Source organism: Aotus nancymaae, unplaced genomic scaffold (assembly GCF_030222135.1).
Source record: "Aotus nancymaae isolate 86718 unplaced genomic scaffold, 86718_ANA_hifiasm-v0.15.2.pri h1tg000004l, whole genome shotgun sequence".
Lineage (NCBI taxonomy): Eukaryota > Metazoa > Chordata > Mammalia > Primates > Aotidae > Aotus > Aotus nancymaae.
In genome coordinates, this window is record NW_026988415.1 from 29,568,941 (window position 1) to 29,713,119 (window position 144,179).

General features: G+C 42.9%; 1 protein-coding gene across 4 annotated transcripts; it reads right to left on the bottom strand.

Moving 5' to 3' along the window:
- Nucleotides 1-36,290: 36,290 nt before the first annotated feature.
- LONRF3 (LON peptidase N-terminal domain and ring finger 3) lies at nucleotides 36,291-87,897 on the bottom strand. 4 transcript variants are annotated; one of them, XM_064361606.1, is made up of 12 exons: nucleotides 86,891-86,964; nucleotides 84,047-84,165; nucleotides 79,552-79,674; nucleotides 75,510-75,665; nucleotides 72,915-73,179; nucleotides 72,042-72,132; nucleotides 52,534-52,648; nucleotides 49,875-49,996; nucleotides 46,821-46,979; nucleotides 45,627-45,789; nucleotides 44,471-44,620; nucleotides 36,291-41,583 (listed from the first exon to the last, which is right to left on the bottom strand). In XM_064361606.1, exons 1-12 carry the CDS (start codon nucleotides 86,931-86,933, stop codon nucleotides 41,428-41,430), a joined length of 1,662 nt encoding a protein of 553 aa, XP_064217676.1. In that variant the 5' UTR covers nucleotides 86,934-86,964; the 3' UTR covers nucleotides 36,291-41,427. The 4 variants fall into 4 exon arrangements, with proteins under 4 accessions (XP_064217676.1, XP_012331343.1, XP_021532129.2 ...); XM_012475920.2 differs by lacking the exon at nucleotides 86,891-86,964 and adding an exon at nucleotides 85,548-86,166; XM_021676454.2 differs by lacking the exon at nucleotides 75,510-75,665 and having other exon boundaries at nucleotides 86,891-87,897.
- Between the last annotated feature and the right edge of the window lie 56,282 nt (nucleotides 87,898-144,179).

Consider the following 144,179-nt stretch of genomic DNA (forward strand, 5'->3'; position numbering starts at 1 on the left):
GCCTAAAGTGATTAACTTTATTCGTTAAACAATTTATTTATTCATTTACCAAATTTATTGAGTGCCTTCCATGTACCAATGCCATGCCACCTTACAACTGTCATTTGTACCTCTTGCTTGATGGCTGATGAAATCCAAAGCAGACTGCTCATGGTTTACATCCTAGTGCCTCTTTCCCCATCATTCCTGTGCCCCTCTTTAGGGTGGAGGTTAGCTAAGATCTCTGGAAGCTGAGCCCTCCCAGCTGCATAGAGTGTAAATGTTCCGATATATTTGCTGAGACTCCAGTTTATACTCCTCTTCGGTTGCCTTGTCCACTTATCAGTGAGTATGAAATGCAATGTGATGACTGCTGTCAATCTTGAAGTTTCTAAGGCAAAGAAGTGCACGACAGTAGCTGCTGCTTTCTGCAGGGAGGTAGGACTGGGCACTGGGCTTGCTATGGAGTAAGTTGTTGTCAAGGAGTGAGGCAGATCCTGGGGGAGATGGTTCTGTTGTAGTGGCAGTAAGGTATCTCGCCAATTGTTTCCAAGTCCTTGGGAGGAGGAACTGGTTAGCACCGGCAAATAAAGGAGAAAGGAAAAAGTTGAGCAGGTGTGCTTTCAATAAGTGAAGTGAAACTACCTGAAGTGAAACTGAGGGAAACTGTCCTCTCAGCTCCCACAATGGGACTCTCTTCATGGCAAGTACATGAGCCAGAAGTCCATGGAACAATCTCCATAGCCTTGGTTATCTGCCTGAGCCTGCTGCCCGTAGATGCAGACCAATCCAGGATGTCACACTCCCTTATCTCTGGTGTGTAGTTGCTGCCTTTCCTTTATCTCCAACTATCCCACCCATGCCATCTGATCTTTGCCAAGCCAGGTAGTTGGCACAACCCAGGACTTCAGGTTTTCTTAGGGAAAGGTGTTCTCTTTCCCCATTCCACTTCCCTCTAAGAGTCAACAGAAGTGGCCAAGTCCTTTCCATTTGCAGACCCACCATCAGGGTCAGGGTTGGACAGAGGGAGAGACCTAAAGCCACAATAATCCGCAGAGGTTTCCACTTATGTTGGGATGACAGGGAACACCCCTGGAAGACCAGCCCAAAGAGCTCCTTCACAGCCTGGCTCAAAACTCACCACCTCCAGGCAGCCTCCTTTTCTATCTCTGCCCCCGATCACCCTCATCAGAGGTCATCCTGAATGACAGTGATATGTGTAGACATGGTTTAGCTCCTCTGAGAAAGCACAGGCCCTTTAGGGGGAAGGTCCAGGCCTGCTTCAAGTTTGTAACACCCACGGTGGCTGCCACAGGGCTTTGCACCAGGTCAGTGTTTGGTAAATATTTGATAAATGAAACAAAGGGCTTTGGAATCACTATCACCATGAACGGTGTTTCTCTTCTACCTGCGTAGGGCTTGACTGTCTACAAAGGGCCTTGCGATCCCCTCTTCCTTCCTTTCTTGGGATCGTCTCCCTGGCCTCGTGTGAGGTTTCTGCTCTTGCGGTCTAGTGTGATTCTGCTGTGAGGCTGGAGACGAAGATGATGAGGGAGCTCATCCTCAGGGGAGACCCTGCCCCCACCCCTGACATACAGGGAGTGACTTGGTCCCTTGTGGCCTCCTAGTCTACTGGGTCAGGGTCACAGCAGGCTGCAGGTGCTCACCGAAGAGAAACACCGGTGCAGGAGTGCCATCTCCCTCCAGGCGGGGTAGAGCCCACTGTCCTCAAGCCCAGAACTTCCTGCTGATTGTGGAAGCCACGGGAGGAGCAGGGGACAGTCTGGAATGCTGGTCTCTCTTGGAATTTGACCTTGACTCCCACATCCCAAGGGGTCACTGCACAGGCTCTGTGACCTTGAGCCCAGCCCCTGGGAACGGAGTTGTATGTCAGGGCTCCATCCTTCCTGTTGAGCAGGAACTGCAGCCCCACTGGGCCCTGATTCTGGGCAAGTCTGTACCACCACAGGCTCCTTTTCACTTACAGGCTCACCTAGCTTGTGGGGTTTATGCCTTTCATTGCATGCTCAGTCTTCCTTCCTACACTGAAGTTTGTTCATCATTCTTGGTGACTGTAACATCCATAGGGATGACGCATACCACATCCTGGAATTCCACTTGATCTTTTTTACAGCCTTACATCAGATACTTACCCCCATGATCCTACACTAGCCTTTTCTATCACCAGAAATGGCACCATTTAGAAAATTTCTTCTCTACGGCTACAGCGTTTCAATCCCATCAGATTATTTCCCCAATCTGCTGACCTAACTACTTTTTCACTCTGCCTTCCTACCGTCTTCTTCATTTGCCTCCTTATCCAGTTTAAATTCCCTCCATGATGTGCTGTTATTATTGCAGGCAGAATGCTGGCCTCCTCAAGGATGCCTGTGTCCTAATCCCCAGAACCCTGTGAATTTGTTAGCTTACCTGGCAGAGGGGAATTAAGGTTGCAGATGAAATTAGTGTTGCTAATCAGTTGACTTTAGGATAGGAAGATTATTCTGGATTAGCTTTGATGATAGGCCCAATACAATCACAAGGGTCCTTAAAAGTGGGAGAGGGAATTAGCAGAGAGAACCAAAGATATGGCAGCATGAGAAAGAATTGGCCTGATGTTGCTGGCTTTAAAGATGGAGGAAGGGAACTATAAGCCAGTGAATGTGGGCAGGCTCTAGAAGCTGGAAAAGTTAAACAAATTCTCCCCTAGAATCTCCAGAAAGAATACAGCTCTGCCTACACCTTGATTTCAGCTCAATGACACTTCTGACCTCTGAAATTCTGATATTATAAATCTGTATTTTAAGCAACAACGTTTGTGGTAATTGGTTACGGCAGCAATAGGAAACCAATATCTACTCGCTGTTAAAGTCACTCGACTCCCTTTCTTCTCTTAGCTGTCTATCATATCCACTAGGCAAAACCCCAACTCTAGTTAAACTGCATTATATTACTTTTTCCTTGCCACTAAATAAAGCAGATAGGAATATTCAAAATTGGTTGTCTAAGTTCACCACAAATTTGTGATCATCAGCATGCTCAAGACTGTTTAGGCTGGGTGTGGTGGCTCACGCCTGTAATCCCAGCACTTTGGGAGGCTGAGGCGGGCAGAGCACGAGGTCAGGAGTTAGAGACCAGCCTGACCAATATGATGAAACCCTGTCTCTACCAAAAATACAAAAATTAGCAAGGCCTGGTGGCAGTCACCTATAATCCCAGCTCCTTGGGAGGCCGAGGCAGAAGAATTGCTTGGACCCAGGAGGCAGAGGTTGCAGTGAGTACAAGGTTGTACTCCAGCCTTGGTGACAGAGCAAGACTCCATCTCAAAAAAAAGACTGCTTGGTAACCACGGTTTTACTACACTTTCTCTCCACCGCAAATCTTTGACAGTTTTGCCATTGAAGACCCAAACATTTCTGTTTCTTAGCTTTTACATTTCCAATGATTTGCCATCTACCCTGCCTCATCCACTTACTCTCAAGACCATGCCAAGGATCCTAGACCTTTCTCGGTGAAAATATGCATCACTTCCAAAATCTCAGGATTGAAAAATATTAAGATTTCCATACTCTGACCAGCACCTCTAATTTTTCCAGTTTGGTGCCCTTGCTACAATTATGGCCCAAATGACCACCATGTGGTTAAAACCATTAGTCACTTTCTATTCTCGGTTTTCTTGATCCTTCAGCAGCAGCTACCCACATTACTTAAACATTCCTTAACATTCCTACCCACATTCTAAACATACCCATACCCATGCTAAACATTCCTTAACCATTCCTACCCACATTCCTTAAACAGTCCCTTTCAGGATTTCTGTGGGATTACAGTTTCTTGATTTTTCTCCTCTTTGGCCACTCTCTACCTCACTCCCCCAAACTGGAGTTTCTCTGGGCTCTGTTGTGGGACTTAGCCTCTCTATATTCCCTTCCCTCAGTGATCTAATCTTTGTTTCATGGCCTTAAAGATAACCCAATGATTATAATTTCCAAATTGGTATCTCTGTCTCAAACCCCTCTTCCAAGTTTATAACAAATTTGACTTGGCATCTCCTCTTGAGTATCTCGTAGATATCTCCAACTCGAGGTAGCTAAAATATCATTCTTGATTTGTTCCTCCTCTCTGCTTGTTCTTCCATCTTAGGAAATGGTACTTCCACCCACCAAGTTGCTTTAATTGGAAACCTGGTTGCCCTCTTTAATTCCTTTCTACATCCATTCCATCTGTCTTTTTATCATCTCATAAACGTCTCTCAAATCTGTCCATTTCTCACCTCTTCAACGATTAATACTATCATCATAATGCAAACCATTAGCATTTCTGATTTGACTACTCAATAGCCTCCTAATGGGGTTTTCCCCTTCCAGTGGATTCTCTGTACAACTCGAGAGCTTTTTAAAGAATATAATTCACATCCTTTCAGTCTTCCTGTTTACCTTCAGCGGCTTCTTGTGAATTAAATAAGATACAAACTCCTTATCTTACCCCATAAGACCCTGTGTGATCCAGTCTGCCTGGCACTGGTCTCATAATTTCTAGAATACTTGTTCTTTCCTACACAGGAAATTCCATCTGCTGGAACAATCCCCTTACCCACTACTCTTATGTAAGATTGTGCAGGTTGTTCTCACACAAAGGTATCCAGCCGAGGTGTAGGGTGGGCTGAAATCTAGCCTGCAGTCTGTTTGCCAAGCTGTGCTCCCTGGTGTGCAAGACCTTGCTTCTACTCTTCCCATGGCTGGCTTCTTCTCAACCTTCAAGTCTTGGCTTCAATGTCACCTCCTCAAAGAGGCCTTCTCTGACCTCGGTTATTTTCTGTCTCAGTGCCATGTCTATCTACCACCTTCATACAACCTATCACCATCTGTAAGTATAGATTTGCTGTCTGTCTGCCTGTAAGCTCCATGAGAACAGACATCTTGTTCGCCTTGTGCCATGCTGTATCCCCACAGCACCTAATATACAATCACACACTGAGAAGTGATAGTTGATGAGAAAGAATGAAACTCCTGAGAAGAGAATTCAAAAAGCAAAGAGAGGGTCCAGGTTACTGCTTTGCCCAGGTGCCTCCTGCCACACTGATTGGCATCAGGAAAAGTCTTCATGTCATAGAGAAAGCACAAGTTTGGCCAGAAATTCTCAAACGTGGCAGCACATCAGAATCTCATGGGGATTAAAGAAAAAAGTCTTCATGTCCTAGAGAAAGCACAAGTTTGGCCTGAAATTCTCAAATGTGGCATCACATCAAAACCCCATGGGGATTAAATAAAATAACATAACTGCCTCTGTCTATCAAGGTTCTGATTCATTGGGTCTGGGTGGCTGCTGCAGACACTCTCAGTGCACTACCTAGAGACTGCCACTGGGTGGAAGTGTAAGACTGTTTCAGAGTAGAGGTCAGGCAAGAAAAGGCAAAAGTTCAAGAAGGATTTTTTTTTTTTCCAGCTACTCTGACCTCAGATCTTCTCATTCCAGGAGGGTGGTCCAGGCAGTGGCTCCAGAAAGGTTTAAGCTTTGGTTTCTTTTCTGTGCCTTTCAAGATTCACAACAAGGACACCTGCCCTTACCTAAAAGCTTCCCCTCACCTCTCCTAACCCACCCCAACAAAGCTCCACCATCATCCTATTAGCTTCTGCCCAACACTTCCTGTACTTTTATTCTCTTAACTTGTACCTATCTATCTTGTCTTCCTCTTCTTTTTCTGGGAATCACTCTGCCTCAGTTTCCTTACTTGTAACATGAGGACAAGGGTGGCATTGTGAAGATCTGAGGAGATACCACTTACCAAATTGCATTGATCTAACTTGGCATGTAGTATCTTCATAGACTTTTACAGCAATGCCATTCTAATCCACACAGGATGGTAGCTGCTCTATTCAAGTAAGCACAATATTATTAATGTGTATTTTCAAGAACATGTATTGTACAAAGTGAAATACGTCTGAAGACTATTTGGAGAGAAGATCCGTATGCACTGCTACCCTGCTTTTTGCAATTGGTCATGAACCAGCCTCTGAGTGAACCGGAGGGGAAGGCCTGGAAGAGGTAACAGAAGGGGCTAGGAGAAAGATTCTTCCAGGGTCTTAATCAGCCTGAAATGTTTTGGAACCAGCTGACCTAGTAATTCTTCAGAGGCTGTCAGTGCACTGGTGCCCCATGAATGCCTCCATACAAAGCTGCAAGCCTATTATCTACGGCAGTCTAGGACTAGGAAAGAACCAGGCAAGGTTATAACTGAGCAGACCTCAGTTCAAAGAAATGAGAACAAAAATCAGGTCACTCTTGGCCATATTGATTTATATCTATCTATCTATCAGATTTCCCGTTCCTCTACATTCCAAGTGGTTTGCAGAAGGGACTCTTGTTTCTCATGGCAGGGCTACCAATGGGGCCATTGAAGGAGCTACCGTAAATGACTGTAACTAAAGAAAATTTCAAGGTGGCCCCATGGGCTGTTTGACCGATCTAGTTCAGGAAGCCCCATGCCAACAACCAAACAACTCCCTTTGCAGTACAGCCCACAGCCTCATCCTCTGGGCTGGTTCAGCTTCAAATGACCATTTGGCACTGTTTGGCAACAGGTTGCCTCACAAGCCCACTGACCTCCAGAGCCTCCTGGAAGTTAAAGGGACACACACTCACTACCATAAGGTCTAAAACCCTATAGCAATTCCCACTCAAGCCACTCCACTGACGGAGTGGGTGGGGAGAGATGGGCAAGGGCTGCAAAGGGAAATGTTGTGGGCAAAGAGCTTATTTGAAATGCATTAGGGTGCTTTCTCTTTGAAGGAATTTGTAGGGAAAGGTTTTGTAAAGGAGCAACTGCTTTGGTATGTGGGTAGTATGCAGTCATTCATCTGTGTGGTGAGCTTAGATCTTATCCATCACTTTTTTTTAATCTTTGAGTTCATCTCTATTAGGGAGATTCTGATTTCTCCAACTCCTTGGGAGGCACTTGAGGTTCAGGGAAAAAAAAGAATAAGGAAGCCTTTCTCCAGAATATGGTACTTTTTAAATTCCAGATGTTCCTGCTATAAATATAGAAAAATAATTTGTCAAACTCAAGGGCCGAACTTCCTGAATTTGAACCCAAGCTCTGCCACTTAGTACCTGCATGATCTTGGGTAGTTATTTAGCCTCCCTGCACTTCAGTGGGTTTTTTAAAATATGAAAAATGTAGATAATAGGAGCACTTACCACATAGGCTTGTTGTTAGTGTTAAATGAGCTAATATATGTAAAATCTTAGAACAAAGCCTGTCACATAAGCAACTTATGGGTCCTCAGCATATAATTCCTGCCCTCAAGTAGCTTAGAATTCAGTTGGAGGGATAAAACCCATGCATTAAAGATTAAATAGCAGTACATGCTACCATTTCACTAGACTGTATGTAGTGTTAGGCCTTAGGATATGGTAGTGAGCCGGACAGTCTTGGTATAACAAGAAAATGGCAAACAAACAGAGCAAACAATAAAGGCACCGAGATCAGAATAATGAGAAAGTCTTTTGGTGTGGAGCGGTCAGAGATGTCTTCGTAGAAGATATAGGACTTGGAATAGACCCAGAAATAGAGCAGGGGTTGAATAGATGGAAACAGAGCAATGCAGTGGCGTCAAGAAAACAGGGATTTGGAGGTGGAACAACTGTGGGATGGATGGAGGTCTTCAGGAGTCTATTTGAAATGCACTTAGGGTAGCTCCCTGTGCATAACTTTCTGGTAAAATACTGATATGAGAAAGATAAAAGCATCTCCTAACATCCGGGAGTTTGACGAGTACTATCAGCTATGCTTTGCTGTTGCTAGGAGCTGGCCTAGCACTAGTAGCAACACCAAACTAGGTCTTGTTCTGTTGAACGTAAACAAATCCACAGAATGCCAGTGTCAGACAAGGCAACTCTGTGACTGTGATGGATCAAGACAGAAGCAAGATCACTAATAGCTGATCCCAGACAAAATCTGAACACTCTCCAAACCACAGAAATGACCAAACATCCCTCTCCTAGCTAGAATGAATGACTGTTACTCCTTACTAACTACAGCTGTAGCTTCACTCTCCTCTACCCTCCCTCTACATAAAACTTATTAAAATACCTGATCACAGAATTGTTCCACTGTCTGACAGCATCCAATTTAGAGCGAACCATAGCTTTTTTTAACCTTCCCCCAAGTCATCTAGCCACTGCCCCAATCCTATAACAAATCTTTCCTAACACACTATTCTTGAGATGCCTCACAGTTCTTCATGGTGTACATGCCCCCTCCCTTCAACAAGTGATAAACCCGGGTTGATCAACATGTGTGTGCCTAGTGATCTTTGGCCAAAGGACATTGACAATATCACTAAAATGATTGAGGGGTGTGGATGCAGCCTCTTACCAGGGTTCATTTCAAAAATTCCAAGAAACAAAGAAATATCTGAAATAAGAGCAGCCCCATCTCATACTACACAGCATGGTAAGTAAAATGACAGAGGTCATCACAGGGCACTGTAGGGATAGAAGAGGGACTTCTTTCAGCAACTTTTCCTGTACCATTGTCAGGCACCGGGGATACAACAGGGAACAAGATAAACAGATAAAAGAAAGAAAAAGGCCGGGAGCAGTGACTTATGCCTGTAATCCCAGGAATTTGGGAGGCCGAGGCAGGAGGATCACCTGAGGTCAGGAGTTCGAGACCAACCTGGCCAATATGGTGAAACCCTGTCTCTACTAAAACATACAAAATTGGCCGGGTGTGGTGATGCACGCCTGTAATCTCGGATACTCGGGAGGCTGAGGCAGGAGGATTGCTTGAACCTGGGAGGCAGAGGTTGCAGTGAGCAGAGAGTGTGCCATTGCACTCCAGCCTGGGTGACAAGAAAGAAACTCTGTCTCAAAAAAGAAACAAAGATAGATGGATAGATAGATGATAGACAGAAAAAAGATAGATAGGACACATGGGGAGAGAGAGAGAGAGAGAGAGCTGCCTTGGTTTCTATCTCAGCTTTGCAACTCAGCAGCTGCCAATAAAGCACAATCTCACAATCTACTGTGCATAGTAATTTCCTTTTTTCCTGATCACCCTTCAGTTAGGGAGATAGCTCAGCTCCTGTCTGCTGCTGTTCCTACATCAACATTTGAACAAGGTCTTTCCACTTCCAAATAAGACATTCACCCAAGGCTGCTTTTTCTCTGTGATCTCTGGCTGAGGACCCAGGGAAGATAGATCCAGACTTCGGGCTGATTAAATACAGAGTCCAGCATCATGTATGTATGGTTTTAGCATCCAGGAGAAAATTGCAATTTGTGTTTGTGCAAGAAGGTCTCTTGAAGCTATTTTTAAAGTGCTTTACGGGGACACAGACTTTATGTCATCCCCATGCCCATTCTCAATTGCAGGCTTTTGAATACACATTTGGTTCTAAACTATGCTAACCCACTGAGGGGGCTGGGGGAGACAGTATGACTAAGGTATCTGACACCAACCTTATTCTCAAGGAGTAGACAGCCTGACTGGGGAGAGAGCCAATCACTGACAAACAGAGCAAGAACACAGACCCAGAAGAATGTGCTAAATTACATGGCCCTCTGAAAGGCCACCTGAACTTGTATCATAAATGCAGGAGGAATTGTCACAGGAAGAGCTCACTGTGGGCCAAGTGAGTCTAGGAAGGCTTTGTGGAGGAAGATCCGGGGATAAAATACAATTTAGATAGAAGAGTTTTCAGGGGGATATTTCATGCCTTAAATTATCTTTGGTATAAAATGAATTGAGATAATTAATATTGAGGAAATTGTGCAATGTTCATTTGAAACCATTGAAGCCAATCTAGGGTGTTCCAAAAACAGTGCCAGAAATGGTCACTTTTTACTGCACTCCCAGCTCTCCTGGGAAATGTTGCCAAGCATCTGGCTGCATATTTAGCCAAATATAAATTTTCCCACACATGGAAAAATCATAGAATTACAAGTGTATAAAGTCCTGCTACCTCTGATTTGAAGAGTCTCCAGGGAGAATTCCTGAACCACCACCATTAGCAAACCCCCACCTGTCACAAGTTTCAAATATATATCCTCACCAGAATGCATTGTTATCATTATTTCTTATTTTAGCCATTCTGATAGGTACATAGTCATATACTCATTTATTTCCCAGCTTTATTATTAAGGTATAATTGATAAATAGAATAATTGTATATATTTACAGCATACAACATGATGTTGTAATATATGTATACATATTGTGAAACGATTAAATCAAGCTAACTAACGTACACATCAACTCACTTATTATTTTGTCATGGTAAGAATACTTAAGATCTAGTTTTTTAGCAATTTTCAGATATACAATACAGTAACTGTACTCACCATGTTGTACAGTAGATTTCCAGAATTTATTCATCCTACATAACTGAAACTTCATACCATTTTACTAACATCTCCCCACCACCCCCACTCCCAGCCCCTGGCCACCATCATTCTACTCTCTGCCTCTATGAGTTCAACTTTTTTAGATTTCACATATAAGTGAGATCATACATATTGGTCTTTCTGTACCTGCCTGGCTTGTTTCATTTAGTGTAATGACCTCCAGGTTCATCCACATTGTCACAAATGACAGGATCTCATTGTTTCTTAAGGCTGAATAGTATTCCATTTTGTATATATACCACATTTGCTTTATCCGTTCATTCATCAGTGGGCACTTAATTTCATAGCTATTGTGAATGATGCTGTGAAGAACATCGGATTTCAGATATCTCTTTGACACACTGATTTCATTTCTTTTGGATATATACCCAGAAGCAAGATTGCTAGATCATATGGTAGTTCTATTTTTAATTTTTTGAGGAACCTCTACACTATTTTCTGCAGTGGCTAAACCAATTTACATTCCAACAAACAATATACAAGGGTTCCTTTCTCTTCAGATCCTTGTCAGCACTTTTCTTTCATATTTCTGATAATAGCCGTTCTAACAAGTGTGAAGTGGTCTCATTGTAGTGTTAATTTGTATTTCCCTGGTAATTAAGCAGGTTGAGCATTTTTTTATATACTTGTTGGCCATATTGATGTCTTCTTTTGAGAAATGTCTATTAGGTCCCTTGCTCATTTTTTATTGGGTTGTTTGTTTCTTGCCATTGAGTGTTTGAGTTTCTTATATACTGTGGATATTAACCCCTTATCACCTGACCTCAGGTGATCTGACTGCCTCGGCCTCCCGAAGTGCTGGGATTACAAGCATGAGCCACTGGCGTCCGGCCATATTTTCTTTTAAAAAATGCTTTTAGCTTTTTGATACATCATCTTTTCAATGAAAAACTTGCTGGCCACATTTTTTCTAAAATGTAATAAAGTATTTCTTTTTTCTTCTTTTTTCATCCACATTTTACAGATGATCTTGTTTCTTTAGTTATGAATGAATCACAGATCCACAGTAACAAACTCAAATTCATACTCCTGTGGCAATTATCTCAGAAAGTTTAAATTTAAATTTCTACTTGCACAGGAGCAACCCACTCACTAACATAGAGAATAACAATATGGAGACTGTGTGCCACGATTTTAGACACTTTTGAAATACAGTGTTCTTAGTAAACTGTTCAATCCCATTATCTTTGTCTCATCAAATGAGTTACTAATGGAAGCCAGTTCTGAAGGACTTCCATCTCTGGCTGTGCACCCTTTACAATTACTTAACATTGTTTCTCATGCTTTTTTTTTTCTCCCATAGTCTTGTCCCTTGATGAGTTGCTCTGGATGACACAATATAGGTGGGAAACTGTCACTTGGTAACGTGTATCTTTCCTACTCCATCAAATTGAGACTTTCCAAGTGAAGCACCGACCGAGCAATAGAGACCCAATAGCCTTAGAAGTACTGAAAAACCTGTTAGGATTATTAACATGTAAAGGTTACACCGCAAGTGTTTCTAGACTTGGTGGGCTAAGTTTGAGATGATAACAAAGACAATGTTATGTTAAAACCTAAAGTTTATGAACATATAGGTGCTGCAATTTCATTTGTAGAATTCTCAAGCCTTTTGAAAAATAGAAACCCTCCAGGATTGTTCTCTTCTTCATAGTGGACATAATGAATTTTTTCCACCAAGAAAGTTTTAAAACAAGAAGTAATAGCAGAAGGGTAAGTTATTACACTTTATCTTTTTTTGGCCATAGCTCAGTCAGCTTTTGTGACAATATTTTTTTTCAGAAACAGAAGCAAGCTTGTCACACAACTTGACAAATCCAATTGGCATTTCGCCTCAGTCATTAGAATATTTTAATCTTTACAATAAACTACTCATGTCATGGAATACAGAGCTGCAGGATTTCCATTTGCCTCTAACAAAGCTTATTTGAGCAATGAATTTGGAATTTCTCTCCATTGTCCTCCTTGTTTGACTCCTGTGTCCGATGCTCTTACCCTTAGAAGCCACTTCTACGTGTGAGAGAGAAAGCTGTGGCAAACCCCTTATTCAGACAAGGCTAGAGAGTCTTCTGTCACTTTACCTCCATTCCTAACCCTCCACAAAGTGCCTTTGTTAGAGTAGGCAGATAGCCAGGAATGAGTGGACAAAGGAGACCCTTGGAAAAGAAGTCCCAGAGACACTGCCCACTGATAGCAAAAAAGGCAATGGCTACATTGGCTACTTCTGGCCTTGTGGTTGGGCTCCTCCAGCCCTGCAGGGCACTTATCAGGCCCTAGTGGGAGATAACCATGGTAGGGACTTCCCAGGCACGTGTGTGTGCACACTCCTGCAATAGCTTGCCCTAGAGTACCCTTTTGTTCATTCTAATAGTAAAAAACAGACCCTCGAGTGGGGATTTTGAATGCTAATGAGACATGTGTCATGTGTACTAACATGTACAATCATCCAGCATGTGTGCCCAAGGGGACAGCCTGAAACATGATTGCAAGTGACACCCCGTTACTCTCTTTTATGAATAATCATGTAAGATTCTCTTAGAGTCCCCCAGCACCAGCTTCTGCTAGCCCATTCTTTCTAGTGGTCTGCTCTGACACCTGCTTTAGAGTGTACTATCTGTTTAAATAAACCTTGCTGCTGCTGCTGCTACTTTTCAGCAAGACCAGCCCAGAGCTGTTTTGCAGCCAAGTCAACTGGCTCCTCTCTTGGGTTGTACTCTTATCTCTTTAATAAACCTCTGACTTGCATTACTAGTTGTCTCTTGGCTGAATTCTTTCTCCAAAGTTAGACAAGAACCAAGGAGTCCTGCACTTCCCAGTAACACCTTCACTTTTTCCATCTTCTCACTTCCACCCTCTTGAAGGGGGCTAGAAATGGGGATGCTATAGAAGAGCAAAATGGAATCATACAGAGCTGGGGTCACTTGTGGGCCTATTTCATAGTTTTCTCAGACCTGGCCCTGATTCTTCTGAGATGTGGCACTTGCTTTTCCTGGCTTGCTCACCAGTTTTTTTCATCTTAATATTCCACGGTCAACTGTAACCATTGAGCAGGCCATGCTCCTTCTTTCATGAACAGGGAGTAGATGACCTTAGAATAAGAGTTATGCCTGAACAGAGGGGTCTTGTACCATTCCCCTGTCTCACTCATCTTTTTCTTAGTATGTTAACACAATGAGGATTTCTTGATTATTCCTTTTTAATGACGTAGAGCATAAATTAGACCAGGTAATATTTTCTGGACAAGAATGCTCAAAGGAAGAGAGATTTTCTATAATTACACAATCAATCCATGTTCAATGTAGAAAATTTAAAGCTGCACATGATTAAATAATACAAAGAAAATTAGTGTATGGCTGGCCACAGTGGCTTGTGTCTGCAATCCCAGCATTTTGAGAGGCTGAGTTAGGCAGATCGCTTCAGCCCAGGAGTTTGAGATCAGCCTGGACAACATGGGGAGACACTGTCTCTAAAAAAATACAAAAATTAGCTGGATGTGGTGGCATGTGCCTGTAATCCCAGCTACTTGGAAGGCTGAGGTGGGAGGATTACTTGTGCTGAGGAGGTTGAGGCTGTGGTGAGCCGAGATCATGCCACTGCACTCCAACCTGGGTAACAGAGTGAGACCCTATCTCAAAAAAAATAGTTTATGATCCCACCATTCAGAGATTGTTGTTATTAACCCTTTGGTGTGTTTTTATAGGTTTCTTTTTATATGTATATAAACAAAAAAACACATGCAGCACTTAACCTATTTGAGTTTTCCAACTATGTTCTTTTTTGTTTTTTTGAGATGGAGTTTTGCTTTTGTTGCCCAGGCTGGAGTGCAATGGTGCAATCTCGGCTCACCGCAACCTCCACTTCCTGAGTTCAAGTGATTATCCTGCCTCAGCCTCCCGAGTAGCTGGGATTACAAGCATGCGCCACCATGACCGGCTAATTTTGTTTTTCTAGTAGAGATGGGGTTTCTCCATGTTGGTCAGGCTGGTCTTGAACTCCCGGTCTCAGGTGATCCACCCACCTTGGCCTCCCAAAGTGCTGGGATTACAGGCATGAGCCACTGCGCCTGGCCCCAACTATGTTCTTTCAAAAATTTATCTTGGCTAGTCAGGATTCCTTGTCCTTCCATATGAATTTTAGGATCAAATTTTCTGTTTCTTCAAAAATTCCAGCTGGAATTTTGACAGGGATAACGCTGAATCTGTAAGCCAATTTAAGGAGTATGCCATCAAACAACATTAAGTATTCCAGTCTGTACATGTGATATGTCTGTCCATTTAGTTAGGTCTTCTTTAATTAATTTCAGCAATGTTTTGTAATTTTTGGTGTATAAGTCATGTGCCTCCTTGGCTAAATTTACCCCTAAGTATTAATAATATTTGTTATACTATTATAAATAAAATTGCTTTCTTAATTTCATTTTTGAAATGCTCATTGCTAGTATAGATAAATACAGCTGCTTTTTGTGTATTAATCTTATTATTGCCATGGAAGGCGTTTCACTAGGGCATGATTTGCTTAATATTTGATTCAGGAATCACTACATTAGAGCTTAGTCTGGGTAATCTTTCGTTTTTTTTTTTTTTCCCAAGCCCTGTGCTTTTAGAGATAATGAGGCCCTGAAATAGGAACAATTGAAATGTAGAGGAAGAAGTGTTGGTGAGAGAACTTTGGTTTTATATTTTAGAGATTTTTCTGTATGTATCTCCTCCTCTCCACCATCACTATCACTACCTCAATCCAGGTCCTTGTGATCTTTCTTTTGTGGTTGCATTAACACTGATCATTTAACTGTTATCACCCTGTTACCATTCTTGCCACCATCTCCCTCCCACCCAAACCCTTTCTCCATGCTGTTTTTAGAGTGATCTTTTGAACATAGATCTGATACGTTGCAAAATCTAGTGTCCATTTCTCTATATTTTTCCTTTACTTTTTAGCAACATTCAAGATACTTTACCACACTCTCCTTCATGAAACGCTTTCCTCTCTAGACTTCTGGGGAATACTCGATGGATTTTTCTTCCTATTTCACCAACCTCTTCTAAGTTTCCTTTGCTGGATCCTACCACTCTGCTTAATCTTTAAGTCTTAGAATGACCATGGCTCTGCCCTGGGACTCTCGTTCTCCGTCCCCTCTCTTTCTAGCAATCCTATCCAGTCCCATGGCTTTAAATACTGTCAATTATGTTGACACACTAATTTTCATCTCCAGGCCTGACTTTTTCCAAGAACTCCAAACATATATCCAGCTCTCCACTTGTATAGCATCTTAAACTTAATATATCCTAAACAGTACTCTTGATTCTTTTCACCTCCAATTACAGTGTTTCCCACCTCAGTTCCTAGTTGCTCAAATCAAAAACCTAAAGGTCATCTTTAATTGTTTTTATTATTTTACCACTCACCTGCAATATCCTAACAAGTAGTGTTTCCTCTAGTTCCAAAACATATCTCGAATCCATCCATCTCAACCACCACCACCTTAGGCCAACCCTAAGATGATTCTGTTATTAAAATGTATTCTATTATTTCTTTGCCAGATGACTACAATGGCCTCCAAACTAGTCTCTTTGCTTTAATTTTCATATACAGCCCCCCCACACACACACATTCCATTCTGTATACAGTGACAAGAGTGATCTTTTTTAACTTTTTTTTTTTTTGAGACCAAAAAAAAAGCCCGTTGTCCAGGCTGGAGTGCAGTGGTATGATCTCTGCTCACTGCAACCTCCACCTCCTGGGTTCAATTGATTCTACTGCCTCAGCCTCCCAAGTAGCTGGAATTACAGGAGTGCACCACCATGCCCAGCTAATTTTTGTATTTTTAGTAGGGATGGAGTTTCAACAGGTTGGCTAGGCTGGTCTTGAACTCCTGACCTCAAGTGATCTGCCTGCCTTGGCCTCCCAAAGTGCTGGAATCACAGGCCTAAGTTACTGTGCCCGGCCTACTTTTTTCTTTTTCTTTTTTTTTAAGAGACAAGGTCTTGTTGTGCTGTCCAGGCCAGTCTTAAACTCAAGTGATCTTCCCACCTCAGCCTCCTGAGTAGCTGGGACTACAGGTGAGCACCATCACACCCAGCTCAAGTGATCTTTTAAAAACATAAATCAGATTGTGGTATTCTTTTACTTAAAATTTATCAATGACTTCTTCTGGCACATAAATCTGTCATGCCCTACATGCTTTATATGATATGGTTTCTGCTCATCTCTGTGATTTCATGTTGTACTAATTCTTTATTCATTATGCGCCAGCCACTCTATACCTATTTCTATTTCTTAAACACACAAAGTTCATCACAACCATAGAGTATTGCTGCAGCTCTTTTCTCTATCCCCCCACATCTTCCCATGGTTGGCTCTTTTCTGTCATTCAGTTCTTCCTTTAAAAGTCATCTTCTCAGCAAGGCCTGACCACTCAATCTAAATTAGCCTAGTTACCTAATTCAATCACTATCACATACCTCTGTTTTATTTTCATCAAAGAATTTATCATTGCTTGATATTTTCTTCTGTATTTACTGTTTTATTTTCTCTTTCTTCTCCACTAGAATGTAAGCTCTATGTGAACAGAGACCTTGTTTATCTTACTTAGCACCTCATCTACAGAACCTAAAATAAGCATTCAATAAATATTTATGCATAAATGAACTCTAAGTTTGGAGCAAAAGTGAGAGGTTAGAGCTAAAGAGAAAGAAAAAATAGAGAGGGGGTAAGAGAGAGAGAGAGAGAGAGGGAGAGAGAGAGAGAGACAGACAGACAGAGAGACAGAAATTATAAGAAATTGGCCCACATGATTATGGAGACAGAAATGTCCCAAGATCTGCAGGATGAGTTGGCAAGGTAAGGACCCAGGGGAGATGATGGTGTAGTTCCTGTCTGAGTCAAAACGATTGAAACCCAGAAGAAGCAAAAGTGTAGTTCCAGTCCACAGGTTGGCAGGCTCATGACCCAAGAAGAGCCAATGTTTCAGTTCGAGCCTCGGTGCAGGAAAAAGCCAACATTCCAGTTTGAAGACTGTCAGGCAGGAGGAGTTCCCAGTTACTAGAAGGAGGGTCAGCCTTTTTTGTTCCATTCAGGCCTTCAACTAATTGATGAGGTACACCCCCACTCAGATTAGAGAGGACAATCTGCTTTACTCAACATATTGATTCTAATGGAGTTTTTTTTTTTCTTTTTTGAGACAGGTTCTCACTCTGTCACCCAGGCTGGAGTGCAGTGGCACAATCATGGCTCACTGCAGCCTCTGCTTCCTGAGCTCAAGCGATCCTCTCATTTCAGACAGATATGCACCACTATGCCTGGCTAGTTCTTTTTATTAGTTTTTATAGAGACGGGGTCTCACTATGTTGCCCCAGCTGGGCTTGAACTCTTGAGCTCAAGCAATCCTTCCACCTCAGTCTCCCAAAGTACTGAGATTACAGGTGTGAGCCACCATGCAGTTCCTCAAATGTTAATCTCATCCAGAAACACCCTCATAGACACACCCAGAATAACCAAATATCTAGGCCTAGTCTGGTTGACACACAAAATTAGCCATTACAAATGATAACTTGCATTTGTATAACTTGTAACTTTTCAAAGAACATTCACATATTGTATTATGTTGTCTTTATAATCACTGTGTATGTTGAAAAAATGGGTATTAAATCTTGGGAAGACTGAGTTTCTGAGAGAATGGCTGGCACTATAATTCAACTCTCCAAATTACTAACTCTATTAGTTCAAACTCTACTTCCAATGAAGAGTGGACTGCTTGAACAGTGCTATGGTTTGAATGTATCCCCCAAAAGTTCATGTGTTGGAAACGTAATTCCTCTACCTTCATGAATAGATAGTCAGTTCTGGCCTCATGAATGAATTAATGTTGTTATCATGGGAGTGGGTTCTTTATCTCAGGAGTGGCTTTGTTATAAAAGAAAAGTCTCTCTGACTCTTTTGACCTCTCACATGTGATACCCTCCATCATTTTATGATGCAGCAAGAAGGTTCTCACCAGATGCCAGTAAGGCTTGGCATCTTAGACTTCTCAGCCTTCAGAATTGTGAGCTAAATAAATTTCTTGATAAATTACCCAGTCTGTAGTATTCTGTTATAGCAACAGAAAACAGACTAAGACATAGTCTTGTGGAAATCATAGATACCCAAGTGATTTGAATGGAAACTGAAGAAGACATTTGCTAAATAACCACACAGGTTCTCATAACCTCTACATTCTAGCATAGTTTCTCTTGTGTTTTTTCTGTCCATTTTGGGGATTAAATGAGTGGCTTCAAAGTGTTGTTTTATGGTTACCTGAGTGATATAAAGGACACCTCATGCCTGCAGAGGAGAGTGGGAAATGCATATGAAGAAATCTTGGGGGGTAGGAAAAGAGAGAGAAAAAACAGAAGACATCTTTATTACCTCAAGTAGGTTTTATTTAAGTGGCTTTATTCTACCAAAAATCAAAAGAAGAAGATTTATGAAGAGTTGGAAATGACCAATGGAATCTAAACAGCTCAGAATACTCAATCTATTTGATAAGTATTTTAATTCTTGGCCAGGTGTGGTGGCTCACACCTGTAATCCCAGAACTCTGGGAGGCCAAGGTGGGCAGATCACTTGAGACCAGGAGTTTGAGACCAGCCTGGCCAACATGGCAAAACCCCATCTCTACAAAACATACAAAAAAATTAGTCAGACATGATGGCACACGCCTGTAATCCCAGTTACTTGGGATGCTGAGGCATGAGAATCACTTGAACCTGGGAAGTGGAGGTTGCAGTGAGTCAAGATCATGCCACTACACTCCAGCCTGGGCAACAGAATAAGACTGTCTCAAAAAATAAGTATATTTTAATTCTCAAATCCTTACCTGCCCACTCATAATTGCAACATGTGCACATTTGTAAAGGCTCATCCTGTTCCCAATCCTAAACATATTGGTGAATGTCAATGAGAGCATTCATAGGGGGGAAGAATCTCCCAGAAATAGATTTGTAAGTGTTAGCACAGGAAGTTATCTTTTCAGGATAAAAAAAAATTTTAAAGGTACACAGAATTCTGATATTCTGCCTTATAGATTCTGGTCAATGTAAGTATCTTCTCTTGTCTGAGTAGTCTTCCTGGATTGAATTGGTTAGCTTAGTAAGTCAAACATTCAAAGAGTTGTACATCGTGATGTGTAATTTTGGTTCTGTTACTTGGCCAATCTCCATCTGTTTATCTAGAAAGTAGAGAAAATAAAAGTTCCTACCTCCTAGCATTGTTTTGTGCTTAGCACAATTCTGGCAAATAGGGAGAAATCAGTAAGTATTGGCTGTTATTATTTAAAGTAAAACAAATGCTATTGCAGTGGAAAGTTGCATGCTGTCCTGGAAAGGGCACCAAATTCGGTATCGGGAGTTCTGGATTCAAGTCCTGATTTTGCCACTAAATAAACATAATGGCTTTGGGTAAATGACAAAAACCTCTCTAGAACTTAGTTTACTCACTTGTTAAAAATGTGGGCATACTGGCCCTTGCAATGCTAAATATCATTCCATGATAACTCCATAACCCCCTTATTACAGAAAAGTCCACTCTGACTTCTTCTACTCCGAACGTCAGAAAACAGAAGTGTTTTCCCATAAATTATTGGATTAAATGTCCATGAGGTTGTTAGAGGAAAATACGGCTCCTCATCAGTACTGTAGCACATTTCTTCCCATAGCAGTAGTCTGTTGTGAGGGGTAAAGTACAACGAGAGGACTGGAATAACCTGTTGGAGAAAGTTGACACAGCCTGTATGCCATTAGTATGCCCAATGAGGCTGTCAAGGCCACAACTTATTGTCAACATTTAAATGCCTCTACTTTTTGCATTTGGAACACATGGGAGTGCTTCAAAGGTGCCCATATGATAGTTCTTTGATGGCTATGTCTGGAACAATTAAAATATCTGCACTGATCTCGCCTTTGGTTTTGTGTGTGTGTGTGCCATTACTGAAGCTTTGTTTCTGGGGGGAAAAATGTTGCCTCTGGAACCTGGAAGCCGGTCTATTTCCTATGACTACAATCTAAGATTGAAAAGCTATGTGGTGAATTGGTCTTCACTGATTTGGGGAGGTATTAAAAGCACTCTCTGCCCTGAAATTAGATCTCTGAATCTGTTATGGAAAAGACTTAGTAACACATCATAGAAGCTCACTTTCAGAGTTTTCTTTCTCTTGGGGGAAAAAATTAAAAAACAAATTAAACATAAAGAAATTTGTTAGAAAACATTTTGATTAATGTGCTATTTCCACAGAATGAAACTAGCAAAATAGCCTTCAATTTGAGAACTGGTCAGTTCCATTGGTTGAGTATGACGTTAGGGCATCCAAGGGATGCCTAAAAGGTCAAGTGCACAGAAAAACCCAGGGAGCATTCAAGTGGCCAAAGGTCAAGTTATGCTGACAGTGATGAACAACTGCATCATCTTCTATATGGGCTGGACACATCATTCCATTAGTGTGAACACAGAGAACCCTGGGATAGACTCTAGCAGAAGTCTAACAAGGTAGTTAATAGAAGATAGTCAATGCATTCATGGTAGAAAGTAGTTAATGCATTTATAGTCTCCTTACCAAGCACTAGGGACGCTCAGAGAGAAGCCCATGTGTTGTTTCATGCATAGCTTTTTGGGGTATGTGCCCTTCACTTGGGTCAACATGTGCCAAGGTTTGATCCTCAGCTTTTAGGATGCAGAAATTAGATTGGATCACTGCCTCCTCTTTCAGGGTGATGAAGTTCTGGGGAAACAATTCTCACTAATCAAACTCGTAATAAATGGATTTTAAATACACATGGCCAATCTAGTGCTTTACAGTGGGAGATAACCTTCTATTGACCTCTATACAGCAGTGATTCCAAGATGAGATTTCGTCAACTAATTTAACTTCCAAAATGATTTGGGGGAGTAATTTAATAATGATTCACAGTCTTTGAGCACTTACTGTGTGACAGGGACTTTGAGACATTTTTTACATGATTCATCTTATTTAATCTTCACAATAATCCTGTGATATATTATAAAGCATCATTTTATCCCCTCATTCTAGATGAGGAAATTAAGCCTCAGACAGAGGAAGTAATCTACAGGTGGTAAACGACAAATCTATATGACTCCAAAGCCATAGAATGTCATAATAACAATAGAAGACACAGCTCCTTCCTCAATTAACTGGGAAGAGTATGGGAGGGGATGAGGAAGGAGGCCTATAAGCGGAAAACATAGCTTCTTCCCACTGCCTATGACTCAGCTGCAGCTGTGATTCATAGAGGACTGTAGGTCACTCAGCAAGCTGGAAATGACCCTGGACTTTAGTATCAGAGCCAACGCATGAGTGCTGTAGCTCTGGTTGTTATCCCCAACTGACCTCTCTGACCACCACTCCCCCAGAGTCATGCATTCTTCAGTCCTGCACTCCTACCTTCTCTCAGACAAACGTGATCAAAGGTGACAAATGAAACACCTGGGTGTGCTGTTTGGGGAATAGGGAGGTCAGAGGTGGGTTCTGACACACCGAGGATGTGGACAAAGAAACAATTTTCAGGGTCAAGGAGTTGGGCAGCATCCCAGATCGTTCTTTTGATATTTGCATGATTGGTGAGAATGGGGACTTTGACCCTTGTGATAGGACTGATGTGGATCAGGCGACAGGCTTTCCTCCCACAGGATGCTGAGAAAATAGAATCCATCTCTCTCTCCTTCAATGTGTGACCCAGACTGAAAACATTTTTTTCTAAGACAAACCCCGTTCTCTTCAGCAGATGCAAAAGAAAACAGTTGCCTTTTATAATGCTCTGCAATTCCCATGTTAAATGAAACTGGGTTGATTAATCTATTTGCATCTGGTTTGCAGAGGTGTTGCTGAGATAAAAGAGCCTAATGGTGGGTATTCGTTTCCAGCAGTCTCTGTATTAAGCACCAGTTTTCTACCTGCCACTTGTAGGGATAATAGTAACTTACAGTGGTTGGAATAGGTTGTGGGATAGGGAAGAATGAGGACAGAAAGGAATGTGTCTCTTGGATAGCTCAGCCTTCCTAACGTTGGCAAACCTTCAGATTCCCAAGCCTAGGTTTTTTGTTACTGCCAGCATGCACATCCTGGTCTTCCTGTTTTCTTGTCCACACTTCGCTTTACTCCCAAGTCCAGCTGGCTATAGGGAATGACAATAGGACTCCCCGCTGACCCTTCTCTCCCATCAAAAAGAGGCCTGCCCACTCTTACCAGATTAGCAGAAGCAGCAGGGATCATCTGGTCTGCGTAGTGCCAGACTTCTAACTCAAACCTTAAGCATACTGTTTTCTCGGATTTTGTTCTTTTCATTCTTTAATTCACTCCCTCACCACCTCTCATCCTGAAAACATAGGCACAACATGCACACGCCAGGTGGAAGCCCTCCTGATAATAGGGCGAGTGATGCAGCGTCAGGTCTTCGTAAATACCTACTTGCTTCCTCCTGGGTGAGTGGGCTGTGACTTTCACTTTTTCCAATTATATAATCATTGGTCAGCCAATTCCCATAAAGCTCTTCTATGACCTAGTTGCACCTCTCAATTTAATGATTTCATAGGTTACAAGAGGTGCGGCTGCCAGGTTGCTATGGAAACCTTCGCTCTACTGACCTTTTTTCCCCCAATAAAATGTTAAATTAAAAAAAAAAGTTAAATCAACTATTCAATGAAGAATTGGATATATTTTAAGTATAATGTTCTCTTTCACAGTGAGGAATGCTTGAATGCCTTCTACCTTAAACAAATACAATTAGTCTCCTGGGATTTTGTTTTGTTTTGTTTCTTATTTTCACATTTCCAATCAAATAATCCTGGCTGGGCGCAGTGGCTCACACCTGTAATCCCAGCACTTTGGGAGGCCAAGGCAGGTGGATCACCTGAGGTCAGGAGTTGGAGACCAGCCTGCCCAACATGGTGAAACCCCCATCTCTACTAAAAGTACGAAAATTAGCCAGGCATGGTGGCGATCACCTATAATCCCAGCTACTCAGGAGGCTGAGGCAAGAGAATAACTTGACCTGGGAGGTGGAGGTTGCAGTGAGTTGAGATCGTGCCACTGCACTCCAGCTGGGTGACAAGAGTGACACTCTAATAATAATAATAATCCTATTGAGTTCTCAAAAAGGGTAGACGGTAACCTGGGAGCTGTCCATTAGTTGTCCACGCTACTGCTAAAGGACCACATTCGTTGTCATGCCCGGGCTGTACAGGCTGGAAGGAAGCCGGGAAGGGCTGATGCACGTAAGAGCTCTGATGAGAGTTCAGGAAAGGACAGAGTACAGGTGCCATTGATCTTACCCAGAGCACATTTTCTCAGGTCGCTTTAATTCCTTTATGAGATGACAAAGGACACCTGCCAATCTGAACTCTGGAAATCTGAACTAAAAGATCAGCCTCCCCTCAAAGACTGATTAATTCTGTTTATAATAATGGCAAAGGAGAGTTGGAAGTACCAGAAGCCGGGCAAGCCTGAGGTCCAATTTTTCAAAGGTCAATTATGCTCTACGCCCAAGGGATGGGGCCACAAAAGCCATGAATCCTGTGCTTGGGGGACTATTGAGTGAAGAGTTAGGTGCCTTGGCAACCAGAGGTCAGGGCCCTTCCATAATCTTATCTAACACCAGCTACTTTTTCTTCTCTATCAATCAGTTCTTTGTTATTGTCCTAGCAGCCTTTTGGCTGCACTTCCCTAAATTAAAACATCTGGAGTTCTTAAACCTCCTGATCTGATATCCTTCCAGATGACCTATTGGTCTTCAAATTGGTCCACCTAATGGCAGCTAGTTCCTGTATAAGTATCAGTTCATGACCCAAAGCCCAGATGGGTGGAGACACCTAGGAACGTTTGACTATCATGTTCCTTGAGATAAACTATGGAGAAAATGATTCAAATGTGGTCCTGCTGCCCTTGAAAAGATCACAGTATAGATGTGCCACTATTAATTTAAGAAGTTTGGGTATAGTTGTCATGTTTCCTTATCAGAAATAAACTGTTTTGTTTTTTCAACATACTCCTTGGTCACTGAGGAGTGTTAACCCCAGAGGTTCTCTATCTAGCTCTCATTTAAAAATTTTCCATAATCCTGTTTTGTAAATTGATAGTAATTTTCCCCCAATAGATGGCTGTTAGTAGAAGTGACCTAGCTAAAATTCTGTTATGAAAGAGTGAAACGAGGTTGTTTTGTTTATGAGCCCCTATGTATACATCTCTGCGCTCAATCAGATGACCTTTTTTGTTTAGCCATGTAGACTGTTCTATCCTTTAGCCCCACAGCTAAGAGAGGTGGGGATAGGTGTAATGCTACCGCTGGCAAGTGACGGGTTTTAAATAGTAAAAGCCAATGGAGAATGGAAAAACAGACAGAACTAGACTTTTAAAAAATATATCAACGTTGTTTCCTGAGTTGTAGGGTTTTGTCTGTCTTTTGCAAAGCAGAAATCTATGAGAATCATAATCAAAATGCAGTTGTATCTTGTGAACCCATATGAAAGTCTTCAGGAAAATAAGAAAAAGTCCATCAGTGGGAGATGCTAGGAATGTCAGCTGAGCCAAGCAGAGGATGATTAGCCATGTAATGTTCAGAGACCATTGAGGGGGAACGGAGATCAAGAAAAAAAAAAACAGTGTAATGAAAGGCCTCAAAGAATTCAAAATAAAACTACATTTGATCCAGCAATCCCACTAGGAAGCTACCCAAAGGGAAAGAAATCATGATATCAAAAAGACACCTATACTCACGTTTATCACAGCACTATTCATAATAGTAAAGCTATGGAATCAAACTAAGTGTCCATCGATGAATGATTGGATAAAGGAAATGTGTATATATATACACAATGGAATATTACTCAGCCATAAAAAGAATGGAATTATGAATTTTGCAGCAAAATGAATGGACCTGGAGGCCATTAAGTGAAACAGCTCAGAAACAAAAAGTCAAATACTGCATGTCTCACTTATAAGTGGGAGCTAAATAATGCATTCACATGGACGCATAATGTGGAAGAATCACTGGAGATGCAGAAGGGTGGGAGAGTGGAAGGTGGGTGAGGGATAAGAAATTACTTAATGGGTAGAATGTACACTTTTTGGGTGATGGATACACTAAAAGTCTAAACATCACCACTATTCAATGTAGCCACATACCAAAATTGCAATTGTCCTCCTCAAAATTATACAAATATGATTGTAAAAAGAAAGAAAACGAGAGCTAAAGGAGTAAGAAAGAAAAAGTGGCTAGAAATATAATTACGAATCCAAGATAGGAGAGCCCAAGTATGGGGAGGCCAGGACAGAAACTACCAGACAAATGGGAAAAAACCAGGAAGTGAATGTCCAGTTGGCTTTAGTCTAGACTCTAGGGTCAGAGAAAAACTATTCCCAAGAAGGGCCCAGATCAGAAGCCAGAAAGCAAACAGATCAGGATGATATGTGGATGTATGTCAGAGGGTCTAAGAGCCCCCAGATATATCTGCCCATGGGTGTGCGCTGTAGTGGTTTCTCAAAGGCAGAGAAACTTAAATATATTTCTGTTTACACGGAATGGCCCCAGAAAGATTCAATGAGTATTTACATTTGCTTGTTTGCTGAGTCAATTCTAGGCTATAGCCAGATAGCCAGCATGCCTGGGCGACTACGTCAGAAGGGGTGGAGAGGGCACTCCCCAGACTTGTCAGACAGGGAAAGTGGGAGTTTGGGATAAGTCCAACTTTAGCATGTTGTCCTAATATACTTAACCACCAACAAATATTGAAATATTATGGGGCTCTCATGTTAACGCAACCTTGGTAGTCTCAAACAATTTTGGCTTAGAACTTCCTCTTAAGGATTGTGGACTTCAGTGTGTAGAAAGTCTTATACACAGAGTACACATTGATTCAGGGGAGGTCTGTAGATTGTATGCAAAGTGTATGCAAAATTGTGTGTGTTTTAGCCTTTTTCTAGAGAGCAGATAGTGTTCCACATGTGTGTAGCAATAATCACTGAGATACAGCGATACCTTCATGCTTGTGCTGCCCGTCCTCAAGCTACAGTGAGAGCCGGTGTTGTGAGGCCAAATGAAGCAGACAGTACTCGTGGCGGGCCTTTTGCCTCAGCAAGCCCTGTGTTGGGGTGAAATGTGTAGAGGGCAGCTGGAAAAGCCATTTGATCAAGGCCTTACATTCTTGAAGGGCCTCTATGTTTGAGGTTATCTCACAAACAAGGCTATTTTTCATACATTCAGAGATTTGTGAACAGAGACAATATTCATCATACAAATTTAAGCTTGTGGCCGGGCACAGTGGCCCATGCCTGTAATTCCAGCACTTTAGGAGGCTGAGGTGGGAGGATCGCTCGAGTCCAGGAGTTTGAGACCAGCCTGGGCAACATGGTGAGACCCTATCTCTACCAAAAATACAAAATTAGCCGGGTTAGACACACCTGTAGTCTCAGCTACTTGGGAGGCTGAGGCAAGAGGATTGCTTGAGCCCACATAGAGGAGGTTGCAGTGAGCCAAGATGGTGCCACTGCACTCCAGCCCCGGTGATAGAGTAAGACCTTGTCTAAACAAAACAAAACAAAACAAAACAAAACAAAAACAAACAATTTTAAGCTTGTGTTTTATTTCCAGACCACACTGCGAATGATGCAGGACAAATTAATTTTTATATAAATCCTGGATTTATCTTGCAGAAAGCAAAGTTATACTGTATTAAACTGCTCTGTGATTACACTTGATCTCAGCCAAAAGGCCGAGAAGTGACGCTCTACGATTAAATGTGCAAATGTGTTACCACAAATTTTGCAGCCTTATCTTTGTCATTTCCTCATTTTTTGTTTTTTCATTTATTCACAATAAGATTTTTTTAAATTATGGTAAAAACCACGTAACATTAAATTTGCCATCTTAGCCATCTTTTTTTTTTTTTTTTTTTTTTTTTTTTTTTGAGACGGGGTTTAGCTCTTGCTGCCCAGGCTGGAGTGCGGTGGCACGATGTTGGCTCACTGCAACCTCCGCCTCCTGAGTTCAAGTGATTCTCCTGCCTCAGTGTCCCGAGTAGCTGGGACTACAGGCATGTGCCACCACACCCTGCTAATTGTGTATTTTTAATAGAGACAGGGTTTCTCCATGTTGGTTAGGCTGGTCTTGAACTCCCGACCTCAAGTGATCTGCCCACCTTGGCCTCCCAAAGTGCTGGGATTACAGGCGGGAGCCACTGCACCCGGCCCAGACATCTTTAAATGTACTGTTCAGTTGCATTAACTATATTCACATTGTTGTGCAACAGATCTCTAGAACGTTTTTATCTTGCAAAACCAAAACTATCCCTATTAAACAACTCTCCATTTATCTTACAAATAGCAAATTTATATTGCATTAAGCTGCTGTATGTTAAATGTGCGAATGTATTTCCACAAATTTTCTTTTATTATTATTATTATTATTATTATTATTCATTTTTGAGGCAAGATCTGTCTCTCACTGACGCTGGAGTGCAGTGGTGTGATCTCAGCTCACTGCAACCTCTACCTCCCGGGCTCAAGCTATCCTCCCACCTCAGCCTCCCGAGTAGCTGGGACCACAGGCGCATGCCACAATGCCTGGCTAATTTTTTTTTTTTTTTTTGTATTTTTTATAGAGATGGGATTTTACCATGTTGCCCAGGCTGGCCTTGAACTCCTGATGAGCTCAAGTGATCCACTCACCCCAGCCTCCCAAAGTGCTGGGATTACAGGTGTGATATTTCCACACATTTTCTAACTTTATCTTTGACATTTCCTCATTTGTTTGTTTGTTCATTTGTCTGCTTTAATACATTACAAAGATCATCATATGAAAATGGCCTGGGACTTTCTCAGCTTCTGTAATTTTCCCATTTATAACAGTCAAGTTCAGCAACCCATCAACGTTTCCAGGTGTGTTGGCCCACAATGGACAGGGAGAGGAAACAGGCTGGTCAGAAACAGCAGTGATGAGTCTGGACTGAGCTATGGAAAGAGCCACAAGGACAACTTTAATGGGAGAAAGTTCTCTAACATGAAGTACGAGCGCTCTGGAAGCAGATTGCCCGCATTCAGATCCTCCTCCACTGCTCAATTGCTGTGTACCTTTAAACAATTTCCTTAACCTCTCTGAGCCTTGGTTTTCTCTTCTATAAAATGGGGATGATAGGAGTACTTGCCCTATAGGAATGTTGTGTTAAAAAGTACTTCGCCTGGTATATAGGAAGCCCTCAATATATATTAACTGCTACTGCTAACTGTTGTTATTTACCCCTGTGTCGTGGTGGTGGACAGAAATTTCTCTAGTTGGGAGTTCCTGGGCTGGGGACCTCTCACTCCAGTTTGTTACGACCTTAGTGGGATGAATGATGAGGGATTCAACTGCTTTATTCCACTGAAATCCTAGGCAGGAGAAATAATTTCCATCTTGTGGCTTGAAGGGGGTGAGCTGGAGGGATGGCTGTAAGCAAAAATATAGGAGATTGTTGTCTATTATGCACATTTCAATAGCATATCTTTCAATCACACCATCATGGATGGTGTCCCTGGCAGATTTCTGTTAAAGTGCAAATAAATTACCTAAGAACCAAGACCAGAAATCTGGATTCTTAGCACTTTACATATCCATGCGAATTAGTTGCCAGGGTTTCTTTTTCCTGTAAACAGCCCTATTGGCATTGGAGGTAAGCTTAAAGACAGAGAAAGGAAGCACGCCCAGAGCCAGTGGTGTGATGGAAAAATGTAACAACCAGTTCTCTGTGAAGTGTGCCCTCATATCTAGCATGATGTAAATACTCTCATCTTGCTGATTTCAGCTACCACCCTGACATCACGGAACGTGCAGTTGGGAAGACCTGCTTAGTAGCACACCATTCTATAATAACATTGCCACCTCACAGATGAAGTAGATCTAACTACCTTCAAGAGCACAGATAACATTAAAAGTATTAAAATAGGCTGGGCATGGTGACTTATGCCTGTAATCCCAGCACTTCAGGAGGCCGAGGCGGGTGGATCATGGGGTCAGGAGTTCAAAACCAGCCTGGCCAATATGGTGAAACCCCATCTCTACTAAAAATACAAAAATTAGCTGGGCGTGGTGGCACACACCTGTAATCCCAGCTACTCGGGAGGCTGAGGTAGGAAAATTGCTTGAACCTGGGAGGCAGAGGTTGCAGTGAACTGTGAGCTGAGATCGTTCCATTGCACTCCAGCCTGGGCAACAGAGTGACACTCTGTCTCAAAAAAAAAAGAAGTAGTAAAATAAGAAGCAATACGTTTTGAGTATTTATTACTTTTTTTTAATGTTATTTATTTAATTGCAAATTTGTATAATGTATTTTTTAAAATAATGGCTGTGTTTTACAACTGGCTTTCAAAATTCTTGAAATCTTAATGATCAGTTCTCATGGGCTAGTATGAGCCAGTTTTAGAACACCACAGCCAGAGCCCTGGTATGCGTTTGAATGATCAAGGTGAAGAGATTCATCTGGGTCCATAATCCCAAAGCCTCCAGATCGTATAAATCATAACCCTTGATTCTAGTCATACCGACTCCTTGCTTTCATCCTTCCTCCCCAGCCAGTCTCCCACTTCTTTTTTTTTTTTTTTTTTTTTTTTTTTTTTGAGATGGAGTTTTGCTGTTGTTGCCTAGGCTGGAGTGCAGTGACACGATCTTTGCTCACTGCAACCTCTGCCTCCCGGACTCGAGCAATTCTCCAGCCTCAGCCTCCCGAGTAGCTGGGATCACAGGTGTGGGCCACCATGCCTAGGTTAGTTTTTGTATTTTTAGTAGAGACAAAATTTCACCATGTTGGCCAGGCTGGTCTCCTGACCTCAGGTGATCTGCCTGCCTCAGCCTCCCAAAGTGCTGGGATTACAGGTGGAGCCACCACGTCCGGGCCCCACTTCTGAACGCTCCTATCACTCCTCAAAAAATGTCTGTATCACCAACTCCCACTTCTCTTCCTCTTGTTAAAACCCTAAGAGGCTTCCTGAGCTTAGCATCCAGCATCGGGCTGTGCCAAGGGGACTCCCATTAAACTTGGATGTGACTTGGCCAGCAAGCTGGGCTCTCAAAGGCTAACCCTCTCCCCATCACCCAAAAGCCTGCTGCACAGACCTCCATGGAGACCAGATTTTAATTGGAATAAAATGAAACTCAGAAACCAGGCCCTGCTCCTCTGTCAGGAACTTGCATGCCTTAAGCCCCGTGTGTTACCAGGCTGAACTACTCATAACATTCCACACGACTGGTCAGTTCTCTCTCTGTGGACCACCAGATGTTTTTCATGAGTTGGTTCTTCTGCCTGGAGTGCTCTTCAGCCCTTCTCTACTCTCTCATGTGGAAAGCATCTTGTTCTTCTGAGTTTAGCTCCTGCATCACCTCCTCCCAAAGCCCTCCCTGAACACCACCTCCCCAAGCAAGATTAGGTGCCTTTCCTATGAGCTACCACCATGCCCTGTGTAATGAATAAGTCTGTGTTTTCTTCCCTAGCCTGCAAACCTCTCAAGAGCAGGGACAGTGTTGTATTCCTCTCTATAGCCCAATGCTTAGTATATAATATGTGTCCTGCAAATGTTTGTGCCACTAATAAATGAATAGATTAGAGATGTTAATGCCCTTTTAGGGCCTGGACTAAGAATTACCATGATAGCTGAACCTCTATTTTCCTGGCAGTTTCTATAGGTGAACATCCTCACATTTGAACCTTGAGGTAGGCGTGAGCACTAGAATTCCCCCTTTTTCACTTTAAAAATTCCTTCATCTGTAGATTTGTAGCCATCTAGACCTGGTAGCCAACAAAAAACCGTCCCTCTCCGGCATCTGGCCCCCAACAGAAAGGACTGGATTAACTTGCTGCTTTTCTTTGTGAATCTGCTTCATCATGGGGCTTTAAAAACATTCAGGAAAGATAGAAATAGACCACGCACTTGGATGGAATTGTTGAACCTGTGACCCCAGCCCTGAAATCTCTTGCTTCTTATCTTCCTATTAAACAAAAATAATGCATGTCTATTTGTGGTGGGGGCAAGATTCTAACCTAAACAATCTAACTCTAGGGTCTATGTTCTCAGCCACTGCACTGTAGTAATATTTGATGGATGGATGAATTAATTAATACATGCATGGAAAGGATTGCAGGTTGAAGGGCCATCTATGCTAGATCAGGATCCCAAAATCTGATTTTAGTCCTAACTGGGATAGCCATTCCAACTCCTTTCATGACCACCTCAATGACTGGCAGCAGAGGGTGTCTGAGTTGGCAGGCATCATGTTCCTCTTTTTCAGTCGAAAGCAGCCTGCCTCAGTCACATGAAACCCAGACTTCTGTGAATGGAGTTGAAGGTTTCTCCTAAGTAGCAGGTTGTATAAGAGAGAGGCTCCTAGAACAAAGAAGCAATCTAAAGAGAAGGTTGGGTAGGGGGTGGGGAGGCGCAGAGAGAGAACAGTCCCCAAAGGGGCCTTTCCAAATAGGCTGTAGCTCTTTATAAAATTCTTTGTTCTTCCCAATGAAATAGTTCCATCTCCAAGAAGCCACACATCCAAATGAACACTCATGGGGTGGCAAGGGCCAGCTGTGAGCGTCTTCTAGTGTGCTGAGTGTGCATTACATTTTAGGCTTTTGTCCCATTTTGGCCAGTAACTCATGGAGTGATCTTGAACACTGTTGTGCAACCATTGTTCTGTTATCTGCAAAATGGGAATAATAATACTGGCTGAAAGCAGGAAATTTAGCTGGGCTGAATGATTTCTTAAGGCCTCTTCCAGCTCTGGGGTGTACGACTCTAGAACATACATCTGTACGTATGTAGCTTTCAATGTTTCTCATTTATTTTGCCTTTTGAATCTCCAAATCTATATTATTTTTTCCTTGATGCAGAAATAAATCAAATTGGCCACAGAGGTGGGTAGGGAGAAGAACAAATTGGGCAAGCTGTGTTGATAATTGAGAGGCCCCTGAGTCATTACAGAGAGAGGCCCTCATGGAGGAGGACCCCAAAGAAAGAAGAGTCAGGTTTTGGGGGGACTAGAGTTAGAATATGGTAGGGCACAGGAATCGAGGCCCAAGAAGTGAGGAGAATGATGGGCTTTATGAGAGGCAGCCTAACTCACAGAGTGAGTAAGAACAACAGCTGTGGGGCACACAGTCTAGGTCCCAAGCCTAGCCTCCCTGCTTCCTAGCCACATGACCTTGAACTAGTCATTTTATTTTTCTGAGCTGCAGTGTAAAAGCTGGGTCATAATAGCACCCACCTCAGGACTACATAATATCATGCTTAGCACAGTGCACAGCACATAGTTAACATTCAATAAATGGTTGCTGTTGTTTTGCTGTCATCATTACTGGAAGTTCACCAGGCATTTGTTATTTTAAATTTAATTTTAAGTTCTGGGATACATGTGCAGGATGTGCAGGTTTGTTACATAGGTAAACATCTGCCATGGTGGTTTGCTGCACCTATCAACCCATCACTTAGGTATTAAGCCTCACATGCATTAGCTATTTTTCCTGATGCTCTCCCTCCCCCTCCCCCCAACAGTCCCCAGTGTGTGTTGTTCCCCTCCATCTGTCTCATTGTTCTCATTGTTCAGCTCCCACTTATGAGAACATGCAGTGTGGTTTTCTGTTCCTGTATTAGTTTGCCAAGAATAATGGCTTCAGGACTAAATAAGATCATGCTTAGCACAGTGCACAGGACATGATTTTGCGAAGGACATGATCTCGTTCCTTTTTATGGCTGTATAGTATTCTGTGGTATGTGCCACTTTTTCTTTATCCAGTATATCATTGATGGACATTTAGGTTGATTCCATGTCTTTGCTACTGTGAATAGTGCTGCAATGAACATACGCGTGCATGTATCTTTATAATAGAATGATTTATATTGCTTTGGGTATATAAGTAATGGGATTGCTGGGCAAAATTGTATTTCTGGTTCTAGGTCTCAGATGGTACCTCATCATAGTTTTGATTTGCATTTATGAACTGAGTTGTTCTCTTGGGTTTGTGGCACTACACAATGGGCATCCCATAATAGTGAGTAAGAATGTGGGCTCTGGCCCAGGTCTTAATCAGTATGGCCACTGGCAAGTAACAAAACCACCCCGTGCCACAGTTTACTTGCCTATAACAAGTAAGATGTCTACTTCACATATTATAGTGAGCTCTACTTCAGATTATTGTGAAGAGCTCTACTTCACAGATTATTCTTTTCCTTTTTTTTTTTTTTTTGAGACATAGTCTCACTCTGTCACCCAGGCTGGATGGAGTGCAGTGGCACGATCTTGGCTCACTGCAACCTCCGCCTCCTGGATTCAAGTGATTCTTCTGCCTCAGCCTCCTGAGTACCTGGGATTACGGGAGCGTGCCACTATGCCTGGCAATTTTTTTTTTTTTTTTTAGTAGAGACAGGGTTTCGCCACATTGGCCAAGCTGGTCTAAAACTCCTGACCTCAGGTGATCCACCCACCTCGGCCTCCCAAAGTACTGGGATTATAGGCATGAACCACTGCACCTGGCCACAGATTATTATTTCTAATAAGAATGTTAAAAATTCTAGAAAAGAACATGGCATGTAATGAACACTCAATGGACACGGGCTTGGCCTTTGGATCAATGACCAGCTCTATGAGGAGCTCCTGGTACACTGTCTGTCCTTTCTGGGATCAGCCTACAGGTGCAAGAACATGGCTCCTATTTCCTGAAGACATGACTGCAGTCTTAGTTTAGGCATAAGTGACACCCCAAATCGGAATGGAAGATCAAGTCCACAGTTAATACAGGAAGAGAATACATGATGTTCTGGCCAGGAGATGAAAAGGTAGCCACTTCAGCTTTCATAATTAGCCCTTTCCATAACCCTTCTCTGCCTTCATTCCTCTCTTTTCCTCCCTCCATCCTTTTCTCCCTCCAGTGGGAACTCATCACTGTAGACTGCGTAAGCAGAAGGGCTTAAGTCCATTTGTAGACATAATGCTCCCCCTTCCCTAATCACCACTGTCTTCTTATGAACGTGTTCATTTTGGCTCACAGAAGAAATACATGGTCCTGAGACTTTAGAGTTACCTTCTAAGAGTGGCAACAGACATCCTGATAGGCCAAGGGGGCCGTGATCTCCCCTGTTCCCTTGACTGGATTGAGTATCTCCATGATGCACTTCTAAAATCCAAGAGAAGCAATATTTCTATAGCACAACTGGATTTAGGGCAAGCGGACTGTTTTGGTACTTAATTTTTGCAACACTTGTAGTATCCAGAAATTGTTGATACTACTTACTAGAAGGTAGGAAGCATTCTGCAAGGGGGTGCAATTTGGGAGGCTGTACTTCAATAAGTGGAGTAAAGAGTTTTTTCAGGGCTTTGTAATGCAATGATGACATTTGATAATATATGTGTAAGTGGACAGGAAACTTGCATGACCAGTCAATGTGAGTATAGGTTGGAATGGGAAAATCAGTAACCAAAAACCAGAAAGGGTGGGAGAAGGGGCCTCAGAGATACAGAGGCAGGTCTCCTCAGAACTTATACTTCTCTACCTTGACCAGAACATACCTCTGCATTGAGCTGACTACAGACAAGTCTGGCTAGGAAATCTCTGCATTACCTAGAAGGAGTCAATATGGGGAGTATTAACACCAGCCCCTTCCCATCCCACCTCAGGCCCTCCTGGGAATGAAGAAATCATAAAACATAAAAGAATAAGGAAAAATTTAGACTTCTGGGAGTCTAGGGCATTTTTTTTCCTTCCTTTCTCTTGTTCATATCTCATTTTTTAACTGGGAGTACCTTCTAGGGAGGCATCTTTGGCCCTGGAGAACTCGAAAGAGCCAGAGTGGATCCCAGAAGAGAGGATGCAGAAAATGTTGGCTTTGGTTCTAACAGAGGCCTTGGGGGCAACTGCAAACAGAACCTTCTTTTAAGATGGTCCAATTTGGTTCTCCAGAGAAAAATTATGCAGGCATTCTGGGCAGGACTGTCTTGGAAGGACTGTTTTGTGCCTTCAAGTGTACTCTATCTCTAGAGAACCAGTGTGTGGCATACCGGGCACAGAAGGACAAAGTCCAACACAGCCAAGCATTTCCTCTGGGGTCTAGATGGGCAGGAGTTCTGATTTTTTTTCAATAATCCCAAAGATCCTATTACACAGAATAAGATCAATCCCAAGCAGAATTTTCTATAATTTCATTTTTAATCGTCCCATTCATGTGTCCTTTCCTGGTAAAAAAGAATTCATTTAAAAGTTATCAAAGGCATAAGACTAAAATCAGTACTGTAGAGAAGATGGGATGTTGCTGAAGCTCTCCTGCTGGGGTCAATATCACTTGATCACAGCTTGGTCAATATCACTCAATGTCACATTTATTTTCACCAATTTTCCTGTTAAAAAGTTCATGTTTTGGGCCTTAGCTTTAGCCTACTGTTAATAAAATGCTTGTTTACAATAAAAACGTGTTACTTGCTTTCTTGAACATTTTATGATGTCAAAGAAAATAGCAGATAGTGTGTTCTGCTTTCAGCAAACCCAATATGTGAATGCTTGGATTTACATATAAAGTAGGGGCAGATATTGACAAAATGCTTCAACATAATTCTTTACATAACAAGCTTTTCTTGTGCATTTTGAAACAACTTATGGCCAGCTTTTCAGAACACATCAGTCACATTAATCAGTTCACACATGCCTCACTGTGACAAACATGGGAGTTTGCTGTCTGAATGCAGGTATATTTCCTTAAAGGATCTTCTGGTCAAAGGTATTACAACCAACAGGAACAAGAACAAAATAGATGTTCCTGAAGCATTCCTTTCTATTCAAGTTCCGCCAAAGTGATACTGAAGCTAGCTGGATAATTCTTTTCCTAAGGTAGGAATACAGTTTTGTTGGACACAAAGTGAGGCAATAGGAAACATTTTTAATGAACAAACAATTTTCACACAGACTGTATCACATTGTTATTACAACATAGATGAGCTGAAATGTTTTTGTACAGATTTGGAGGAAGGGAATCCTAAAAAAAAATCAAGCATATAGAGGTAGTTGAATAGCAATATGGGGGAAAAAAGCATTATCTTATATTTCCCTTCACTTCGTTACAGTGCAAGAGTAAAATGGCTGCTTAACAAACAAATGGCAAACACACACACACAGTTGCCACTGTTTATGTGGCTTGCTTGATATTTTAATCCTGGCATTACTTATAAATGCATAAGATGATGCAACTAGTTAATCTGAAATAAGCCTATGAGGCCACATTGACATATTTGCTTTCCTTTTATTTCATTATTAGTGTTGCTTTAACAATAGATAAATGTTAATCGACTTTTTAAATTATGCATTAGCTACAGTGTTGCTTTGTAAACTTCTGTGAAATCATGTTGGCTGCAAAAACATTTTAAACAACAGCTACAGAGTCATGAAGCAAAAGCTTTAAAGTGACACCAGGAACAGAGATTACAGGCACTTCTCTCTGGAGGTTAACTCACCATGTTTGGAAATACACATTTGTAAGTGAAAATTTCTTCATTTCACCTCTGGATGTGTGTAACTCAGATTATTAAATAGTTGTACAGTGTAATAAGGTGCGAGCTATCATTCTAAGATGAATTGAATGCGTACATTTTATGTGGCTCCTTTTCCTTCCTTCTCTTTGTACTCAGAAGGGGCACAAATTGAAGTCCATGCTGCCACTTTTTAGAACGGTCTTCTATCATAAAACAAAACCTCATTCCTCAGCCCCAAGAATGGGTTGAAAATCTCCCCTTTTCCATTGTTTGGGCTGCCCTCCATTTGCATCTTTGTCACACACCACTGCTATGATTCTGCCTTGAGGAGCAGAAATGGATGCAAAGTTAACATGTTGGGAACTCAAGGAATGAGTCCCTGAATAAAACTCCCGTCTTGGAAATGGAGTTGGTGTGGGGAACACAGTCCTCCCCAATGCATTGCAGTCTGTCAACAGTATGCAATCTATTGACAGTAAGAGACCTCTGGGTGCTGTGAACCAGCCTTAGGAGCTCCGCCGCTCCAATGGCCAGTCACAGGGGATTATCTGAGCCTGGGCCAGCTCCACGGGTAGAGCTGGAAGTGCCACATGTGCAATGACTTGGCTTGCCCCTCGCTGCTGAGGCAGCACTGGGCTAGAAGCAGTTGGCCTTCAAAAAAGGCAAACTTTAAAAACAGTCATTCTCTGCCCCACTAAGTCAGGGGCAGGCACTCTTTTTTCCAAGTCGTCTACAGAAAATTGGTTTGTTTTTCATTTTCTACATTTTGCTGGTTATTTTCTAGCAGCAGTAGTACAGTACAAAGCAGAAAGGCATGATGTCTGCTTGCTACGTAGTATATATATATGTGTGTGTATACACACACACACACACACGTACAGACATACAAAAATTAACCAAAAATAACCTAGTAGGCAAAGACTGGGTCAGTCATGATAGACAGAAGAACCAAGTAAGTGGCACTATCTATGGTGGGGGAAGTCTTATTTTTCTGGCCTAGATTTAGCTTTATGTCTTTCTTCTATATACCCTTCATTCCCAAGCAAGGCAGCAAAACCAATTTCCCAGTGTAAAAATGGTTAAGACCAATTGACTACCTTGTTAAGGTACATCCCAAAGAAAGCCAAAGCTTAGCCTTGCATCCTGCCTTGCAACTAGACAAAGTATTTAACATAGTGAAGGCTCAGTTTTCTCATCCATAATATGGGGATAATAACTGCTCTCACGAGGTTGACAGGAGACTGATTTAATGAGCTCAGGTATGTGAGATCACCTGGCTCAGTACCTGGTATATGGGGATCTCAGTACATTTTTGTTGAATCTGTTACTTTGGGCAACATAAAGAAATACCATCAACTAAGCACAGAAGTCACAAATTGTAAACTCTAATCATCTGGCACGGGTAAGGTTCTCAATACATATTGGGGAACAGGAGTGATAAGCTGGTTATTCTAATGGAGCTAGAATTTAAGGCTTCCATTCTATCAGAAATCCTAGGCTGGGCGTGGTGGCTCATGCCCACGCCTATAATCCCAGCGCTTCGGGAAGCCCAGGTGGGTGGATCATCTGAGGTCAGGAGTTCGAGACCAGCCTGGGCAACATGGTGAAATCCCATCTCTATTAAAACTACAAAAATTAGCCAGGTATGATGGTGCATGCCTGTAATCCCAGCTACTCGGGAGGCTGAGGCAGGAGAATCACTTGAACCTGGGAGGTGAAGGTTGCGGTGAGCTGAGATTGAGCCTCTGCATTCCAGCCTGGGTGACAGCATGAGAGAAAGAAAACAAAAGAAAGAAAAGAAAAAAGAAAAGAAAAGAAAGAATAGAAGGAAGGAAGGGAGGGAGGCAGGGAGGGAGGGAGGGAGGGAGGGAGGGAGGAAGGGAGGAAGGAAGGAAGGAAGGAAGGGAGGAAGGAAGTGAGGCAGGGAGGGAGGAAGGGAGGGAGGAAGGAAGGAAGGAAAGAAATCCTAGACCTACAAGCTTTTTAGCCCTTATTGAAGTGGGAAAAAATTTTCTGGTGTAGGATTGATCCCTATCTCTGACCTTCATTTGTTCTCCAGTTATTTCATGTTCACAAACAGATTTAACTCCCAAAATAATTATCTGTAAATCATCAAATTATGGGTCAAAAAATCAGTGGCATAGATCCCCTCAACTAAGTTTAAAGGGGTTTCAAGTGGATATTGTGTGTAAAGGCAGTGTTTTATACAAATGTAGGCTATTGATGATATTCTATAACTACGACTAATCTAATAGTAGCTATTATTTCTTGAATGCATTCTGGGTGTGAGACACTGTGCTAACTGATTTATACATTATCTCATTTAATTTTTGTCACAACCCTATATGCAGAACTATCACTATCATTTCATAGATTAGAAAACTGGGGCTTGACAAAAGTTAAATCAATTGCCAGAAGTAACATATCTAACAAGTAAAGAAGCATTCAGCCCTTTTCTTTGTTGCATTTACACTAGATATCAAGAAACTACTCTATTAGGATTGTGTTATGACCACCTGGTCTGGCAACCAGGTGGAAGGGGGAGTCTTTTCTGTTCCTTGAGCCTTGTAGAGTTTGCTTGGGCAGAAATCATGCCTATACTTCCATCTATTTCCATTGTTCACCTGCCCAGACTAGCTCCAAACATCAAATCTGATAAACACAATGCTCTGGCAATATAATGTCCATTAAGTAAAGTGCAGAAAAGATCATCTGGTTTCTGCTTACATGAATCTTTTTTATGTTGTCTGGATCATGTCATTCTCCCTTTCCTGTTTCCAGCTATAGTTGGTGATGAGAAAAGCAAGCATTACCCCCTCACCTTAACAGAGCAATGGGTTGTGAGTGAATGATGAAAAAATCATTCACTGTCCAAAATCACATGGTATAATTTGCATGAAGGTATAAATAGTACAATTCATTTCCTCCCTGCTCTAATTGTTTCACTCTGCCAATATAATACTCCTGTACTCGTGGTACCTTGCAGGATGTCCTGCCACTAAAGGACTCAAACTAGCACTAAGCAAGCTAAATAAGGGCTTACTCTTACTGCCCACCCTGTATTCTCCTGCTACACTGAAATATTTCACCCATGCAACTAAGGGCAAGGCAGTACTTAGATAAAATAATTGTTGCCCAGGCTGGAGTGCAATGGTGCAATCTCGGCTCACTGCAACCTCCATCTCCCGGGTTCAAGCAATTCTCCTGCCTCAGCCTCCAGAGTCCATGGGATTACAGGCACATGCCACCACACCTGGCTAATTTTGTATTTTTAGTAGAGATGGGGTTTCACCATGTTGGTCAGGCTGGTCTCGAACTCCTGACCACAAGTGATCCACCTGCCTCAGCCTCCCAAAGTGCTGGGATTACAGATGTGAGCCACCATGCCCAGCCATCTGGTTTCTTTAAAAAGATTATTAAAGGGTTCTACTCTATCTGGCTTATTTACATTTTTAATAAGAAGAAAATCCTTCATCAAGTGTTTCTGCCCAGGTCTTGATCCTCAGAACCCTGAGGAGAGTTGTGGTATGAAGGCTAGTTGGGCATGGCTGTGATGTGCCAAACTGAACACCATTTCCTTTGAAGAGTTAATTATAATCCTGTCTAAAATCCCATTCCTAACTGCACTGGGGAGAAATTAAATACACTTACAATTAGACTGCTGGAACAAATGGTTATAATAAAAATAATTCTTTCAGCTTTGTTTTGTATTACACACAGAAAATGAAATATTTTACTTTACCTTGGCATATACCATAATCTAGGCCAAATCCCTTAAGTATTTTATACTGTTTAGTTCAAACGAAAAAAAAGTGGACTCTGAAGACAGATGATCTTAGCATCATTCTGAACTTCTTTTAAGCATCCACTTGGATAGATATGGAAATGGTCTAAGAACTAATGTCAGTGTAGTAAAAAAAAGCAAAAACTGCACACTTCTAGTATTGTTATTTCCTCCTAGGTACACGGTAAACCACATCAATAAATAGAGCAATGGACTTTTAAATAGTTACAAACACACATGTAGAAAAAAAGAATACAGTAGTGCAAAAAATAAATTATTAAAACAGAAAGAAGTATGAACATTATTTTACACAATGCTCTACAAACCTGAACCACTTGGAATGAGACCTCAAGTCAGTGAAATTATACAGCAACATTATTAGTATCTTTGTTTTCACATTTCAACCACGCAGTCATTGATCTACGAAAGAAGGAATACTAAAGCAAAACCCCTTTGAACTTCTGGAAATTTTAATGTTCAAAGAAAATTGTATTTTTCTGGGCTCTTAACCACCTCTGTTGTTTATGCTGTTATACAGCATGTCAAGAAGCATCTTAAGACAGAAAGTTTCAAATAGGTCACATTCTTTTGGTCTTTCTACTCAATTTTTCTCCGTGATTAACAGCAGGCTGATGCCTCTGTTTGACACCCTCTTCTGTTATTATTGCAATTAGATATATTTACAAGAAGACTCCCCCGAGTGGCAGTGGGGAAGCTGGGAGCTCCTCTTCGGTAATCCACTCACTAGTTTTGATTTCGGGACATGAAGGCCAGGACTCGTCGAATACCATTCAGTCTGTCCTTTAAGGATGTCATTGCTAGGAAGGGGAGCTGAGCTCGGCCTTCCAAAGGAAGAACTGCTAATGTCCACCAGCACCAGGCTGGGCCATCTGGGTTCATCTGCAACAGAGAAACACAATGGCATCATCCTATCCCCATCCAAGAACATCAGTCTGCAGGTTTCTAAATGCTCAAGGTAAAGACCCCAGGTAGAATGACTTCCGTGTGGCAGATTGCTAATTGCCCCTATATCTGTTTTCCCCCTTATTTTAGCAGGGCATAGAGCCACCCAGAAAAAAAGACTAAATTTCTCAGCTTCCCTTACAGCTAGGTGAGGCCATGAGACAAAGTTCTGGCTAATAAGATGTAAAGGGAAATGATATGTGTAACCTCTTGGTCATGCTCTGAGAAAGCAGCATATGCCCTCTGCCTTCTTCTTTCTCTCCCTTTCCCCTAGCTAGAACATGGACATGGTGAGGATCAGCCTTCCTCAATCAGGAAGATGAGGGTGACATTCTAAGGATGTTAGAACTTTGTGATGAAGGAGCCTAGGTCCCTGAATGCTCTCATGGAATAGAGCTGCCCTAGCTGCCCAGGACTTAGCCCCTCCATCTTGTTTAAGCTCCAGTCACTTCTGGTTCTTGTTAAAGCAAACCAACCAACACCCTAACAGATACCCTATGCCTCCTAGCCAATGTAATTTTACAAGCTGGTATCCACTATGTAGTCTCTTCCACTTCTAAGATTCTGCCGAGGTCCTTTGGACTGATGCATTTAACATGCAGGACTTCAATTCCCACGACCCCTTGGCCTTTGCATGTCTTTTAAGTCCCCTCATTTCCTTGCTGTGGCTGAAGCAATAGTCCAGATATATCATGTCACTATACAGGGCCACTGCTATCTTCTCCCCTAAAACCAAAGGCTATGATTTACATTTCCAAAGAATTACAACCCACTTTGCAAAAATTCCAATTGGAAAACATTCACATTAGAAATACATTCTGCCCCTAGATTTTCTTTTAATAAAGAGCTTTCCCATTCCACATAAATCCTTCCCCAAAATTCTGTTCGTAAGCAGCTTCCCTGGCACATGTTTTAGACATTGGGAACTTATTTTCTACTAAGCTTAAAACAAGCTTTCTGCCCTTGACTTTCAGAAGGTTGGTTGTGGGACTGTAGAGAACCATTCTGATCAAAGTGCCTACACCTGAAATTATTTGGCTCCAAACTGGTTCCTCTGAACTTCACCAAATCTCACTGCCTTCTTTGCTTCTTTGTGCCTCTAGCTTCATCTGCATTCTGTTTTTCCCTCTCTGAAGCTGGCAACATGCTCTCCCTCCTATGATCAGTTCTGAATATTAGACTGATGTTCTGAACTTTCTTTCCCAGGATCATCAACAGAGATATTTCAGCTGGTTTTAACATTTGTGGCAGTTTCTAAGAAACCTCCTCCTGAGAGAACATTCTTATCTGTGGGACCACTGGGGATGTATCATTGGCTGGTGCAAACTGGGATGGGTTTGGGTTTTTCTTTTTTGTTGGTGCTGCTGCTGCCAAAGCAACATAGTAACAGAACTAAGAAGAAAGGAAGTGAAACCCAAGATTTCAACTTTCTATGTCATTAGCCTTTATGAATCACACTGTAGCATCTGTGTTTTCCCCTGTAATCATTGCTGATCTCTATCTTTTGCCTGACTAGGGGAGAATGCTTCCCGGAAAATGAAGGGGAACATTAAGCTTGATCGTGAGCTTGCTCAGAGGTATATGCTGCAGTCCTGACTCACCATGGCCCAGAGCCAGGAGCTGGGTCACAGGAAGCACTAACTGGCCTTTCTCCCTTGAAAACTCATGATGCCTTTGCAGGGGGGAAAGGAGCTACCTTTGTGGTCTGAGGAAAGCAAGACATTGCAGTTCATTAGGGAACAGACCAGTGTCTTAGAGTGTCAGAATGCAAAAGGAAGAGAGGGCTTTAGTACCCGCTTAACGTCAGGGACAAAGTTGAGAAAAGAAAAGGGATCTTCCCAAGGTCATACCCAAGGTCATTCCCAAGGTAAGCAGGTCAGAATATGTATATTTAGATTTTTCTTTTGTGACAAAGTTGGGGATGACCATAAGTAAAGAATCAAGGAAGTTCTAGAAGTGTTGATACAGGAGAGCCAGCTGAGAGCATAGGAAGAGATGGTGTTGAGGAAATATGTGGTTAGTATATCTCCAGCCTTGTCCTAGAAAGAAAGTATTCCCTGATTTATGCCAGGCAAGCAAAGCTTGGTGAAACTTAACCATCTCCACTCTCCTGGAGAGCTTCTGATCTGCAGCTTGATCTTGCAAATGGGCCTATCCCCCAGGAAGAACACTGATCAGTAGAAACTAACAAACTACTTCTAGTATTAACTCAACCAACAAGTAAATTTAATGATAGGGTCAGTTTTCTCAGGAGCTGTTCAGCCCTGGTGAGGACAAGAGCAAGGGTCTAGACTTTCAGGGCTAAGCATAGATATAGCAGGGCATGAACAGTTTCTGTGGTCTTGCAGTTTTAATCTTATAAGGGTAGCTGGCCCTATCCTTGTTCCCAAAGCAATGAGGGAGAGGGTTATGAAGTTCCCTGAAAGCAGCAGTCTTTGGTCTCAGCTCCCAGGACACCCTTCTCTTAATTCCTGGCCTTTGCACGTATCTTGTCACCCTAACATTACCATGGTGTGAATCTGGACTCCCATGGAAGGTTCTTCTGTTGGTGGGATCTGTGTTCCCATTCTGTTATCTTACTTAGCTCTCAAAACCTGCGCTGGATCCAAGTTCCTACTGCTTTACTTTAGTTACCCCAATTCTAACTTGGGATCTTTTTGGTCTTACTCATGACACTCACTGCGCAGCCAAACACCACCAAAGTAAATCCATCTTCCTCTCTGCATTCGATGTGCTGAATGGTAACCACATATCCATCTAATCACAAACACTAGGCACTCTGTTCTGGTGGGGCAATCCATTTAAAATAGACATTTTTCTATACCTGGGGATCAGCATCTTTCTCCGGCATGGGACCAAAGTGATTGAGTATCCGATTCTTTAGGGTTGATTTGAGCGAATGAAACCACGATGACACTTGCTCATAGACACAGTTATGTAATCCCATGAGCTCAGCACAAGCCTCTCCCTGAACCTGAAAGTATCAAAGTGGAAGTGAAACATTCCGTACCCTCTCCATCACTCCCTGGAGTCACTTTTGACACCTGACTCGCTTTGAGCATCCATCCTGCCTCCCAACAGGAAGGTTCACCCATCCAGCTTTCTCCTGTGCTTGATGTGAAATGCCCCTTAGTGAAGTGCTGCATAGTGTATAGATACTGCTGAGCATGGAGGAAGGAGAAAAGTTCAGCTGGGGATTAGCTGAAACAGCAAAACATGCAGAAAACCAGACATTCAAACTGGCCTGAGTGGAGGTATGTGGTTAAACCAAGTTATGCTGGTCCATGCCTTTGCCCTTTTCATTTTTACATCTGTTTTCCCATTTCTTGCTGGAAAAGACACAGGAGTGTGTCAGTCTCAGCATGTAACTATCTTGGTCAAACACGTTTACTCAGTCATCAGATATTTGTTAATCTACTACGTAACAAATGTAAATATAAATGAACACAGGATTATTTACCTCTTCTTCCACCCATTAGCTCAGAAAACCAAGGATTAACTAGATGTGTCATCTTTTCTGCCTTATGGGATAATGGCTTATTGGGAAGGGCTCTTAGCCAGGTTATATATTTTTAAACACAAATCCATGTGTGGATCTATAATTATCTCAAAAGAAAAAAGTTTAAAATATACATAAATCGATAGATAAAATATATATGTATAGACCCCACCGCAGATCTATTCCTTGGTATCTTTGGCAGAGACTTAACTCTCAGGCTGAATGGGCCCCAGGGTTGGTCTAGGATAGCATTTCTTATGCATGAATGAGACTCGGCAGCTAAGCAGAGCCAGGACAATAGATGCTGTCACTGCCATTGTGCAACTGGACAGCAATCCAGCAGCATTCAATGTTGCTGCAGCAATTTGGTGTGAAATCCCAAGGCCCGCAAGGTTTCTGAGAAATCTTTTTGCAACTATCTTTGTGTATCAAGTTACGAGGATAGCCTGGCTTTGGGATTCTTGGCAGTGGCCACCCTCACCTTTTGGTCTTCAATATATTCAATGTCGGCTGTGTTGTAGCCATCCCGCTGGCTCTGATGGAGCACCCTGAAGCGCCTCTTGCCTATGCTGTCAACCACCGAGCGGCCATCGGCAAATAATTGAACATTTCTGATCTCTAGGATGCAGCCATATTCTGCAAACCTGTTTATTGAGAATGGAGTCGAGAGAATAGATCCTTGATGAGTTCTGTTTCCCTGGCCTGGCTCCCAGCCATTTCTGTAACCCCATGCTGTGGCTCAAGGGACTTCTGCCTATTTCCCTGTCCCTGGGTTTACAGCTTCAATTACACAACAGGCAGTGCCTGTGTGAAAAAAAAAATCGTAATGTATTTTATAATGGCTACCATTTATTGAGCACATACTATGTGCCAGTGCTATAATTTAATGTTTGTCTCCTCTACAACCCACTTTGAAATTTAATGGCATTGTAGCATTATTAAGACGTAGGACATTTAAGAAGTGATTAGGTCCCACCCTCATGAATGAATTAATGCTGATATGGTGGAAGAAGAGTAGAGTTGTTATCTATATAAAAGGGCAAGTTTGACCCCCCACCGGTTGCCCTTCTGCTATGCCCTTCCACTATGTTATGATAAAGGAAGAAGGCCCTTGCCAGATGCCAGCACCTTGATCTTGGACTTCCCAGCCTCCAGAACCATGAGAAATAAATTTCACTTGTTCATAAATTATTTGTCTGTGGCATTCTGTTATAGTAGCACAAAACAGACTAAGGAAGCCAGGAACTGTGCTCAGTGTTTTATCTACATTATTAACTCACCAATCTTCCCAGCAAACCCAATGAGGTAGGTCCTATTACTATACCCACTTTACGGATAAGGAAACTGTGATACAGAAAGGTTAAATAACTTGCTCAAACTCAAACTTATTCCAAGGCTGCAATCACAATGTGAATGCAGGCAGTTTGACTCCACGGCCCACACTCTTACAAAACAAGTTTTATAATATATATCACTTGTTTAACCAAATATTAATTTTTTTTCCCTAACCCTAACCCAACTAATGACCAAAGGGACCCTTATGCTTACAAATGCTCATATTCTTCAGTTGGCTAAACCTCATGAGGTAGGCTTCCCCATCTCCTGGGAGTACCCCAAAGTAAAACAGAATCCCTCATTACCCCACCTCCCTTTGCTCACATGACTCCTCACTCACCCTCTGACAGGATCTGCAAGGCACATGCCAAACTGTCTCGTGCCTGTCTCAATGCATCTACGAATCATCAGGCGGTAACAAGGCTCAAAGATGTGCAGGGGACAAGGAACGGTGGGATAGGCCATAGTACACACGAAAATAGGCACATTCTTATTAAGGCTGTCAGAAAGAGCAAATGACAGGAATCTCAAAGCAATCGGACAGAACACAAAAATGTTGGTCAAATGTTAGCATGTGATAGCCCTGGGGGAAGGCAAAGAGACACCAGGTTTGTTTTTTTGACAGTGTCACTTGCCAAAGAGACATCAAGTTTTGATGGCTGATAGCAAAATGTTGAACTGCAATTGACAGTGTGGGCTGAGTCCCATTAGCTGATGCAGAGGTTAGCCTAAGGTCTAAGAAATTAAAATTGGCGTTCTATATATTTTAATTTGGCTGAAGAAGTTCTCTATTATCTTAATACTGTGGGTGATAGCTATACCTCATATGTTTTCTTTCTTTCATGCTCTCCACTCAAAACAATCTCTTTAGGAGTTTTGCAGGCTGCATAGGGAAGGTTGCTGATGATAGAAATAGACTCAGCAATCCAGAGGGATGGTGGGAAAGTCTCTGTAAGGTCCCTAGGGTATCTCAAATTTGCCAAGCCCCCCAAAGAATTTGCAAAGGAGGCCCAGCTGAAAGGGGGAAGGACCAAGAGATACACAAGAGTAATCCAGCCCAGTGATGCTCAAATGCTTCTTGCATCAGAATTACCAGGGGGTCTGAAATCAAGATAACTTGGACACCACATTACCAGAGATACTGATGTGTTAGCTCTGTAATTGGGACCCAGGAGTCTGCCTTTCTTTTCTTTTTGTTTTGTTTTGTTTTTTGCTTGTTTGTTTTTGAGATGGAGTTTCACATGTCACTCTATCGCCCAGGCTGGAGTGCAGTGGAACGATCTTGGCTCACTGCAACCTCCACCTCCCGGATTCAAGCGATTCTCTTACCTCAGCCTCCTGAGTAGCTGGGATTACAAGCGTATGCCACCATACCTGGCTAATTTTTGTATTTTTAGTAGAGATGTGGTTTCACCATATTGGCCAGGCTGGTCCTCAACTCCTGACCTCAAGCAATCCACCTGCCTCGGCCTCTCAAAGTGCTAGGATTACAGGCATGAGCCACTGCACCCAGCCATGCCTTTCAATGAGTACCTACACAGATTTACATATACAACCTGTTGGGGAACCAAAACAGAGCCAGCTCCTCTGGGATCGCTGTCATCTTATTTGTCTAGTAAATCCAACACAGGAACATCTGAACCTAAACCTATCAAGAGATATGAGACCACCTGCCCAAATCTCAAAAGGATTAAGTTTAGGATTCATTTACATAGAAAGCCCTAATACATCTCAGTATTTGGTGCTTATTTTAGATAGTTTCACTCCTTTTACCGAGGCTGGAGTACAACAGTGCAATCTCGGCTCACTGCAACCTCCGCCTCCCGGGTTCAAGCAATTCTTCTGCATCAGCCTCCTGAGTAGCTAAGATTACAGGCATGTGCCACTACATCCGGCTAATTTTGTATTTTTAGAAGAGACGGGGTTTCTCCATGTTGGTCAGGCTGGTCTCAAACTCCAGACCTTGTGATCCGCCCGCCTCTGCCTCCAAAAGTGCTGAGATTACAGGCATGAGCCACGATGCCCAGCCCTCAGTATTTGTTAATAAGACCTTAAATGAGATTTGAGATGAGGCTTAGAGAGGCTCAATGCTAATTTACAGATCAGAAATAAAGATAAAGATGCCCTGAGTAGTTCCAATGTAAATTAATGAGAAAAACAGATTTCTAGTTTCTGAGAAAAACATTATTCAAAGTAAGGAGTGCATTCGAACAAGCCACTGGCAGAGTTTATGAATGTTCTCTACACAATGGGCATGAAATCAGAACCATTTTTGCTATCACGAACCTGTCTGGAATGCTGTTAGGATTCTACTGGGGATGGAGAGAGGGGAGGGCAGAAGCAAGAGAGACAGAAATTAGTGACTGCCTCCTGCTTTTTCTGCTAAGGGAGCTGTTCTTGCAGCCAGGCAGGGCACTGAGAACCTCACTGATGCCTCTGCCCCTCCTCTTCAGCTCTCACATTACCTGAACAGGGCAGAGAAAGCACTTAACAAGTATTAGTACTATTACCATTAATTAAGCACTTACTATGGACAAGTTCATTTGATCTTCATAAGTTCATTAGGTGGCCAGACATGGTGGCTCACGCCTGTAATCCCAGCACTTTGGGAGGCCCAGGTGGGTATCGCTTGAGGTCCGGAGTTCAAGACCAGCCTGGCCAACATGGTGAAACCCTGTCTCTATTAAAAACTAAAAAAATTAGCTGGGCATGGTGGTACATGCCTGTAATCTCAGCTACTTGGATGGCCGAGGCAGGAGAATCGCTTGAACCTGGGAGGCAGAGGTTGCAGTGAGCCAAGATCACACCACTGCACTCCAGCCTAGGTGACAGAGTGAGACTCTATCTTAAAAAAAGAAAAAGAAAAAAAAAGAAGCCCATGAGGTAAGAACTAAAATTATTCTCAAGCTACAGATAAGGAAATTAAGGCCCAAAAAGGTTAAGTGACCTGCCTGAAGTAGACTGGTCATGAAGTAGACTCACTTTGAGGTAGAACTGGGTCTTAAGCCTGGTTCTGGTTGACCCCAAAGTTCTTAACCTCATAGCGATTCCTTATATATCTGAAAACAATCTTTCAGACATTTTATTAAGTTCCCCTGATTAAGCTACTCCAATTTACTCTTGCCAACAATATCCTGTTACTGGGGCCAAGGCGTATCCTCTGGTTTTGCTTATGCTTCTTCAGGAGTATGCTGGTATGTTTAAGAACTGGCTCTCTGGGTGCCGAGGAAACCTTGGTTTGTAGCACTTGCCAATTTCTATGGTGTACTCTCACCATGGCCAATTTCAAGCAACTAGTATGATATCACTAAGTGGTAAGCTTGGAAGAAATGTGCACATTCAACTCTCATGAGCTTCTATGAATGAAACAAAACAGAAATATGCATATACATACTTAGAAAGTTCTTCCATTTCCTCTTCATAAAGCTTCCTTCGTTCCTCCAGTTCTTCTGGAAGGAACTTAGCTATTAGCTCCTCCATTATTACATTTTTGCTGTATTTTCTTGATGTCAAGCACTATATGGGGGGAGGCAATTAGATAATATGCAGTCATCAGTAAAATACTTCTGATGCAATCAGAATACTAGTTAAATGACCCACATATTGGAGTAATCTGAACCCACAAATTAGCAGCTGATACCATCATAATAATATGTATTTTCTGGATGTTGGAGTTTCATTTAAAAAAAACACACATGCATCTTTATAATTAGAAAAAAGTATTTTAACAAGGGGGTAAAACCTGCATTGGAGTTTTTATCACTGAAATCAATTTTCAGTTTTAACACTGAAATCAAGATTACGTTCTTGTCCAGAAAGTGAGGGAGAGGGGGATTCTTCCCTTTCCATTTTTTGATTATCGTGTTTACAAGCTCACAGAAGTGGTCTCCAACTGGGATATGCTCAAAGTTAGTGGCCAAAAATTTCAGGGAACTAAACAGCAACTTTCAATCACTGATCCTTTCCTGCCCTGCCCCACTCTCAGCCTAACCCAATGCTTGGCTTCTGGATACTGTCAAGTCTATATTATTTTTTCTCTTTTAATTTTAGTTTATAAAACACAGCTAAATATTGGTGATTTCATTTGTCTATTTGCCTTTCTAATATACCATATAAGTATCACTGAGATTAAAAGTCATGACTTCAAGAACTGGACTCAGGCTCAACTGTCACTGTTACTCTCCTCCCAAACACCCCTGCCAAATGCATGCCCAGGGATGCTTAAGTAGTGGGTATTTAACGATGTGAATCAAACAAGTTAAAATATCTGCAGAGAATTGCTCGCTATGGAAATTGCCTACAGACCCAGCAGGGGGAGCGCCTGAGTATTAAAACTGTTGGCTTCAGACAATTTTGTTCCTTTCTTAGTATGGGCTGTGTCTATTCTGCAGTGAACATGACTGGAATACTTAATTCTATGTAAAATGGTGCAAGTGTGACCCTATGTGAATACACAGAGATAGATGAGAATATCTTCTAGCCCCCGAGTCTGAGACCCTGTAGCAACTGTTTCCAGGATGCCTTATCTGCCACTGCCATTCCCTGGCTATGGGAGAATCAACTGCATTTCCCAGTCCCACTTTTGGGGGATAAGCAGTGACTGAGGAGGTAGCCAGTCCAAAAAGTAGGCGACTCCTCTGCTGATTTTAAAACAAAAGGCCAGAAAAGGCACATCCTAAAATGTTAAGTAACAGTGCTCTAGGTACTGGGCATATGGGTAGATTTTTCTTCTTTCCACTTAACCTGAATTTTCCAGTGCTACAACAACACAAATGTATTATTTAAGTATAAGGACCATGGACTTCTCACCTGCAATCAGGCCAGCAAATCCTACTCCTTTATCTAGGGAAAGGTATGACATTGACCCTCCTCCCAATCCCAACGCATACTCTCAGGACTACCAGTGATGATCTGTCACTCCATTCCCTTAATTTAAATACTGGGGTGATGGTAAAGCTCAACATGTGACTTTTCTGGACCTGTAGTCACCTAGAGATGGCCTTGCATCTCCAATCTCCCTTCAGGAATGACAGGGGTCAAGGAACATTAACAACAATTGTAAAATGCGGCAACACAAATCCCTGAGGGAGGGAAAACAAGATGGATTCTCAGGTCTTCTTTTTCTATAGGAAATCCTTCCAGTTCACTTAAAAAACAAAGATGGGAGTCTGTGTGATTAGTTTTAGAGAATCTGGAAGCCCTAGAGGGCTGCTATCTGCTAAACTGGCATACTGCAGCAGCTCTAGGGCTTCGAGATACAGTGACTCCTGAGGGGCTGGATAACAATGAAGTTCTGTGAGGTTCTTCTGGGGCCTTGGGAGCTGTTATCTTCAAGCCACAGAATAAACATTGATGATAAGGGAACATCAGGGCTGATCTAGTCCAATCCTGGAGGGGACAAAAGATTTACTCCAGATTATAGTGTATCAGGTGCCACAATGAGATTAGAAACAGGATCTATGTATATCACCTATTTAATACTTGTGTTTCCAACCAAAGTTAATTTCCATACTTACACTGCATAAAAAGCTACATGTTGCCTAATTTTCCTAAAGGACTTTATGGAGAGGTGGACAGTGGCTATAAGACAGGAGACATAGAGCTGGCACAGTGTCTCATGCCTGCAATCCCAGCACTTTGGGAGGCTGAGGCAGGTGGATCACCTGAGGTCAGGAGTTCAAAACCAGCCTGACCAATATGGTGAAACCCCATCTCTACTAAAAATGCAAAAAATTAGCCGGGTATGGTGACGTATGTAATCCCAGCTACTCAGGAGGCTGAGACAGGAGAATTGCTTGAACACAGGAGGCGGAGGTTGCAGTGAGCTGAGATCGCACCACTGCACTTCAGCCTGGGCGACAGGGCGAGACTCTCTGTCTTAAAAAAAAAAAAAAAACTATAGGAGAAACAGATGGTTCGAGGGAGTAACGTGCCCTACCACAGTGCAGTGGCTTGGGGTCCAATTGAACACTGTCTTAGTGCCCAATTTCAAACAAGCTAAACCAAACAAGAAAGAAATACTGATTTAAACCAAACAGGAAATATTGATTTACCTGTGAAAGACCGTCTTTGCACAGTGGACACTTTGCGCTGTGATCTAGGCATCTTTCCAGGCATTTTAAGCAAAAAGTATGCCCACAAGGTGTTGTGACTGGCTCATAGAATAATCTGAAATTTAGGAATCAAAATGGAAGAAAACTGCAATAAGACCAAAAATAAAAGAGTGACTCAGAGCTAACGTTTTAAAACATTATTTAGAATATTTTAGGGTGGGGGAGGAGTTCTTTTTCAAAAATCACTGTTGTTGTACTTCAGATAAACATTTGCCTTTCATTTTTGAGCTGGATTATAATAATACATTTATTAATGTTTAGGGCACAGGTAGATCATTTTGTAACATCGATTCTAGTCTCTTCTGGGAAATTCAGATTTTTTGCCCTGTCTGGTCTAAGAAAAATAGAGATTAATGCACAGAGTGTCTGGATGAATTCCATTCTGAAAATATTTAGCCAACCTGTTCATCTGAGTATATGTAAACACACAGATACACACACACACACACACTCTCTCACACACACATTTACCCATTTAAGCAGTTTATATCCTATTACCATGGAAAAAAACTTTGTTTGCTAAGCTTGATTCCTCTTTTCATCTAAGCAATGTTAATGCCTGAAGGATCTCAAAATTGTTTAATTTTTATAGAGGCAGGAGAATACTTTTGTTGGTGTGCTTACTGATATAGACTAGATATGGATCTATATTGATGCATATACACCCATATATACATACATTTACATGTGTACATACATATGTATACATACATATACTTCAATTTGGTACTATTTTAATTGCTTCGAGAGAGCAGGATGTTTTCAAAGCAATCTGGGAATCCTTTCATAAAGCTGTTCTGTGCCTTCAGAGATTCATGGACTTGCTTTGCTTTAAAAAAAGGCTCACCTGCAGCGAGATCAGTGAGTGAGGGTAGCTGAAGATGACCGTTGAGGAGTAGGGCTTGCACTCACCAAGAGGAGGAGCACAGGAAGAAGGGAAAGACCCCTGCCTGACCAGCCTATTTTGACCTCACAAGAGTGTTCAGTGGCAAGTCAGAGGCTGCCAGCTGCACGGCTCCCTCGTGTGGCCAGGAGGTGCACCAGCAGCCTGGCCAGCACTGCCAGGCTGAGTAGAACAATCAACATGTCAGTTGAAAAGTACTCGAGAAGAAATTGAACCCACTAACTAGAATGAACCTGAGGTCCACAGGGGTTGAAGTCACTTATCTAAATGTGCAAAGCCAACTGTTGACAGATGAAAGTCTATCCAACTTCCACTTCCAGTGATGTCCCTTTTCTATTACAACAATAATTCTCTTTTTAAATTTTTTTAGTAGAGACGGGGTTTCACCGTGTTAGCCAGGATGGTCTCGATCTCCTGACCTCGTGATCCGCCCGCGTCGGTCTCCCAAAGTACTGGGGTTACAGGCTTGAGCCACCGCACCCGGCCGACAACAATAATTCTCAAATATTGCTGTGCATTAGAATCATCTGGGGAGCTTTACCTTTAAAAAGCCTTATTGACCGGGAGCAGTGGCTCCCGCCTGTAATCCCAGCACTTTGGGAGACCGACGCGGGGGGATCACGAGGTCAAGAGATCGAGACCATTCTGGCCGACATGGTGAAACCCCGTCTCTACTAAAAATACAAAAAATTAGCTGAGCATGGTGGGGTGCGCCTGTAGTCCCAGCTACCCGGGAGGCTGAGGCAGGAGAATTGCTTGAACCCAGGAGGCGGAGGTTGCAGTGAGCCAAGATGGCACCACTGCACTCCAGCCTGGCGCCTGTCGACAGAACAAAACTCTTGTCTCAAAAAAAAAAAAAAAAAGCTTTATTGATGCAAAATTGACATATAATAAATGGAACAGACTTAAAGTGTACAATTTGATAAGTTCTGACATATGTACACACTCATGAAACCATCGCCACAATCAAGATAGGAAACATACCCATCACTCCTGAATGTTTCCTCTTGCCCCCCCCTTTTTTTTTTTTGAAAGAAAGAAAGAAAAGGAATAAAGAAGAGGAGGAAAAAGGAAGAGAAAGAGAGAGAGAGAATGGGAGTATTGCTTTCTTGCCCAGGCTAGAATGCAGTTTAATAATGGGTATTGAAAACCTCTTTTATACCAATAATTATACTTGATGTAAACAGGAAGGAATAAGGGAAGAAAATAACAAACGAGCAGCCAACCAATATTTCATTTAAACCTATGAAATGCTATGCGATTACTGAGGAGTGATTTACTTCCAATTAGGTAGTCACTTATGGAATAGGTGTGAGATGGTAATGTATGTTTTATGTATTTGAAGTGGAGAGTTCTATTAATGTTTATTAAGTTTACTTGTTCCGGGTCTGAGTTCAAGTCCTGGATGTCCTTGTTAATATTTCTGTCTCGTTGATCTATAAAATCGTTAGCTCTTCTTGTTACATTGATCCTTTTGCCATTATGTAATGTCCTTCTTTGCCTCTTTTGCTCTTTGTTACTTTAAAGTCTACTTTATCAGAGGCGAGAATTGCATCTCCTGCTTTTTATTTGTTTATTTTTACTCTCTGATTGGTTGATAAATCTTCCTCCTTCTCTTTGTTTTGAGTCTTTGTGTATCGTTGCATGTGAGATGGGTCTGGATGCAGCATAGCAATGGGTTTTGGCTTTTTATCCAATTAGAATATATATAACTTTAATACTAGCATTTGATGCTAGCTGGCTGTTTTGCCCATTAGTTAGTGTAAATTTTTCGTTGTGTTAAAGCTCTTTTCTTTTTGATATATTTTTGGAAAGGCTGATATTGGTTGTTCCTTTATATGTATAGTGCTTCTTTCAGAAGCTCTTGTAAAGCAGGCCTGGTGGTGGTGAACTCTCTAAGTACTTGTTTGTTCGCAAAGGATTTAATTTTTCCTTCGATTATAAAGCTTAGTTTGGCTGGATATGAAATTCTGGGTTGCAAGTTCTTTTCTTTAAGGATGTTAAATATTGGTCCCCACTCTTTTCTGGCTTGTAGGGTTTCTGCTGAGAGATCTGCTGTAAGTCTGATAGGTTTCCCTTTATGGGTAACCTGACCTTTTCTCTCTGGCTGCCTTTAGTATTTTCTCCTTCATTTCAACCCTAATAAATCTGGCAATTATGTGCCTTGGGGTTGGTCTTCTTGAAGAATATCTTTGTGGTGTTCTCTGTATTACCTGGAGTTGAATATTACCCTGCCTTGCTAGGTTGGGAAAGTTTTCCTGAATGATATCCTGAAGAGTATTTTCCAACTTGGATTCATTCTCTTCGTCACATTCAGGTACATCTATCAAACGTAAATTAGGTTTTTTCACATAGTCCCATATTTCCTGGAGACTTTGCTCATTCCTTTTCATCCTTTTTTCTCCAATCTTGTCTTCTCGTTTCATTTCACTGAGCTGGTTCTCGACTTCTGATGTCCTTTCTTCTACTTGATCAATTCAACTGTTTAAACTTGTGCATGCTTCACGAAGTTCTCGTGTTGTGTTTTTCAGCTCCATCAATTCACTTATATTCCTCTCTAAATTGTCCATTCTCGTTAACATTTCCTCGAACCTTTTTTCAAGGTTCTTAGTTTCTTTGCTTTGGGTTAGAACAAGTTCTTTTAATTCACAGAAGTTTCTTATCACCCACGTTTTGAAGCCTGCTTCTGTTATTGGAACACACTCGTAATCTATTAAGCCTTGTTCGTTACTGATGAGGAATTGCGATCCCCTGTAGAGGGAGAGGCATTCCGATTTTGAGTATTCTCTGCCTTTTTATGCTGATTTCTTCCCTTCATTATATATTTATCCGTCTGTTGTCTTTGTAATTCCCGACTTTCTAACTAGGTCTCTGAGCAGACGTCCAACTTGTTGATTCTCAGTGCCGAAATCTGAGCAGTCCACTGCGCCGGCCAAAATAGCGGTGTTAAGATTGATGGTGCTTTCCTACCCGGGAATCTCCAGACTCTGCACCAAAAACTGGCGCGCTAAGGCACCAGCAAAACCGCCGCACCGGCCACAAGAGTCGCCCTGGCGACATGTGGGGCTCCTCTGCTGGGAATCTCCTGGTCCGTGAGCAATAAATATTCGTCTGAAAGTGTGGCGTCCTCTCGTTCTCTGCGCTTTCACTGGGAGCTAGGAGCCCGAGCTGCTAGTGATCAGCCATCTTGGATCTCTCACATCCTCTTGCCCCTTTTTAAGCCCTCCTTCCTGCCTCTCCCAATCACTTGGGGAACTTATAAAAACTCTAGATGCGGCCGGGCGCAGTGGCTCACGCCTGTAATCCCAGCACTTTGGGAGGCCGAAGCGGGTGGATCATGAGGTCAAGAGATCGAGACCATCCTGGTCAACATGGTGAACCCCCGTCTCTACTAAAAACACAAAAATTAGCTGGGCATGGTAGTGCGTGCCTGTAATCCCAGCTACTCAGGAGGCTGAGGCAGGAGAATTGCCTGAACCCAGGAGGCGGAAGTTACGGTGAGCCGAGATCGCGCCATTGCACTCCAGCCTGGATAACAAGAGCGAAACTCCGTCTCAAAAAAAAAAAAAAAAAAAAAACTCTAGATGCCCAGTAGGGCATCTACAGAGATTCAAATCAGTAGGCCTAGCATACAGGACAGTCATCAAGAATTTTTTTTTTTTTTTGAGATGGAGTCTCGCTCTGTAGCCCAGGCTGGAGTGCAGTGGCACGATCTTGGCTCACTGCAACCTCTGCCTCCCGAGTTCAAGCGATTCTCCTGCCTCAGCCTCCCAAGTAGCTGGGATTACAGGCACGAGCCACCATGCCCAGCTAATTTTTGTATTTTTTTTTTCAGTAGAGACGGGGTTTCACCATGTTGGCCAGTCTGGTCTTGAACTGATTTCATGATCCTCCCGCCTCAGCCTCCCAAAGGCATCAGGAAATTTTTAAAGGCTCATAGTGGTTTTAATGTACAGCCAATGTTGAGGATCACTGTATTATACAATCCCATTAATCTCTGCATAGGCAAACTTTCTGTATTGGTCTTCAAATATCAGTTACCCGTGGATCATAAAAAAAAACATACATGGTGAAGCTCCACTGGCTAAAGTTCCAGATTCAGCAGGTCAAGGAGACAAGCAGAGATGGAATATTTTTAACAAGCCAGTGGAGGTCTGGAGTAGGAGAGAGACTTTTCATATATTCACCTTTTTGGTATTTTTTGAATTTTATGATTCTGTTTTAAAAGTACTTTAACAAATTAATTAAAATTAATAAATTGTAGTTATCAAATTAGCCAAAAAGCAAAGTCGTTTTTTTTTTTTTAAAAAAAAAAAACTATTCATGATGGAGGTCCCAGTACACTAAGGCAAGAAAAAAATATATGAGAACTAGAAAGGAAAAAACCAAATCTGTCATTATTCCCAAATGATATGATGATGAAGTTGCAAAATCTAAAAGAATCTACAAATTATTATTAGAATAAGAATTAACAGAATTAACAAGGTTACTAGATATATAGACACACACTCGCACACACAATTGTAGTTCCATATACCAGCAATAAACATTAGAAATGCCATCATCTTAAAGATAACATTTACAACTGTTTTTAAAAATCAAGTGCCCAGGAAGAAATCTTACAACAGCTGTAGGAGACCTCTATTGGAAAAAGCTACAAACACCTCATCGAAAGGAATTAAACAACTAAGTAAGTCCCAATAAAAAATCTCAAGCTATTTCATTTGTTTGTTTTTGTGGAACTTGACAAGTTGATTTCTAAACTTTATAAGGAAAAGCAAAGGGTCAAGAGCCAAGATATGTCTGAAGAGCAACAATGTGGGAGGACTCACTCTACCAGATAACAGAACATATAAAGCTGTGGTGATTAAAACAGTATATGACTAGCACAAGGACAAACAGACACATGGAACAGAATAGAAAGCCCAGAAACAGATCCAGACGTGGATTCTTGATTTATGACAAATGTGGCACTTCAAAGCAGATGGGGAAAAGATTTTCAATACATAAATAGCATTCTCAATAAATGGTATTAGAAGAGTTGGCTATCTATGGGGGAAATGGAATTGGAGCATGTCTCATATCATCTGCAAAAATCAATTCCATGTGGGCTGTAAAAATAAATGTGAAAAGCAAAACAATAAAACTTTCAGAAGATGAAACAGCCAGGCACAGCTGCTTGCATCTCTAATCCCAGCTACTTGGCGGGGAGGGCTGAGGCAAGAGGATCACTTGAGACCAGGAGTTTGAGACCCCGAGTCTCAAATAAATTAATTAGTTAAATAAAAGTAAATAAAGATAAAATAGGAGAATATCTTTATGACCTAAAGGTAAAAAAATTAATTGCGACACAAACCCTACCTATAAATGAAAAGACCGATAATTTTGACTGTATTAAAATGAAGAGCTTTTCGCTGGGAGCAGTGGCTCATGCCTGTAATCCCAGCACTTTAAGGCTGAGGCGGGTGGATCATCTGAGGTCAGGAGTTCAAGATCAGCCTGGCCAACATGGCAAAATGCAGTAAAAATTAGCCAACCATGGTGGCACGTGCCTGTAATCCCAGCTGCTGAGGAGGCTGAGACAGGAGAATCGTTTGAATCCAGAAGGCAGAGGTTGCAGTAAGCTGAGATAGCACCACTGCACTCCAGCCTGGGTGACAGAGCGAGACTCCCTCTCAAAAAAAGGAAGAAGAAGTGCTTTTAAGTTCATCAAAAAATGTCATTAAGAGGGCAGAAAGGCAAGCCAGAGTAGAAGAAAGTATCTGCAACATAGATGACTATCAAAGAACTTGTATCTAGAGCATACATAGAGCCCCTAGAATTCAGTAAGAAAAAGAGGGAAGCCAACAGAAAATGAACAAACATTTATATGCACCAGCAGGTGTAAACAATGTTTATAACCATGTTGCCCACGATATCCCCTAACTAAATACAACCCAAACATCCATCCATAACAGAACTGATAAACAGACTGTGGAAGATTCATACAGTGGGATACTATATAATAATGAAAATTAACAAACTTCACCAGCATGCAATAACTTGGATAAATCCTGATATTGAGTAAAATAAGCCAGATTGAAAGAATAAACTCAGGATAATTCAGTTTATATAAAGCTTTTACACAGGCAAAACTAGGTTGCATCGCTTAGAGATATATATATGGGTAGTAAAGCTATAAAGAGAAACAGGGTAAAAGTCAAGATAGTGGTTCACGATAGGGAGAACAGTCCTGATTGGGAAGAGGCATACGGGCAGCTTCTTGGGTCCTGGCAATATTTTATTTCTTGAACTGAGACGGGTTACATAAGTATCTTCTCTACAATACTTTGTTAAGAGAACATATTTATACTTTCTGCACTTTTCCACTGTGTATATTTCACAATTTAAAATGTTTTGCAAAAGTGTGATTTGGAACCACTGCTGTGATCTAATTATCAGAGCAGCTAAGCCAAAATATCTCATTTCCTTGGTAACTTAGTCCTGTGAATCTGAATGCCTCTTATATATTATTTGATGGTACTAATGATGAAGATGATTGATGATCTGTATCTACAACTAATATGCAAAACTATTTTTTCTTAGAATTTCACTATTAGGCCTATTGTTCATTTAAGAATGTAACAACGTAATCTATCTAAAATAACAAAGATATAGCTGGCTAATTAATTGCAAGAAATACTGACATTTAGTGAGCAGATGAATAAAACACACCCAAAAGGGCACAGCAATCTCTTAGCAAGAGCTATGATTAAAATGCCCCTGACTGAGTGATAGCAAACACAAATGTGGCCACAGATGCTGCATAATTATTGCCTTGAAATAGTTCAAGGTTCAGATGCTTAGAATACATCACACTTTTCAATACTCACTTCTATATTTAGGGCTACTCTGCTTCTCTGCACGGCCTGAGTAAAGTGACTGGAACAGATGGAATATATTTCTCTGGCTGTATTTATTAGTGAGTCAATACTTAACTTTGTATATTAAGAGGTGGTAATTATGATTAGCTTGGCTGTATTTATTAGTGAGTCAATACTTAACTTTGTATATTAAGAGGTGGTAATTATGATTAGCTTCATTTTACTATTGGGAAAATTTAAACTCAGGCAGGTTAAATAACTTGCCCAAGATCACACAGCTACCTGGTTAAGTAGCAGGGCTTTGGGATGTAAAATCAGATCTGACTCCCAAGCTCATCTTTCTCCTTCACTGTATGATGCAGCAACAACTATGTGTATGTATTTCTGCATCCAAATAGACATCATCCATTGATGGTGACGGTGAGTGGATGCACACACTCATCCGCACCCTTTTCTCCCCCTCCTTTTGAGAAAGAGACGGGGGTGGGGGTGAGGTGGGGGGGGAACTTGACTAGAATTCCTTTTTATTTACCACTTTAGGTAACAATTTCAGAAAACATGTCCAAGAGGTATTTATAAATCAGAGCAGGGCCAAATTTTCTCTCAAAAAGACATTTTACATTGTTACAGTGATGGACTAAACAACAGCAATAATAAATGCTTTCAGTTTGATGTCAGCCAGGATAAAATGTTTGTCTTGTCTGGAAATAGCTATCTTTTCCCACCAGTTACATCCTTGTATTGTGTTCTCTTCCTATCAAATGAGAGCAAAGAGGGAAGGAGAAGGAAAGGAGGGAGGGGAGAAGGAGAGGGAGAAAGAGAGAGAGAGAGAATGAGAGTGAACTGACTCCTTAACACCCAGCTACTTGAGTAACTAAAACTAGGTTAAATATAAAGCTTCTTGTTAGAATTGACAAAGAGGTCACTGGGACATTAGATAACTGGTTCGAATATCAAACATTCTTACTACACATCTCAAAATGTTATTGTCACCCTAAAAGTTCTGCTCCACAGCAGCCCCAGAGGTGGCCCCCAACAGAGGATATCCACGCAAGGGAAATGTCAAAGGAGGATTTGCAACCACTAAGGATTGAGGGGCAGAGTTCTGAAGAGTTGAAGTTAGGGGGTAACTTTCCTCAGCAGAGCTCTCCCAGTTCAGCAAGGGAGACTTGGACGTTGGAAAGGTCCTCATTTACACACCTCCAATTATTGTTTTATTCACTCTTCCCACCCTTTTCCATGTGGAACTTACAACCTGCTCCTCATTTTCTCTCTAGAATCCAAATATACAAATTCACACTCTAACTTGTCTTTCTACCAATGCGGCACCATGAAACTGGATTTCATACTAGAAACCTGCACAAAGTAGTACAAATGTCTAGTTTCATGACCCACACAGATTGCTTCAGACTATCTTTACTCTTAGACACTCTCTCCCAAAGACACGTTGAGGGTAAAAAGAGATTCCTAACAACAAGAAAGAGAAGAAAAACCCTAAAGGGAGGTGGAATCAAAAGCTTTTTTGGCCAGGTGCGGTGGCTCATGCCTGTAATCCCAGCATTTTGGGAGACCGAGGCAGGTGGATCACAAGGTCAGGAGTTCAAGACCAGCCTGGCCAACATGGTGAAACCCCGTCTCTACTAAAAATACAAAAATTAGGCCAGGTGCAGTGGCTCACGCCTGTAATCCCAGCACTTTGGGAGGCCAACGCTGGTGGATCACAAGGTCAGGAGTTTGAGACCTTGTGATCCACCTGCCTTGCCAACATGGTGAAACCCCGTCTCTACTAAAAATACAAAAATTAGCCGGGCGTGCTGGCGCGCACCTGTAATCCCAGCTACTTGTGAGGCTGAGGCAGGAGAATCATTTGAACCCGCAAGGCAGAGGTTGCACTGAGCTGAGATTGTGCCATTGCACTCCAGCCTGGGTGACAGGACAAGAATCTTGTTTAAAAAAAAAAAAAAAAAGCTTTTACCAGACTATCATCAAAATTCAAGCTGAAGCATGTGTATGAAATAGCCTCTGTCAGCCGGATGCAGTGGCTCACACCTGTAATCCCAGCACTTTGGGAGGCTGAGGTGGGCAGATCACAAGGTCAAGAGATCAAGACTATCCTGGCCAACTTGGTAGAACCCCAATACAATACTAAAATACTAAAACTACAAAAATTAGCTGAGCATGACAGCACGCCCCCGTAGTCCCAGCTACTTGGGAGGCTGAGGCAGAATTGCTTGAACCCAGGAGGGGGAGGTTGCAGTGAGCTGAGATCACGCCACTGCACTCCAGCCTGGCACCTGGCGACAGAGCAATACTGTCTCAAAAAAATAAATAAAGAAAGAAATACCCTCTGTCAACATCTGATGTCTAATTGATAGACACACCCTGTTGAAAAGGGAACTACATACTTCTAACTGATGGCTTCAGTTTTCAGACCCTCAAGATCCAAAGTTCCTTCTAGATTTAGCGGGCTTCTTATCACCATCAAGCAGTGAGAGGCCAGCTATAACCTAGCAGCCTATGCAACGGCTACTCCAGGCACAGAGGGGTTTTTGGTTTGAAGTCTCACCTAGAACGGAGGGGCAGGATAAGGGAAATGATGACTTTTAAATTTCGAGTGAGCCAACTAGAAGGGGGTCTTAGCCTCTTGGTGTTTATTTCTTGGACCGAATTTCCAGCCCTCCTTCAAAGCCCCCTGTTGAGATCAAGGACAAACAAGATCAAAGGGAGAAAGCAGAGGAACAAAAGAACTTACACCTCAGGATTCTTAGTTTTCAGAGAAAATACAAACAGGGTGAGTCTGTATGTTTGATTTCTTGTCCCGTGGGTATTGAGGGGAGTGTTAAGAAGGATACATGCAACAAAGACCCGTTCTCTGTGCAACCTAAGTCAAGTCTACTCCACAGCTCACATCCTGGGCTTAGAACCACAATGGTGTTACCTGCAGGAGCCCATTGCTCTGCCTGGAAACAGGATTTCTCGATCCTCTACCTTGGCTTTACCAGGGCCCACCTGCCATTCTGTCCTGATGGGGTTAGGGAAGTAGTGAAAGGAACCTGCTCACCTAGCCCCTCTCACCCTAATCCACTCCACCCACACCAACTCCTGACAGTATGCAAGAGGCTTGCTTTGAGTACTTCAACATTCCACCTGCTGAGCTGTTTGTTATCAGGTCTGCCAAAGCTTATGAGCAAATCTGGCACTTAAAATTTTTTTTAAGAGAAAGAACAAGGTCCACATTTCAGGTAACAGCTGTGTTACTCATTTTTCGCCATCCGACAATAGTCATTCAGAATACAAATGCACGTGATCAGTAGGAAAGCGTATGTGCTCATAAAGGGCAAGGAAATACCTGAGCAGTTTCTGCTGGCCAGATCCCACCATATAGTGTATCAAAAGACTTTTTTGGGGGCCAGGCGCAGAGGCTCATGCCTGTTATCTCAGCACTTTGGGAGGCCGAGGCAGGTGGATCACTTGAGGTTCAGGAGTTCAAGACCAGCCTGGCCAACATGGTAAAACCTCATCTCTACTAAAAATACAAAAATTTACCAGGTGTGGTGGCGGCACCTGTAGTCCCAGCTACTCAGGAGGCTGAATTGCCTGAACCGAGGCAGAAAATGCAGTGAGATAAAATCACACCACTGCACTTCAGCCTGCATGACAAAGTGAGACTGTCTCAAAAAAAATTAATTTAACTTAATTTTTAAAAATTGAATAAATAAAAAGACTTTTTGTTATATTTTCTCGAGTCAACCATCTTAATTTCTTTCTTAAAATTTATTTTATTTTGCCATAAGCTATTGGGGTACAGGTGGTATTTCGTTACATGAGTAAGTTCTGTAGTGGTGATTTGTGAGATTTTGGTGCAACCATCATCCAAACAGTGTACAGCACCCTATATTTGTAGTCTTTTATCCCTCATCCCTCTTCCACTCTTCCCCACAAGTCCCCAAAGTCCACTGTATCATTCGTATGCCTTTGTATCCTTATAGCTTAGCTCCTACATATCAGTTAGAACATACAATGTTTGGTTTTCCATTCTTGAGTTACATCAGTTAGAATAGTCTCCAATCTCATCCAGGTCACTGAAAATGCTGTTAATTTATTCATTTTTATGGCTTCATAGTATGATTGATGGGCATTTGGCTTGGTTCCATGATTTTGCAATTGTGAATTGTGCTGCTTTATAAACATGCCATGTGCAAGTATCTTTTTTGAATAATGACTTATTTTCCTCTGGGTAGATACCCAGTGGGATTGCTGGATCAAATGATAGTTCTACTTTTAGTTCTTTAAGCAATCTCCACACTGTTTTCCACAGTGGCTGTGCTAGTTTACATTCCCACCAGCAGTGTAGAAGTGTTCCCTGTTCACTCATCACATCCATGCCAACATCTACTGGCTTTTTTTTAATGGCCATTCTTGCAGGAGTAAGGTGGTATCGCACTTTGATTTGCGTTTCCCTGATCATTAGTGATGCTGAGCATTTTTTTCATATGCTTGTTGGCCATTTGTATATCTTCTTTTGAGAATTGTCTATTCATGTCCTTGGCCCACCTTTTTATGGGATTGTTTTTTTCTTACTGATTTGTTTGATTTGGTTGTAGATTCTGGATATTAGTCCTTTGTCAGATGTATAGATTGTGAAGATTTTCTCTCACTCTGTGGGCTGTCTGTTTACCAGGCAGACTGCTCCTTTTGCCATGCAAAAGTTATTTAGTTTAATTAGGTCCCAGCTATTTTTGTTTTTATTGCATTTGCTTTTCGGTTCTTGGTCATGAAATCCTTGCCAAAGCCAATGTCTAGAAGGGTTTTTCCAATGTTATCTTCTAGAGTTTTTATAGTTTCGGGTCTTAGGCTTAAGTCCTTAATCCATCATGAGTTGATTTTTGTATAAAGTGAGAGATGAGGATCCAGTTTCATTCTCCTACATGGGGCTAGCCAATTATTCCAGTACCATTTGTTGAAAAGGGTGTCCTTTCCCCACTTTAATCTTTTATCTGGAAATTTTGCTGAATTTTTTTATCAGTTCTAGGAGCTTTCTAGAAGAGTCCTTAGGGTTTTTGAGGTAAACGATCATATCGTCAGCAAACAGTGACAGTTTGACTTCCTCTTTGCCAATTTGGATGTCCTTTCTTTCTTTTTCTTGTCTGATTGCTCTGGCTAGAACTTACAGTACTGTGTTAAAGAGGAGTGGTGAGAGTGGGCATCCTTCTCTTGTTCCAGTTCTCAGAGGGAATGCTTTCAACATTTCCCCATTCAGTGTTATATTGGTTGTGGGTTTGTCATAGATGGCTTTTATTACATTAAGGTATGTCCCTTGTATGCTGATTTTGCTGAGCGTTTTAATCATAAAGGGATGCTGGATTTTCTTGAATGTTTTTTCTGCATCTATTGAGATGATCACGTGATTTTTGTTTTTAATTATGTTTATGTGGTGTATCACATTTATTGACTTACATATATTAAACCATCCCTGCATCCCTCATATGAAACCCACTTGATCATGCTGGATTATCTTTTTGATATATTGTTGGATTTGGTTAACTAGTATTTTGTTAAGGATTTTAGCATCAATGTTCATCAAATGTATCAGTCTGTAGTTTTCTTTTTTTGGTTGTCCTTTCCTGGTTTTGGTATTAGGGTGAAGCTGGCTTTATAGAATGAATTAGGGAGGGTTCCTTCTTGCTCTATCTTGTGGAATGGTGTCAAAAGATTGGTACCAATTCTTCTTTGAATTTCTGGTAGAATTCTGCTATTAATTTGTCTGGTCCTGGACTTTTTTTGTTAGTAATTTTTAAATTACCATTTCAACCTCGCTGCTTGTTATTGGACTGTGCAGGGTATCTCATTCTTCCTGATTTAAGCTAGGAGGGTTGTATTTTTCCAGGAATTTATCCACCTCTTCTAGGTTTTCTAGTTTATGTCCATAAAGTTGTTCACAGTAGCCTTGAATGATCTTTTGTATTTCAGTGGTGTCAGTTGTAGTATCTCCCATTTCACTTCTTAGTGAGGTTATTTGCATTTTCTCTCTTCTTTCCTTGGTGAATCTTGCTAATGGTCTATCAATTTTATTTATCTTTTCAAATAACTGGCTTTTTGTTTATCTTTTGTATTTTCTTGTTGTTGTTTCTATTTCATTTAGTTCTGCTCTGATCTTGGTTATTTCCTTTCTTCTGCTGCGTTTGGGTTTGGTTTGTTCTTGTTTCTCTAGTTCCTTGAGGTGTGAGCTTAGGTTATCGGTTTGTGCTCTTTCAGACTTTTTCATGTAGGTGCTTAGAGCTATACCTATCCTCTTAGCACCGCCTTTGCTACATCCCAGAGGCTTTGATAGGTTGTGTCATTATTGTCATTTAGTTTGAAGAATTTTTTAATTTCCATCTTGATTTTGTTTTTGAGCCAATGCTCATTTAGGAGCAGGTTATTTAATTTCCACATATTCGCATGGTTTTGAAGGTTCCTTTTAGGGTTGATTTCCAGTTTTATTCCATTGTCATCTCAGAGAATGCTTGATATAATTTCAGTTTTCTTAAATTTATTGAGGCTCACTTTATGGCCTCTCATATGGTCTATCTTAGAGAAAGCTGCATGCGCCGTTGAATAGAATGTATATTCTGTGACTGTTGGATGAAATGTTCTCTATGTATCTGTTAAGTCCATCTGTTCCAAGGCATAGTTTAAATCCATTGTTTCTTTGTTGACTTTCTGTCTTGATGACCTATCTCGTGCTGTCAGTGGAGTACTGAAGTCCCCCACTATTATTGCATTGCTGTCTATCTAATTTCTTAGGTCCATTCGTAATTGTTTTATAAATGTGGGATCTCCAGTGTTAGGTGCATATATGTTTAGGATTGATTGTGATACTTTCCTGTTGGACAAGGCCTTTTACCATTACATATTGTGTCCCTCTTTGTCTATTTTAACTGCTGTTGCTTTAAAGTTTCTTTTGTCTGATATAAAAATAGCTACCCCTGCTTGCTTTTGGTGTCCATTTGCATGAAATGCCTTTTTCCACACCTTTACTTCAAGTTTATGTGTGAGTCTTTATGTGTCAGGTGAGTCTCCTGAAGGCAGCAGATGGTTGGTGAGTTCTTATTCATTCTGATGTTCTGTATTTTTAAGTGGAGCATTTAGGCCATTTACATTCAATGTTAGTATTGAAATGTGAGGTACCATTGCATTCATCATGCTCTTTGCTGCCTATGTACTTTGTTTTTTGGTTTTGATTTATAATTTGTATTTTTGTTTTCTAGGTCCTACGTGATTTATGCTTTAAAGAGGGTTCTGTTTTGATGTGTCTCCAGGATTTGTTTCAAGATTTAGAGCTCCTTTTAGCAGTTCTTGTTGTGGTAGCTTGGTAATGCTGAATTCTCGCAGCATTTGTTCATCTGAAAATGACTATCTTTCCTTCATAAGTGATGCTGAGTTTCACTGGATACAAAATTCTTGGCTGGTAATTGTTTTGTTTGAGGAGGCTGAAGATAGGTCCCCAGTCCTTTCTAGTTTTTAAGGTTTCTGCTGAGAAATCTGCTGTTAATCTGACAGGTTTTCCTTAATAGGTTACCTGGTGCTTCTGTCTCACAGCTCTTAAGATTCTTTCCTTCATCTTAACTTTGGATAACCTGATGACAATGTGCCTAGGCAAGGATCTTCTTGCAATGAATTTCCCAGATGTTCTTTTTGCTTCTTATATTTGGATATCTAGGTCTCTCACAAGGTCGGGGAAGTTTTCCTCAATTATTCCCCCAAATATATTTTCCAGGCTTTTAGAATTTTCTTCTTCCACAGTTAGACTGATTATTCTTAGATTTGGTCATTTAACATAATCCCAGACTTCTTGGAGGTTTTGTTCATATTTTCTTACTCTTTTTACTTTGTCTTTGTTGGATTGGGTTAATTTGAAGACCTTGTCTTCAAGCTCTGAATTTCTTTCTTCCACTTGTTCAATTCTATTGCTGTGACTTTACAGAGCATTTCACATTTCTAAAAGTGTGTCCAAAGTTTCCTGAATATTTTATTGCTTTTTCTTTAAGCTATCTATTTCCATGAATGTTTCTCCCTTCACTTCTTGTACCAGTTTTTGGATTTCCTTGCATTGGGCTTTGCCTTTCTCTGGTCTCTCCCTGATTAGCTTAATAACTAACCTCCTGAATTCTTTTTCAGGCAAATCAGATTTCTTCTTGGTGTGCTATAGCTGGCCTGGAGCCAGAACCTGAGCAACGCCATTTTATAAGACAAAGCTGTGTCTCCAAAAATGAGTTGTAATAACTGCCCCATTCTCTTTGCAATAACTGCTAACTTGGTTTCTGTAAATAAGACTGCTAGTCCGCTCTGGATAATGTCCACCAGGTGAAGTTGTTTACCTTTCTCATCAGTAACTGACAGAATTGCTGGCCTTTGCTTATCAGAATGCACAGCCCAAGCTAATCTCATCTTGGCCCCTGTGAACTAAGATCTGTAATTTCCACTGGTACCCAAACCATGTGTAATCTAACGTTTGTCTTGACTTTTGTGAATCATTTATGTAGCAATTAAAGTGACAATAAGACCCTGAGCCCTCGGAATGTCCGGAGGCCCCCACCCCCGTCCCTGCCCAGGAGATGATTTACAGAATCCACCAGCCCTCGGAATGTCTGAAGCCCTTTCATCCTCCTCCCCGCTCCTCAACCCCACTCCCAAGGTGGTCTTTCGGGTATAAAAAGCCTTGACACTCTCCCCTCGGGGCCGCGGATTTGAGAGACGTGAGTCCTCCGTGGTCACCGGCAATAAAGACCCTGCGATTTGGCATACTTTTGTCTTGGTGAATTATTTTAATCTCGCATCCCAATACTACATTGGTTTGGATCCATTGCTGGTGAACTAGTGTGATTTTTTTGAAGGTGTTGAAGAGCCTTGTTTTGTCATATTATCAGGGTTGGTTTTCTGGTTCTTTCTCATTTGAGTAGGCTCTGCCAGAGGGAATGTCTAGGGCTGAAGGCTGTTGTTCAGATTCTTTTGTCCCACGAGGTGTTCCCTTGATGTAGTACTCGCTCCCCTTTTTCTTATGGATGTGGCTTCCTGTGAGCCAAACTGCAGTGACTGTTCTCTCTCTTCTGGGTCTAGCCACCAATAGAGGGTACCCGGCTCTGGGCTGGTACTGGGGGTTGTCTGCACAGAGTCCTGTGATATGAACCATCTATGGGTCTCTCAGCAGTGGATATCAGCACCTGCTCTGGTGGAGGTGGCAGAGGGTGCAATGGACTCTGTGAGGGTCCTTAGCTTTGGTGGTTTAAAGCTCCATTTTTGTGCTGGTTGGCCTCCTGCCAGGAGGTGAGCTTTCCAGAAAGCATTAGCTGTAGTAATGTGGAGAGGGACAAAGCATGGGTGGGGCCTTAGAACTCCCAAGATTACATGCCCTTTGTCTTCCATTACCAGGGTGGGTAGGGAAGGATCATCAGGTGGGGGCAGGGCTAGGTGTGTCTGAGCTCAGACTCTCTTTGGGCGGGTCTTGCTGCAGCTGCTGTGGGGGATGGGCGGGTCTTGCTGCAGCTGCTGTGGGGGATGGGGGTGAGATTCCCAGGTCACTGGAGCTGTGTCCCTAGGAAGATTATGGCTGCCTTTGCTGAGTCATGCAGGTTGTCAGGGAAGTTAGGGAAATACAGCAGTCACAGGCCTCACCCAGCTCCCACACAAACCAAAGGACCAGTCTTACTCCCACCATGCCCTCCCCAACAGCCCTAGGTCTGTTTCCAGGTGGAGGCTGAGAGAGGCTTGAGAACTTGCCCGAGGCTATTTGCCTCCCAGAGTATTTGGGGTGTCCCCTGGGTCCTGCAGAAGCAACCCGCTTCCTTTAGAGGGACTGTGGGTCCTCTCAGGATTGCTGGTTTCTTCTTGTAGTTGATTTGGAAGCTCCACAGCCCACAGGACCCACCAGTGCAACCAACAGCGACAACCATCCTAATTTCTGTGCAAATATCTAAGCCTCCTTTTAATGCTCTTTTGGAAAACAGACACATTTGTGAATCTGCTGAAGGACGTGGACCTTGTCCTGGAAAACCCACACACTTTAACATGCAACTTTGGGGCATTTATACATCTATTAGAATCCATACATAGAACCTCCTCAGAGGTCCATAGACCTAAAGTTTCCTTCTTGATCTCTGGTCTAGCAGGAAAAAAAATAGTTAACATTTACTGAGTATCTATTACATGCCAGGCACTATTCCAGGTGTTAAATAGACTTTTCTCAATTAATCATGACAACCCCATGGAGTAGGTACAACTGTTCTCTATTTTACTGACAAGAAAACAGTAGCAGAGAATGTCACTCTCTCCAGGTCAAACAGCTAGTAAAGCCAGGGAGCCTCTCCTCTTAGCCACTAAGTTACAGTTGTGAAATCAAACACATGTAAGCAATTTTAAAAAATTGTAGGCCAGGCACGGTAGCTCATGCCTGTAATCCCAGCACTTTGGGAGGCCAAGGTGGGTGGATCACAAGGTCAGGAGATCGAGACCATCCTGGGGTGAAACCCCATCTTTACTAAAAATACAAAAAAATAGCCAGGTGTGGTGGCATGCGCCTGTAGTCTCAGCTACTTGGGAGGTTGAGGCAGGAGAATCACTTGAACCCGGGAGGCAGAGGTTGCAGTGAGCCGAGATCACGCCACTGCACTCTAGCCTGGGTGACAGAGGGAGACTCCATCTCAAAAAAAAAATAAGACCAGGTGCGGTGGCTCAAACCTGTAATCCCAGCACTTTGGGAGGCCAAGGCGGGTGGATCACCTGAGGTCAGGATTTCAAGGCCAGCCTGACCAACATGGAGAAACCCCATCTCTACTAAAAATACAAAAAATTAGCCAGGTGTGGTGGTGGGTGCCTATAATCCCAGCTACTTGGGAGGCTGAGGCAGGAGAATTGCTTGAACCCGGGAGGCGGAGGTTGTGGTAAGCCGAGATCGTGCCATTGCACTCTAGCCTGGTCAACAAGAGCAAAACTCCATCTAAAAAAAAAATTGTATATGGTCACACACACCATAATCATAGCATCTTTCTTTTTGGGTGGGGGAGCATGTGGATAACTTGCCTCTCCAGAGATCTGAGTAAACAGAGATGATGTGGCACTGGTTGGCAGGGAGATACTTGGCTAAGTATCTCAGGCCCACTACTAATATTCATGGCACAACACAAAACAAAAGCCAGTCAGCCCCACCACGTGGCTTCCCAAGAATAGGGAACGTTGATTGTCACTTGGGTCAGCTTGTGTCCCCTGCCCACAGACTGCATTCCCTGCATTCCTGACTCCTGACTTGGAAAAACCTGGAGAGTGGGAAGGGAATAGTCTATTCACAGGTCACAAACCAATGGCCCACTGGGCTTAATATGTCTGAATATGTCTTTTTTTTTCCTTTTTTGGAGAGGCTGGAGTGCAGTGGTGTGATCTCTGTTCACTGCAACCTCTGCCTCCCCAGTTCAAGCGATTCACATGCCTCAGCCTCCCAAGTAGCTGGGATTACAGGCCTGTGCCACCACACTTGGCTAAGTTTTGTATTTTTAGTAAAGACGGGGTTTCACCATGTTGTGATTTCCATTCCGTTAGAGCTATGCTTTTTGCATGCTAACCAACCCAGCAGTAGGTCACTAGCAGAAAGGTTCAGACACCAGAGATGAAGAAACATCAGGCAGTCAATGACAGTACACAGGACGTACCTCATACATAGAGCGCATTCAAGGTCAGATGCGTCAAAGGATGCAAGCGGTAAACTGAGAGCAGGTGTGGGCTCCTGATCAGTGGGAGGATCTGCGAGTTAGAAAGCAAGAAGTCAGCACTGGAGCTACCCTGGTTTCCTTGATAGTACTTCTGAGGCAAAAGAATCCAATGCGTTTTTCAGTTTGCCACTCTCACCACCTCTCAGAAAGCTGATTTACTGGACACCTGAGCCGTTAAGAATGGGATACTCCGAAGTAGGCTCTCAGAGGTTTCCAGCAGCCCCCAACAGAAAGAGAAATGCACATCAAGAAATGCCCAGGAGCCCTGGGGACTTCATTCAAATGCATCAGGCACCTCTCTCAACAGCAGAAGCTACAGCAACTCAATCGACTGAGCCAGGTCTTCAAAGCTAAAACTGAATCCTGGCACTGCCAACCTCTCTTGGTAAGATAGCAAGCCACAGCTGCTGCTTTTCACATGCCTACCTATGGGAACACAGCTGGGAATGAGCAGGGTGAGGCCTGACCTCACTTCCCTCATCCTGCATTCCTAGAATGGGGATGGGGATAGTGAGAGGTTGACCTAGAAGGAAGTGGCATCCTCATGGGTATGGAATGTCATTAGTTGATACTGTGCTTGAGCTGATGCCTTGGCTTTCCATTATATTAATAATTAGTATTGAACACTTATTATAGGGTGCTAGGCACTGTGCATGATCTCACAGAAGCCTCATAGCAATCTCTGAGGTCACACAGCTACTAAATGCCACAGCAGGGCCACACACCCAGAGCCTAAGGAGCCCCCGGACAGAGGTATATTGGTGAGCCTAGGCATCTCCTCCCAGCTACCTTCTCCCTGTGTAGAGCCAGTACCTTGCTTGGAGCCTGTATTAGAAATTTGTGTGCCATCTTGGGCATCAATTTGGCAATATTTCCTTTTTTTTCTCTGGCATTTTCCAGTCTTTCTGGAAGCAGCTTCTGGAGAGGCAGCATCCTGCTTCCCCTCCTCTTCTTCTTGGTCTTTCAAGTGGTGCTGCTGATCATCCCCCTTCACCTTAGCTGGGTTCCTCGGACTGCTGCTGTCTCCCCTGGTTGCTGCTTCCTCCTGACTAGAACAGTGTGGGAGCTCCAGATTGTCCTGAATGAAGAAAGGGCCAAATATCAGAATCTTCTTAGGACCAATATTGTCCTCTGATATTGCTACCCAGAGGGACAAAGGGAAATTATAGAGTCCTGATCCCCACCCTTGATCGCATAGTGGACACAGAGCTCAACTAGGGGGCTGTCATAAGGCATTGTTTCCCACTTCTTGTCCACACAGCATCTGCAACCAAGGCATGCCCAGCTTGGGTCGAGTTAAGGAATTTCCCTAGGTAAGGACCAGAAGGTATGTAGGAGGAGAGGCTCCTTAAGTAGGTGCAAAAAGGGGAAATGCCAGGGATAGCACCAGTTCCCTTTCCTATCACATCTTTCCCTAGTAACCACTTTAGCAAAACCAAGGCAGACAGTGAGGCCAGATTCTGTCACTCAACAATTCCTCTCACCTTCACTGCCATTCACAGCCATCTGTGATTCCCAAACTCCAGCTCCTAAAGGACTTTTGGTAGGGCTTTGGCACACGTCTGTTCATGGCCTGCCAAGTTACCTCATACTCCAGGGCTACATGTTACACTGGTCAAATGAACCAGGTACAAACTATTCCTTTTACTAGATTTGAGGTGACAAGCATTAAAAAAAAAAAAAGGCAAAATCACCTGACAAAAAAAATCAATAACGTCTCTAGCCTTTTAATATTTTCCCAGGAAATGGATATTTGAAAATGGATTTAGAAATAAATGCAATAACAACATGTTTATGCAAATTTACGTGGAAAACCCCTCTCTAATCTAAACCCATAGGCCCCAGGTCAAAATATTCATCTTGTTGTTTCCCTCTAACCATACCAAAAAAAACTGGTAGACGGGTGGAAAAGGGGAGCATATAGCTGGGAGAAAACAATGAGGTGAGGAGAAAAATAATGTGGGTGTTCTCTGTCTCTAACTTGGGGAGTCGGGGTTTTCTCCAGCACTATAGCAATAATACAACGTTGACTTTCCATGAGCCCAAGGCATTGACCACTCAGGAGTATACTGCTTTGCAAATTAAAGTTTGGGTGGAAATCCAATCCTTGTTCCTCAGCTGGTTCACATTGGAAAGCCAAGGTTGGCATTTTTCTTCTTGTCAGATGGAGCTGCAATTAGAAGTCACTCCGGCATTTGAGTTCAGTATTAGCATTCTCAGGTAACAGTGATCTTAACTACTGAAATCACTGGGGGTTCTCTGATTTCAGGAGATCCTGTAAGTTCTGCCTTTTTTTTAAAGAAAAGTTGGACACACCTGCATTTTAGTCCTTATGAGAGCCCAGGGCTTATACACAGGAGAAGAGCATCGAGCATGAATGGAGGGAAAACTGCCCCCTTAAAGGTGCCCAGACATTCAATGCTAAACTCTGCCTTGGAGTCTGGCTTCTGATCCTCAACTTCTGCCCACTTAACCTCTGCTGAGACAGCCAGGGCCTGGGGCCCATCTCTCTGTGTTCTGTTTCCTGGTTTTCAAAGAAAGGCACCAGTATCTGTCTTCCTCCCACGTCCTTCAACTCCACATTCTTTCCCAACATCTCTTTCCTCTTCTCTGTTACAAATAGGTATTGGAAGCTTACTTACGTATAAGGTATAGTGCAGGAATACAAAATTACATCCATTTGGGGATCAGAGTTGTCTTTGCACAGGATCTGTGCTGGCACTCAAAGGCTAGCAGCTTGAACAAACAAAAAGCTCTAGAGGAGAGGTTGTCAGGACCTCTTCCCAGACTCCGCCTAGAAGCCTATAAACCCAAGCAAATTGTATGGCCCAGGGGCAGTAAGCCAATTCCTTTCTAGTTTTGTCAAATCTCTCTCTTGGCTGGATCTAACCACAAACTGAAAATATATATCTATATCTACATCTATATATCCTAGCACTTTGGAAGACCAAGTTGGGAGTATCACTTCAGGCCAGGAGTTCGAGACCAGCCTAGGCAAAAATGGTGAAACTCTATCTCTTCCAAAAAAAAAAAAAAAAAAAAAAAGCTTAGCTAGGCATGGTGGTGCATGCTTGTAGTCCCAGCTACTGAGGAGGTTGAGGATGGAGGATCTCTTGAGGCCAGGAGTCTGAGGCAGTAAGCCATGATCACATCACTGCACTCCAGCCTGGGTGACAAAACGAGACCCTGATTCAAATTTTGTTTTCAATGTAATGAATAACTCTGAGACCATGCCTGAAATTCACAGCTGTATCTTTAGGAGTTTCTTTGCCAAAAAGAGAACCACTAGTGACTCCGTTTCTTCTTTCTCAGGCACCAAAATAGGACAGGGAGGGCTCACTCCCCACGTTCGCCCTCAAAAAAAGCCAAACGAAGGGTCATGACCGAGCTGGGTGAGTTGAATTTTACCTGTAACAACCTTGGCAGATTATGGCTGGTAACTTCAGTAGTCATTGACTCTACGTCTTCCTTTAATCTAGGGTGAGGTGCCAACAGCTTCAGGATATTGAGAGAATGTTCCTGAGAGTCCCCCGGGACAGTTGGTGGAAAAAAACTAAGGAGAAGCTGGTACATAAAACAGAATACTTCACTACTTAAGTTTCTACAGATGCCCAGGTGAAGCGGGGAGGGGCGGTGGAGGCAGCTTGCAGGGCAGAAATCTAGGGAGGAAGCCTTTGACCAGAGTCCCCAACACACCACACCGGCAGGGGTCCTTGCTTCAGTGGGTATCAGAATTAAGTGGGGAACTTATGAAAAATCTAGGTCTCTATTTTCTACTCTCATCTCCCCAGGTCTGAAGTGTGGCCCAGGAATCTGGATTTTGAGAAGGCACTACAGATGCCTCTGTTGCCTAGCCAACGTTAAGAGCCACCATGCTGGTGCTAACACTTCACAGAAATGTCTGCAGTGGGATTAAAAAACCCATCTAAGAGGAAAGAGACAGAGAGGTGAAGTCAGGAGAGAAACCCCAGTTGGAGAACTTGAAGTTTTAATGCCTCAGTAGGTAGAAGTCTACAGATGTCTTCTAGGATCCTCACTGTCTCTTTTCTCCACTACCCATTTTGCTTCCTCGTCTCCCCACCATCACCCCTGGATCTTTAATCCCTTCAGAGCTGGTAACCTGAGCAGTTCATTGTTAGGAAAAACAGAACTCCAGCTTCCTCCCTCTTCTCCCAACGTCACCTCCCCTATTCTGGCCTTTGCTTCTGAGAGGATGTTAGGTTAAGTTCAAGTACTAGGAGCAAGGAGGTTCCTGTCTCTTGCTGGTTTCCCTGCAATTGGATAAGCTGGGAGGTTAGACACGCATTCTAATGTAGCTTGCACCATTCACTGTCCACATTCCTGCCCCAAGTTTCCCCTGTACCAGCAAGGATTATGTGTTTGTGTGTGTATGTGTGTGTTTCCATGTACTGAGACATGTAACACAAGGAGAGCACGTGACTTTGCATCTTAAAACCTGTTCCAGTGCTTACCACCCAGCAGCTCCTGCAAGCTCCCGTCCCGTGTTGAAGGTACACAGTCAGGGTATTAATTGATCAATGAAATTTGACAGAATCCCAAACTCCAGTTTGATTTATTCTCTGGCCCCCAGCAGTCTCTTCATGATATTCCTTCAGATGCCAGCACTCACCATGAAGCCAAACCCTGCTCAGCCTTCAAAGCTCAGCTCAAGTGCTACCTTCCCTCACTACTCCAGTCCTGTCCTATGCAGTAGAGAGTGTACCATAATACAGCATCTTGAACAACAACAGAGACACCACGTTATGTTATCCTAGAAAGGTGTCACAGATGTAAGCCTTTCTCTCCTGCCAGATGGCCAGCTTCTAGAGGGCACATAACAGATACCCAAGAAATACTCATCACACCAGATGGAATTGAATTAAGACACTTATCCACCCCAGGGCCCAGGGAGAGGCCTACCATTCAGGCCCAAAGTCCTCAGACTGATGCCTATGTTTCCTTTCAGCTCTGAGAAACACACTTTCCAGTTATGAGGTGGCAAAGGAGTGAGATGGGGAGGTACTCACAGCACCCAGGGCCATAAATGTCAGCTTTCAGAGCTCCCTCCTCCACAGGAGCCAAGGTTGGCCCTCAGAAGCCCTAACGAGTGACCCAAGAGGACCAAACCAGTTCTGAGGAGGCAGTATCCCTGGAATTCTCCAAAAAGAGCAAAATGCTCTTCAATGGCAGCCACAGAGCATCACAAGGTGCCAGGATGAAAGGGCTGAGGGTGGTGGGAAGGAAAAGGAGTCCAAGGGAGAAATCAAAAGAAACAAAGCAGAAATAACAACAGCAGTTCCCTTCTTCATTTTACTACTTAAGATCTCTCTCCAGGCCTTCTCAATGGCATTGGAAAACAAAAGCTGGGGTCAACTCTCAGTGAGAATGATCATTCCACATGAATGAAAGTCAATTCCACTTCAGCCTCAGTCTTAGAAAGACCCAAATAGGTCAAGAAGGAGGAAAAAGAATCTGAGGTTAAAACATTCAAAAGAAGCACAGGCCTGTGAGTTTGAAGGCAGCTTATTAATGCCAACTGAACCTGCACCATCTCTGTCAAATCTTTAGCCCTGAAACTGGAATGCTTTAGTAAATAAACACAACTGAGGACTCTCGATGTTCTTAATCACTGCCATGGCCTCATCACACTCAGTGGAAATTTGCCTCTAAATTCTCATGCTCACTTCAGAACTCTGTAACACTCATCACGGGCATATGGTCGCTTGCGTCATCTGGCATTTATGTTAACAAATGCAAGATTGTAAGTTCCTTGAAGGCTAAGACTGTGACTTATGCCTCTTTGGGTCTCCAGAGCTTTACACAATGCCTTGCCTCAAGCCATTAGGCAGCTGTGGAAATGACAACAGTTTGTCTATAAAAGTGGACTGGAGAGACAGGTCAGCCCAACTGATGATACCAAGAACATCTCAGGCCAACTGGGAAATGGACAAACAGGAGTCAAGAAACCATTCCTCCTTGGGTCTGAGACTTGCTTCTGCTGGCCTTTGCACACTCTGTTCCCAAATTCAAGTTTCTTCTAACTGCCTTTGTTCATCCCGGAACTGGAAAGTTCCATTGCTACCAGTGAGTGCTGAAGCTGTGGCCATGTCCTCATGGGAAGCAGGATGGCAGAGCAGCTAACGGACCAGGCTTTGGAAGCAGATAGACCTGGGTTCGAATACTTTCCCACCAATCACCAGATGCATGACCTTGGGAAAGTCAGCAAGACCTAGCTTCATCTGTCTCATGTGTAACCTGAGGATGAATCACCATACCTAGCCTCAAAGGAATGTAGTGGGGTTTAAATTACATACTCCACATAAAGTACCTAGCACAGTGTCTGGTGCAGAGGAAATGCTCAACAAATGTTAGCTATTATTATTGTTATCATTACTCACACTATGGACTACATTTAAGATTTGGAGAAGGGTCCATAGCTTCGAGCATACTCCTCTCAAGCACACCTTGTCCACATACTCAAAGCAACTTCCCAGAAAGGAAATCCTCTGCGAGAGACAGAAAATCCAGAGCCAGTTCCTTTAGTTCATCGATTTTGCTAACCGTTCCTCTGTAGCGCCTTCAGAAACCAGTTCTGTCTCTTGCTCACTTTCTTCATCCACTGCTCTGCCACACCACACTGGGACAGAAACCGTGGGGCTCGGCGGAATAGCGGGTGGGGCACAAGGAGAGCAGAGACAACCACCAACTGTCAGAATCCAACTTCCAGGCCAATTAGCCAGGTACCAGGAGAGTCAATTGTAAAACAATAAACAACAAAGTCCATGAATTGAAGATGCCTGAGCATTCACTCATGCTCTCAGTATTTCGTGCCATTTTTCTTTTATAACTACCACATTCTCCTGGGACCCAAGAGTTGGAATGACTGTTTGGATTATATTGTAACAGTCTCTGACTAGCATTTGTGAGGCAGTGTGTTTTATTTCTAGCAAAGGAGCTGAAGGTTGGAGCTCTGTGTATGGTGATAGGGGAGGTGGAGATGACCAGCGTCCCTTCCCAGGGGCTGGCTGTCCTGTGTGGCTACTGAAAACTATGATTCAGCCAAAGAAAAGTTATGTAATGGCAGGCAGCCCCACACCCTGGATCTCTCATCAACAGCCAGAATGTCCTCAGTGAACCTCAATCCCCATGTTAATGTACTTGATTTTGGTTTTTCTCCCACTGACAATCCAGACCCTGAGTCAAGCAAGAACATTCCTCACAGGTTTCTACAAAAATGTAGGAACTGACCAATCTGATTGTACACACCAGAAGGATGGTGTTTCTGGGCAATCAGTTAGCACTCTAGTCTCCCTTTTGTCCCCTTAACCCAGGAAACCACCCACTCAGGACCCCAAATGCCAGGGAGACAAGCACACTCACTCCCCTTCCTAGAGAAGACAGAGAGGTGAGGGTCCATTAGGCAGCTGGACCTGATGTCATTTCAACTCACTCTTTGGGCTTCAGATCTTGCACTCTTGTTCTTTCCATCAAGGGATACACAGTAGAGAAACTCCCTTAGTGCCTCCTCCACTTTGCCTAGGGTGGCTAAGGCTTGGGCTTTTCTGAAATGTGCCTGGAAGGAAACATTAGCATTCAATCCCATTTTATGCAGCCTATTAACACTACTACTATAACAATAAATAACCCAGAGCACTCATTGTTGTGTGAAACATCTTAAAAGGACTCTCTTGGCCAGCAAGGTGGTTCACAGCTGTAATCCCAGCGCTTTGGGAGGCCGAGGGGGCCGATCACAAGGTCAGGAGTTCAAGACCAGCCTGGCTAACATGGCAAAACCCCATCTCTACTAAAAATACAAAAGTTAGCCAGACGTGGTAGCAGGCACCTATAATCTCAGCTACTCAGGATGGTGAGGCAGGAGAATCACTTGAACCTGGGAGGTGGAGGTTGCAGTGAGCTGAGATTATGCAATTGCACTCCAGCCTGGGCAACAAGAGCAAGACTCCATCTCAAAAAAAAAAAAAAAAAGACTCTCTTATCTACAGCCCTAAAATGCGGGCAACTGTTCTAATGCCATTTTAAAGAGGACAAAACTGAAACCCAAAAAAGTTAACTTGCCCAATGTAATACAGCAGGTAAATTGTGGGATCAGGGTTTGAACCTGGGACTGACTGACACCAAAGCCCATATTCTTAACCACTGTGCCATGCTACCTTGTCTCTGCCCCACCATTGTACGGAGTGACCATCAAATGTAGCAAGAACCCCCATTTTACCACATGCTAACCAGCTTTCAGGGCCTGCCCAGTTATGCCTTCCTTTGAACTAGTCTGTCAAGCAGAGAATTAGTCCTCAGTAGTGGCTTGAATGAGCACCTAAACTAACTGATCAATTTTCAGAAGAGTCCCAGGAAAAGGGATCTGACCTCTCCAAGACCTCAGAGGTAACTAGTGGCAAAAGCTGGAACTAAAACTGCAGTCTCAGGACTCCCAGAATGTTCTTCTCCACGAAGCAGACTGCCCTTCAGAGGGCTAACCAGGGGGCTGAGCAGATACTTTCTCTCCTAGGGGCTTGGCTCACTTCTGCTCCTTCACCACATACTTTAAAAAGTATAAAGTTTTTTATACTCCAAGCCCAACTGCTCTGGGAGAGACACTCTAGGGAAAGCAGAACATTCTGGGGAAGAAGGAAGAAGAAAAAAGAGTCGGGGAGAGGACTGCCCTGTGTGTGTGTCTTGAGACAGGTGGATACTAGCAACTTGGCTTGAAGAGCATTTCACCTGAGTCATCTACGATGTCCCTCCACCCAGTGGCCTGCTCCCTTGCCTCCTCTATGAGCAACACTAAGTCTAACTTAGTGAATGAAGTGATTGATCCAGGTTGTAGCTGCTGGATACTTCCCTGCCTCCCTTTCTAACATGCCTCTCTGCAGGCCCTGGCTATGGCCTGCTGCAGAGGCTGACCTGAAGCTGCCTTCTTGAACAGTGTCCCCTGCTCCAATGAGGACCTCTCTGCATTCCCCAAGCTCCTTCTGAAGTCTTGTATTGGTGGATACATGGATGCTGATGGCTTCCTTTGTTGCCTCTCCCTGTGGTGTTTACCAAGGACCTTCGGGGAAAGGCTTGCATGACATCATAGGGCGACTAGAGGGGAGAAGTGTTGGGAGACTGGAAAGGCCTCTGTGATCCCACTAATCATATCAAGTAGCAACCCATACACTCTCTCTCTTTTTTTTTTTTTTTTGAGACAGAGTCTTGCTCTGTCACTCAGGCTGCAGTGCAGTGGCGGATCTCGGCTCACTATAACCTCCGCCCCCTGGGTTCAAGCGATTCTCGTGCCTCAGCCTCCTGAGTAGCTGGGATTACAGGTATGTGTCACCATGCCTGGCTAATTTTTGTATTTTTAATAGAGACGGGGTTTCACTATGTTGGCCAGGCTGGTCTGAAACTCCTGACCTCAAGTTGTGTACCTGCCTTAGCCTCCCAAAGTGCTGGGATTACAGGCATGAGCCACTGCACCCAGCCAACCCATATACTCTACCTGCTCAGGGAAACCAGCTCACAACACTCAGAGCTGTATCACCTGCAGGATGTACTGAGTACCACACACTCTGACTGGATGGCTGGAATGGAGAATAGGGCTGCCAGATAAACCCCTACACTTTGGGCATTTTACATAGAAATGTTGGAAAATATGCAAATCAGGGCTGGAGATAGTTTTGAATTATATGCATCAGTTCCAGTCTCTTCTCTTAACCCTCAAGACAATAAATTATCTCATCACTGCCCCCACCTCTCAGTTCATCACTACAGGGATACGAAGCTCCTATTTAATACTTTCATCAACTCTTCCTTCACTGGGGAAGTCACTTTTCCCATTTCATCCAAAATGCTTCACTGTTTCTCAGCTCTGCTTCTTATCACACTATCAAGGTCCTTAGCCCTAGGATCTAGGCTTAGAGTGGAGGTGGACAGAGTTGCAAGTCCTCTGACTCCTAGGCAGCTCCCTGACTTGCACTACTGGGAGCCTGAAAGTGCCCCCACTATAGCTCCTTTGGGTTAAGGCACTGGTGATTTGTATTAAATGCTAACTGTGTTCCTTGGGAAAAAAGCATACTAATCCATCATCACTCAGGAAAACCTTCTCGGAAAAAAAGAGTATACAAATCCATCATCACTCATGAAAACCTTCTCAGGAAAGAACATACAAGATTCACCTGACATTCATGGCAGAGTACACAAGTCCACATGCTGTATCTGAAGTTTCCAGATCCAAAAAAGTTCTGATAATCCATTATTTTCATAAGCTTGACATCAAAATTCATTAGATGGCAAAACCTGACCTAAACTGACATGAAGTGTTTTAAAATATTTGTCCCACAGAGTGTGAATTTTCACAGAATCTGCTGGAGAGATAGTGTTTGACTACAGGAAGCTGCCTGGAGCTCACCAAGACCTAATATATTGTCCTTGCAAAATCTAAAACATTCTGGATTCTGAACATTTCTGGTCTTAATAGTATTCAGATAAGGGATCATGGACTTGAACTTGGATAAAATGGATTTCTGAGGAAGGCATCCTTGGGTTGTGTAGAGAGAGCACTACACCCAGCAAACTTTATAGCTTGCAGAATGTCCTCTTGGCCACGTTCACATTTGACTCTCACTGCATCCTTGTGAGGCAATCAGGGTAGATATCAATAGCTTCATTTTGCAAACAAGGATATTTGGGGTTCAGGGAGTGAAGCCACCTCCCCATGGCTTGCAAGTAGTAGAGCAAAGGCTCAAATCTAATCTTCAAAACAAAGTACTGACATGTGGCTGAGGGTCAGTCCTGAAGCCAGGCAAAGATACAGAAAGTGACACTTTGCATCCTGGCATCCTGAGAGGTGTCCAGGCTGTCTTTCTTCTCACCCCTTCACGTGACCTAAATCCTTGGGGATACTGCCAGGCTGACTGACTATATTAAGGACTCGAAATGGCACAACCATTGTGTGAGTGTGAGGATCCCTTCAGAGAAAACTGGCTAAGCTGCCAAGGAGCCTGGCTATCAGCAGAGGTTCAGGAGGGCCAGGCCAGCCATGCTACTCTCACCTCCTCTTTCTAATGTCCCTAGAAAATAATGATAATGATGACGATAGAAAACATTTATATAGATCAGACACAATGGCTCACTCCTGTAATCCTAGCACTTTGGGAGACTGAGGCGACACCAGCCAACATGGCAAAACCCCATCTCCACTAAAAATACAAAAAATTACCCAGGCATGGTGGCACATGCCTATTGTGATCCCTGCTACTTGTTAGGTGAGGTGAGAGGATCGCTTGAACCCGGGAGACGGAGGTTGCGGTGAGCCAAGATCATGCCACTGTACTCCAGCCTGGGCGGCAGAGTGAGACTCCATCTCAAAAAAAAAAAAAAAAAAGGAGGAAGGAAGGAGGGAGGGAAGCGGGGAGGGAGGGAGGAAGGAAGGAAGGAAAGAAGGAAGGCAGGAAAGCAGGCAGGTAGGCAGGCAGGCAGGCATTTATATAGCGCTACGTTCCAAACACTGTTCTAAGCACCTTACATTATTAGCTTATGTAATCCACGCAACAATCCTATTTAGTAGCTGCTTTGAATATCCCCCATTTTACAGAGGAGGAGATGAAGTATTGGGAAGTTAAGTCATTTGCCCAAGGCCACAAAGGTCATAAAAGCAGCAGAGCTGGGACACAAACCCAGGCAGTTTGGCTTCCAAGGGCATATTCTAGAGAGTCACTATGCCCAGGCTGCTCTGAAGGTCATCAGCTGAAGACCGAATTGAGGAAGAATCCAGCTCCCTTGCAGACCTGAGTCTCCCTTTGCCCAGGGATCTTTACCCTGGCTCCTTTGCAAAGCCTTCTTCCTGTTCTGCTTGAGCTCTAGCGCCCCTACGCTCCAGGGAGACAGCCCTTCCTGCCAATTCCTGTCTACAGTACAACCCCTTCCCACCTCTCCCATCCCACACTCACCTTAAAACCCATCGGGCGGAGCTTACATGCTATTTCTGCATCATGCAGTGCGTTCTCATGAGACTCCAAGGTGAAATAAATCTGAGACCGATTGCTATAAAGCAAGTGGTCATTTGGAGCTGCCAAAATGAGAAAGAAAAACCCTTATTAATGGCCCCCAGCCAGGGCAAGCAGGTGGTAAGTCCTGTATGAGCATGGATCTTGAGCAAATGATAAGTTTTCTAGGACTTTTTTACTGGAGATCAAAAGGATTGGGCTCTATTTCTAGTTCTAATATTGTCCTACCTTCTACACCCCAAGACACTCTTGGTTCCCCAACTGCAAAGTCATTTTTGACCCCCACTCACAAGTTCATTAGAGGCCCTGTAGTGTCAGTGATGCATTAGACACTTTGACATAGACAAGATGTGGCTACACACAGCTAGTGCCTGGCAGCCAGGTTTGAGGGCATTATCAACAACAAGAAAACAGGCCAGGTAGGAAGGAGAGAGAAGTGGGCAGATGTGACCCCTATCTGAACCACCAAGAAGACAAATCCAAGTTCGTCTTCCAGGAGGGAATGACTGATGACATTAGCAACATCTTTGTCTACAAAGCCCAGCACATATGAAGATTCCCTAAATGAAATGTGAAAATATCTTTATATGGTCCCGTCCTCTCATTTCAGATGACCAAATGTAAATGAACTTGGAAAGGGTTACTGGGAATAAGATGAGGCTGGCTCTCACCAAAAACTCAGAATTACTAGATGTCAGAGCTGAACAGGCAATTAGAGATTATCTGGCTCAATCAACCCATTCTTCAGATGGGGAAAATGAAGCCCAGAGAAGGGAAAGCATCTTCTCAAGGTCACACACCTAGATGGACAGAGTCACTGATAACTGGTGAGACTTTGAAGCTTTTGAAGCTGGAATGCTGGGGAGCAGGTTCCTTTTTCTGAAGGTGTGTACTTGGAATAATACAGACACACTGGCCATCTTCCAGAACAGAGAGCCTCTTTTCGTCTTAGAAGGGTAAAGCTGGCCTTAACATTTTCACCCTGACTTCCTTGAGGAAATTAACAAAGATGCAAGGAAGAACCCCCAGGGGAAGGTGGCAGCGACAGAGAAAGAGGGTGAGGTCAGGAAGGGGCTTTCCTGGCCCTTAGAGGATGGCTAAAAGGAATGCAACCTGCCTTGGAGATCTGGAGTTAAATGGCCTCCAGAGCTTCATTCATATTGCCCTGCTCTTCCCCAAGATCTGACTCTAGCTTCCTCTGTGACAACAGGTTTTGATGTTTTTTTTCCCAGGGGTGTGCTGAGGACTTGCTTGGGTGCCCATTACTTGCTCTTAAGACATTAGCAAATTGTTTACAGTCTTTTCTGTCTATTCTCTTCTGCAGCACACTCCAGCCTGCTGACAGCTCACAGTGTGCTTTGCTTGTGCACAGAGAGGGGCTGGTGGGGTCCCCTTCTCTGGCTGCCAGTGTCGCCCCGTCAGTCCTTATTCCTCCTCCTATTACCTGTTGCAAGCCTGAGTGGAGATTCAACACGTGGAGACTCCAGCCCACACCCTTCCCCCACTCCACAGAGTCAGGTCCAGAACACCCTGGGATGCCAGGGCCCTGCCTGCCCATCCCTGTTGCCTCCTCCCGTCATGCTTCGCCAGACAACCGTGCCCCGCGGCCCAGCTTCTGGCAGCCTGCCCGAGCTGGGCAACACGGACTGGCAGCTCAGCAGCCACTTCCTGGGTCCAGAGGCAGTGGGTCGCAGAGAGCGGCTCCCTGGGAAATTCGGGTTCCCTAGTCCAACTGGAGATGTGGGACTGCCCATGTTGCCCTTGAAGCTGCAAAGTCCACCCAACCTTCCCAGGCGGCGCTGGAAAGCAGGACAGAGGTGTGACCCATTCGTCGCCAGCCCACGGTCCCTGGGGATACCCAAGCAGTTGCCAGGCCCCGTCTCCCACCGGGCTGGCCGGGTTAAAGGGGTTCGAGGCCAGGGCACATGCTGCGGGTTGGCAGGGCAGAAGGAGGGAGGAGGCATGTATTTCAGCAGAGGATCGTGTGATAGGAAGCGGTGACAATGAGTCACAGGGCAGCGGGGCGCAAGCGCTCCCCCTCCCCCCGCACACGCTCGTGGGATGGTTTCCGAGGCGAGCGTGGCCCACTTCAGTTACCTCAGCGGTTACACAATCCCGCCCGCCCGCGCGGAGGAGGGGCCGCCCGACCCGGGCCGCTCGCGGCCCTTATGAAACCAGTGCTCTCCTGACCTAATTCCACGCCAGACCCACCCCACAGGGAGCCGCGGCCCCGGAAGGGGCAACACCCGGCGGCGCGAGAGGCACGCAGGCGCCGACCGGACATCTCCTGCTGGTGACAGCCTGGAGGACAGGGCGCCAGTGCGAGGAGCGCGCGAAGTTCCTCTGTTCACTGGGAAGGTGTGAGCAGGTGTAAGAGGAGGCCAGGAGTGCGGCGGGAGGAGGAGAGTCAGAGGAACAGAGAGTGACACTGATTAAGAAAGAAACAGTGACAAAGATGAGAAGAGATGGAGAAAAAGAACCAGAAACAAGGAGACACAGGAACTGGTACTGACAGGAACACAAAAACTAACAGAAGTCGGCAGAAAAAGACAAAAAGCAACCGATATCGGCACAAACACAGTGAAAGACAGCTAAAGCAGGGAAAACGGGACAAACTCAGAGACCCAGCTCCAAAAACACCCCTCCCCCACCCCGGCCAGGGTCCATGGGTCCCCCGCCCCCTCTTCTGCCTTGGTCCAAGTCCCATCTTGCTGCAGGGTTTGTTCTCCCGCACCCTCGCGTCGCCAAACGAGCACCAGCCCCAGCCCAGCAGCACACTGGACTCACCCAACTTAACTGCCTCGTTGTACTTGAGCAGCGCCGCCTCCATCTGGCGCTCGCGGTACAGCCGGTTGCCCTCGTGCCGGAGTTGCGACGCCCGCGCCGGGCCAGGGAACAACTTGCCGAGGAGGCCTCTGAGCACTACGTTGACTCGCAGCGGCGACGGCGGCGGCGGTGGCGGCGGCGGCGGCGGCGGCGGCGGCTGCGGCGGCGGCTGCTGCTCAGCCTGCTGGGCTCCACGCGCCCGCCCAGTGGCCACCATCAATCCGGAAATCTTGGCCCCGCACAGCGCACAGCGCCGGTCGGAGGCCCGCCCACGTTCCAGGCACAATTTACAAAAGGTGTGGCCACACGACAAGGACACGGGGTCTGACAGAAAGCCATCACATTTCCGGCAGTTAAAGCCGTCCCACACCTCGGTGGCCGCCGCGGCCCCTGTCTCTTCCGCCGCCACGGCGCTGCTTGTAGCACTACCCTCGTCCGGGGGCGCTGGCGTCAGTGCCTCGCCTTGAGGGACTTTCTCCGCCAGGCAGCGCACCAGCTGCTCTAGCTGGTCAGCCACCAGCTGCTGTCGCTCGGAGAGCTGTCTATACACCTCGAAGGCTTCCCGGAGGCGCCCCCGGGACGCCAAGGCGTCTGCCTGCGTGAGCAGGACTTTGCTCTCCGGCGTTGAGGTCCCCGGAGACTGCTCTTGCTCTCTCTCCCGCGTAGGTAGAGGTACGGGACCCTCTGCAGCCGCCTCTGGCGGGGGAGCCGTGTCTACTTGGGCCGCTGATGCCCCTCGCTCCGCCGGCTCCACTGGATCTAAGTTGTTGCTGCTGACCTCGGCGGGCAAGCTCAGCATCTGTTCAGTCCGTACTGACTCCATAGGGAGAGGGACACGGGAGGGGAAGAGGCGTCTAGGGACTGGGAACACGAAGCAAGAAGTGGCGGCTGGAGGAAATCAGGAGGGCCACCGCCGCCGTGCTACCTAACTCTGGGCCCTGCCGCGCCTCTGGGAGCTCCATGCCCGCCGCCCCGCGCCGCCTAATAACTGTCTTGTCTCAGCAAAGTGTTATATAAAACGATACCATGTGACGTGCCGCCACGCTGCTCATTGGCCGGCGGCGGGGAAATTGTTACAAAACCAGACAGTTTTGTAACAGTGTTGGTCTTGCTTCTTTGGGCTTCGCTTTTCTTTGCTACTTTCTGAGGTTGTGTTTACACTTCGCCTTATTCCTTGGGGTCACCTGGTTCTGTTTCGGAAGTGGGGTTGAGGGGTGGGGAGAAACTCAGTGTCTTCTCTTGGGCTTCTCAGTCTCCAAACCCCACCCCATCTTACCTCCAAACGGGCCAGCAAACAGGTCCTCTCTGCCAGCCGCTGCACAGTCCGCGAGGTCTTCTGGGACGCCTAAGGCTCTCCCTCTTGGGGGCGACGGCTGCTGTCAGGGAAAGGAAGCAGGTTAGGTGGGGTATCCGTGAAGTCCCCCCCTCCCACCACACACACACAACCCAGCCCCAGCCCGAGAGCCCTGGAAGCCCCGCCTGGACTCCTTGCCTTCTTCCAGAAGCCTCCCAAAGGTGGTGAATGCGGTTTTCTAGGGGTGTTTGGTCTTCTGTACCAAGAGCGACTCAGAGCAGCGGGTCCCAAGGGCTCAAAAGTTGGGCAGCGCTCGCTGGGCAGTGAGGAACTCGCGGAGAAGATGCCCTTGCCGGCTTAGCCCCGAGAGGGAGGCGCCCCGCCAACTCCCCTCCTTACTTACCTTTCTCCCCCAACACTGAAACTGGCGCTGGGGCCGGCGGAGGGTGCGCAGCTGGAGAGACACCAGGCCGGCCCTTGAGCCACTGGCCGGAAGGTCGCGGCCGGGACTCCCTGGCCTGCTGGAGTCGGTGGGTACTCTGGGGTCCTCAGGAAGTGGCAGGCGAAAGACATGAGTTGAGAGCGCCACTCCAGAGTCCTGACAGCATAGTGGCAGATCGAGTAGCCTCCAGGTTTGTCGTTTCTAAGCGCTGAGTTCTGACAGTGGCACGTCACAGTGGGGGGACTGCTGGGGAGGGGTACAACTGGGCAGGAGCCTCAGGGTCTGGTTTACAAAGGCTAGAGGGCCTCTACGGTGCCCCCACACACTTCCTGAAGGCGAGAGTGGTGGCCAACGGCACACTCTTTGTCTCCCTCGAATCCGCACATTTAGGTCGGGAACCCAGTTCACAAATGAGCAGACAGAAAACGGCACAGTCGCACTGTTCCAAGCAGAGAGGCAGGGTCTAGGCTTGCCGCTGGCTCAGCTGGACTCCAGAGCCTCCGGGCTCTTGGGCAGTGCCAGGGTACCGCCCCAGGGGCCTGAAGACCTATTGTTGTCTCCAGCTCCAGCCACCTTTTAGCTGGATGACCTTGGGCAAAAGTCACTTAAAGTCTAGAATCCATCATTTTTGCTTATGAACGAATGTCAGAGTTGATCTTACTTGGGATTAAGTCATGTTTCAGAGTTGGGTTATGGCAGGCTCCCTTGGGGCTCTGCTTCTCTTTAGGTAGTTAAACCAGCCTGAGATCAATACCAAGGTCCCAGAGAACAGGTACTATGCAGCCAGCTCTAGAACCTCTCTCTAATAAGACAGGACAACGAGAGAGAGTCATAGGGCAGAAAGGAAGCATCACATAGGGGAAAAAAGACACCAAAAAAAAAAAAAAAAAAAGGAATAGAGAAACTCCGGATGTAGCCAGGAAAGCACGAGGAACAAAAACTTGGCTTGAAGCCTTGGCTTTGTCATGCATTTGCTATGAAACCTTAGGTAGGTTCGCCAAACCTTAGTTTCTCTTCATCTCCAAGCTTCCCTCCAGCTCTAACCTTGAATGGCTTTGATCCTAAGACCAGATTTCATGATACTAACTCTGTTGCTTAAGTACAAACGACTAGTCCTAATGCTGTGGATGGTGGTTTGAATGGGAGTTGGGGGGATGGGAAGTAAACGGAAGGCTGTGCATTTAGTCGGGGTCAGGTCTGAGCTAGATCTTTTTTTCTGAGACAGAGTCTTGCTCTGTTGCCACGCTGGAGTGCAGTGGTGCTATCTTGGCTCACTGCAACCTCCACCTCCCAGGTTCAAGTGGTTCTCCTGCCTCAGCCTCCTGAGTAGCTGAGATTACAGGTGTGTACCACAACGCCTGGCTAATCTTTGCATTTTTAGTGAAGACGGAGTTTCACCATGTTGGTCAGTCTGGTCTTGAACTTCTGATCTCAGATGATGCACCCGCCTTGGCTTCCCAAAGTGCTGGGATTACAGGCGTGAGCCACCACACCCGTCCCTGAGCTAGATTTTTAAGTAGAGGTCAGAGGACTGGCCAAAAGGCGGTGGAGGTGGCTGTGCCAAGCAGCAGGGGAGAAGCTGGGGTTCCTGGTGACTTGCTAACTGACTGAGGAGAGCTCTTTTCACCTCTCAGTTTCCCCTACTATCAAATGAGATCCCCAGCACTAATTATCTGCCTGCCCCTTCAGACACCTGTGGGAAGGACAGCCTATGGGGAAGGTAGAGAGATTCGTGAGATGGATAATGATGAAAAATCTTAATTCAAGAGCTTTACCCCCTTCAACGTATCTTTTTTTTTTTAAAAAAAATAGATGTCTGTTACCCAAAATTGTTTCCTAGTTGCAAATCTGGGATGTACTTTGCTCCCTGGATGACCTTGACAAGGGAATACCCCCTGGGTTGATTCCCCTCCCTTGCCCTGTTATGGTAGGGAGGCTAAGAGAAGGCCAGGTCGGGTAGAGAGTCACAGTTCTGCAGGTATGGAGAAGAGAAACTCTTTCCAGGCAGGCCCTCTTGGCTGCCAGTGCATGAGGTTGACCTTGCACTTGGTCAGGAATGTTAATAGCTGTCTGGATGTTGCGAGGTACCCTGGTGTAAATGGCAGTACCACCTACTCACTGAACAGACTCCACAGGGAGTTTTACATTGCAATCAAGACTGCTCGTAGGATAACACCAAATGGGTTTCTATTGAATGCTGAAAAACATTATCACAATGGCTTTCTTTACTTCTTTAAGTTAAACAAACATTACCATTACATTGATATACATTTGTGAACCAAGTCAGAAATCTCCTACTCAGAACTTCCTCCCCTCTGCTCTTACTAATTGGAGCCCGCCTGGAAGGAGGGGAAGCGGGAGATTGACACCATCTTTTCAGGTGCAAATGTTCCCTTTGGAGTGCCAGGTTCTTGAAACCTCCATTTATTCTGCTAGGATCACCTTGTGGCTAAGGTTAACTAAGAAGAGAGCAAGGATTGAGCTGCTCTTCATTTTCCACTGACTAGTAGTTTTCCAACTGGGCTCCGAAAAGTCTCTCTGGGGCTTAGAGGAAACAAGCAGGCAGGCTTTGACCCTAGCTCCCTCAAGCAGGGCAGCACTGTATCCATCTGTTTCATGTAAGTGAGCCTCCAGGTATGAATTCATTGAAGAAAAGCTGTCCCTTACAATATCAAGTTTGAAAACCGTAGCAATTTTCACACATTTTCATATATTTGTTGGGCATCTTCCATGTACCAAGGACTGTTCTAGATACTGGAGACACATCAAAGCAGGGGCCAGGTGTGGTGGCTCATGCCTGTAATCCCAGCACGTTGGGAGGCTGAGACAGGCAGATCACTTGAGGTCAAGGGTTCGAGACCAGCCTGGCCAACAAGGCAAAATCCCGTCTCTAGTAAAAATACAATAAATAAATAAATATAAAATTAGCAGGGTGCCATGGCACACTCCTGTAATCTCAGCTACTTGGAAGGCTGAGGCAGGAGAATCCCTTGAACCCAGGAAGCAGAGGTCTCAGTGAGCCGAGATCACACCATTGCACTCCAGCCTGGGTGTGACAGAGTAAGATTCTGCCTCAAAAAACAAAAAGCAGCACATAACTCCCAGGTTCTCCCTCACATATGATAGTGCGTCTTTCCTCACACATGCACATCCTTGTACTGGCTTCCCATATAGACTAGAAGCTCCAGAGGGCAAGGACTGGTGTCTTATATCTCCTCCAGTGACATAAGCAGGACAGTGCTTGAACAGTTCTTACTGAACATGCCAGTGGACATTCTGGCCCTAGGAGTGTGCAGAGGGACAAGAGGGAACAGTTGGAATGCCATACCTTTGCACTGGGTCATTCATAGAGCAGAGACTAGGCATATAAATAACAAATGGTTGACAGTCCTGTACTTGGAAAGGACTGCTGAGCAACTCTGGGAGGAAAGAGTCCATTCAAAGCCGGAGACCTGGGGTAAGGTGTATGCAACCCTGTGCGCACATACACATGCACACACTGTATGCCTGGAAGCCAAAGCACGCATTTATTCTGTACTTGAGTTTCTTATTTTATAAACTGGGGTGACTCATAAATCTGCAGTCCTTACAGGGGAAAAAAAAAGGAAACATGAACATTAACGGTATTGGTATGGAAAGAAAGACTTCCCCTTGTTATACAGAGTAGCCAAAACCCCCAAATAAAAGAAAGTTTAGCTGGGCATGGTGGCTTACGCTCGTAATCGCAACACGTTGGGAGGCCGAGGTGGGCGGATCACTTGAGGCCAGGAGTTCAGGACCAGCCTAACCAACATGGCAAGACCCCATCTCTACTAAAATTTTTTTTAAAAAATTAGCTGGGCATGGTGGTGTGTGCCTGTAATCCCAGCTACTCAGGAGGCTGAGGCAGGAGAATCGCTTGAACCCAGGAAGTGGAGGCTGCAGTGAGCCAAGATCACGCCATTGCACTCCAGCCTAGGTGACAGAGCAAGACACTATCTCAAAAAAAAATAAAGAAAGAAAAGAAGGAAGGAAAGAAGGAAGGAAGGAGGGAAGGAAGGAAGGAGGGAGGGAGGGAAGGTTGGTTTACACGAAGGAAGGAAGGAGGGAAGGAAGGAAGGAAGGAGGGAAGGAAGGAAGGAAGGAAAGTTGGTTTACATGTCAGCTCTGGTTTCACAAATGAGGCAATTGAACACTAGAGAAGGCAAGTGACTTGCCGCAGGTCATAATGAATTTGATACAGCCAAAATTGGAAGCTAGGGCTCATGTCTCTTTGTTTATAGGATTTTTTCCATGTGATCAGAAAGCTAAAGGGCATAGAATATCTCTTTCTTCTTACTTATTGTAAGAAATTATTTCAGATTTCCCACCTACAATATTTTCATCAGTTCAACAAATATTTATTGAACATATACTATGTGCTAATGGAGCTGGCATTTGTAGGGCAATAATAGGATATGACACAGTCTTTATCCTCTAGTTGCTAACTGAGGAAACAAGAGACAAAGATTTAAAAAATAACAGGCAGTCTGGAAGAAGTGCCAAAATTAAGGAAACTGTGTGTCCACGGAAGCCCTCAAAGAGATCAGACTGCAATGCAGTCTCATGGAAAAAGTGCTTTTAAGCTAGGTAGAAGAGGATTTAAAGAGACAAGTGAAGGACCACTCTGCTGCTCAATACCAGGGGATTTCCTTTATATTGGGGGATAGGTGGCCAAGGAAAAAGAGAATTCCAAGTAAGCTGGACTGGTCAAGTGCAGTGACACAATCTCAGCTCACTGCAACTTCCGTGTCCCAGGTTCAGGCAATTCTCCTGCCTCAGCCTTCTAAGTAGCTGGGATTACAGGCATGCACCACCATGCCCAGCTAATTTTATATTTTTAGTAGAGATGAGATTTCAGCATGTTGGCCAGGCTGGTCTCAAACTCCTGACCTCAAGTGATCCACCCGCCTCACCCTCCCAAAGTGCTGGGATTACAGGCGTGAGCCACTGCGCTGGGCCAGGAATTTGTATTCTTAAAGGCTACCCATGTGATTGTGATGCTCAGTTAAATTTGATGTTCCCCTTGTAAAGGATGATGCAGAATACATTGGAGGAGTTTACCCCAGTCCTTCTCTCCCTATCTCATCCTCAGTTCCCCGGGGATGGTGGCATTAGTAATTCTTCCCAACATTTTACTGAAGGGTAAACAGAGAGTCCAGAGGCTTTCAATGATGTGCAGAAGGTCATTCGGCCAGTAGTAGAGACCTTGGCCTCCTGTCAACCCCTAGAAACAGAAAGATTGCAAGATACTATCCGAAGGAAGATTTTGCTTCGTTTCTCTGCAAGACAAGTCAGACCCACTTGGTTAGCCAGAGAGTCTATTGCCCAGAGTACAAAAAAGGAGTAAGTCTTGAGCTGCCAGTTGTGTGGAGCCCAGGGCAAGGTTAGTCGCCGGGAGGTTGGAGTTCTAACTTGGCTGTGTGACTCAGCCCAAGCCACGTCCCCTCTCTCTTTATGTCTGTTCTTCACCAATGAATAACAATGCCTAGTGTCACTGTTGGGATTAGCTACCAGTGATGGAAAATGCACAGTGTACTTAGTCCCGATGTGAGATGTGATTCCTGGGAACAGAAGGGATGCACAGCCATCTGTTAATTGTTGTGAGTAAGATTTGCGCTGGCTGCCCTCAGAGAAAGCGTTTTCTTTCCAAGAGGAGAGTGGGCAGGAGGCTTGAGCCTGGGCCCTGCTCTCTTCAGAAACATTCACCAATGTGGAGGCTCTAGAGGACCAGATAGAGCAGTCTGGTCATGGGAGGAAAAAGAAACAAAAGGCAGGTTATCTGGAGGGAAAGCAGCAAACATTCATCAGGAGCAAATGATCTGAAGGTTTTGGCAGGACTGAGAAATGGTTAGAATCAGGGCTTGGATCTTTTTATTCAACTGTAGTAAAAAATATATAACATAAAATTTACCATTTTAACCACTTTTAAATGCATGGTCAGTGGCATTAAGTACATCCACATTTTTGTGCAACCATCGTCATCATTCATCTCCAGAACATTTTTTTTATCTTGTAAAACCAAAATTGAATACCCATTCAACATTAATTCCCCATTCTGTTTTCCCCCAATCCCCTAGTAAACAACTATTCTACTTTCTGTCTGGTATCAATTGGACTACTCTAAGTACCTCAAAGAAGTAGATACATACAATATATGTCTTGTTCCGACTGGCTTATTTCACTTAGCATAATGTCCTCAAGGTTCATCCACATTATACCTTGTGAGATTTCCTTGCTTTTTTTTTTCTTCCTTCCTTCCTTCCTTCCTCCCTCCCTTCCTCCCTCCCTCCCTCCCTTCCTTCCTTCCTTCCCACAGTCTCACTCTGTCTCGAGGCTGGAGTGCAGTGGTGAAATCTAGGCTCACTGCAACCTCCGTCTCCCGGGTTCAAGCAATTCTCCTGCCTTGGCCTCCCAAGTATCTGAGACTACAGGCATGTGCCACTACACCCAGCTAATTTTTGTATTTTTTGTAGAGACAGTGTTTCACCATGTTGGCCAGGATGGTCCCGATCTCTTGACCTTGTGATCTGCACGCCTCGGCCTCCCAAAGTGCTGGGATTACAGAGGGAGCCACCAGGCCCAGCCAAAGAATTTCCTTGCTTTTTAAGGCTGAATAATATTCCATTGCATGTAAATCTCACATTTTGTTTATCCATTTGTCTGTTGATGGACACAGGTTACTTCTGCCTTCTGCTATTCTGAATACTGCTGCTATGAACATGGGTATACAAATATGTCTTTAATGCTCATCATCACTGGTCATTAAAGAAATGCAAATCAAAACCACATTGAGATACCATCTCACACCAGTTAGAATGGCGACCATTAAAAAATCTGGAGGCAACAGATGCTAGAGAGGATGTGGAGAAATAGGAACACTTTTACACTGTTGGTGGGAGTGCAAGTTAGTTCAACCATTGTGGAAGACAGTGTGGTGAGTCCTCAATGACCTAGAAATAGAAATTCCATTTGACCCAGCAATCCCATTACTGGGTATATACCCAAAGGATTATAAAACGTTGTATTATAAAGACACATGCACACCTATGTTCACTGTGGCACTGTTTACAATAGCAAAGACCTGGAACCAACCCAAATGCCCATCGATGATAGACTGGACAAGGAAAATGTGGCACATATACGCCATGGAATACTATGCAGCCATAAAAAATGATGAGTTCGTGTCCTTTGTAGGGACATGGATGAACCTGGAAACCATCATTCTCAGCAAATTGACACAAGAACGCAAAATCAAACACTGCATGTTCTCACTCATAGGCAGGTGTTGAACAATGAGAACTCAGGGACACAGGGAGGAGAGCATCACACACTGGGGTCTGTTGGGGGGGACTAGGGGAGGGACAGTGGGGGTTAGGGAGGTTGGGGAGGGATAACATGGGGAGAAATGCCAGATACAGGTGACGGGGGGATGGAGGCAGCAAACCACATTGCCATGTATGTACCTATGCAACAATCCTGCATGATCTGCACATGTACCCCAGAACCTAAAGTACAATTATATGTATAATGCTGGCCAACTCTTGTTATTTTCTGTGTTTTTTTTTTTTTTTGTAGTAGTCATCATAATGAGTGTGAGTAGTATCTAATAGTGGTTTTGATTTGCATTTCTCTAATAATTAGTGTTGTTAACCATCTTTTCATGTGCTTTTTGGCCATTTTTATGTCTTCTTTAGAGAAATGTCTATTGAAGCCTTTGACTACTTTTTAATCAGTTTGCTTTTTTAAAAAAATAATTGCTGCTGAGTTTTAGTAGTTCTCCATATATTCTGGATATTGATGTCTTACCGGATATGTGAGTTGCAAATATTTTCTCCCATTCTGTGGGTTGCCTTTTCACTCTGTTGATAGTTTCCTTATCTGAAGACTTTGGCAGGGCATGGATCTTGAACTTGAAAAATCTGGATTCAAAAACTGGCTATGTAACATTGGGCAAGCTGTGTTGTCATCTGAAAAATAGGGACGATGCTTATAATAGAACCTTGCTTATAAGATTGTTATAATGGTAAGTAAATGAGACTGTACCTGTAAAATCTTACCGCAGAGCCTAGACCAGGTTAAGTGCTCAATAAGTGGTAGCCTTTATTACTATTGGGCTTAAGAAGGAGGCAGAATAATGCACTTGAAATATGATATTCTTTATTCTCAAATGGGTGAGTATGCCAACAATAACTAAGCAAACAATCTGAACACAATAATGTTACATAATACTTAATACTTGTGTAGCAAGTTGCAATTTACAAAGCATTTAAACATGCATCATTCATTCAATGAGCTCCGCTGGGGACATAATGATGAGTAAGACACAGTCCTGCAGAAGTGAGTGGGAGAAATCAACAAGGAAAAAGGCCGTTTAATCAGGCTGATGAGTGCTAAGAAGACAGAAGCATAGGATGCTGTGGGGGCGTGACGGGGGAGACACAGAGGAAGAGCAGTTCAGACTCGGGAAGGGTTTCCCAGGTGGGTAATATGGATACAGAATATTACCAGGTTAGAGGAAGGAAAGTGGGAGCGGAAGCTGTAAGGCACTGAGTGTTTTGGGAATAACAAGAAGCTAGTGCAAAGGCTGGAGGTGAGAGAAGCTGGCTCACTCAGGAACAGCTGTTTATTATGGCTGGAGCCTAGGAGCCTAGGATTTAAGAGGGAGGAGCAGTGTGGGATAAGTCCAGAGAAACTAGCAGGTGCTAGACCATGAAAGGCCTTGCAGATCAGGGTAAGGAACCGGGATTTTTATTATGAGAATAACAGAGGCCTATTGAAGGGTTTTGGGCAGATGAGCTACGTAACTGGGTTTGCCTTTTCAAAAGATCTCTTTGGCTGCAGTGTGGAGAGTGAAATGAAGAGGACTCAGCTAAGGAGAGAACAGAGGATAGAGAGAAGAGGCAGTTAGGGTTAAGACAGAGCAGATGTGAAGAGTGATTGGATGATCTCCATTGATTCTCTTTGGGAGTAACTAGATATTAGCATCAGTGGAATCTGAGGAAGGCTAAGTGATTTGTACAAGGTGTCGCAGCCAAAATAATTTGATCAGGGCCCTGGCTCTCCACCTTGACATCTTTTGTTCACTTCATCAGAAGATGCTGTTAGATGGGGTGCTAGATCTTTGTGTGTAAAGCCACTTCAAGGAATTCAAGTCCTGTTTTTCCATTGACTGCTATGCAGCAAATATCACTTCAGAGGTATAGTACTTTATCTAAATATTGAACTGGTCATCAATGTACTATGGTTTGGAATCCTTGAGCTTCAAGTCACTCTTTTACCTTCGATTCTCCTTTTAGTGTTTAATGGGTAGCCTGTAAGCAAACCCTTCCATCCCAGGGAGGCTCATATAAAGAGGCCAAGGCTCAGGGAGAAAAAATGGTCTTGCGTCCTAGCACAGACCACTAATTAGCTGTGAGATGTAGCTAGCCACTTTCTTTTTATAAACTTATATCAGAAAACCCAGGGGAATAAAAAAAACAAGTACATACTCACTCAAATTCAGTAACTTTACGAATGTCTTTTAAAATAACTGTACTTTCAATCTGTGAATAGCCACTCTCTCATCAATCTATTTGGTAAATTGGGTCTCTGACCTCATAATATACTCATACTTGAGAGCGATTTTCTCTGAACTCTGTTTGCTCACCCGGGAGTGTGTCCCTGCCCTGTAATTACTGAGCATGGTGTTAGCAGACTCAAAGTGTCAACCAAGATACATGGGTGTGTTTGTTTTTTTCTGACAAGCTTGTACTGCTAATGTATTTTTGGAGGGGGAGGGGTACTCACTGAGTTAGAAAACCAGTAGGAAGGGGAAAAATGACTGAAGAAGGAGATGAAATTACAGTTTATGAAAAACCCAACTGATACACCGATCCTGAGACATCAATAAGATGATGACGACGTGTCTCTGTGAATGGCAAGGCCCTTCACACATAGAGGGTAATAATGATAATATTCTTTCTTTGAATTCCACAAGCTAGGTGAGCCTGTAAGTGAAAAGGAGCCTGTGGTGGTACAGACTTGCCCAGAATCAGGGCCCAGTGGGGCTGCAGTTCCTGCTCAACAGGAAGGATGGAGCCCTGACATACAACTCCGTTCCCAGGGGCTGGGCTCAAGGTCACAGAGCCTGTGCAGTGACCCCTTGGGATGTGGGAGTCAAGGTCAAATTCCAAGAGAGACCAGCATTCCAGACTGTCCCCTGCTCCTCCCGTGGCTTCCACAATCAGCAGGGAGTTCTGGGCTTGAGGACAGTGGGCTCTACCCCGCCTGGAGGGAGATGGCACTCCTGCACCGGTGTTTCTCTTTGGTGAGCACCTGCAGCCTGCTGTGGCCCTGACCCAGTAGACTAGGAGGCCACAAGGGACCAAGTCACTCCCTGTATGTCAGGGGTGGGGGCAGGGTCTCCCCTGAGGATGAGCTCCCTCATCATCTTCGTCTCCAGCCTCACAGCAGAATCACACTAGACCGCAAGAGCAGAAACCTCACACGAGGCCAGGGAGACGATCCCAAGAAAGGAAGGAAGAGGGGATCGCAAGGCCCTTTGTAGACAGTCAAGCCCTACGCAGGTAGAAGAGAAACACCGTTCATGGTGATAGTGATTCCAAAGCCCTTTGTTTCATTTATCAAATATTTACCAAACACTGACCTGGTGCAAAGCCCTGTGGCAGCCACCGTGGGTGTTACAAACTTGAAGCAGGCCTGGACCTTCCCCCTAAAGGGCCTGTGCTTTCTCAGAGGAGCTAAACCATGTCTACACATATCACTGTCATTCAGGATGACCTCTGATGAGGGTGATCGGGGGCAGAGATAGAAAAGGAGGCTGCCTGGAGGTGGTGAGTTTTGAGCCAGGCTGTGAAGGAGCTCTTTGGGCTGGTCTTCCAGGGGTGTTCCCTGTCATCCCAACATTAAGTGGAAACCTCTGCGGATTATTGTGGCTTTAGGTCTCTCTCCCTGTGTCCCACCCTGACCCTGATGGTGGGTCTGCAAATGGAAAGGACTTGGCCACTTCTGTTGACTGACAGAGGGAGTAGGTCGGGGAAAGAAAGCACCTTTCCCTAAGGAAAACTGTCATCATCGTCCAAGTGTTTGTCTTCTCATCTAGACTGAACTAGGGCAAGCCACAGGTCTTAGGCAACTATGAGTCCCTAGCCTCTAACACAACTTCAGGCATATAGTAGATGCTCAATACATGCTCACTGCATGATTGAATGAGTAGAGTCTAGCGTGTTTGTCCTGCAGCTTCGAGTGGACAGCTCTGCTCTTCATAACCTGGGAAGATACTTCTTGCATTCTTTGAAAACTGTCTACCTAGGAGGATTTGATTTTGCAGTAGGCATAAAGATGCCTTATTTGTCATCCTCTCACCATAGAACTTCCATTAAATCTTCTAGCTCTGGGCGGGGAGTGGTGACTCACACCTGTAATCCCAGCAGTTTGGGAGGCTGAGATGGGCAGATCACGAGGTCAAGAAATCGAGACCATCCTGGCCAACATAGTGAAACCTCATCTCTACTAAAAATACAAAAATTAGCCGGGCATGGTGGTACACACCTGTAGTCCTAGCTACTTGGGAGGCTGAGGCAGGAGAATTGCTCGAACCCGGGAGGCAGAGGTTGCAGTGAGCCGAGATAGTGCCACTGCACTCCAGCCTGGCGACAGAGCAAGACTCTGTCTCAAAAACAAAAAACAAAAAACAAACAAAAATCTTCTAGGTCTGCCCAGTGGACAGGACAACATCCCTTTTCTTCCTCTCTACCACAAGGCTTAAGCTTCTTTTTCTTTTTTTTCAGCCAAGAACTGTCTGAGGCCTCATGTGCATTTTGACATGAGTCCTGTGGAGACAATGTCCTGCGTTTACTGCCCAACCAAGTCAGGGGATTCTGCCTATATTTTGAAGTCCAAGTCCCTCCTCTTCTGGGAAGCCTTTCCTGGGAAAAGGCTACACACTGTGCCCCTTCCTGACTCTCTTGGCTGCACACTTGAGCGAGTCATTATATTATAGGTAAACACGATTGAGTCATTTGAGTCATAGAGATGTTTCATGTGTAGCCTTTTCTCCCAAATAGATGGTGACCCCCACCTTACTGCCAGAGTTGGTAGCACTGACTTCTCTATCCTCGGTAGTGTCTCCCAAAAGACATTGTGAATAGGTGTGTTGCGAGTACTTGCTGATGGAGGGGAAGGCAGATAACTGATCTGAACCTTTCAGGGATTGTTAAGTCACACATATTTGCTTTTTCTATGCCTGATTAATCAACCTTCTGCTATCAAGTTTTCCTGGAAGTTAGATAGACAAGAAAAAATTCTGTCTCTACTGCAGATTAGAAATCAGGGAATCTTGGTTATAGTCCTAAGTGGTGTGAACTTTGGCAAGTCAGTTAGCTGCCTCAGTTTCTCCAGTGAACAAATAGGGTGACTTCCATTTCTGGTGAAGATGGAACAACAGGGTTTGTATTTACCCTCCTGAATGAAACAACCAAATAAAATCAAATAGAAACAGACAACATGAAGCAAGTTTTCAAGGCCCTAGATATTAATAGTAAGTGACGAAGGATGGTGATCCCGGGAAGATGGGAAACAAGGTGAGCCCTATGAATGTCCCAGGTAACTATTATTTTTTAATTTTAGCAACTTTATTGAGATAATCCATGTAAATACAGGTTATTTAAAGTGTACAATTTAATGGTTTTTAGTATATTAACAGAGTTGTGCAATCATAACCATAATCCATTTCAGAATATCCTCATCACTGAAAAAAAAACACACCCACTATGAAGAGCATTTATTACTCACAATAAGTGTCAAATTAATACTATTATTTTTCCATTACAGATTCCATAAGCGGAGTCCTAGAGAGGTGAAATAGTGAGCAGTCCCTCCCAACCACTCCCAGCCCCTGGCAACCACTAAATATTTCTTGTTCCTATATATTTGCCTATTCGGGAACTTCATATAAATGGAATCCTAAAATATGTGGTCTTTTGTGATTAACTTCTTTCACTTAGCTAGGTTCATCTATGTCATAACATGTATCAGTTCTTCATTCCCTTTTATTACCAAATAATGTGCCAGTTTAAGGATATATCACATTTTCTTTATCCATTCATCAGTTGATTCGTATTTGGGTCTTTCCACCTTTTGGCTATTATGAGTAATACTGCTTTGAACATTCATGTACAGCTTTATTGAGCTATAATTAGCATACCATACAATTCACCCACTTAAAATGTAGAATTCAGTGGTTTTAGAATATTCACAGATACTGCAACCATCACCGATTCTGGAACATTTTCATCACCTCAAAAGGAAATCCCATGCCCTTTGGCTATCATTGTTCTATTCCCTATTCCCCTCAGCCCTAAGCAACAATTTACTTTCTGTCTGTATAGATTTCCTTATTCTGGACTTTCAAATTAATGGACTCATATAATATGTGTATTTTGTAACTGGGTTCTTTCACTCAATATAATGTTTTCAAGGTTTATCCATGTTGTAGCATGTATCAGTAAGTATTTCATTCTTTTTTATGGCCAAATAATATTCCCCTGTACAGAGATACCACATTGTGTCTATTCATTCATCAGTTTATGGACATTTGTGTTGTTTTTCACCTTTTGGTTATTATGAAGGATGCTGCTATAAACACTCATGTACAATTTTTGTACAAGTTTTTGTGTGGACATATATTTTCCTCACTCTCAAGTATATACCTAGAAGGGGAATTGCTGGGTCATATGAGAACTTTATGTTTAAACTTTGCAGGAACTGCCAGACTGTCTTCCAAAGTGGCTGCATCATTTAACCTTCCTGTCAACAATGTAGGATGATTCCAGTTTCTCCACATCTTTGCCCATACTTGTTATCTGACTTGTTAATTATAGTCATCCTCGTGGGTATGAAGTGGTGCCTCATTGTAATTTTGCTTTGCATCTCCCTGATGATGTTGAGCAACTTTCATGTGTTTATTGTCCATTTGCACATCTTCCCCCAAAGGAATGTCTATTCAGATCCCTTGCCCTTTTTAATTGGTTTGTCTTTTTATTATTGAGTTTTTATATAGTCTACATACCACTCCCTTATAATATTAATGAACTGAAAATATTTTCCCCTTTCTGCGGGTTGACTTTTCACTTTCATGATGGTGTCCTTTGAAGCACAAGTTTTACATTTTGATGAGATCAAATTTATCTATTTTTTATTTTGTTGCTTGTCCTTTTGGTATCATAAATAACAATCCCTTGCCAAAGCTGAGGTAATGAACATTTAACCCTATGTTTTCTCATAAGAGTTTTATAGTTTTAGTTCATATTTAGCTTTTTTTTTTTTTAAATGGAGTTTTGCTCTTTGTCATCCAGGCTGGAGTGCAATGGCCTGGTCTCAGCTCACTGCAATCTCCACCTCCCAGGTTCAAGCAATTCTCCTGCCTCAGCCTCCTAAGTAGCTGGGATTATAGGCTCCCGCCACCATGCCCAGCTAGTTTTTGTAATTTTAATAGAGACAGGGTTTCACCACGTTGGCCAGGCTGGTCTCGAACTCCTGACCTCAGGTGATTCGTCCGCCTCCGCCTCCCAAAGTGTTGGGATTACAGGCGTGAGCCACCAAGCCTGGCCATATTTAGGTTTTTGATCCATTTGAATTCATTTTTATATATAGTGTGGGACATGATCCAATGTCATTATTTTCTGTGTGTCTATGCAGTTGTCCCAGCATTATTTGTTGAAGACACTATTCTTTCCTCATTGAATGGTCTTGGCACTCTTGTCAAAATCAGTTGACCACAAACAACGTGGTTTTATTTCTGGACTCTCAATTCTATGCCATTTTGTGTATATGTCTATCCTTATACCACTACTGCACTGTCTTGATTACCATTTGTTGTAAAATTTGAAATCAGGAAGAAGTATGAGTCCTCCTACTTTGTTCTTCTTTTTCCAGATTGTTTTAACTATTCTGGGTTGCTTACAATTCCATATGAATTTTGGAATCAGCTTGCCAATTTCTAAAGAAAAGCTAGCCGGGATCTGATTGGGATTGCAATGAATCTGTAGATGACATTGGGAAGTATTACCATTTTAACAATATTAAGTCTCCTGACCCATGAGCATAGAATGTGTTTCCATTTATTTATACCTTCTTTAATTTCTTTTAACATTTCCTTGTAGTTTTCAGAGTATAATTTTTGTACTCCTTTTCTTAAATTTATTTCTGAGTATTTTATTCTTTTTGATACTGTAAATGGAATTGTTCTCTTTAATCTCATTTTTGATTGTTTATTGCAAATATATAGATAAACAATTGATTTTTATATATTGATCTTATATCCTGCAACCTTGATGGACCTTTTTTTGTGGATTCTTTAGGATTTTCTATATACAAGATCATGTTATCTGCAAATAGAGATAGTTTTACTTTTTTCTTTTCCAGTCCAGATGGCTTGTATTTCTTTTTCCTGCCTAATTGCCCTGGATAGAACTCCCAATACAATATTGAGATGCTGACATCCTTGTTTCGGTCCTAATTTTAAGAGTAAGTCCTTCACTCTTTCATCATTAAGTATAATGTTAGCTGTGATATTTCCTTGTTGCTCTTTATCGAGTTCACGGAGTTCCCTTCTATTCCTAGTTTGTTGAATATTTTTATCATGAAAGGGTATTGGGTATTGGATTTTGTCAAATGTTTTTTTTTTGTTTTGTTTTGTTTTTTTGAGATGGAGTCTCACTCTGACACCCAGGCTGGAAGGGTGGAGTACAATGGTGTGATCTCGGCTCACTGTAGCCTCCGCCTCCTGGGTTCAAGCGATTCTCCTTCTTCAGCCTCCTGAGTAGCTGGGATTACAGGCACCCGTCACCACGCCTGGCTAATTTTTGTACTTTTTAGTAGAAACAGGGTTTCATCATGTTGGTCAGGCTGGTCTTGAACTCCTGACCTCAAGTGATCCACCCGCCTTGGCCTCCCAAAGTGCTGGGATTACAGGCATGAGCCACCACATCCAGCCTGTCAAAAGCTTTTTCTGCATCTATTGAGGTGATCATGTGAATTTGTTTTTATTCAATTGCTATGATATATTGATTTTCAGATGTTAAATCAACTTTATATTCCTGGGATAAAACCCACTTTTCTTCCTTCTTTCCTTTTTTTTTTGAAATAGAGTCTCACTCTGCCACCCAGACTGGAGTGCAGTGGTGCAATCTTGGCTTACTGCAACCTCTGCCTCCCAGGTTCAAGCAATTCTCCTGCCTCAGCCTCCCAAGTAGCTGGGACTACAGGCATGCGCCATCATGCCCGGCTAATTTTTGTATTTTTAGTAAAGATGGGGTTTCACCATGTTGGCCAGGCTGGTCTCAAACTCCTGACCTCAAGTGATCCACCCACCTTGGCATCCCAAAGTGTTAGGATTACAGGCGTGAGCCACCGCGCCCGGCCAAATCCCGCTTTTCCTACTGCATTATTTTCTTTATGTTGTTGGATTCAGTTTTCTAATATTTTGTTTTGGATTTTGCAACTATATTCATAAAAGTTATCGATCTTTAGGTTTCTTTTCTGTTTTATCTTTGTCTGATTTTAGTATCAGGCTAACATTGGCCTCACAGAGTAAGTTGGGAAGAGTTCTATCATCTTCTATTTTGAGATACTTTGTGATGAACTGGTGTTAAATTAACTCTTCTTTAAATGTTTGTTATAACTCAGTGGTGAACTATCTGGGCCTGGAGTGTTCTTTGTGGGTAGTTTTTAAAAATTACTAATTCAATCTCTTCATTTGTGATAGGTCTATTCATATTAGTTTTTTTTTTTTTGAGTCAGTTTCAGTAGTTTTCAGCTTTCTAGGAATTTGTTCATTTTATCTAATTATTGATGTCCAGTTGTTAATAGTATTTCTTTATAATCCATTTTATTTCTGTGAAGTCAGTAGTAATGTTCCCTCTTTAATTTGTAATTCTAGTAATAAAACCAACCCAATAGTTCCAGAGACAGTTTTTATAGATAAACATAGAAATGGAGCCTTCTGTTCTTAAAGCTTGAAACTTTCATTTGCTTCATTTGAGTTCCTTCCTCAGGAAAAGACCGTCAGGCCTCTCACAAAGTATGAAAGAACTGAAACTCACCAGATCACTACATCCAGACAATGAGATGCCAAATCCCTCATTCTTCATGATTGCTTCCTTACCCCTCCCTAGTTCCTGATTTCCCACAGTTACATTTCTTCCCCACTAAATAAACCCCTAATTTTAGTTAGCCAGGGAGACAGAATTGAGACTGATCTCAACAACCCTCAACAGCAGCACCCGCCACCCACCCCATTAAAGCCTTCTTCCTTGCAATCCTCATTGTCTCAGTGACTGGCTTTTTGTACTGGGAGCAGCAGGATCTAGACCAAACCTCAGGTGTTTTGGTAACAGTAATTTGAGTCTTCTCTCTTTTTTTCTTGGTCAATCTAGCTAAAGGTTTGACAATTTTGTTAATTTTTTTTAAAGAAGCAGCTTTTAGTTTCATTGATTTTTCTCTATTGCTTTTCTATTATCTATTACATTAATTTTTACTCTAATTATTCCCTTCTTTTTACTTGCTTTAGGTAAGTAACACTGAGTAAAATGTTTCCTTACATTATTTGTTTTTGTTTCAGCCTATCTTTCCTTGTTTGAAAGCTATCACATTCAATCATTGGTAAGCTTATTTTAAGTTCCTTTATTGCTGCCCAGTATAAATTAAAGTGTCAAAACAATTTCTGTAAAGACAGAGATGGATGTCTAGCTTCTCATACCTTGCTACCAAATATGTGGTCCATGTATCAACAGCATCAGCAACACCTAAAAGTGTTTTAGAAATGCAGAGTCTCAGGCCTTCTGTGAACCCAGTGAATCACAATCGCACTTTAACAAGATCCACAAGTAATTCCTGTACACATTAAACTTTAAGATGCACACTGTTATTGAAAGCAGCATTATCAAAGAAAACCAAACTGATGATCCAGATAAGCCTAGAAGTCCATGTAATGTTAAAGAGCCTAGGCCCAGATTTTGGTTTAGAGAGCAATATGGGCAGAAGCTGAGCTTCGTTTAAGGTAGGGCCAGGCTTAATTCATTGGCTTGGGACTGTTGCAGGTAAACTGAATAGAACACCAAAGCCTGGGCTGGGGAGGAGACTAGAAGTTACAGGGGCTGTGAGAGAAAGACCTCTTGGAAGAGCAAATATTGAGTGGTGGCAGTAGAAAAGGTCACAGGGCAAGATAATATCCAAAGAATGTACAATGTGTTTCTCAAAATGCTATTTTTCAAATGTAATGTACATCACAAAACATGTTGCAAATTAATTAACTGTTCTTTGCTCTGACTTCTGTAGATCCTCCTGTTCACCCACTGGTCTCTCCGGCCTCCTGGATATTCTGTAACAGCCTTGAGGGAACAAATATCCATGCTTGCATATTTTACGCTTCAGGGACCATAGAGGAGGAATAGTGATTGGGAAGTGGGAGTACTGCCTAGAGAGAATTAGGTGGGGCATTGCAACATGGAAAGGACCCAGGCATCTCTGAGGTAGCAATCATGACTGAAAGTACATGCTTGGATTTTTTTTTTAAATCTTGATATTAGAAGGACAATAGAAGTTACAGTAGTTGTAGCTGGTGAAAATTTCATTTTCCGAACCTTTAGGAAGTTCTGGGTGAGGTTGGAAACCCTAGGAATCATTATTCACGTCCAGAAAGGGTGTTAATCATGTGCATCCTCAGAAGGCAGGGCTTCCTCACAATATTAATATGCTTTATGATTGCTCTATTCATGATCTATGTAGCAGAATAAAATCCATCACTTTACGATAAACTGTTAATGGCCGTTCAGGGGAAATAAAGATGACAGCTGTGTGCTTATTTTGTACAACTTAGAGTGGTATCTTCCCCATTTCCAAAATAGTAATTCCAAGCTTTAGGCAGAAAATTCAGTTCAACTAAGTAGACCTGGAACAAATGCCAAATATAGTACATGACCCCAATTACCAATGCCATATTCTGTTTCTCTTGTGGAAGAAAACACATGTGGGGCTCTACCACAGATCTCTTCTTAAGAATTGGTATAGTAACCGACTGGAGACGGTGGCTCATGCCTGTAATCCCAGCACTTTGGGAGGCCGAGACGGGCAGATCAACTGAGGTCAGGAGTTCAAGACTAGCTTGGCCAACATGGTGAAAACCCATCTCTACTAAAAACACACACACACACACACTCAAAATAGCCAGGCGTGACAGCGGGTACCTGTAATCCTAGCTACTCAGGAGGCTGAGGCAGGAGAATTGCTTGAACCCGGGAGGCGGAGGTTGAGCCGACATCGCGCCATTGCACTCCAGCCTGGGCGACTAGAGCAAAATTCGGTCTAAAAAAAATAAAGAATTGATATAGTAACTTTACCTTCTTCTTCCTCTCTTGTGAAAGAGAAATCTTTCGGCAAGCACCCTACCTCCTGCTTGCCCTTGGGCCCAGAGCACAGAGCATGTCATTTTGGAAGGGTTGCTGGCCCACACTGTTTCTCTTTGTAATTACTTTAATTCCCCCAAATAATCCCTTGACTTCTTTGAACTTCTCAGAAGAGAAAGTGGAAAGATGAATGTGCAGGAACATATATGTAACCACATTGTTTCATACTATGCTTATTACTTCAAGTCCATTTTCTTCACAAAATGAAGCCTTTGCAGAATTCATAAAGGAGGGCCTGAAATAAGCCCTGAAAGGGTTTTAAAGTTCTTAAAAGTTCAGAGTCTGGTGCAGTAGCTCATGCCTGTAATCCTAGCACTTTGGGAGGCTGAAGTGGGAGGATTGCTTAAAGCCGAGAGTTGGAGACCAGCCTGGGCAACATAGCAAGACCCCATCTCTAAAAATAAAATAAAATAAAACATAGGCATGGTGGTACAGGTTTGTGATCCAAACTACTCAGGAGGCTGGAGTAGGAGGATCCCTTGAGCCCAGGAGGTCAAGGCTGCAGTGAACCATGATTGCACCCCTGCACTCCAGCCTTGGCAACAGAGTGAGACCCAAGTCTCAAGAAAAAAAAGTTCAGAAATAAGATTTACCAAATGTTCAAAAATAATTACGATGAATCACGATCTTGAAGAAACAGTTTTCTGTCTTTATTACAAGGTTATTTTTAAAGTGTTTCTTCATGAATCATACAAAATAACTGATTGCAATATATATTGTCATCTTCATAACTACTTCTGAGAGAGAGAAAAGCTAGTTAAAAAATGAAACCAATATTTTAATTGAAAAATATTTTCTGCACAGTAAAATAAATGACACAGTAATGAAAGAAACAATATACTTCCCAAATGTAGATTATGCCATTGTTAAATAATACTGTTCTTAAATTTTGATTCAATTTTAATCCATAGTAAAGCTGTAAGTTATTTTGGTAAACTGGCAAGCCCTTCTAGATTATTCACTTCGAGGATCAGAGCAGCATTATATCTTTGTTCTTGAAAGTGGAATTGATTTTTTTAAAATATAGACACACATTAATGGTACAGTCTATGAATTCTCTGTCTGGAATGGATTCTATTCAGAGTGATGCATGGAACATTGAATGCTTTCACAGGCATTAACATCACACACCATTACTTTGTTTAAAAAAAAATGGGCCAGGTGCGGTGGCTCACGCCTGTAATTCCAGCACTTTGAGAGGTCGAGGCAGGCGAATCACCAGAGGTCAAGAGATCGAGGCCATCCTGGCCAACATGGTGAAACCCCATCTCTACTAAAAATACAAAAATTAGCTGGGCATAGTGGCGTGCGCCCGTAGTCCCAGCTACTCGGAGGCTGAGGCAGGAGAATTCCTTGAACTCGAGCAGCGGAGGTTGCAGTGAGCCGAGATCGTGCCACTACACTTCAGCCTGGGTGACAGAGTGAGACTCCATCTCAAATAAAAAAAGTGTGTGGGGGGATATTTTAGTCAGGTCTTTCTGCTCCCATCACTATCAGTAGGCTGAGACAGGATAATCGCTTGAACCGGTGAGGAAAAGGTTGTAGTGAGCTGAGATTGTGCCATTGCACTCCAACCTGGGCAACAAAGCCAGACTCCATCTAATAATAATAACAATAACGACAGCTAGATTAGTACCTTATTTGCCCAACTTGCTTCTGAATAACATTTGTTTTCCAAAAATCGTTCTCCATTTAAAGAATAAAAATTTGCTGTTGTTGAAGATGGTCCAAAAATGTGATCCCAAGATATTTTTCAATCAACTAATAAACATTTACTGAGCAACTAGTCCCGTACATGCTTGGTCCCAAAGCAAGACATCGTCCCTATCTTCAGGGAGCACTGAGTCAGGTGAAGGAGAGAGATAATCCAGTGTGGCAAGTGCTTTGACTGATGCAAGCACAGGATGCCACAGGAGCCCAGAAGAGGGGCATCAACCCCAAGCTTAGGGGTGAGAGCCAGCTTTCTGAAAGAAAGAAGTGATGTCTAATTTTAGTCCCAAAAGACAAGCAGTTGTTACCACACCAATAGAACAAAGGCATGGACTCTCAAGGTGCCTACATTAAAGGGGAGATTATATCTTTAAATGGGTACACCCTATTATGTTTGTTTTGAAAAGATAATAATCACATTATTTTATAGTCACACGTGGTACTCAAGTTGTTTTTGCCTTAAAACTGGAAACATTTGTAGACAGTGGTTTAAAAGCTACCTGAGTTGTAAGTACGTTTGAGTGTTGTTTGCTTTTGTTACTGAACCAGTTACATGAGTTTCCCTAAAGAACTTTGCTGATGGGACCGGGTGCAGTGGCTCACGCCTGTAATCCCAGCACTTTGGGAGGCCGAGGCAGGTGGATAATGAGGTCAGGAGATTGAGATCATCCTGGCCACGGTGAAACCCCGTCTCTACTAAAATACAAAAAATTAGCTGGGCGTGGTGGCGCGCGCCTGTGGTCCCAGCTACTCAGTGGGCTGAGGCAGGGGAATCGCTTGAATCCTGGAGATGGAGGTTGCAGTGAGCAGAGATGGTGCCACTACACTCCAGCCTGGTGAAAGAGCAAGACTCCGTCTCAAAAAAAAAAAAAAAGAATTTTGCTGATGGAGTAAACAGAAAACAAAACGATACATTAAGAAGTTAATTCTATCAGAATCTACCACAGTGGGTTAATAGGTCTCATATATAGCAGGCATATGATGACCATTTGTTTGAGAAACTAAAGGAGTAACTCCTTAGTACTGATTCTCCATCTTTTTTTTTTTTTTTTGAGATGGAGTTTTGCTCTTGTTGTGCAGGCTGGAGTGCAATGGTATGATCTCAGCTCACTGCAACCTTCACCTCCTCGGTTCAAGCGATTCTCGTACCTCAGCCTCCCAAGTAGCTGGGGTTACAGGCATGTGCTACCATGCCTGGCTAATTTTTGTATTTTTAGTCAAGACAGGGTTTCACCATGTTGGCCAGGCTGGTCTTGAACTCCTGACCTCACGTGATCCATCCCCCTCGGCCTGCCAAAGTGCTGGGATTACAGGCATGAGCCATCGCGCACTGTCTCATTCTTCATGGTTTAAACAAGCAGCTTGTTTCCTTCACTACTGTGAGCCAAAGTAGGCCAGGATAACCACACACTGGGAGAGAAATGACTGCTCTGGCAGCGGCTCATGCTTTTTTCTCAATGTATCAATTTGAAGGACCGTAACTTTGAGCCATGAGAGGTGGGAGATACGATAACTCAAGAAAGGGATGCCCTATGTCTCTGTAGCTTATCTGCCCTTAAAAATAAAATGACTTGGGCTGGGCATGATGGCTTACGCCTGTAATCCCAGCACTTTGGGAGGTCGAGGTGGGTGGATCACGAGGTCGGGCGTTCAAGACCAACCTGACCAACCTGGTGAAACCTTGTCTCTACTAAAAAAAAAAAATACAAAAATTAGCTGGGTGTGTTGGCGTGCACCTCTAATCCCAGCTACTTGGGAGGCTGAGGCAGGAGAATCTCGTGAACCCAGGAGGTGGAGGTTGCAGTGAGCTGAGATCGCACCACTGCACTCCAGCCTGAGGGACAGAGTGAGACTCCATCTCAAAAAAAATAAATAAATAAAATAAATTAAAATAAAATGACTCTGGGATCACACAAAACTATCCTTTGTGGGAAAAAAGGTCTCGGGAGGTAAATGTCGTTCAGCATGGGTAGGGCTAAGTGCTTAGATACAATAAGACATGGTGGGCAGTGTTCTATTCTAGTTGCACTCAGAGGCAAGAGTTTGAAGACTTGTTTTTCTGTCATCTTAGTCCTCTAGGTGGCCTGATGCTAACTCTAAAACTGTTATAGAGAGCAAGAAGTAGGACTCATAACAAGGAAGCCTAGAGGTCCTAGAGCCTCTTCTAGAGGATTAGGAAAGGTCTGAGGAATGAGATACTATATGGGAAGATAGCCCTTTCTGGGATTTGAGAGTGAAATGACCTTGGTTGGGAGGATACACTGGGTACTTGGGAGAAAGGAATGCAAAGAGCACCAAAGATAAACTTGATCTGACTGTCTAGAGCCGAGTCCGGTGAGTCTGAAGAGTAGGGGCCAAGAGATAATTGGAAGGAAAAGATAATTTTCCTGCTCTATCTGCCTTCCTACCATTTATTGACTCATTTGCACACGAAATATTTAAAGAATCATGACAGGGAGCTGAAAGAGCTACAGGAAAGAAGGTAATAGAGTTTCTGCCCTCAGTAGTTTGTAATCCTGAGGGACTCTGTTACTGTACAGAAGTTATATCTTGTTGCTAAGATGTAAAACAGTCAGTCAAGTAATACATTGTCCTTCCCCAGACCTGCCCCACTCCCTCCTCAACACTGCTCTTAAAGGCTGTTCATCCCGCACACTCTTAATTATTTCAGACTCATGAAAATCCACAGGTATGGATTTTACAAAGAATGCAGCAACGTTCTTTCAAAAGGTTTCCCTGTGTGTTCCCAGTGCATAGAGAAATAAAAAGTTAAATCTATATTCACATTTTCAATCACTTACCTATTATATAAAGCAGGGCTGTTCAAATATGTTTTTTTCTTAGCAGTTGAGTATTTTTCACATTTCACAGAGAATATCCACACATAAAATATGAAAACAGAGCAATTCTGACTAAGATAGTGTGGGGGTCAAAACTTTGACTTCTCAGCTCTTTTTTAATGCTTCTCTTTTTTTTTTCTTTTTTGAGACAGAGTCTCACTCTGTTGCCCAGGCTGAAGTGCAGTGACATGATCTTGGCTCACTACAACCTCTGCCACCCAAGTTCAAGGGATTCTCCTGCCTCAGCCTCCGAGTAGCTGGGACTACAGGCACACGCCATCACACCCAGCTAATTTTTGTATTTTTAGTAGAGATGGGGTTCCACCATGTTGACCAGCTGGTCTCAAAGTCCTGTGCTCAGGCAATCCGTCTGCATTGGCCTCCCAAAGTGCTGGGATTACAGACATGGGCCACCGTGCCTGGCTTTTCATCCATTTTGTAATGAGACCTGTGAAATACCTCTGTCAGTCTGTTAGGGTGGGTATAACAAAATACTTGAGACTCGCTGGTCTACAAACAACAGAATTTTCTACTTCGCAGTTCTGGAAGCTGGTAAGTCCATAACCAAGGCAATAGCAGATTGGTGTCTGGTGAGGGCTTGCTTCCTGCTTCACAGATGGCAACTTCTCACTGTGTCCTCACATGGTAGAAGAAGCGAACTAGCTCCCTGGGGCCTCTTTTATGAGGGCACCAATACCATTCAAGAGGGCTCTGCCTGTATAATCTAATCACCTCCCAAAGTTTCACCTCCTAATACCATCACCCTGGGAGTTAGAATTTCAACATATGAGTGTTTGGAGGACATGAACATTCAGTCCATTGCAACTGCATTCTGCAAAATGTAGTTCAAAAAGCATCAATGTCAAATATTTTGTGTAAAATCACTGATTTTTCAGGTTAACAGAAAACAAAGTAGAAACCTTAACAAAACACTCTGCTGCTCTGGGTTACATTTAAGACTATTTACACCACATAGTCAACCTTCAAGTTTCCATCCGAAAAAGTGAAAGCAATAGTGTGTGAAATCCAAAAGTCAATAGTATTCAGCCCTGGAAAGCATGGCATTATGTACTGGGGCTGCACAGCAGATTTACATTTCCCTTTGAGCTCAGATTAGGCCGGTGATTCTCAACCTCAGCACTTATGACATTTAAAACCTGGTAACTCTTTTATTGTGTGAAGTTGTCCTATGCCTTGTAGTGACATTTAAAAGTAGCATCCCTGGCCTCTACCCACGAGATGTGACAAACCCCCTCCCCAAATTGTGACAACTGATATTGTCTCCAGACATTGCCAAATGTCATCTAGAAGGCAAAATTACCTTTAGTTGAGAACCATTGATAAAAATATGTACCTGATTGAGTACACAAACATATCTGTTGTTGCAGATGGCACAAATGATGCAGGGTGCATTTAAACGATGATGAGGATAATTTATACTCAGATCATAAAAAGTTGGCCATATCAGGTGTTAGATCTGATCATGGTTTCATGCCACCAAAAAAAGGTCAGTTTTAACATTCTTCAGCTTGGGTCCATGCAGAAGTTACTCTGTTGGCTAGGCTGGGTCAATCAGAAGCTTGCCTCTACCACCAATATCTCTTTTTATTGACCCTACCATGGTATCTAAAAAGGAACTTTCTCTGGTTTTCTGGGAAAGGAAACATTCTATGCCATCATAATCCATGAACAACGAACTATTATATTTTTTCCCATTTTTAAAAATTGTAGTAAAATACATATAACAAAATTTACCATCTTAACCTTTTTTTTTTTTTTTTTTTTGAGATGGAGTCTCACTTTGTCACTCAGGCTTAAGTACAGTGGTGCGATCTTGGCTCACCGCAACCTCCACCTCCAGGGTTTAAGCAATTCTCTGCCTCAGCCTCCCAAGTAGCTGGGATTACAGGAGCCCGCCACCATGCCCGGCTCATTTTTGTATTTTTAGTAGAGATGGGATTTAACCATCTTGGCCAGGCTGGTCTTGAACTCCTGACCTCATGATCCACGTGCCCCGGCCTCCCAGAGTGCTGGGATTACAGGTGTAAGCCACCGCGCCCAGCCCATCTTAATCATTTTAAGTGTGTAGTTCAGTGGCATTCACTACATTCATAATGTGGAATCATCACCATCCTCCATCTCCAGAATTCTTTCATCTTATAAAACTGAAATTTTATACCCATTATCAACCTTTACTTACTTACTTACTTACTTACTTATTGAGACAGAGTTTCACTCTTGTTGCCCGGGCTGGAGTGCAGTGGCATGATCTCTGTTTGCTGCAACCTCCGCCTCTCAGGTTCAAGCAATTCTTCTGCCTCAGCCTCCCAAGTAGCTGTGCTTACAGACACCCGCCACCACATCCAGCTAATTTTTATATTTTTAGTAGAGATGGGGTTTCGCCATATTGGTCAGGCTGGTCTCGAACTCCTGACATCAGGTGATCCACCCGCCTCAGCCTCCCAAAGTGTAGGGATTACAGGTGTGAGCCACTGAGTCCGGCCACCCGGACCTTAAAGAAAATTACCAGGAAAAAATATCTCCTAATTTGAGGAATTTATTTAGTAGTAAGCAAAGAGGATTACAATCTGGGATGCACAGCTATGGCAAGCCACAGATGCATCTGAAGAAGGGAGGGGAAAGGGAAGCTTTTATTGGTGAAAATAAATTCACATAAGCTGTTAGAAACAAAGTTTATTGGTTCAGGAGGCCCAAAATGAGAGTTGGCATTAGTTCATTGATGGAGATACTGTGCTAGGTAATTGTTCTTTCCAGAGCATCTTATCTGAATTGCTGCAGTCCTATAAAAGGAATATCTTATGGGGTTATTGTAGAAAGTCCTTGAGACATAGTCTTTATCTCATACATGCAGGCATGAACTCTCCTCCTTCCTGCTTTCCTGGCTCCAGTTTGTTTGGGTTTGACAAAAGTGAATTTATCCTGGTATCTGCAACATTTAAACCATTAAACATTAACTCCCCATTGCCCCTTTCCTCTGGCCCATGGGAACCACCCTTCTTTCTCTATCTATTATTTTGACTACTCTGCATCTCACACAAGCGGAATCATACAGTCTTTTTGTGACAGGTTTATTTCACTTAGCATAATATCCTCAAGGTTCATCCATGTTGTAGCATATATCAAAATTCCTTTCTTTTTTAAAGCTTAATAATATTCAATTGTATGTATATACCACATTTTGCTTATCCATTCATCTTGGGTTGCTTCCATATTTTAGCTATTATGAATAATGATGCTATGAACATGGGCATACAAATGTATTTTTGAGACTCTTAGAGAAAAGAATTGAATTGCTTTCTTTTTTCTATTTTGAGACAAGGTCTCACTCTGTCACACAGGCTGGAATGCAGTGGCATGATCGCAGCTCACTGCAGCCTCAACTTCCCGGGCTCAAGTGACCCTCCCACCTCAGCTGCCTGAGTAGCTGGGACTACAGGCACGTCCCACCATGCTCCACTAATTTTTATATTTCTTTTATAGAGATGCGGTTTCACTGTGTTGCCCAGGCTGGTCTTGAACCCCTGGGCTCAAGCAATCCATCCACCTCAGCCTACCAACATGCTAGGATTACAGGTGCGAGCTACCATGCCCAGCCTGGACTGCTTTCAATCTTTTGAGTATATACCCAGAAGTGGAAGTGCTGGCTCATATAGTATTTCTTCTTCTTCTATTTTTTTTTTTTCGAGATGGAGTATTGCTCTGTTGCCCAGGTTGGAGTGCAGTGGCACGATCTCAGCTCACTATAACCTCTACTTCCCAGGATCGAGCAATTCTCCTGCTTCAGCTTCCTGAGTAGCTGGGACTACAGGTGCACACCACTATGCCCAGCTGATTTTTGTATTTTTAGTAGACATAGGGTTTCACCATGTTGGCCAGGCTGGTCTCAAACCCCTGACCTCAGGTGATCCACCTGTCTCAGCCTCCCAAAGTGTTGGGATGGCAGGCATGGGCCACCATGCCTGGCGTCATATACTATTTCTATTTTTAATTTTTTGAGGAACCATCATACTGTTTTCCATAGCAGCTGTATCATTTTATATTTCCAACAACAGTGCACAGGGGTTCAAATTTCTCCATGTCCTCACCAACATTTGTATTTTCTGTTTTTTTTTTTTTTTTTTACTAGTAGCCATCCTAATGGATGTGAAGTGGTATCTCATTGTGCTTTTAACTTGCATTTCTCTAATGATTAGTAATGTTGAGCATTTTTCCTCGTGCTTTTTGGCCATCTGTATATCTTTGGAGAAATGTCTATTCAAGTCTTTTGCCCATTTCTGAATTGGCTTGTTTTATTGTTGTTGCAGTTGACTTTTAGGAGTTCTCCACATGTATTCTGGATATGAATCTCTTATCAGATATATCATTTGCAAATATTTTCTCCCATTCTGTAGGTTAGCTTTTTACTTTGCTGATTCTCTTTCTTTCTTTTTCTCTTTCTCTTTCTCTCTTTCTCTCTTTCTTTTTCTTTCTTTCTCCCTCCTCCTCCCCTTCCTCCTCCTCCCCTTCCTCCTCCTCCTCTTCCTCCTCCTTCTTCTTCAAGACAGGGTCTCACTTTGTTGCCCAGGTGAGAGTGCAGTGGCATGATCATGGTTCACAGCAGCCTTAGCCTCCCAGGTTCAAGTGATCCTCCCACCTCAGCCTCTGAAGTAGCTGGGGCTACATGCATGTGAACCACCACACCCGGCTAATTTTGAATTTTTTTTTTTTTTTGGAGAGATGAGGTCTCATTATGTTGCCCAGGCTGGTCTCAAACTCCTGAGCTCAAGCAATCCTCCTGCGTGAGCCTCCCAAAGTGCTAGGATGACAGGCATGAGCCACCACACACAGCCTGATACTATTTCTTTTATTATTATTATGTTTTAGAGACAGGGTGTCCTTATGTTGCCCAGGCTGGCCTCAATCTCCTGGACTGATCCTCTTGCCTCAGTCCCAAGTAGGTGGGATCGGAGACACATGCCACTGTACCAGGCTGATACTATCTTTCAATGTACAAAAATTTTTAAATATTCATGAAGTGCAATTTGTTTATTTTTTCTTTCATTGCCTGTGCCTTTGGTGTCATATACAGTAAATCATTGCCAAATCCAACGTCATGAAGTTTTTGCCCTATGTTTTAAGAATTGTATAGTTTTAGGTCTTCTATTTATGTATTTAATCAATTTTTAGTCAATTTTTGCATATGGTGTTAAGGGTCCAACTTCATTCTTTCAACGTGTAGATACAGTTTTCTTAGCATCGTTTTTTGAAAAGACTGTCTTCTCCCCATTGAGTAGTTCTTGGCACCATTGTCAAAAATCATTTGACCATATATGTGACAGTTTATTCCTGGGCTCTCTACTCTATTCCATTGGTCAAGATGTCCATCTTTTGCAGTACCACACTGCTTTTACTGTAGCTTTGTAGTAAGTTTTGAAGTATTAGTCCTGTAGCTTTGTTCTGCCATAATTTTTTTTTTGAGACCGAGTTTCACTCTTGTTGCCCAAGCTGGAGTACAGTAGCGCGGTCTTGGCTCACCACAACCTCCACTTCCAGGGTTCATGTGATTCTCCTGCCTCAGCCTCCCAAGTAGCTAGGATCACAGGCAGTGTGCCACCATGCCCGGCTAATTTTGTATTTTTAGTAGAGACAGAGTTTCTCCATGTTGGTCAGGCTAGTCTCAAACTCCTGACCTCAGGTGATCTGCCCACCTCAGCTTCCCAAAATGCTAGGATTACAGATGTGAGCCACTGCTGCCCTGCCTGCCATGATTGCTTTTTAAGATAAACCTTTATGGAAAAACAGTCCCAATGAAAAGGGACAAAACATATTGTGGTTTTGACAGAAAGATTGGAAGAAATACTCTGGGAGGCTGTTGCTGAGACGGATAGATCTAAGTGCTTGGAGGATGATGATGAAGAAATTAATAAAAGGAAGTACTACATATTGAATCTACTCTGTATCAGATGTTTTCATAAATCATCACAACAAACTCTGGGAAGCAGGTAATATTATTCTCATTTTTCCTGGTAACATTCTGAGAATTATATAGATGAAGTAATTTGCTTGTACCACTAGTAAGTGACAACTGAACCCATGTCATTAAGATTCTAAGGCCTGTCACCATACTGCCTTGATAATGAAACTACCTGAATAAATGTATCAAGCAAGGTCTAATCAGAAGAAAGAAATCACATGAGCTATTTGATCAAAGACAATTTAATATAAATAATTATTAACTAGGTTTTTTTTTTTTTTTTTTTTTTTTTTTTTTTTTTGAGACGGAGTTTCGCTCTTGATACCCAGGCTGGAGTGCAATGGCGCAATCTCGGCTCACCGCAACCTCCGCCTCCTGGGTTCAGGCAATTCTCCGGCCTCAGCCTCCCGAGTAGCTGGGATTACAGGCACGCGCCACCGTGCCCAGCTAATTTTTTGTATTAGTAGAGACGGGGTTTCACCATGTCGACCAGGATGGTCTCGATCTCTTGACCTCGTGATCCACCCGCCTCGGCCTCCCAAAGTGCTGGGATTACAGGCTTGAGCCACCGCGCCCGGCCTAACTAGGTTTATAATTGTTAACTAAGTAGCTTAAAGGGTAAAAAGATAACTTTTTGCCCAGCACAGATAAGACAGTGCTGTCCAATACAATAGCTACACACAGCTTTTGAGTGCTTGAAATATAGCTAGTACAACTGATGAACTGAATTTTAATTTTTATTTAATTTTAATTCATCAAAATTTATATTTAGAAATCATTAGTTGGTACTTCCACTTCTAGCCAGTATGAAATAATAGAGATTGAATTTACCCTCAGATTTGAAACGACTGAATATTGGATCAAATATATGAAATGGTTTTCAATACACTGGACAGCAGACAAGCAGATCAGTGATCCCTGAGAGAAGAGAAATAAGTGAGGTGAGCTCTAGGATTGTCTCAGATTACTGACTGAAGAGAGTTTCCTGTTTGTGGCACAGGGAATGAGAGGTAGAGCCAGGAGGACTCCTTGAGTTGAAGAGACAGGGCTGAGAGTTCAGGGAGCTCAAAGCAGCTAGACTTTGCAGGGAAGACTCCCAGAACGGAGAGAACTACATAGAAGGAGAGCTCTAGAGAGCTTTTGTGGGTCACCTTCAAGTACTGATAGGTATGTACATATGAGGAAACTACCAGAAGCCAAGGAAAGGACTGTACAAGAGGATTAAAAGGAATAGTACCCAACATATACACAAAACCTGGAATAGTGTCTGTCCCGAATAGGCAGACTGGAAAACCTCATAATTCAACGTAAATTGATAGATTATTCAGAAGGGTCTTCCCCTGTAGTGGGGAAATAATTAGTCCTAGAAAAAAACACTGCTGTGCTCCAACCTAACAGATATTAAAAGAAAGACTGAAAAGAATATAACTATGTCTAAGTAATTTAAAAATCAATTAATTAAAATGGACCCAGAACTAACACAGATGTTAGAATTAGTAGACCAGCATATTTAAAAATTTATTATAATTGTATTCTAAATGGTAAAAAAAAGTTATGTAGAACCATACAAGATATTGAAAAGATGAAAATGAAACTTAGACATGAAAATTATAATTTCTGAGATAAAACACACTGATAGGATTAACAATAAATTAGACATTACAGAAGGAAAGATAAATAAACTTGAAAACATGTCAGCAGAAACTATCCAGTGAAAGAGAGAATAATAAAATACATATTAAAAAATGAAAAGAGATTCAATGAGCTATTAAACAACTTTAAGCAGCTTAATATATGTGTAATTGTAATCCCCGCAGGAGAGGAGGAAAAAAACATTTTCAGAAATATTTGCCCATGTTTTCCAAATTTGATGAAAGCTATAACTTACGTATCACAGCAGCTCAATGAACTCCCAGCACAAGAAACATGAAGAGAACACCATCAAGGCAGGTCATAATCAAATTATTCATTATCAGTGATAAGGAGAAAAAGTTAAAAAGCAGCCACAGAAAAAAGACATGAACAAAGGAACAAAGATAAGGATGGTGGGAGATTTCTTACGGGAAACAATACAACCACGAAAGCAGCGGAGAAAGATCTTTAAAGAGTTGAAAGAAAGAAGAAAAAGCTGTCAGACCTAGTACAAATATCTTTCAAAAACAAAAGTGCCGATCAGGCGCCATGGCTCATGCCTGTAATTTCAGCATTTTGGGAGGCTGAGGCAGGTGGATAACGTGAAGTGGAGAGTTTCAGACCAGCCTGGCCAACATGGTGAAACCCCATCTTGACAAAAAATACAAAAATTAGCCAGGCGTGGTGGCAGGTGCCTGTTGTCCCAGCTACTTGGGAGGCTAAGGCATGAGAATCACTTGAACCCGGGAGGTGGAGGTGTCAGTGAGCCGAGATCATGCCACTGCACTCCAGCCTGGGCAACAGAGCGAGACTATCTCAAAAAAAAAGTGCCACCTCACACCCATTTGAAATAGAAAAAAAAAGTGTTGGCTAACCTGTGGAACAACTAGAACCCTTGTGTACTATTGGTGGGAATGTAAAATGATACAGTCTTTACTATGGAAAACAGTATGGCAGTTCCTTAAAATGTTAAAAACGGAACTACCATATAATTCAGCAATATCACTTCTGGGTGTATACTCAAAAACATGGAAAGGCAGGATTTTGAAGAGATATTTGTATACTGGTGTTAAATGGCATCATTATTCACAATAGCTAAAATGTGGAAGCAACCCAAGTGTCTACTCTTGGATAAACTGATAAACAAAATGCAGTATATACATATGATGGAATAGTAAGCCTTGAAAAGGAAGGAATTCTGATATATTTTAGAACATGGATAAACCTTGAGTACATTGTGCTAAGTGAAATAAGTCAGTTACAGAAAGACAAATACTGTATGATTCCACTTATATGAGGTACTAGAATTAGTCAAATTCATAGTAACAGAAAGAAGAATGCTAGCACTTAGGGAGGCCAAGGCAGGTGGATCATCTGAGGTCAGAAGTTTGAGATCACCTTGGGCAACATGGCGAAACCCTGTCTCCACTAAAAATACAAAATTAGCCGGGCGTGGTGGCGCATGCCTGTAATCTCAACTACTCAGGAGGTTGAGGCAAGAGAATCACTTGAACTCAGAAGGCGGAGCTTGCAGTGAGCCGACATCATGCCACGACACTCCAGCAGCCTGGATAACAGAATGAGGACCTGTCTCAAAAAAAAGAAAAAGAAAATAGAATGTTAGTTGTCAGGGCTGGGAGTAGAGGAGAATGGGGAGCTGTTGTTTAATGGTTACAGAATTCTAGTTTTGCAAAATAAGAGCAGTTCTGGAGATGACTGATAATGATTCACAACAATGTCAATTTAGTTAATGCTGCTGAACTACACATTTTAAAATGATTAAGATGATAAATTTTGTGAAACGTGTGTAGTTTGCCATAATTAAATTAAAAAAAAAAAAACAAGGGTGAAATAAAGACTTTCTAAGCACACAAAAGGTTTAAAAAGTCATCACCAACAGACCTGAATTATAACAAATGTTGAAAGACATCCTTTTTTTTTTTTGAGATGGAATTTCACTCTTGTTGCCCAAGCTGGAGTGCAATGGTGCAATCTTGGCTTGCTGCAACCTTTGCCTCCTGGGTTCAAGCAATTCTCCTGCCTCAGCCTCCTGAGTAGCTGGGATTACAGGCGTGCGCCACTATGCCTGGCTAATTTTGTATTTTTAGTAGAGACAGGGTTTCGCCAGGTTGGCCAGGCTCATCTCAAACTCCTGACCTCAGGTGATCCACCCGTCTTGGCCTCCCAAAGTGCTGGGATTACAGGTGTGAGCCACCAAGCCTGGCCTGAAAGACATCCTTCAAGCAGAGGAAATGACCCCAAATGAAAATATGGATCTATATTAAAGCAATAAAGAACACTGGAAACAGAAACTTCATGGATAAATATATATTATATTTTTCTTATTTCATAAATATCTTTAAAAGACAATTGACTAAGTAAAAATAGTAACAATGCATTGTGGGCTTTATAATTTATGTGTAAGTAAAATATGTGCAAACAACAGCATAAAGGCCAGGAGAGAGGAAATGTGGTATACTATTCGAAGGCTCTTATATTATTTATGAAGTGATATAATATCACTTGAAGGGAGACTACAATAAGATATATATATGTAGCTTGAACCCAGGAGTTCAAGGCTACAGTGAGTCATGATCAGGCCACTGTACTCCAACCTGGGGGACAGAACAAGACCCTATCTTAAAAAAAAAAAGAAAAAGAAAAAGACCATCGGACTGGATAAAAAAGCAGGACCTAAGTGTATGCTGTTCACAACAAACACACTTTAAATATACAAACCAGTGGGAAAAAAAATGGATGAAGAAAGATATACCATGCGTAGTGGACTCAATGGTGGTCCCAAAGATATGTCTATGTCCTAATCCCCAGAACCCTGTAACTATTACCTTACATGGCAAAACATGTGATTAACTTAAGGCTTTTGAGAGGAGCTTATCCAGGTAGGCCCTAAATGCAATCACATGTATCCTTTTAGGAGAGAAAGAGAACTAATTTAGCTGCACTAACACAGAAGAGAAGGCAATATGAACACGGAGCAGAGAAAGAGATGGAGCTGTACCCACAAGCCAAAGAATGCTGACAGACACTAGAAGCTGGAAGAGACAAGGAACATATTCTCTCCTAGACCCTATGATGGAAGTGTGGTCTTACCTATACCTTGATTTTGGACTGCTCACCTCCAGAACCATGGGTGAAGAATTTTTTTTTTTTTTTTTTTTGAGACAGAGTTTCGCTCTGTTGCCCAGGCTGGAGTGCAGTGGTGTAATCTCAGCTCACTGCAACCTCTGCCACCTGGGTTCAAGGGATTCTCCTGCCTCAGTCTCCCAAGTAGCTGGGACTACAGGCACACACCACCTTGCCCGGCTAATTTTTTGTATTTTTAGTAGAGATGGGGTTTCACAGTGTTAGCCAGGATGGTCTCGATCTCCTGACCTCGTGATCCACCTGTCTCGGCTTCCCAAAGTGCTGGCATCACAGGCGTGAGGCATGGTGGCCGGCAGAAATTTTTTTTAAGCCACCAACATTTCAGTAATTTGTTATAGTAGCCACGGGAAACTAATAGATCTAGTTAATTAATGCTAACACCAGATACAGGAAAGACAGATGGCTATGTTAGTGACAGACAAGTAGATTTCAAAGCAGCAAATATCACAGTAGGATGATAATAATGAAGGGGTCAATTCATGAAGAGTATATAACTGTCCTAAATGTTTGTGTACTTAACAAAGCTTCAAAATACCTGAAGTAAAAAGTGTATTCAAGTAATACAAAGTATGTATTCTGATGTCAAAGGAATTCAATTATATTCTAATAACGAAGATAGCTGGAAAATCCTCAAATATTTGGAAGCTAAATGGCATACTTAAAAACAAAACATGAATCCAAGAAAAAATCAAAAGAGGAATTGGAAAGCATATTTAACTAAATGAAAATGGAAATACAATATATTAAAATATGAAACGCCATAAAGCAATATATAGTGGAAAATTTATAGCACTACATTCATACGTAAGAAAAGGAAAAAGATTTCTGATCAATGACATCATTTCCACATTAATAAATTGAAAAACTAGATCAAATCAAGCCAAAAGTAAGAAGTAGAAATTGATAAAATAGAAAACAGAAAATCATTAGACAAATGTAATGAACCCAAAAGCTGCTTCTCTCAGTTAATAAGCAAAATTGATAAAACTCTGGCTATGTGGATCAGGAAAAAGAGAAGACACAAATTACCAATGTCATGAATGAGATAAAAATATTAACACAGATTCTACAAATATTAAAATGTTAATAAGGGAATATTATAAACACATTTATACCAATAAATTTGAGGACTTAGATGAGATGGGCTAATTGCTTGAAAGATACAAACTACTAAAGCTCATTAAAGGAGATTACATCTATCTATCTATCTATCTATCTACCTATCTATCTATCTATCTATAAATACATACACACACATACAGACAAACACACAAACATGAATACCCCAAACCTATCATAGAAATGGAATTTGTAGTTAAAAAGCTTCTCACTAGTAAACTGCAGTTTAGTAACTCCAGACCCAGATGTTTACACTGGTTATCACTACCAAAAACTTAAGGTTTGAAATAACATCAGTTTTACCTAAACTCTTCCAGAAAATTGAAAGGAGGAAGTATTTCCTAACTCATTCTATGAGGACAGCATTACCATGATACTGAAGCAAGACAGATAAAACTACAAACCAATATCCCCTCGTGAACTTAGAAACAAAAAACTCCAACAAAATCTTAGCAAATTGGCTGGGCGCGGTGGCTCACGCCTGTAATCCCAGCACTTTGGAAGACCAAGGTGGGCAGATCACCAGGTCCGGAGATCGAGACCATCTTGGCTAACACGGTGAAACCCTTTCTCTACTAAAAATACAAAAAATTAACCAGGTTTGGTGGTGGACATGTGTAATCCCAGCTACTTGGGGAGGCTGAGGCAGGAGAATTGCTTGAACCCTGATGGTGGAGGTTGCAGTGAGCCAAGATCCCACCACTGCACTCCAGCCTGGGTGACAGAGCAAGAATCCATCTCAAAAAAAAAAAAAATCTTAGCAAATTAAATCCAGCAATCCAAGCATATAAAAAATGTAATAGGTCTAAAAAAACAGTAGAAAGAATAAGACCTAATATTTGATAGCACAACAGGGTGACTATAGTCAATAATAACTTAACTGTACATTTAAAAATAAGTCAAAGAGTGTAACTGAATTGTTTGCAACTCAGTGGATAAATGCTTGAGGGGATGGATACCCCATTCTTCATGGTGTGCTTATTTCACATTGCATGACTATATCAAAACATCTCATGTACCTCATAAATATATATACCTACTATGTACCCACAAAAATTAAAAATTTAAAAAAGTACATCATGTGTAAGTGTGGTGTATATCAGGAATGCAAGGTCAGTTTACACTTGAAACATCACTCAATATAATTGACCATATTAATAAATTAACAAAGAAAAGCCATGGGCTCATCTCAATAGATGCAGAAAAATCATTTGACAAAACCCAACATCTATTGCTAATAACAACTCTCAGCAAAATAAGAGTAGAAGGAAACTTCCTCGACCTATTAAAGTGCATCTGTGAAAATCCTGTACCTAACATACTTAATGGTGAAAGACTGAATGCTTTCCTTACACAATCAGTAACAAGTCAAGGATGTTTTCACCTCTTACAGTCAGCATTGTCTTAGTCTGTTTTGTGCCGTTATAACACAATACCTGAGACTGGGTAATTTATAAAGAACAGAAATTAATTACTGACAATTCTGAAAGCTGTGAAGTCCAAGATCAAGTCAGTGGCATGTTACAGCCTGACCTCTCTGCTGCCAAGATGATGCCTCTAACACTGCATCCTCTGGAAGAGAGGTATGCTGTGTCTCCATGTGGTGGAAGAGAGCAAACCTACTCCCACAAGCCCTTTTTATAAGGGCATTAATCCATTGAGAAGGCAGAGCCCTCAAAACCTAAACATCTCCTAAAAGGCCGCACTTCCCAACACTGCTGCACTAGGGATCAAGTTTCCAACACATGAATTTTGAGGGATGCATCCAGACCACAGCAAACATTGTATTGGAGGGTCTGGCCAGAGAAATTAGGCAACAAAATGCAATAAATGCTCACAAATGATAAAGGAAAAAGTACAATTCTCTTTACTTGCAGATAACTGCTCAACGCAGAAAATCAGTTACAATCTAAAAATGTTCTAGAACTGAAAAGTGAGTTTAGCAAGGTTGCAGGCTACATCATTAATGTCTTTTAAAATTTCATTTCTATATACTAGTATTTGACAATTGAAATTGAAATTTAAAAATACCATTTAGGTCAGGCATGCTGGCTCACGCCTGTAATCGCAGCACTTTGGGAGGCTGAGGCGGGTGGACTGCTTGAGGTCAGGAATTCAAGACCACCCTGACCCACATGGTCAAACCCCATCTCTACTAAAAATACAAAAATTAGTTGGGTGTGGTGGCACACACCTGTAGTCCCAGCTACTCAGGAGGCTGAGGCGGGGGAATTGCTTGAACCTGTGAGGCGAAGGTTGCAGTGAGCCAAGCTTGCACCACTGCACTCAAGCCTGGGGATCATACCACTGCACTCCAGTCTTATATACAAATGTTCATAGAAGCTTTATTTGCAATAGCTACAAACTGGAGAGAGTCCAAATGTGCATCAGCAGGTAAATGGATAAATTGTGGTATAGCCATATAGCAAAATACTACTCAGCAAAAAAATAAATGGACTATTGATACATATAATAACATAGGTGAATCTGAAAATTATTATGCTCAGTGAAAGAAGTCAGAAAAAAGTGATGTATGATTCGATGTATGAATCAAAATGTATAAATTTTTTGTTGTTGTTGTTTTTTTTTTTTTGAGATAGAGTCTCATTCTGTTGCCCAGGCTGGAGTGCAATGGTGCAGTCTTGGCTCACTGCAACCTCTGTCTCCTGGGTTCAAATGATTCTCCCACCTCACCAAGGTAGCTGGGACTACAGTGTGCACCACCACATCTGGCTATTTTTTGTGTTTTTAGTAGAGACAGGTTTCCACCATGTTGTCTAGGCTGGCCGTGAACTCCTGACCTTAAAGTCATCCACCTTGGTCTCCCAAAGTGCTGGGATTACAGGCGTGAGCCACCGTGCCCAGGCAAAACATATAAATTTTTAAAAAACACAAACTAGGCCAGGTGCGGTGGCTCACCCCTGTATCCTAGCACTTTGGGAGGCCGACGTGGGAGGATTGCTTGAGTTCAGGAGTTTGAGACCAGCCTGGGCAACACAGTGAGACCTTGTCTGTACTATTTTTTTTTTTTTTTAATTAGCCAGCCATGGTGTGCATGCCTATAACTCCCGAACACTTAGGAGGCTGAGGTGGGAGGATCATTTAAGCCCAGCATGTCGAGGCTGAAGTAATCCATGTTTGTGCCACTGCACGCCAGCCTGGGTGACAAAGTGAGACCCTTTGAGGATCAAAATAAGATTGTACACTTAAAATATGTGCAGTTTATTGTATGCCAATCAGACTTCAGTAAAGCTGTTAAAAAGAACTGACCCACACAGATATGTCCAACTGACTTTTGACAAAGATGCAAAAGTAATTTGGTGAAGTATGAGAAAAAGCTAAGGCCCGACAGACTTTGCTAATAAAAAAGACACCATGAGCGCTGTTAAGATTCAGACAGTTTACTACTTACATGGAGAGTGAAAAGAAGAGTAGCCAAAGGTGCCAGCTCCCTGTGGTCCTTATTTCACACACCAAAATGGACTACATCGAAACAAAAGGGACCGCTTATCCTCTTGTATACTGAGAAGATCACAAGTTCTGCCAAGATTCAGATAAACTGCAGGTCAAGTCTTTGTCTGTGTGGTCTGTGTTGCCAGGTTGCCATGACAGAGCTGTTCCTCTACACATAAAAGCCTCAGACCCTGGGATTTGAACAGGTTTCTCCAGGCAGAGTTATTCCTCACATGCTCCTGGAGTTCCCTGCAAGAGAGAAAGCACATCCTGTGTGGCTTCAGATGGGGAAGTCTATGCCTGACCTCTCTGGACTCTGTCCAATGCATGCATTTTTCCTGTTGATTTTGCTCTGCTTCCTTTCCCTAATAAACTTTAGCAGTGAGTAAAACCTGCTATATTGACTCTTGTGACTCCTTCTAGTGAGTCACAACTGGGGTGGTGGTGGGACCCCAGAAACATGGGAATTTTCTTTTCAACAAACGGTGCTGGGAAATTTGCGCATCCACAGGCAGAAATAAACAATAAACCTATTCCTGAGCCTCATACTTTATACAAAAATTAACTCAAATTCGATCTTGGATTTAAATGTAATACTATAAAGCTTTTAGAAGAGAACACAGGAGGCTGGGCATGGTGGCTCACACCTGTAATCCTAGCACTTTGGGAGGCTATGATGAGCCAATCATTTGAGCTTAGGAGTTTGAGACCAGTCTGGCCAACATGGTGAAACCCTGTCTCTAAAAATATAAAAATTAGCCGAGCATCATGGTACACGCCTGTAGTCCCAGATACTTGGGAGGCTGAGGCAGGGGAATCACTTGAAACTGGGAGGTGGAGGTTGCAGTAAGCTGAGATCACACCACTGCATTCCAGCCTGGGCGACAGAGTGAAATTTCACCTCAAAAAAAAAAAAAAAAAAGTAAAAGAAAAAAGAAGAGGCTGGGCATGGTGGCTCACGCCTGTAATCCTAGCACTTTGGGAGGCTGAGGTGGGTGGATCACCTGAGGTCAGGAGTTTGAGACCAGCCTGGCCAACAGGTGAAACCCCGACTCTATCAAAAATACAGAAATTAGCTGGGTTTGGCGGCGCACGCCTGTAATCCCAGCTACTTGGGAGGCTGAGGCAGGAGAATCACTTGAACCTGGATGGCGGAGGTTGCAGTGAGCTGAGATCACACCACTGTCCTCCACACTCCAGCCTAGGCAACAGAGGGATACTTGGTCTAAAAAAAAAAAGACAGTCTCAAAATGTCACATAATGTATGAATCCATTTATATAACATTCTCAAAATGACTAAACTGTATAGATGGAGACTATATAAGTGGCTGCCAGGGTTAGTCATAGGGAAGGGAGGAAGTGAAAATAAACGGGCAGCATGAGGAACTTCCACTGTACTAATGGAACAGCCCTGTCTCTTCATTGTAGTGGTAGTGGTTACACAAATCTATGCACATGAGAGCTACTGTATGATCAAGCAATCCCACTACTGGATATATACCCAAAAGAAAGGAAATAAGTATATCAAAGAGATATCTGCACTTCCATGTTTGTTGTAGCACTGTTCACAATAGCAAAGGTTTGGAAGCAACCTAAGTGTCCATCGACGGATAAATGGATAAAGAAATGTGGTACTTATACACAATGGTGTACTATTCAGCCATAAGAAAGAGTGAGATCCTGTCATTTGCTACAACATGGATGGAACTGGAGATCATTATGCTAAAAGAAGTAAGCCAGGAACCAAAAGACAATCATCACATGTTGTCATTTATTTGTGGGACCTAAAATTCAAAACAGGGCCAGGCGTGGTGGCTCATGCCTGTAATCCCAGCACTGGGAGGTCGAGATGGGTGGATCATGAGGTCAGGAGTTCGAGACCAGCCTGGCTAACATGGTGAAACCTCGTCTCTACTAAAGATACAAAAAAATTAGCCAGGTGTGGTGGCAGGCACCTGTAATCCCAGCTACTTGGGAGGCTGAGGCAGGAGAATCACTTGAACCCGGGAGGCAGAGGTTGCAGAGAGGTGAGATAGCACCACTGCACTCCAGCCTGGGCAACAGGGCGAGACTCTGTCTCAAAAACAAACAAACAAACAAACAAACAATTGAACTTATGGAGCTAGAGAGTAGAAGGATGGTGGCTGGGCGTGGTGACTCATACCTGTAATCCCAGCACTTTGGGAGGCCAAGGCAGGTGAATCACTTGAGGTGAGGTGTTCGAGACCAGCCTAGCCACCATGGCGAAACCCCATCTATAGTAAAAATACAAAAATTAGCCAGGTATGGTGGTACATGCCTGTATTTCCAGCTAATTGGGAGGCTGAGGCAGGAGAATCGCTTGAACCCAGGAGTCGGAGGTTGCAGGAGGTTGCAGTAAGCCGAGATCTTGCAACTGCACTTCAGCCCGGGCGACAGAGACTCCATCCCCCTGCCAAAAAAAAAAAAAAAAAAAACAAAGAGACTTCCAGTCTGGTTAGTTGCATTATGTTCTGGTTTTGACAATGCACTATAGTTACAGAAAATGTCACTAATGGAAGAAGCTCAGTGATAGGTACATGGAACCTCTCTGTACTATTTTCAACTTCTTTTGAGTGGATAATCATCCCAAAGCAAAAAGCTAAAAATGCATAATTCAGCCAATGAAAAATGTTAAGTATACTTGGAACAACTTGAGTACGTGAATCTACATTTTCTTTTCTTTTCTTTTTTTGAGATAGAGTCTCGCTCTGTTGCCCAGGCTGGAGTGCAGTGGCACAATCTCGGTTCACTGTAATCTCTGCCTCCCAGGTTCAAGTGATTCTCCTGCCTCAGCCTCCTGAGTAGCTGGGATTACAGGCATGCACCACCACACCTGGCTAATTTTTGTATTTTTAGTAGAGACAGAGTTTCACCATGTTGGCCAGGCTGGTCTCAAATTCCTGACTTCAGGTGATCCACCCACCTCTGCCTCCCAACATTCTGGGATTACAGGTGTGAACCACCATGCCCGGCCAATCCATATTTTCAACTGTAAATGTTATGAAATCTAAATACAGATCTAGAAGCCTAGGAAGCCTAGGCTAGGGGGGAAAGGGAAGGGGTTGTAATCATTAAAACTTGGGGAAGGGCTCCATGGAGCTAAAACCCATACTTCTGAAAAGGGGTCATCTGCTTACTGGTACTGAAATCTCTGAGCTTGGAAGAGGGTCCCTGTGATGCTGGGACCCAGACTTCTAAGGAGGGGCACAGGCTGTTGGTGTTGTCTATGAGCAGGGTATGATGAGATTGGTTCTTTCAAGTGATGGAAAAACTGCAAACTGGACTCATTTGATGCTATAGGAAGGACTTGCTCTTTCCAGAGTAAAGAGGCAAGGTTGGGGTGGTGCTCATAGGAACTACAAGCAGACAGGACAGGCAACTCACAGTCAGCAAACACCTCGGAGCAAGTCCTTTTCTCCTTCAGCTTTGTAATCTCCCTCTCGTGCCCCCAATTGGCAGAAGCTAACACAAAGCCAGCAGACAAAATTGACTTGTGGTTTGCAGTGTCTTATTGCTAGCATCACAAAGTAGGGTATAGAAGAGTGGGTTTGGGGCTGGGCATGGTGGCTCACTCCTGTAATCCCCGAACTTTGGGAGGTGGAGGCGGGTGATCACTTGAGATCAGGAGTTCAAGACCAGCCTGGTCAACATGGTGAAACCCCGTCTCTACTAAAAATACAAAAATTAGCCAGATGTGATGGCAGGTGCCTGTAATCCCAGCTACTCAGGAGGCAGAGGCACGAGAATTGCTTGAACCCGGCAAGCAGAGGTTGCAGTGAGCCAAGATCGCACCACTGCACTCCAGCCTGGGTGATAGAGCAAGACTCAGTCTCAAAAAAAAAGAAGAAAGAAAAAAAAAAAAAGAATGGGTTTGGAGCTGAGACAATAACCTAATAACTGGCAAAATACAACAGTGGCAAAGCCACTTAGCTATCCTCCAAATACCAGCACTGCCTTTTCATCGTGCTAAATTTTGGCAGTGAGGTGACTGCAGATAGGACCTTATGACAGGTATTTGTGACATTGAGGTCAATCTAAGAAGCCACTCTTTCTCGTTTCCCGTGCATTGACTGATTGTCAGCATCCACGGTGACTTTGGATACCATATGTTGAAAGTGACAGAGCTAGTGTTACCATAACAGATACATAATAATTCTCTAGACACTTTGGCACTCCTCACAGTTGCCATGAGATTACTAAGGAGGTTTTAAAATCCACCAGCAGGGAGTTCACAAATGCTTATCAAAATACTACTCCCAAATACATGCCACCTTCAATATAAGATGAAATATTCCTTTTACCTTTCGAACTTAGCTTATTTAGCTGAGAAAACTGATACTCTTAAGAGTTTTAGAGAGTTTATTCATGCATCCTAAATTGGAGAATACTTAGTATTGATAACAATTATTAAACTTGTAAAAATCTTGTGTGATTTTCTGTAAAATACACTGGGTGGGGAGTGGACAATAGGGATGAATTCCAGTGCCTCGCTCTTCACCAGAACGAAAGTGCTGTGTGTTTTTAAAATGATGCAGTGTGAAATTACTAGCAAGAAGCCATCTTCAGACTCTAATTAAAGTCACATGTTAACACAAAAATTTGAACTTCCACCAGCTCCTTCATTCAACAAAGGTGTAAAAAAAAGGTGGGGTTTTCCTAAGGGAATGACCCTTAGATACCAATCCTAGAAAAAAAAACGATGTTTAAAATTCTCTCAGCTATGGGGGCTAGATTCAAAGGATATAAAGGAAGATTTTTCTGGGTTAGTCAAAGAGCAGTTGCTTTAAAATCTCCCATCCTTTTGTAAAAAAGGAAGCCTAGACCCTCTGCAACAAAGTCATATGTTTACTTAAATTCCCTTTTAGGTTGTTTAAATGTATTTAAAGTTTAAGTTTTCTGCCTTTAAATTTTGAAATATCATGAAGAAATCTGGTCAAATACGTTTTGAGAAAGGTAACCAACAACCTCTCGTGAAGATCATGTTGAATGCTGGCTCAAGAGGCCAGAAAGTGAAGAGGAGGGAGCCATAGCAGTGGCTCAGAGCAGTGGTTGGAAGGTCTTCCCGGACCTCAGAGATCTGCTTCCCAAGGGACAGATGTTCTGGAAGACTAGTGAAGATGTCTTAGAGAGAAATTTGATGCTGCTTCTTTCCCTTCCTCTCAGTCAAGTTTCCCTGGTAGCAGAGAAGGGGAGTGATTGACAAAGGGACTAGAAAGGGGATTGGGGTGGCTTTGATGACTAAGGACAAGCATCAGGAGGGCTGTGACACAGTTACCAGATGTGGGAGAGCAGCAGGCTTGCATGCACACGTGGGCGCACGTGTGTGTATGTGTGTGTGCCTGCTCCCTCCTTCTCTCCTCTTCCCCGCTCCTCCTCCTACCTTCTTCTCTCCTCTCTCTCTCTCCCTCTCTCCCCTCTCCCCTTTTCTCCCTTCTCTCCCTCTCCTTCTTCCTCTCCCTCTACCTAGGCACATGCTGACATACTTTGATATAAACTTGAACTCCCTGAACCCTGATCCTACCAAGTGCAACTCTTTGCTATGCTCACTTTACTTTCACTTGCTTGCTTTCTCCTGAGACATCCCTATAAAAACGTTTGCTACTTGTTTGCCTATGATATTACCTCCTTTTTAAGTGTTATCAACCCCCAGTTCTCTCTTCTAAGTTAGGCTCAAAGGAATGATATATAGTTGCTGTTTACATACAATAGAATCAAAATTTACAAAGTTGTGCAAAAGTATACAAAATACATTTATTTTATTAGAATTCTGTACCAGTAGAAGTAAACAGGTTTACCCACCGAAGTTTAAGGGGCAATCAAGTCACTCAGAGATCAGTGTGGATTAAGGCACACTAAGTGATTAAACTATTTGTATCTGAGACTAGCTGCCAACCTCCAAAATATTCCCTTCAGTAGCTTTCCACTTATCCTTGAAATTCTCACTAATTCCCAGCACAATCATAGCTCACTGCAGCCTCAAACTCCTGGACTCAAGGGATCCTCCCATGACGTCTGGCAGAACCTTCCTTTGGAAGACAGGGCCTTCCAAAGAGATACAAATAGGTTTCCAGGGTCTTGGCACAAAACAGTGAAGCAATTTACATTTATGATAAATGCTTTGGTATAGTCCCTGCCTAAGAACTGAGTAGCAATTAAAGCTCTCTGAGCTTTTGTTTCCTCATTTGTTTAAAAAAATTATCTCTCTTCTTTGTACCTGATACCCATTTTGTGGGGTCCTTGAGCAGCTGGCATTAATTATCCAATAAGATGCAAGCTGACAAGACTGAAGGTGGTCTCTCTTCCTGTGATATCTACATTTTAATAATAGTATCTCAATAACTTATATCTAATGGATATTTGTGAGCTCTCATCTAATCCTCCCACTAGCTATGTGTGGTAGTCTAATTATACATCTATCTTACTGACAAGGAAATGATCGAAGAGAGGTTTAAATGACCTGACCACCATTACAGAACAAGTCAGTGGTAGAACAAAGATCAGAAATCATATTTTCTGCTGGACATGGTGGAAGGATCATTTGAGTCTAGGAGTTCAAGACTGTAGTGAGCTATGATCGTGCCTGTGAATTGCCACTGCACTTCAGCCTGGGAAATATTACAAGACATTGTCTCCAAAAAAAAGAAAAAGAATAAAAAAAGAAATAATATCTCCCACTCCTAGCTAATGCTTTTCCCTAGGGGTGAGCATTTTCAGCCTCTGTGTTTCTGGACCTTCCATGGTTTGTTTCTGATGATTTGAACAGAAGAGAGGGCAATTTCAGTCTTGCCCTGAGCATAAAACCACTAGCATTGACCCTAGTTTATTATTATGGCATACTATGTCCTTTGCCTCACTTCCAGATCTTCTTCCTCAACTCTGGAACCCTCTACCAGTCCTTCATGTTCTGGCTAGAGACTTTTCCAGGCAGCCTCTCCTGATCAAAACCACTGTAGATTCCTTTTTTCCTCACATTAAATCCCCTCAGCACCTGTGAATTCATAACCCTCCACTAGCTGGGCTTTTTTTTGTGTGTGTTGGTGGTGGGTGGTAGGTTCCACATACCATCTTTTAGGGAAAAAAGAAAAGTTACAAAATAACAAACTATTAGAGGTTTCGTTGAACTGCCAGATTTTAGGCAGTGACTGGGATTAACACATATTCAGTTCAAATTCATCCATTTTCTCTGAGCATAAACTTCTGAGCAAGTGATCACTGATGGTAACGGGGTTGACCTAGAGGCTCTTCAAGATCTTCAAAGAAAGAGAAAATCAATGGTCACATTTGGGGACATTCGTTATCACAACACTCTCCAAAGGTGACCTGGGCATGTCTGATAACTGCATTTTTCATTCATTTGACAAATAAAATTCATCTCACAAAGGATCAAAGCCCTGGGATGCTGAGAAGGAAATTTGCATAGGAATTTCAATACTGAAAAGGTCAGAGATCCATGAGACTAGCTAGCCCTGGGGAGTTCTGAAGCCCTTGTTCTAAGGAAAGGAAATGAAATGGGGTTCTCTTTCATTTTGAATGATGATGAGATAACTTACGATAACAAGTCTCGCTTCAAAGTGATGAGCTATCCCATCTGATCTTCAGCTGCATTAAAATTGATGGCTTCAAGGACCAGAAAGATATGCTTATTAGTTGCATGACTGGAGAGTTACAGGGCTATCTACACTTTGGAGGTAAAACTCTTTTGGGTGCCCTAAGCAAAGTAAGGTAGCACATTCTGCTTAACTACAGAGAATCATTTGTGAAGTTATGTATACTAAGATATACTTCAGATATCTATGCCAGCCTAAAGTTTTCCAAAATAGTTCAGTTCAACAAATAGTTCTCAAGTGTCTATTGTCCAGGCACTGTGCTGGTTGCTGGAGACACAGAGCTATTAATAACAAGTTATAAGTGTCAGGCATTACTCAGAGTTTCTTACTATGTAAGACCCTCTGCCAGGTGCTTTAGATACATTATCTCATTTCATTCTTTCCATTACCCTGTGAGGTATTCTTAGCCCCACTTTATATGGTCTCTAGCCAGATCATGAAGGATCCGTAGGGGGTTCCAGAGTGAGGAAGAGGATATAAACTAGGGTCGATGCTAGTGGTTTTATGCTTAGGACAAGGCTGGGATTGTCCTCCCTTTTTCTGTCCAGATGGTCAGAAACAAACCATGGAGGGCTCAGAAATAGAGAGATTGGAAATGTTCACCTCTAGGGAAAAGCACTGGCTAGGAGTGAGGCGATATCACTTTACAGGTGAAAAAAGCAAGTCATAGAAAGTTTAAATAATTTGGCCAGGTGCAGTGGCACATGCCTGCAATCCTAGCACTTTGGGAGGCCAAGGCAGGTGGATCACCTGAGGTCAGGAGTTCAAGACCAGCCTGGACAACATGGTAAAACCCTGTCTCTACTAAAAATACAAAAAATTGCTGGGTGCGGTGGTGCACACCTGTAGTCTCAGCTACTCAGGAGGCTGAGGTGGGAGAATCACTTGAACCTGGGAGGCAGAAGTTGCAGTGAGCCAACATCGTGCCATTGCACTCCAGCCTGGGCAACAGAGCAAGACTCTGTCTCAAAAAAAAAAAAAAAGAAAGAAAGAAAGGTTAAATAATTTGCCTAAGGTTACACAGCCAATACATAGCAGAGATAGAACTTAACCCCAGTTCTGTCTAATTCCAAACTCCATGATCTTAACCACTATACCATACTGCCTCATATATTAATACATTTTAAGACCCTCATGGTAGACTAGCAGGCACATACACAATGACACATTTTTGAATTACTATGCTAAACACTAAGATAGAAGCATGCCTAGGATGCTGCAGAAATACAGAGGATGTGCCCTTGGGAAGTAGCACTGCATATGGATTAAGAGCACAGACTCCAGAGCTATGACTGACCGATGGGTTCTTCTGCCCACAGCACAGATGAAACTAGACCACAGCATTGCAATAGAGAAAGAGTTTAGGCTGGGCACATGGCTCATGCCTGTAGTCCCAGCACTTCAGGAGGCCAAGGTGGGTAGATCACTTGAGCCCAGGAGTTGGAGACCAGCCTTAGCAACATGGCGAGACCTTGTCTCTACAAAAAATACAAAAATTAGGCTGGGCGCAGTGGCTCATGCCTGTAATCCCAGCACTTTGGGAGGCTGAGGCAGGTGGATCATGAGGTCAAGAGATTGAGACCATCTTGGCCAACATGGTGAAAACCTGTCTCTACCAAAAATACAAAAATTAGTCAGGCATGGTGGTGTGTGCCTGTAGTCCCAGCTACTCAGGAGGCTGAGGTAGGAGAATTGCTTGAACCTGGGAGATGGATGTTGCAGTGAGCCGAGATCGCGCCACTGCACTCCAGCCTGTCGACAGAGTGAGACTTCATCTCAAAAAAAAAAAAAAAAAATAGCAGGGTGTGGTGGCACATACCTGTGGTCCCAGCTACTCAGGAGCTCAGGAGACTGAGATGGGAGGATCTCTTGAGCTTGGAAGTTTGAGGCTGCAGTGAAACATGATTGCACCACTGAACTCAGCCTGGATGACAGAGTGAGACCCTCTCCCCCGCTCCCTCCCCCCAAAAAAGAATTTAGTAGATATGAGGCCAGCCATACCATGTGGGAGATGGAGTCATCACTTAAATCAGTCTCCCTGATAATTTGGGGGCTAGGGTTTTTCAAAGACAGTTTAGGAGAACGGGTGGGGGTGGCTAGGCAACGGGTGCTTGCTGCTGATTGGTTGGGGATGCAAACATAGGGGTGTGGGAAGCAGTCCTCACGTGCACTGAGTCACTTTTGGTTGAGGCCACAGGAGTGGTTGGCAGGTTCAGGTGGAGCCATCAGTCCGTCAGACACGGGAAAAACCTGAAATGATAGCTCAAAAAGCCAATCTTAGGTTCTACAATAGTGATGTTATCTGCAAGAGTAAATGGGGAAGTTGCATATCTGGTGACCTCCAGAATAATGGTTGGCAATTGTTTATGTCTACACTTTGGCAGGATTCAAGCTCCTCTATCCTCCTAACCTGGTGGTCTCTCATTAGCTTTTAAAAGGCAGTTGAGTTTTGAGGAACGGCTAGTATCATGTAAACTATAGGTCCAGCATAGTGGCACACGTCTGTGATCCCAGCACTTTGGGAGGCTGAGGCGGGCAGATCACTTGAGGCCAGGAGTTCCAGACCAGCCTGGCCAACATGGCGAAACCCTGTCTCTACTAAAAATGCAAAAACTAGCCAGGTGGGGTGGTGCATGCCTCTAGTACCAGCTACTCAGGAGGCTGAGGCACGAGAATCACTTGTACCTAGGATGCGAAGTTTGCAGTGAGCTGAGATTGCACCACTGCACTCCAGACTGCAACCTCCATCTCCCGGGTTCAAGTAATTCTCCTGCCTCAGCCTCCCAAGTAGCTGGGACTACAGGCATGTGCCACCACGCCCAGCTAATTTTTTGTGTTTTTAGTAGAGACAGGGTTTCATTGTGTTAGCCAAGATGGTCTTGATCAGGATCCTGACCTTGTGATCTGCCTGCCTCGGCCTCCCAAAGTGCTGAGATTACAGATTTGAGCCACCACACCTGGCCTGAGTATTTTTTAAGTAAATTGTAGACTGTATAACAAGTCTACCCTCCCATATATATCCGTCTACATTGTTCCCCTACATAAAAGTCTTTTCTTCCACGATTCCTTGTTGCCTACAAAATAAAGTCCAAATTCCTTCAAGTTACATACAGAACTGCCCCTGTCCAGAACGGCCCCTACCTCCTCCTTCTTTGTGCTTTATGCTCTAGTGGAGAATCGCCAAACTGCTTGTACTTAGCCTTCATCAACAGTACTGCTGTATGCCTGTGTTTTGTGCTCATGCTGTCCCCCTGCCTGGTACACCTTTCTCACCTTCACCTGGCTAGCTCTTATTCATCTTCTATGACTCAACTCCAGGCATCAATCCTTTCAAAAAGCCTTTCCTGTAACCTCATTTAGAGTCAAACTTATTCATTTTATCTAACACTTGTATAGTGCTTACTCTGTGTCAGGAATTATTCTAAGCACATTTAATCCTCACAACTCTATGAATAAGGTTTTGTTATCTTGATTTTCAGATGAGGAAACTGAGGCACATAGAGGTTTAACTTGCTCACGTTCACATAATTTGTAAGTGACAAATCCACACTTCAGATCCAGGCTGTCTGGATTTGAAACTGCCTTTGCAAAAATTATAACAGTGAGAAAATTACAGCAATGGGGAGATCTGATCTGGCCAATCCCCATCTTGCTTTTAGCCTTCAGGCTGCCCTTAACTATTCCTGGGCTTGGGCCAATGTAATTTTGGGAGATATTTAGTTTATAGTTAATTTTTGTTTTGAGACAAAGTCTTGCTCTGTCATACAGGCTGGAGTGCAGTGATGCAATCTCAGCTCACTGCAAACTTCGCATCCTAGGTACAAGTGATTCTCGTGCCTCAGCCTCCTGAGTAGCTGGTACTAGAGGCATGCACCACCCCACCTGGCTAGTTTTTGCATTTTTAGTAGAGACAGGGTTTCGCCATGTTGACCAGGCTGGTCTGGAACTCCTGGCCTCAAGTGATCTGCCCGCCTCAGCCTCCCAAAGTGCTGGGATCACAGACGTGTGCCACTATGCTGGACCTATAGTTTACATGATACTAGCCGTTCCTCAAAACTCAACTGCCTTTTAAAAGCTAATGAGAGACCACCAGGTTAGGAGGATAGAGGAGCTTGAATCCTGCCAAAGTGTAGACATAAACAATTGCCAACCATTATTCTGGAGGTCACCAGATATGCAACTTCCCCATTTACTCTTGCAGATAACATCACTATTGTAGAACCTAAGATTGGCTTTTTGAGCTATCATTTCAGGTTTTTCCCGTGTCTGACGGACTGATGGCTCCACCTGAACCTGCCAACCACTCCTGTGGCCTCAACCAAAAGTGACTCAGTGCACATGAGGACTGCTTCCCACACCCCTATGTTTGCATCCCCAACCAATCAGCAGCAAGCACCCGTTGCCTAGCCACCCCCACCCGTTCTCCTAAACTGTCTTTGAAAAACCCTAGCCCCCAAATTATCAGGGAGACTGATTTAAGTGATGACTCCATCTCCCACATGGTATGGCTGGCCTCATATCTACTAAATTCTTTTTTGGGGGGAGGGAGCGGGGGAGAGGGTCTCACTCTGTCATCCAGGCTGAGTTCAGTGGTGCAATCATGTTTCACTGCAGCCTCAAACTTCCAAGCTCAAGAGATCCTCCCATCTCAGTCTCCTGAGCTCCTGAGTAGCTGGGACCACAGGTATGTGCCACCACACCCTGCTATTTTTTTTTTTTTTGAGATGAAGTCTCACTCTGTCGACAGGCTGGAGTGCAGTGGCGCGATCTCGGCTCACTGCAACCTCCATCTCCCGGGTTCAAGTGACTCCTGTCTCAGTCTTCCAAGTAGCTGGGACTACAGGTGTGCGCCATCACGCCCCGCTAATTTTTTGTATTTTAGTAGAGATAGGGTTTCACTATGTTGGCCAGGATGGCCTCAATCTCCTGACCTTGTGATCCACCTGCCTCAGCATCCCAAAGTGCTGGGATTACAGCGTGAGCCACCATGGCCAGCCAAGGGTGGCTATACTTACACAGACAAAATAGACTTTAAGTAAAAAACTGTCACTAGAGACAAATAAGGTCATTATGTAATGATAAAAGAATCAATTATTCAGGAAAATATAATAATTAAAAATATATATGCACCCAACATGAGAGCACCTAAATATATAAAACAAATATAGACAGATCTGAAGGGAGGCATCAACAGCAATACAATAGTAGGAAACTTCAATATCCCACTTTTAATAATAGATAGAACATCCAGGCAGGAAATCAATTAAAAAACAGCTTACTTGAACAACACTATAGACTAAATGGACCTAACAGACATATAAAGAATTCTCTACTCAACAGCAGAAGAATACATATTCTTCTTTAGTGCACATGAAACATTCTGCAGGATAGATCACATGTTAGGTCACAAAATGAGTCTTAACAAATTTAAGAATATTGAAATCATACCAATTGTCATCTCAGGCAGCACTGGAATGAAACTGGCAGTCAGTAAGGTAAAATTAACAAACTAACACTGAGAAAAAAAAGAGAACACAAATTAATAGAATCAGAAATGTATCTCTAGGTGGACAGTGTCAGAAAAAAAGAGAAAGGAAAAAGAACATCAGAAATGATAGTGGGAACATTACAATGGATGATGCAGAAAATGGATCATAGGAGACTATTATGAACAACTTATTGAATAACTTAGAAACAATGAATAAATTGCTAGAAACACACAACTTATCAAGATTGAATCAAGAAGAAATACAAAGTCTGAACAGACCAATAAGAAACAAAGAGATTGGATCAGTAATCAAAAAGCTTCCAACAAAGAAAAGCCTAGGACCAGACAGCTTCTAGAAAATTCTACAAAACACACAAAGAATAATTAATACCAATATTTCTTAAACTCTTCCAAAAAATGGAAGAGGGAACACTTTTAAATTTATTTTATAAGGCCAGCATCACCCTGACATCATGAGCCAGACAAGACATCACAAGTAAAAAAAACTATAGGCCAATATTCCTAATGAACATAGATGCAAAAACCCTTAATAAAATATTAGCAAACCAAATTCAATAACACATTAAAAGTATTATACACCATGATCAAGTTGGATGTAAGGATGGTTCAACATACAAATATATCAAATCAGTCAATGTGAAATACCACATTAATAAGATGAAGACAGAACCACATGATTATTTCAATAGACACAAAGAAAGTATTTGACAAAATTCAACATCCTTCATGATAAAAATCCTCAACAAAATAAGTATAGGAGGAGCTTACCTTAACACAATAAAGGCCAAATATAAAAAAAATCACAGGCATCATAAGCAATGGAGAAAAACTGAAAGTTTTTCCTCTAAGATCTGGAACAAGACAAGAATGCCCACTCATGACCTGCTATTCAACACAGTACTGGAAATCTTAGCCAGAACAGTTAGGCAAGAGAAAGAAATAAAAGATATCCAAATAAGAAGAGTAGTATAATGATTTCTATATGCTGATGACATGATCATATATGCAGAAAACCCTAAAGACTCTACCAAAATAACTGCTAGAACTAATAAATAACTTGGTAAAGTTATGGGATACTAAACCAATATGCAAAAATTAGTGGTGTTTCTCACATATGTTCACTGCAACATTACTCACAATAGAAAAGACATGGAATCAACCTAAATGCCCATCAATGGTAAAGAAAATATGGTACATATATACCATGGAAAATGTGCCATATATATATATATATATATGGAGAGAGATAGAGAGAGAGAGAGAGAGAGAGAGAGAGAGAGAGCACATTTAGGAAGAACTTACCTTAACACAATTCCATCATATATATATATGATGGAATACTGCCATTAAAAAGAAAAATATCACCTGGGCACAGTGGCTCATGCCTGTAATCCCAGCAGTTTGGGAGGCTGAGGGGGTCGGATCACCTGAGGTCAGGAGTTCAAGACTAGCCTGGCCAATATGGTGAAACCCCATCTCTACTAAAAATGCAAAAATTAGCTGGGCATAGTGGCAGGTGCCTGTAGTCCCAGCTACTTGGAAGACTGAGGTAGGAGAATTGCTTGAAACTGGGAGGCAGAGATTGCAGTGAGCCTAGATCAGGCCACTGCACTCCAGCCTAGGTGACAGAGAGAGACTCCGTCTCAAAAAAACGAAAAACAAAAATCAAGATCATGTCCTTTGTAGCAACGTGAATGGAGCTGGAGGCCATTATCCTAAGCAAACTAATGCAGGAAGAGAAAACCAAATACCACATGTTCTCACTTATAAGTGGGAGCTAAACGTAGAAAGCACATGGACACAAAGAAGGGAACTACAGACACCGGGGCCTACTTGAAAGTGGAGGGTGGGAGGAAGGTGAGGATCAAAAAACTACCTGTTAGGTACTTTGCTTATTACCTAGGTGACAAAATAATCTGTATACCAAATTCCCATGACACAAAATTTGCCTAAATAACAAATCTGCATATGTACTCCTAGAGCTAAAATAAAAGTTAAAATAATTAATATAATTTCCATAAACTAACAACAAACTATCTGAAAGGCAAATTAAGGAAAGAATCCCATTTATATTAGCAGCAAAAAGAATAAAATGCTTAGGAATTAACTTAGCCAAAGAGGTGAAAAACTTGTATACTAGAAATTTTAAAATGTTGACAGAGGAAATTTTAAAAGACACAAACATATGGAAAGACATTCCATGTTCACAGACTGGCAGAATTAATATTGTTAAAACGTCCATACTAGCTAAAGCAATCTATAGATTATATGCAATTCCTAACAAAATCTCAATTATTTTTTACAGAAATAGAAAAAGGAATCCTAAAATTTGTATGGGACACCAAATAGCCAAAGCCATCAAGCAAGAACAAAGCTAGAAGCATCATACTTCCTGACTTGAAATTATATTACACAGCTATAGTAATCAAAACATTATGCTACTGACAGAAAAACAGACATATAGACCAATGGAACAGAACAGAGGGCCCAGAAATAAACCCATGCATTTATGATTAACTGATCTTCAACAAGGGTGCCAGGAACACACAATGAGGAAAGGATAGTCTCTTCAACAAATGGTGTTGGGGAAACTGGATATCCACATGCAGAAGAATGAAATTGGACCCTGTTCCCTCCAAACCTCATGTTGAAATTTAATTGCCATTGTCACAATGTTAAGAGGTGGGACCTTTAAGAGATGATTAGGACATAAGGGCTTAATCTTCATTGATTAGTGCTTCACCTTCAATTCATTAATGCTGCTATCAACGGAGTATGTAGTTATTGTGGGAGTTCAGTCCCCGTTTGCTCTCTCTCTCTCTTGCCCTTTTGCCATGGGATGATAGAGCACAAGGGCCATTGCCAGATGCAGGTGCCACGCTTTTTGACTTCCCAGCTTCCAGACCATGAGTCAAATAAAATTCTATTGTTTATAGATTATCCAATCTATGGTATTCTGTTATAGCATCAGAAAAAAGATTAAGACAGACCCCTAGCTCT

Coding starts and splice junctions, on each gene's coding strand:
- LONRF3 (XM_021676454.2), bottom strand. CDS start 87,752: ATGGAGTCAGTACGGACTGAACAGATGCTGAGCTTGCCCGCCGAGGTC. Junction 49,997..52,533: donor GCAAAGACGGTCTTTCACAG/GTAAATCAATAT, acceptor CCCCCCATATAG/TGCTTGACATCAAGAAAATA. Junction 41,584..44,470: donor AGAAAGATGCTGATCCCCAG/GTATAGAAAAAT, acceptor TCTCTGTTGCAG/ATGAACCCAGATGGCCCAGC.